This window comes from Argiope bruennichi, chromosome 7 (genome assembly GCF_947563725.1).
Source record: "Argiope bruennichi chromosome 7, qqArgBrue1.1, whole genome shotgun sequence".
Classification (NCBI taxonomy): domain Eukaryota; kingdom Metazoa; phylum Arthropoda; class Arachnida; order Araneae; family Araneidae; genus Argiope; species Argiope bruennichi.
In genome coordinates, this window is record NC_079157.1 from 23,132,321 (window position 1) to 23,276,499 (window position 144,179).

Consider the following 144,179-nt stretch of genomic DNA (forward strand, 5'->3'; position numbering starts at 1 on the left):
TAGTTCATTAATTCTGGCCGTTTCTTTGCTATGGCAGCTTTCAGTTGATCTATTTGATGACAAAATTTCGTAGAATTTATTGTTTCATCTTGAAGAAACAGCTCGTATAAAATTACGCCTTTCCAATCCCACCAAATGGACAAAATAACTTTTTCGGGGTGTAGTCCTGGCTCGGGGTGTAGTAGAGCTCTGGTATGACTGAAACCGATGAAATAGACGGCTAATAGATAATGACGTGCATGTTTGCACAAGCAGAGCCCGAAAAAGCCATTCATAGCACGACGAGAAAGAAACTTTTGGAACACCCTAATATATCGGCCAACCAGGTTCCGATTATCTCATTGAAGACCGTTGCCATCAGTGATGTGAAAAAGATTTAATATTCTTTTGAATCTCTTCATTAGTCTGGAAGGTTTGATCTCCTTTTCTATTCTTCAATTCAGAAAAGAGATTTTTATAAAAAGACTCGGCTCTAAGCCGTGTTCTCCCTCCAACGAGTCGTCCAACGTCCAGATTACGTCCTTGTTCAACGAGTTTATTATACAGCTCAAGGAAAAAGGTGAGGTTGCCGGAATTTCAAAAAGCGAGTTTACGGTGATCACTAAAAAATTTCTATTGGACATTTTTGGTAAGCATTTTAATATTAATAATTTCATCAGTAAAATATTTTTAAACTTGTCATCTAATTTGTATTACTTTAGAGGCCTTATAAAGTCATGTTCATTGTGCTACACGGCTTCCCAATTTGTTATTCATTTCACTTCAAATTTGAAGTTAAGTTTTGAAAGGGAGGCTTCAAATAATTTAGCAAAATTCTCGATGAATCAAAAGATGTTAGTAAAAAATATAAAACATAGAGAGGAATATTCATTTTTGAATGTATTACAAAATATATTTTGTGGTGGAATGAAGATCGTTATGATCCGTGAAGTGGAAGTTCTTTAACGATCATATTTCACACAAAACAAACACAAACACCAAAGACAAGACAAAACATTAACGCGCTCACACCTCAACCGAACAGCATCTCGTGTCATTATTTAAAATCGCAGTACACCATGGGAGGCGCACCTAATTAGACATCGACACTTATTATCCAAAAGAAAAGATAGAGTGATGCAACAGCTACAATTTCATGATTCACGTAGTGTATCGGAGGATTATTTAATCAAAATTTCTGCGATTCAACAACAAAAAAAATCATCGAGAACTTCAGTAAGAAAGCAAAAATCAAGCTAGAAGGAAGGTAATATTAAAAAAAAAAAAAGTTTAAATGCTCGATTTTTTTTTTTTTTTTTTTTGAAATATTCATAATTGTTTACTTCTGAAGTTAAGTTAATTATAATTGCCACAATATATAAAAATTTATTAAAAACATGTTTTAAGCAGAAAAATATTCAATACAAAAAAATAAGCCAAACTTTCGTAGTTTTATTATCATTAATAGAAGAAAAAAAATCAGTTTGAAATATGAACAGCAAAAATGAAAACGATTTGGATTTCACTCATAATGAAAATACTGTAGTAAAATACACTTAAAAATATCCTTAAAAAGTTAATTAAATCTAGATTAAAGGTATTCATAGCAACTAAATTGGCATCATTTAAAAAAAAAGATTTTTTTTTCTAAGATTTAAAACAGAGTAAAAATAATTTTTACCACTTAATGTTTTCGAAACATATCGCAAAAAAACAGCAAAATCTTACTTAATTTTTAGTTAATTAAGATTTTAATTAAATATTTAAAAAATATTTTGAGGTGCTCATTCCCTCCCTCCAAAATAGAATTGTGCCATATTTATCAGCTTTAGGTCAAACGGTCTGGTCTGTAAACCGCTAATACACACAAACACATTCTTCTTTTTTTATTAGAAAAAACAATTATAATTATTATAAAATTGATAATTAATAGTTTAATCGCAGTGTCTTTTACTGTAATACTTTTCAGCAATGAATATATAAACTCACTTTTACAAAATAAATGAATAAATTCAATTTTTTTTTTCAAAATTGGGCATTTTAAAATTCAAATTGTCCGTTTGCGGTTCCACAAGTATTATTTAGATTAATAAATTTTTAAAAATACTTTTTTATGCAAAAAAACAAACATCTGCAACACTTTTGTGAAGCTATTATTTTGAATAACTAGTCATTAAATCAACAACTCATTTGAATATATATATATATATCGACAATACTTTATGCTTTAACAATTCCATAATCTCCGGCAAACACGGCTTTAAATGTTACACATCAAATTTCAACTAGAATGGCAAGCAAACATTCCACAAAATTGCCCGACAGCCATTAATGAATTTAACATGAGATCGAATGCATATGGCCCTTCCATTTAAATCCTTGTGTCAATATTTTCAGAATTTCATTACAACCGTTGAACTGACATTTTATAGCAGGATTCGAAAAAGAAAATGGCTACTTAGAACATATGTTCGTGATCAACGTCGTGCAGGCAGATGGGGGGAAAAAAGTAAAGCTCTTAGAAAACGATTTGTGTCACATAGCGAATTAAATAGCATGTGTGAAAATAGAAGATCGTGAAATCGCGCATGTTCCATTCAGTTTAAGAAAACAAGATGTTTCTAAATTTCTGGGAACAGAATAATGAAACTTTTTCTCTTTTTTTTTCCTCTGTTTATTTTTTACTAGCCGCCTTTGGCGACCAGCCGGTTCGCCAATCTTAATGTTCGTTAAAATTTTAATAATTAAATATTTTATGCAATTCCAACTTTAATAGATTGTTCAGCAAAATATTTTAAAACTTCAAATTTTGATAGTCATATAATTCACTCATAATATTATAAAGGCCTTCAGTCATAACGTGATATGTATCTCTCTAATTTTCTGTTACCCCTCGTAGAATTTATGCTTTAAATTAAAGTGTAAAGGATTAATCTGCAATTAATATAATAATATTTTTTTACTGAAACAAAGCATTTTTTTTAATAATATGATTACTGACAATAGAGTCACTGAGCGTTTAAACTTTATGGGCACTAAAGAATATCTTTCTTAATTTATGTAATATCTCCAGAATTTGTCAACAAAATTTTCTCAGATTCATCATGAATGGATCGATTCATTAACAATGTTTCATTTTAAATGCATCAAACACTAAGAAAATAAAATGAATCGTTTAAAATAATCGTCGAAAACAGGTCTAAAAAAACTACTTAAAAAACAATGTACTTAAAACTATAAGCATATATAAAAAATATATATAACTAACATAAATACAATTTAATTACAAAAGCATGCAACTAACCTAAAAATAATTTAAATCATTGTAAACAGGTTAAAAAAAACTACTTAAAAAATGACGTACTTAAAACTATAAGCATATATAAAAAATATATATAACTAACATAAATACAATTTAATTACAAAAGCATGCAACTAACCTAAAAATAATTTAAATCATTGTAAACAGGTTAAAAAAAACTACTTAAAAAACGATGTACTTAAAACTATAAGCATATACAAAAAAATATATAACTAACATAAATACAATTTACTTACAAAAGCATACAACTAACCTAAAAGTAATTTAAATCGTCCGTCGATAATGGTTGCCATGCCAACAATCAGAACACAGTGCGCATGCGTGAATTTTCTTCGCCTTTTACGGTAACGCAAATGCGTGAATTTTTCTACGCCAGTTGGGGTAACGCTATGCAGATTAGACATTTTTAATTTCCTTTATTCTGTGTTATTTTAATTCAAAAGTATTTCAGAATGAATCTGAAACATCGATTAATTAACAATGTTTAATTTTAAATGCATAAAATATTAAGAAAATAAACAGAATCGTTTGAAATAATCCGCCGAAAAATCTTAACCCTAGCCTCATTACTGTTGGGAGAAAAAAAGAACTAGAGCCTAAATCATTTGGCGTTGGGGAAAATGGAAGATTATTTTGGCGGGAAAGTTGGCGGTGGGGAAAATGGAAGATTTTTTTGGCGGGAAAGTTAGTTTTTAATTAATAATTAAAATTCTAATTAAAATTTCAAAAAAAGGGACCCCAGGTGCACATTCCCGACCTCTAAGGTATACATGTACCAAATTTGGTAGCTTTATGTCAAATGACCTGGCCTGTAGAGCGCCAACACACACACACACACACACATTGAGCTTTATTATAAGTATAGATATAGATTATTTTTATTGACAGCTGCAAACGATATATGGAAGCTTAATTATAAAGTTGTTTCTTTAATATTAAAAGATTTTGTGTTCGAAAACATTACTCTTAGATTTAAAAAATGATACTTTTAAGACTCTATCATTCATGATGTTGCATGATTATATTATTAAGCTGTCATCAAGTCAATTGCATTGCATCGTGAATAAAATCTGATGTTATTATTTAAATAAACCTATCATAAAATCAAAATAGAAAAATATGTTGGATTATTTAGCTTTCACTGGAAGCGATTTTAAAAATTATATAGTGAATTAAAAATTTCAGCATTTAAAGAACATGAGAAATTATAATAACAGTAATTTTATTTCCGTTTCAGAAAAAAAAATGAAATAAAAACAGATTGCAGACGATAATCGTTCAATTTAAATGTAATTTTATTTTGAAATATGTAACTAATCATGATTGGTAGAAATGAAACGTTATTCGGTGGAAAAGAATTAAGTTAAACGATTCTTGGTAAGACAAATGCTTCAGTTGTGTTTTTAGTAGCGTTATCGTTATTCTTTTTTCTTTTCTTTCTTTTTTTTTTTTTCATCTTTGTGAAGTTTATTGCTGCTTAATGTCCTTACAGTATTGTTATCAGAACTTCATGTTTTCTCAATTTTGCTTTGACAATCCTTATTTTAAACGAAATTATTTTCTTCTTTTTAGTATACCCATGTATTTAAAAAAAATTTTTTTGTCTTGTTATATTATACATTGTTTTCAAAATATTTTACGATGCATTATTATTAGTAGTTTTATCATTATTTGTGGTGTATACGGCGGCTTAATGTCCTTTCGGTATTGTTGCCAGAGCTTCATGCTTTCCTAATTTTGTTTTGACAAATACAATTTTAAAACAAACTGTTTTCTACTTTTTATTCTAAGTCTTCTTTTTTACCTTACAAGGGGAGGGCACGAGGTTGAAATCTGAGTTCGGAATGAGATTTAGTATAATGATAGTATACATTTAGAATGTTCATTCATGAAAATATGAAAACGCAATGGAAAGTCAATTTCGAGAAAATGATTCTCAAACTTTTGGTAAAGTTATATACTGATAACTTGACGCCCCTTACGATGTTCCTGATGGTATGGTTGTCTAGATATCCGCCTTGTATGCGGGTGGTCAGAGTTCGAACCTGGCTAGGGTTTTTTTTTCTTTTTTAATAACTTTTATTCAATTAAAAATTTACAAACACTAACGTTTGTAAATTTACTAATGTTTAATTAATGTTTGTAACTAATATGTTTTTGATTTTTTTTCATCCAAAATAAATGTTTATTATTGAAATACATAATAATAAAATTAAAATTTTTAAAGTAAAAAATTATAAATACAGATGCATTTTTTTAAACAAAATAAAATTATTTAAATTTAATTTAATATTTACAGATAGTTTTAATTAATATGCTACTTATTTTTATGCAAGGATAAATGTTTATTCTTTTAATGCTTAAATTATAATTTAATTTTTAAAGGAAACATAACTAAAAACGCAACATTAATGGCTATAGATCATTTAACTTGCTTGCATCATTTTCAAACAATTAGTTTTCAAATTCTTGGAATTTTAATAATAATAAATTATCCAATAAATTATCAATTCTAACTCAACGAAGCTGTATTTATACCAAAAATTGAAGGGAGCAGCTGACATTTGTTAAATATGTAAGCAAACATCCCCAACTGCAGTAATCAAAAGAAATAAAAGAGAGCAGGTGTTAATTTATGCAATGCGTAGGCAGATGGTTCAAAGCGTATATTAAGCTTATACAAAACTCTTATTTAATCTAACATGTTCAAGAAATAAATTCTTGCGAAGATTGTGTAAAAATTCAATCATTTCTGCGCCATCAATTGTCATCATCAATTTTTAATAAGATGATAAGGTATGCATGTTACACTGCCCAATTTTCTGATGAAAGAGAGATATTTTTAAATGCAAATGAAGTTTTTTTTTTTTCCATAGATCTCTTAAAGAAACCTTGCTCTTGTGGATAATCATCATTTATCAGTTGTGCAAGATGTCGAAATATATTTTGTTTCCAATGTTTTTACTATAGTTACCATTCTGGTTCTTCTTGTATATAATCGAAATTAAATGCATATAAGATAATTTTTTAGAAATATTAAATAATTTTTTTTACGATGTGAGTATTTATAATTAATAATCATCACCATTTATGTTATATTTATTACTATTTTTTTAAATATTAAACTACAGTTTAAGTATTAAAATAATAAACATTCATCTTTGCATAAAAATAAGTAGCATATTAATTCAAACTATCTGTAAATAGTTATTTAAATTTAAATAATTTAATTTTGTTTAAAAAATGCATCTGTATTTATAATTTTTTTTCTTTTAAAAATTTAATTTTATTGTTATGTATTTTGATAATAAATATTTATTTTGGATGAACAAAATTAAAAACATATTAATTAAGAGTATTTGTAAAGTTTTAATTGAATAAAAGTTATTAAAAAAAGAAAAATATTCTCCGCCGGGTTCTAACCCTAACCTTCTTCATACGAGACGGTTACCTAGACAACCAACCGGAATCATCGGGAAGGGAGTCAAGTTATCAGTATATAAGCTTTACCGAAAGTTTGAGGATCATTTTCTGGAAATTGACTGGTCATTGCGTTTTAATATTTTCATGAATGAACATTCTAAATGTATACTATCATTATACTAAATCTCATCCCGATCTCAGATTTCAACCCCGTGCTCTCTCCTTGTTAGTTATACTCTTTAGTTTTCAAAACATTTTACAATACATTATTCTATATATTATGGATTATACTGATCAACTTTTCTCATATTCATTTATAGGTGGCGCCTTACACTTGGAATCAAAATTTGGATAAAGTTAAATTGAAAACTTGATAATGAAGCTCCATAAGTATTTAAATAGTATAAAAGAGCCATAAAATCGCATCAATTCGAGGAGTTTTCTGCTTAATCTAATTAATGAAATGAAATTAATTTCATCTGCTAAATATAAAATGCATAATCCAGATAAATTGTATAAAACAGTTACCGATGCAATATCTTATACACAAAGGTAAGATCAGCATATTGAAAATATAACCTTGATACCTATTAATAAAATAATGTTCCTGTATGATTATGAAATGAAATGATATTATCTATATCTATACTTATAATAAAGCTCAATGTGTGTGTGTGTGTGTTGGCGCTCTACAGGCCAGGTCATTTGACATACAGCTATCAAATTTGGTACATGTATACCTTAGAGGTCGGAAATGTGCACCTGGGGTCCCTTTTTTTGAAATTTTAATTAGAATTTTAATTATTAATTAAAAACTAACTTTCCCGCCAAAAAAATCTTCCATTTTCCCCACCGCCAACTTTTCCGCCAAAAAAATCTTCCATTTTATCCACCGCCAAATGAGTAAGGCTTCCGTTTGTTTTTTTTTCTCCTAACAGTAATGAAGCTAGGGTTAGTATTTTTCAGCGGATTATTTCAAACGATTCTGTTTATTTTCTTAATGTTTGATGCATTTAAAATTAAACATTGTTAATGAATCGATCCTTCAGATTCATTTTGAAGTACTTTTGAATTAAAATAAAACAGAATAAAGGAAATTAAAAATGTCTAATCCGCATAGCGTTACCCCAACTGGCGTAGAAAAAAAATCACGTATTTGCGTTACGTAACTGGCGTTGAAAATTCACGCATGCGCATTGTGTTCTGAATTCCGCATTGTGTTGACGAATTATTATCAACAGATGCGGACTGGATTTAAATTTTTTTTAGGTTCGTTGCATGCTTTTGTAATTAAAATGTATTTATGTTAGTTATATATTTTTTGTATATGCTTATAGTTTTAAGTGCATCGTTTTTTAAGTAGTTTTTTTAAAACCTGTTACTGGTCGCCAAAGGCGGCTAGTAATCAATAAATAATAATTTATATATGATTAATAAATAATAGTTTCATACTGCAAGCCATTCGTTTCTGTGTTTCCATCACTTGAATATCAATAAAATTTTGCATAATCCAGTTTTTGTGAATTCATTATACTTACTAATTTCAGTCTCTTCCTTCTGACTGTGTTGGAATCTCTTCGGTCAGTGAGTTTTGTTGATGCTTATTGTTACCAATATCTTTTCCAGCTGGATGTTTTGTGATGACTTTTTTTTTTTTTTTTGAAATAATTTTTCTTTCCTCCAACAATTTAATCTGAAGTTTGATTTCACGAAGAAGTTGTTTTTGGTTAAGTTTAGTAGCAGATGTCTTTCAAATAAGGAAAATTGTTTTATGACGGCACTTTAGATATATCATTGTCTAGAACATATTACTGCTCAAATTTCAGAATTCTATAATATCGATCAGAACGTGAAGATGAAATCGATTGCCAAAATTCCACCATTGCAAATATGAAATTGTTCAAAACAAATAAACATCCTAATCGTTATAATTGATTCAAATTATGCTTAATTTAGATAATTAGTACTTATGTTCAGATGATACAATATTTGAACAAATCCAATACTTTACATAAATATTTTCAATACAGGGGCTGCCACGATGAAAGCAAATTCAAATTTGTCTGGATAACTGGCGTTCTCAGGGAATGTATTTGATTATTTGAAACAAAAAGTATACTATAAATAATTATTAAAATATTTTATACATATAAAAGATGATTGATTTTAATACTGTTTGCTCAGAGTGATGTAAGTTATAGTGCAAAATTCATTAATATCTAATAAACCTAAACTATTCCTAGACTTTTAGTTTCTCTTGTAAAAATCATTAGGAACTGAAATATTTCGCTTCTGAATCAAATAAAACTAAATTTCTCCAGATAACTGATTTTCTGGTCGGATTTCTTTGATTACTTGGAATTTTCTTTCTAAAGCAAACATAACCAATTTCACCACTTCCATCCATTCGATCATTTTCAACTCTGCAAATCAAAATCATCAGAAACTGGAACACTCCAATTTTAAATCAAATAAAACCAATTTTTTTGGATAATGGCATTCTGAATGAATATATTCGGTTATTTAGCCCGAATTATATTTGATAATCAACTTCGAGACTTATCAATATCTGGTAAACTTAAGCTAATCAAAAGCATTCATTTTCAACTCGTCACACCGAAATCATCAGAAACTGGAATGGTTTCTTTCTGAAGCAAATAAACCAAACATTTTGGGATAATTGACATTCTTATCTGATATATTGATTATTTTTTCCCGAATTATATCTGATAATCAACTTCAATAGTCATTTGTAACTGGTAAACCTCAGCTACTCCAAAGCATTCATTTTCAATTCATCACACCGAAATCATCAGAAACTCGAATTTTCTTTTCTGAGGCAAACAAACCAAAAATTTTGCGATAATTGACATTCTTATCTGATATATTGATTATTTTTTCCCGAATTATATCTGATAATCAACTTTAATAGTCATTTGTAACTGGTAAATCTCAGCTACTCCAAAGCATTCATTTTCAATTCATCACACAGAAATCATCAGAAACTCGAATTTTTCTTTCTGAGGCAAACAAACCAAAAATTTTGGGATAATTGACATTCTTATCTGATATATTGATTATTTTTTCCGGAATTATATCTGATAATCAACTTTAATAGTCATTTGTAACTGGTAAATCTCAGCTTCTCCAAAGCATTCATTTTCAACTCGTCACACAGAAATCATCAGAAACTCGAATTTTCCTTTCTGAGGCAAACAAACCAAAAATTTTGGGATAATTGACATTCTTATCTGATATATTGGTTATTTTGTTCCGAATTATATCTGATAATCAGCTTCAATATTCATTTACAACTAGTAAACCCAAGCTACTCCAAAGCATTCATTTTCAATTCATCACACAGAAATCATCAGAAACTCGAATTTTCCTTTCTGAGGCAAACCAACCAAACATTTTGGGATAATTGACATTCTTATCTGATATATTGGTTATTTTGTTCCGAATTATATCTGATAATCAGCTTCAATATTCATTTACAACTAGTAAACCCAAGCTACTCCAAAGCATTCATTTCCAACTCATCATACCGAAATCATCAGAAACTAGAATATTTCCTTCCTGTTGCACTCAATTCCAGAGAAATGAAATTGACGCTGAATTTTATTTACTTTTTCTTGCGGTTTTTAAAATTTGTCAACACATTTGGAAAAATTAACAACATTCATCGTAATATGTTCCTAAATATGTCTGAAAACACACACGCACATCTTCTTTAATCTCACGTATGTTCTCAAAGCTACCTCGCCAGACTGGCACACATATACCACATCAAACAGCAACAAAAATACATAAAATAGCAATTTTAGAATCATTATTATCTTCTAAGGGAAAAAAATACTCTCTTGCGCAGGGGGGGGGGATAGACAGTGGGGTTATCGAATTGCCCCGACTTCACCTAAAGACGCTGCCGGGTCAGTTTGCCAACAATTTTACGGTCCGTTGACGGAAAGATGCCGTTAACGTTACCGTAAATTTACGATCCAGACTGCCTTTGCTACAGAACGCTTATCTACAGTGTTGACACCATTTATTAGGGTCCAACTGTTGGATGGTGCTTTTTTTTCTACTTTTGTTTGATTGACTAAAACCTAGACGTACTTCCTGTATTTTACAGTTTGAACTTCCAAATGAACTTTTAAGTACAGTTTTCGGTACCGGATTGAACACTTAAGGTGGGGATAAGTTTTTCTTTCTTTGGAAGTTTATACCCCCCCCCCCATCTTTTATTTTATCGTTGTTATTACTTCTTTCTTCCATCGAAGTGAGCTATTATGTTTAAGCTCCATTATTCCCACAATAAAAACGCGCGAAGAAAAAAAGTGCTTATGTGGAGTTGAGGTTCGATTGCTGAAAAAAATCTGGAAAATTGAAGGTTGGGCGATTTTGCTTCTGATTTTATCAACGAAATTACTGAAGTTTGAAATCAAATGCGTAATAAACGACGTAACCTGTTCTTTTTTTATAGATAACCACAAAAGGGTCAAAGATAGAATAGTGCAAAAAAAAAATCTTGTTTCTGACAATTGGATATGTGTTAGGAGTTCCGATTGTTTAGGTTAGGGTTAACTCTTCAATGATCTGTTGAAAATGCAATCATGCATCATTAAAATTTATGGTATGTTTCTTTTTAAAAAATCGCGCCATTGTGTCAATACATAATTTAACCGGTTGTTATTTGAACTGAATGCAAATTATTTTCGGTGTTAAGTACATTCAGATAATAATATTTTGCTTTTCCTCGAATGGAATTACTTATTGTTCAGCTCCATTATATTCTTGTTTTAAGCTGTTAGAATAGAAATTTTGAATGATCAATGCGAAAATTTTCTGTTCCTGTTTATCAGTTTGAAAATTTTATAATCATATTTGCATGGACATATTTTTTTTTAATAAAAAGGAATTTATCTAATGCAAATAAAATTGCGTCCAGAGGTCACTATCCGTAAGTTATATCGATATGAAGAAAATTATAACTATAATAGTATTTCTTCATGTAAATTATCTATTGCCATATGGGAAATGCACTATTATCTGGATTCCACGTGTTATTTTTAGATAATTTTCTTTTAAAGGTGTAATATCAAATTTGTCCTATTTCACCAATAATTTATGCAATCAGATTATGTCTACGATTAGCACAACATTTATTCATTTTTTCTTGTAAAAATTTGATTACATTTATTTGGCTACATTATCCTGACTGTAATAAAAAATTGCCTTTCGAAAATTTAGTACGAAAAATAGTTAGGCTTAAATTAACTTCACTGTATTAATATTTTTTTACTTTTCTGTTAAAGAAAAAAAAATTTAAATAATGCAGCCAAATAATGTAATCAAATTTTCACATTATCTTGCTTATAGTTAAAAATTATTATTTCAAAATTTTGTGCGAAAAATAGTTAGGGCTGTAAAATTAACTTCACTGTATAAATATATTTCAACTGTTCTGAAAAATTAAAAATAACTGTGTTTTTTTTATTATAATAATGCAGCCAGATAATGTAATTAAATTTTCAAATTATCTTGCCTATAATTATAAATTATTCTTTACAAATTTTGTGCTAAAAATAGTTAGGCTACAAAATTAACTTCACTGTATAAATATTTTTCGACTGTTCTGTTAAGCTAAAAAATAAAATGTTTTAGAAAAAGGATTCTGCAGTTTTCGTTGGAAAATATCAAAATAACTATATGAAAAGATGTCAAAGAAGAGAGGGCAAGTATTTATAATTTTATACAGTATTTTTTTTATTATCAGATAGAAACATTTGTCTGCGTATCACTTAATTTTATATAACAACAGATTATTGAAAATTCTAAATAATGTTCTTTCCAAAAATGTATTCACGAAAGTCAAGAGTAGAACAATTATTGCAAGCTCTTATTTAACTTCTTAGAATTTTGTAATAGATTTTCCACTTCTTGAATTGTTTTAGTTTCGAAATTTTATATCGATATGAATTCTTGATGATATTAACGCCATAAGCAATGTGTAAGTGTTTAAAATTTAATCGCCACTAAAATTTTTATTAACTTCAATTTCAATTTAATAAAACATAAATGAATTGTTTAAACGATATTCTTCTGGAAACAGCAAGCAGCTGTTCTGACAGAACAAAAATCATTCGTGAAAAAGATTTCACATGCTATTGAACATATCTTTATTTTTGAGTGAGAAAATAAAAATAAAGAACAAAAATATTGCCTATTCTAACTAGAATAAAACAACTATAAACAGAATTTTAATCGATCATTGTAAAAAAATGAAAAACATATATGGATATAATTCGATTTTTCTTTAAAGGTTTTTACTTGCATCTCTAACTTTTGAGAATCATATATTTACTCCAGTTTCTTAATTTTCAAATTTTTTATTCACAAAAGTGTATTCTTTAAAGATTTTTTTATCATTTGTTTATGCTTGCTTCTACGTTCTGCTATAATATTTGGTATGAACAACAGTAAAATTATTTAAATTTTCCTACACAGTGTTTAGAATATTTGTCTTCTTTATTTAAATAAATAAAAATCATTTTACTCCAAAAAACCTTCCGGAACATTTCCATTTTTCAATATACGTTTTTTTTTTTTCTTATTTATTTAGGAAATGACTTAAGAACAAAATTCACCAGAATTAATAAAAGGTAAATTTAAACTTATTTATACAAGCAGGCAATTTTCAAATAAATAAAGAGTGTTGTTGCATCAATAAGTTTAATTTATATGTGCGGTTGCAAATATTTTTTTAGGTATCCGTTTTCCTTTTCAAACATTATTTCAAAAGCTAACAAAACATTTATTGCTTTTTCGCTTTAGTAAAATCGATTTGAATATTCTTTATTCAGAGTATTTAAACTGTTGCTTTTACTGATTTTTTTTTTTTTTTCATTTACGATTTAAAAGAATATAGTAATACAAATGTAAAATGAATAACTACTAAAATATTCGAAAAAAAGAGTTTCTACCCCTAATTTCCTTCCTTCTGTTAAGTAATTCAAAAGGTATTCATATTAGAAATGAAGTATCTCTTATAACTCAGTGTTTGAACTCATTTCATTTTTCTTCTCAAAATCTAAATTTTAAAAAATTTGCAGAAAAAGGCGCATTTTATATTTTACGAAAATGAGTTTCATGTTTCACGGAAAAGTAAATGAATAGTGAAAAAAAACCAAACAAAAGAATAGTTCTAATTTTGTTTCAGTTTACTAAGGCAATGAAAAGGAATATTAAAAACAAAGAACTAGTTATCGTTGCCATATAATGAAAGGTAAAAAAATGCAAAAAAGGAAGGAAAATGAAAATTAAGTAGGAAAGAAAAATATTTTGTTGTTTTGAGTGGAGGAGTAGGTAAGGGAGAGTTTCCATTTCTGATCATTACTTCGAAGATTAATTTTCTTTTTTATAAATGGAAGTTTTAGAGATGAAGTTTAAAGATGATTATTATCCGTTTTTTAGCTTTTAATTATCGTCTGCAATACTCGAATTGTTTTTATGTGAACAAGAAAAGTTACCAAGAAGCATTCTTCAAATTATTTTTCCTCATATTGTAATTATTTTTCGGCATTTTTCTGAAACATTAAGACTCTGTTGTTAAGAATGTATCCAAAAGTTAATGGAACGAATTCATTTTGCTTTTCTTGTCAAATTCTTGTTCGTTCTTTTTCTATTCTTTTATTTCTACTGCTTGTGTCCATTTTGTTTCTAACGCTGGCTTTTTAATTTAAATATTTGTAAGGTAGATATTTTCTTTAATGAATTCCATTTGTTTCATTTATTTGGATTCTTAAGTGAAGTTTTTCAATTTTTTTATATATATCCTGAGCTAAAAAAAGGAATAAAAGGGAAAAATTATATTTTTTCTAGGTATTTCTGCATTATTTCAGCAGGTTATTTCATTTAATTATAAATAATTTAAAAACATAATTAATTATTTGCCAACAAAGTCAGATGTTGAAGAAATTGTTGATATTTTCAGTAATTAAATGTTTTGAGGAAAAAATGAATACCTAATTGTCTATTTTTTTACAGTGAATCTATATACTTCTGGATATATATTTCTTTTTATACTTCTGGAGAAAATTGATGAATTAAAAAAACATAGGAAAGAAAGCTCTACATCTACGAAAAGCTCATCACATTTCGTAGATTCTGTAGTTTTAGCGATTAATAATAATACATAACACGAAAATTTATTCAAAAATAAAATCAATTAAAGAGCACATATCATGTTTCTCACATGATATACAATCAAATCTAAACAAATTAATTTGATTGTAATTCTTAATTTTCATTTTTATCAAATGTAAATAATTAATATTTTCAAATGTGAACATTTTCTAAAATTTTGAAAGTATTTACACGTTTTTGCTTCAAATAACGTCTTTTAAAATAACTGTTTTAGAATTTTATTTATCTTCTTTATTTTATAAATATTAAAATGGATATTTAAATATTTTTCAAAAAATATCAGGGCGTTTTTCCAAACGTTTCTGCAAAACCAGCAAACGATTAGTTGCTTGAAACATTTCATTAATGAATCGGTATTGTAATTCAAAATATGAAGAACATGAAATCAAAATTTCTTTAATTATATGTTTTGCGTTTGATAAATATATTCTCTGATTGGAAGTTCTGAATTCATTTATTTGAATTATTGTAATTTTAAAGCAAATTCGAAAAATTGAGATCTTGGTATTATCATTTCATTTTATTTTGTAATGTAATTAGTAAGATTCTGCCGCCGAAATATTTATCAGAATAAATAACCGCATAAGAAATGAATAAATCTCATCAAAATGCAATCCTACATTTGAAAAATGGTATATTCATATGAAAATACCACTTGAATTAGAAAATTAAATTTATAAATAAATAAAAACTCATTAATTTTTTTAATTAATTGCAGCAATACATTATTTTTTTAAATATATTATTAAAAATAATATATTTTAAAGATTGATCAACTGGTTTTAATATTTCATCTAAGAATGAAATTCATTCTCAACATATTATTGATTCTTTAGACGTAATGTTGCTTCTTTAACAACAAAGTACGAAAAACGAAAGAAAAGATTGAAAACAAATAGATAAATGAAAAATTTTGAATTAATTCAGAAATTTTGTGATTGCTTAATTACATGTGAACGGATTGCTCCATTAAATGGGTTTATGTTTTTAAATCAGCAAAACATAAAACTAAAGATATCAAACTTTTGTATGATGAAATTAAAACATTTAACATAATTTTTAGATATTTATGTTTCTCCCAGGAAGATTTTACTTTGAACTTGCTAAAATGCTTTAAAAAAGTCTAAAATTAATAAATTTTTAAGAAAGAGAAAACTTCAACATTATTTCCCGAGTTGAAAAGATATTATTAATTTTAATTAGCTAAATGAAATCTTATTTAAATATCGTTCTTTAACGTGCTTTGGTTATTTTAACTTCTGTTAACAAAAGAAGTTTTGAGGGCAAATATGTTGTTTTTTTTACAGAATTCTGCATACGTCCATTGGAAACATAGTTTTTAGTTTAAAAAAACAACTATTTAGTTAATTTTCACGAAATTTTCACAAAGATCTTTTATATACTTCATAATAATTGCGAGTAAATTGTGAAATACGTCTTAGCAGTGGTGTAGATTTATACTCGTAAAAAATTTAGGCGTTTTAGTTTTAAATTAAATTAAAACCGTAAAAGAATGTAAACACAAACAAAAGACTACTAGTGCTTAGAATGCTCTATCACACACATGCACACAAAAAAATCTAGATATTGGCTTTTTTAACTGGAAAAACGTTCGCCATAAAATATAATTTTCTACCAATTCTTCAATTCATAAATAATGAATTCATAATCAGCAAAAGTATGAAAAAAAAAGCAATTCCCTAACTTTTCTCATTAAAACTGACAAAGCGTTAACTATTTTAGAATGAATGGAATGGTGTTTAAAAATTAACTACCTAATTAAGAAACATTTTTCCCAGAAACTGAAAACGTTTTAATAGAAATGAATATCACATGAAGTAGCAGTTACAATTTTGTTTAATAATTCCTGAAATTCAAACTCATTATGAACAGAAAAAAATTCGCTGAAATTTCTTTTCTTTTTTCTCCAAAAATAATAAGAAACGGACTCAAGTGTGCATTTAATTGCCTTGGAATCGAACAATTCAATTTTTTTCCCCAGTATTATCGAGTGTCAAATCAAGCACTCCTGCTCTGATTGGTTACCATGGTAACATGACGTCAGCGTAACGAATTAAGCAAGATAAAGAAACTATATCTAGGTTTGCGGAACAAAATTAACATCAACGTCTATCTTAATCAGACATGTAAATAATTCTAATTTCTAATTATCTCCCGATTCCGAGGGAAAAATAACAAAAAAGTATGAATAAATCTATATAAATTGAAGTCCGAGAAACGTTAGAATTGATAAAAAAAAGAATAAGAACAAGAATAAAAAGATTTATTCGAAAGAAGTTTCCCTTTTGAGAAACTCGTTACGCCGTGATTAACTGAAGCGAAATAATAAAAATTCAACAAAATAAAACTTAACGTGAAGCTCTTTATTGAAGCGAAAATTTCGCGTCTATAATCAACTTCAGGATTGAGTAATGGTGAAATTATGCAAACATTCTGCATTAAATATGACGAGGTGCTTTTTTTTCCCGCCATTTTTTCCCCCTCTCTCTCTCATTCGCATTGCTCAACTTATCGTTTGGTGAAAGAATTTTCAAAAACAAATTGAGATATCTCTTTTCCCCAACTCGTTTCTCTAGGAGGACGGATGCGATAATGAAATAGCACATTTTGTGGTGTCATTATCCACTATTATTCGTGATTTGAGGAGGAATTGAGGGTAGTAAGTAACTTTTAATAACTGGTCGGAACCAACAACTTAAAAAAAAATTCGAAGATGCTTGCTAGCCGTCACGCAATATTCGAATCAAAAGTAAAATGGCAACTTTAAATCGCTTCCGAAAAACGAAGTGGTGAGCATGCTTATGGCGTCTTAATGTACTTATTAAAATTAATTCAATCATACCGTTGCCACTTATTTATGCACTAATGTTTAATGTTGCCGTGACAGTGTTGTATAGTCGGTAATTGGTAGAGAAAGAATAGTTATTTACATGAAGTCTAGTAATTTTGCAGTATTTCCAAGACAATTTTGTTTAATTCTTCTACTTTGTTGTATATTTTATGTTAAAGAAAACTCAGAGAAAAACGATTTTTTTTTTAATCTGACGTGATTTTAATACGCATTAGTATTTTCCTTTTTGCATGATTAAATATACTCAGAATATAGAAAAGAAATAGTTGAGCTTATTTTAGCTATCATAATCTGTTGACTAAAATTTTTATATGGATTTCTTCCATAAATTTCCATACGATATTTGTTCTTTTCATAAGTTAAAATTCAATTTGTTCTATTTCAATTGAAACTCTAAAATTGTAGTTTAATATAACATGTTCATGCAACTTCAGATCATTGCGCAGAAAAATTTAAAATAAACAATTTTGTGAAGATTTTGCAGCTATTCCTACAAAATCAAGTTTCAAATGATTTATTTTTCTCTGATTAATTGATTTCTATAAATCGTTATTTTCCTGTACTGCGAAATTCTGGCTAAATGCTCAATATGTTTTTTAATAAAGTTATCTTTTATAATGATTTTTCACTATTTTGATGTTTCAAATTCATTTTTGATAAAATACAGTATATTTGGCAGAATTTTAAATCGACATATATACATACACACTTAAATTTAAAGAAACCCAAATGCCATCAAACAATGATGAATATCACAGAGACATCATTTTTTTTCAGTTTTAATCGAATGAACTTATTTTGTGTTTCAGAAATGGAATTTTGTAATCCATTTTTTTTCTCTCATTTCGTGATGGATGAAAAATTTTGTACTCTTTTGTATTCTGAATGATTTGTTTTATTTTAATAATATCAGAATTTATTTATCAATTATTTATTAATTAAATTAAATTTTGATTCCATACTTAAAGCACACCTAGTAGTGAATTTTAGGAACAATAAATCCTAAAATTATAAAATAGGAAATAATTAATATAAAATATTACTGCTGTTTATCTATGTGTGTGTGTGTGTGTGTGTGTTGGCGCTCTTCAGGCCAGATCGTTCGATCTACAGCTACCAAATTTGGAACATGTATACTTTGGAGGTCGGGAATGTGCACCTGGAGTCCCTTTTTTTGATGCTTGATGCATTTAAAACTAAACATTGTTAATTAATCGATCTGTTCATGATGAATTTGAGAAAATGTTGTTGACAAATTTTTGAGATATTACATAAATATATATTCTTTATTGCCCATAAGTTTTAAATACTTAGCGACTCTGTTTTCAGTACTCATATTAAAAAAAAAATGCTTCGTTTCAGTAAAAAAAATATTATTATATTTATTGCAGTTTAATCATTTCTACTGTAATTTAAAGCATAAATTCTACGGGAGCTAACAGAAAATCAGAGAGATACAGATTATGTTATGGCTGAAGGCCTTTATAATATTATGAGCGAATTATATGATTATTAAAATTTGAAGTTTTAAAATATTTAATGAAGAGGCAATTAAAATGGGAGTTCCATAAAATATTTAATTATTAAAATTTTAACGAACATTAAGATTGGCGAACCGGCTGGTTGCCAAAGGCGGCTATCTCAAAATAAACAAGATATATTTAACAAAAATATGTTTTTGAATTAAAAAACAAAAACTTTTTTCGAAATAGACATTTCTAATATTTATTTTGTTCATTCGCATCAAAAATTGAGTCTATTATTGAATAAATCTTGGATTTGCAATTATCAAGTTAATTTTCGCTTACTAGACACCTTTGTCAACCAATTTGCTCGCCCAGATTAGTGACTTTTTAGGCTTTTAAATGATTAATATGGAATGTTTTTATTATTATTATTATTATTCACTTTGCTCTTCTCTAAAACTGAAAAACATGAAAGAAACTGAATGAGTTTTCTGGAAATAAAAGCGAAAGTTAAAATCCTATCATCGAATTAATAATTGGCAAAAACATGTAATTAAATATTTTGATGGATGTTTGAATTCCTTGATAACTTTCAAAATATTATATATCAAATTAAATTTAAAATAATGTTAAAATTAAGGAAGAAATTGTACAGAAAATAATGAAATTGTTATTATTACCATCATTAAAAAGTTAATTTTTTGAGCCTTAAGATAATACAAAGATTATTTTTATGACATGATAGTTTTAGAATATATGGTTCTTATTGTTAACCCATACTGATTGTTCATCTGGTGACGGTTAAGCCTATTTTTCGCGTCTGATTAAATTTTGTTTAAGCATAGTTCTTGATTTGTTTTGTATTTTCTTTTCTTTCACTGAATCGACTTTTGGATTACACAGCGGACTTTATCCAGAACATTTTTAATAATACTTAGCATCTGCATTAATCAGCTAAGCGAAGCTTTGAATTTAATGCAGCTGTAAAAATATTCGGCGAATGAAGCACGATGATTGGTTTAAATTTTGCAGTTGCCATTTGAACCTAAATAATAAGAGCGATTTCTGTGTCTAGCATATTAGCATTTTATAAATATTGTTACGAAATTTTCGGGGTTCGTTTGGATAGTGGGAATTATATGGTGTGGAGAACACTCAATCAGCAGGCGGCAGTAGAAAATAAACAATGACGTTTATTTACACAAAGACACACAGGACAGCACAAAGACGACAACTTTATACAGCACAAAAGACGATTATCTTCAGCCGAGACGTGCAGCATACAACAGACTCTACTGCAGACAGTAGTACACAGCTTAGTACAGCACTAGCGTCACTCCGTCGCTGCTCCGCTTATCTCTGGAAGGACAGTTCTTTTTATCGTCAGTTCCGACTACTCTCCCACTCCACTGATCAATTCACGACCACTCTCTCCGATCTGGTTCACGACCACTCAATTCACCGTCGGTCCACGACTCGACTCACCACTGGTCCACACTACTCTGCTCTGCCGCTTCCGACTTCTTCTCAATTCACCGTCCCGGTTCACGACTGCCGGCAGCTGCAGCTGCTTCCTTTTATAGATCTCAGGAGGCGGGGCTAAACGCCTCTCAACCAATCAGGAACGTTCGAGGCGTATCTCCGTTCCTACTCGTCGGGTCGAGAAAATTCTCGATGTTTCGCGTATAATCTATTTTGGCACCAAAGTCGCCAAATTCGTCGCCAAGTCGCCAAATGGTCACCAAGTTTGTCGCCAAGCTCTGGGACCTCCTATGGAACCAGCTATGCTGGGAAGCCGCATCACAGGTTCGTAACAATATAAATATCACAATCGAAAAAGATTTAGAAGTTTGATAGCATGTATAGTTAATATTATCGTTTGGTTATGAAGACGAAGAATTCAGCACATTTTTTTCTCCCATTATTATCATATTTTTACACTTGCTAATTTCCATCAAGAAAGTTTGAAGCAATTAAAATATGTTTAGATTAATTTTAAAATCGGCACATTGAAAATGCAACAAATTTTCACTCAGCAGAGTATTATTTTTTCTTTCTCTGCTTTTGAAAATATGTTTCATATTGTGAGAGATTTATAATTACAAATTTCTTCATGACAACGCCTCAACGCCTGCATAGACAAAATCACATTTTCGCTCAAAAAATAATTAAATATATACTCAAATAAAAAAAAAATCGCAATGATAAAAACAAAAACATGGGGGAAAAACTGAAATTTTTATCACTGTTTTTCTTCTTTGGACTTCTGTATAAAAATGCTCTTTTTAAAATGAAAATATTTGATCTGAATTCATTGCAGCTAACAAAACAGATTTACTATAATAAAAATACTCTAAAACATCTAAGATTAATTTTTTCCGTCGATGATTTCATGCGTTAGTTATATCTACTTATAACTTTAGAAATTACTTTCCATGAAAGCTAATTTTTTACTGTAATGGAAATTTAAAAAATTATCATTTCAGTGATATCAGTTAATACACATGAATATATTATTTTTTATAATCGAATATATATATATATATATATATATATATATATATTAAAAAATCTAATTTACACTTAATTAATTCCCCAATTTTTAGCTTATTTTAGCCCATATTTTCATTCTAAAATATTCTTTCATTTCCTGATCCGATTCCACCTTTTTTATTTTATTAATGCAACGGAAGCTCTGTAAAAGTGCTGACATCGATAAGTTCCCACACTCAGAGTGGAGGGATAAAAAATTATATATAACATCCCGGGAAGCATAATTTATGTGCAAGTAAGAAGCGATGAGGTACATCAACCTACAGCACGACTCAGGAGAGGAAAGAGAAAAGACCGAAAGGAATATTTTTCCGGATAATTATATATCATGAGATTCTGATAGAGATTTCTTTAAAACATGTCGATTAGGGAAGAAGAAAATAGGTATCTTTTAAAGGAATGTGCTTAGCTTGAGAAATTTTTGTCCCTTCCCTCGGAGCGTGAGAACCGCTGCTTTAAGCATTTTTACAGAGCTTCTGTAGCATTAATTAAATAAAAAAGGTGGAATTGATTCTGATAGAAACTTCTTTATAATGTGCCAAGAATCTTAGGTAACTTTTAAAAATCTTTTTAAAAGATGTGCGGGTGTTAAGGATTTTTATTCCTTCGTCCCTGGTGTGGGAACCACGCAGTCAGCAATTTTGTTAAACATTAATAATATTAAATTAAAAATTAAGCATTAAAACTGTTAAATTAAAAAGTAGAGATTGGATCAGGAAATAAGAGAGCATTTTAGAATGAAATTAAAATGGGCTAATATATATATATATATAATTAAAAAGACATTTTTTGTTACGTATACAAATTTGGACAACCCCATAGAATTTTTTCAATTTTACCCTCAAAAGTTATGCAAAATAGAGAATTTTTTCAGTGAAGTTTCTTGACATCAAAAATTTTTATAATTCTTTCCATAATTAAATAAAAGCCAGGTTCCTTCGCGTATGTGCATTTTTAAGAAAGCAAACTATATAACGGTGCTAACGCGGATTAACCGAAACATAACATGAAGAAATGCGATATTTAAGTAAAATATTGATTTTCAAAAATGTCTTTTTAATTTAAAGATTGCTTTGAAAAGAAAATTTGAAAATTAAAAAACAAATATTTAAGGCTTGATTACTTGCTTTTAAAGATTGGTGGTGGCTGAAAATGACCTTCTATATCTTCCCTGTCAAAAAAAAAAATTAACTTACCATCAACAATTAATTAACCACCATTTTTTTTTTTTTATCATTCTTGAAAACTTATTATTGGCACATTTGTAATTTCATTTTGTAATTTCTTAAAAAGCAACTAGATATAACTTTTTTTTTGTTGCAACTGATATATTTATTTTAATTAAAAAGCAATATTGCAGACGATCGATTTTGAGTGTTATTATATTTCATACAAAAGTATTATTTGTGTTAAAAATAAAACTATTATTTACACAAGCGTTAAAAAGATACGTTTATTTACCTAAGCGTGAACCTTTTGTTAAATGTTAATCTTGAATAATGTATTTTTATTTTCTGACCTACAGTGGCTCAAAAAATTGAGAGTACACCTTACTTTTACTTGATACGATTGAGAATACGACTTTCAATATAAATAACACATAATCGGGAAGTGCAAACATGTTTTTAATTTTACACATAACAGATGGTTTAATTTGGAGTAAAAATAAAGAAAAATCAACGAAAATTTCTAAATTGAAAAGTTTCAGAAGCATTTTAAATAAACATACGCAGAATTTTGCCTAAAAAAATTGGGAATACACCAATGAAATTTTTGCAATATCACGTATAGAAACAAAGTGTCACTATTACGTTACATGTCTTTTGGCTCTTATAACGGCCTCTAAACGTCCTGGTACCGATTCAACCAATTTTTAATGGTATCTGATGATAATTTACCCCATTCTTCTTGCACCACTTGTTATAAATGGGTTTTGTTTCTTATTTTGTGTTTTTGAACCACTTTTTCGAGTATGGTATATTTAAGAATAAGTATGCCAAGAATATTCAATGGCATTGATGTTGGGTTCTGTAGTGGTGAGTGTAACTGCTGTTTACAATGAAAAAGGCACCATATTTTGACGTTACGTGCATTCTGTTTGGGGTCGTTGTCCTGCTGAAAAATGGAATTTCGATCTAAACCCGAATTTTTACACTTTCCTTTAGATTGCTGCGACCCTATGGTTCATCCAACTTGCTGCAGAAACATTTCAAATCATAGGCAGGAGTGTAAATGCTGAAACTGTGCTAAATGCCATTAGGCAAGCTGAATATAAAAGTAGCATTGTTAGAGAGAAACCGTTCATTAGCTTGCAAATTTAGAAAAAGCCTCTGAAGTTTGCAAAAACTCATCTATTGAAGACCAATAACCTTTAGAAGAAAGCTATATCTAGTAATGAAAGCAAGCTCAACATTTTTGGCAGTGACAGCCATCGTACTGTATGGAGAAAGCCTAATACTGCTTTGGATCTAAAAAATTTACCTCCTACAGTTAAACATGATGGTGACTCCGTCATGATTTGAGGTTCCATGGCTTCATCCGGGGTAGGAAATTAAATTTTTATAGATGGCATTATAAACGATGTGGTTTACTTGAATATACTTCGCAGCAATCTAAAGGAGAGTGCTAAAAATCTGAGTTTAGATGGAATTTTATTTTCCAGTTGGACAACTACCCCAAACAGAATGCATGTAACGTCAAAATATGGTGTCTTTTTCATTGTAAACAGCAGTTACACACACCACCACATTACCCCAACATCATTACATATCTGTGGGCCACACTCGAAGCAGTGGTTCAAAAACACAAAATTAGAAACAAAACCCATTTAAAACAAGTGGTGCAAGAAGAATGGGGTAAAATATCTTCAGATACCACCAAAAATGGGTCGAATCGATACCACGACGTTTAAAGGCCATTATAAAAGCCAAAGGATATGCAATTAAATACTGACACATTCTTTCTATGCGAGATGTTACAAGTATTTCATTGGTGTATTCTCAGTTTTTTGAGGCAAAATTCTGAGTATGTTTATTTAAAATACTTCTGAAACTTTTCAATTTAGAAATTTTTTGTTGATTTTTCTTTATTTTTACTCTAAATAAAACCATTTGTTATGGGTAAAAATAAAAACATGTTTGCACTTCCCAGTAATGTGTTATTTATATTGAAAGTCTGATTTATCAAGTAAAAGTAAGGAGTACTCTCAATTTTTTGAGCCACTGTACATCGTTTATACCATATAGCTAGTCAATCACTGATTTAATGCGGGATAATTTTATTCTGTTATAAATATTTTCTATGCTATAAGTGCTTCAAATCCTGCTCATATAATATTTAGTATAAACAAGTTTAATGAAATTTTCGGGAGAATGAATTAAATATTTAATTTTTCTTAAATGAACAACACGAAAACAATTTCATTTCATTTCGAGCAACGCTGGATAATTAGCCAAGTATACAATAAACAAAAACGTAATTAATATTTCAACGGACGTCAGTGGAAATGCTCGGTAGGAATGCTTTAATTAAAATCTTCTGTCTCTACTAATAAGAAATGCGATGAGTGTATGTCTATTTGTTGTTGCTTTACAGATCAGAATGTTTTACTTAAAGCTACAAATTTGCAATATACAAATTGAAAGAAAGAGGAACATAAAAGTAATTGGAAGCGCCCTTTTAAAATTTAAAAAAATTATTTTCAAAAATTTGTTTCTTTTTTAATTAATTAAAAAATAAAGAAGTGTGTGTGTGTGTGTGTGTGTGTGTGTGTGTGTGTGTGTGTGTGTGTGTGTGTGTGTGTGTGTGTGTGTGTGTGTGTAAAGGTTAAGTTGTGTAAGCTGGACTGTTTGGCCAGTTCAATCAAATTTTAGTACATATATTTTGGAGAGTGATATGTGCACTTAGAAACGATTTTTTTTGGAAATTTTTATTAAAATTTAATTAATTAAAAATCAAACGAAATTTCGGCATTTAGTGGTTTTATCTTCGGAAAAATATTATAACACAATGATGATTTTTATATCGTTTTAAAATTCAAAAAGTTATCTTTTCATTTTCTCTGCGAATTTTTTTCTGCCTTTAAGAAATTTTTAAAAATATTTTAATCATATTTTACATTATATTTCATTGTTGAAATACTGAAATAATTTTTACTTATTTTCTTATTTTATTTTAACACACAGGATTAATAAAAAAGTGAAGAAATATAAACTGTCATTGTAACCGTAATTTCGCACTGTAAGCACGATCTTAGCATAAATCCTAGGTTTGCTGCTACTGTTCTAGGCATTAAAAGGATGAAGCTGAGAAAATGACATTCTTATCAGAGATAACTTCTCGCTTTGCTTGTGAAGTCGTTCTATGAAAACGAAGGAAATGCTGCAGCTGCACTTCGAGAGTTACGTCGATTTGAGAATTTACGCAAAGCACCAGAAGGTACCAAAACAAGCTCGAAAATTTTGCTATGCCCCAAATGCAACAGCGCCAATGCCTTGATTCACTTTATGCAAGATCAAGCGCCATCGCACTTGGTCTCTGTGTACAGCAGTTTCTTCGGCAACATTTTATTAATGATAGAATAATTAGTCGTGCGTTGGCTACATCCTAATCCTCTTTTTCTAAACATCTTAATCCTACGATTTTTCGTTTGGGGATACTTAAAAAATCTTGTTTTATCCAGGACATCTGGTAACTCTGGCAAATTTGAAAGGCAGTATCACTCTGCAAGTATCTCAATCGACCAATTAGACTCCGCAGTTGAACAAGCTGATAAACATCGGTAAAGTCCTTGCGATTGAATATTTGATATGGTTTAATAAAATGTGTATTTTGAGTCTTTTCAATCTATTTATTGTACAGCGCCATCTATCGGTGTTTCTGGAACTAGGTTATATTATATATATATATATATATATATATATATATATGTAATATTATTTGTTGTGAAGCATGATGCAGTTTGAAGACAATGAAGATACTTTTAATTTCGTGACGTCGTTTTATTAATTTTGAAGAAGCAAGAATATGTACAAGCGACAAGCACACAGAACGACACAGAAAGGAATGAGGAAAAAGCTCTTGACATTTTATCCCTGGTCTTATATAACCTATGATTTTGATAGGGAAAATATTTCTTTACAGTGCTAATGTATTATGAGATTTCGATAAGGATTTTCATTACAAGGGTGGACAAGGTAGGGGAAACACAGGGAGATTTTAAAAAAGAATTTGCTTGATCAGCGATATGTTATCTCTTCACGCGTAGTGTGGGAAAGTTAGATTTTAGCTGATTCAACAATTTAACAAAGCTTCTCTTGAATTAATTAAGTAGAGACAGTGGAATTGTATCACGAAATAAGGGAATATTTTAGAATGAAGTTACTATGGGCTAAATTAAGATGAAGTTATTATGAAAATTAATTAAATTGAAATTAGAGTTAAAATATCATTACATATATATATATATATATATATATATATATATATATATTTGCTTAATCTGTCTTTCCATGTCTTGAATAATATGTTCACCAATTTTGTAGCTTTTTCACTGAGTAGTTCGGTTTATAAAGAGTCAGAGTAGGGGTGTTTTATTTTTGATCACCATGTATATTAATTTCAAGTTAAAATTCTTTTTAAAGAAACCAAAACTATCAAATTCTACACCTAATTGAAATTAAACACGACAAGTACTTCAAATGAACAAACTTGTTACCAAAGTTTGCTTAAAAATACCTAAAATTATTATTTCCCTAGTTTTCAAAAAGACTTTTTTACACTCAGGTTGAGGAAAAATACATTAGTTTTGTTTTATTTTTATTTCAAAATGTGCATTAGCTATTATTTTCAAATGCATATCTAAGTGAAATGTATGTAAATTCTTAATACATATTTATACATTATATTATTTTTATTAATATATATTTATGCATATCTAAGAGAAAAGTATGTAAATTTTTTAATATATATTTATGAATACCTAAGTGAAAAAATGCATAAATTTTTTAATATATAGATATGGAGTGACATGCGCTGAAGTAAACTTTGTAAACATAGATAATTTTAGTTTAATTTCTTAAAATATAGGTGAAAATTGAATTTATAATGAGGAAGTACTTCTTTCTGTTAATGAATTTGCTCCAAAATTGATACAGGTCTGCAAATCTAGCTTGTTACAGAGTTGAAGCTTTTTTTAGAACTATCTTCTCTAACTATATTTTTGCTTAAGAGAAGGTAAAAACTCAGATCTAATCAACAAAATGTTCACATTTATATTATTTTTTAACACCCCACCCCTATATTTCTTCCAAGTTTTTTTTTAATTATTACTTTATTTCGGAATCACATTGAAGTCTCCACAGTCAGTAAACAAAACTCAGATAATAAATTAAAGGTTTTTATCTGCTCTAGAATTGGTGCAAATCGCCAAACGATATTTGAGATCGTGTCGTTTTAGTTCTCTTAAACGAAAATATAGTTCGTTTAAAATTATATTTTCGCTTTAAAGAAACTAAAAATTCAGTTCTAATCAACAAAAATGTATTATTTTTAACGCTTTCTCTTTATATTTTCTCCTAGTTTTTAAAAATTTTTATTTCGTAATCACATTGAAGTCTCCACAATCAATAAACAAAACTCCAATAATAAATTAAAGAGTTTTATCTGCTCTACAGTTGGTACAAATCGCCAAACGACATTTGACATCGTGTTGTATTAGTTCTCTTAAGCGAAAATATAGTTCGTTTAAAATTATATTTTCGCTAAAAATTCAGTTCTAATCAACAAAAATGTATTATTTTTATATTATTTTTAACGCTTTCTGTTTATATTTTCTTCTAGTTTTTTTTTTTTTTAATTTTATTTTGGAACCACTTTGAAGTCTCCACAATCAATAAACAAAAACTCAGGTAATAAATTAAAGATTTTTATCTTTTCTAATGTAGGCAAAAATCACCAAAAGACATTTTGCATCGAGTCATTTTAGTTTTTTTAAGCGAGCTATATATTTCGCTTATAAGAAACTTAAAATTCAGATCTAATCAACAAAATGTATTATTTTTTTTATTATTTTTTACCCTTTTTCTTTATATTTTCTCCTAGTTTTTTTTTATATAATTTTATTTCGAATCACATTGAAGTCTCCACAATCAATAAACAAAACTCGGATAATAGATTAAAGATTTTTATCTGTTCTGGTGTTCTTACAAATCGCCGAACGACATTTGACATCGAGTCAGACACTTTTTTTTTTTTCTTACCTTTCGAGAAGACGAAAAAAAATGACTTGCATATCAAAAGAATAATAACACGAATATCGGTATATTTGGAATTAAAAAAAAATAGACAGCGATGGCTTGGAATTGGATAAAGATATTTGCTTTATTGATTCCTTCTGTATTATTCATGGAAAACCGAATACATTTGTTCACCCTTTATGACGATTGCAGTGCCGTTTGTTATTCTTCTTTTGAAGAGTCTTATATCGATTGCACTTATGCTGAATCAATATTGTTTCCCTTCCGAATGATGATATTGCTAATAATATTTTGTGGGATCGTACAGCTTTACTCCCTTTTCTTTTGTCTCTTATGTCGTTTAACATGCAATCTTGGCGGGTAGTGCTTTGCATGATTAATTAAGTGTTATTGGGTCAGTTATTTATTATTGGTTTATTCTTTGTAAAAGGAAATGGAATATGTCTTAGTTAAATAGTAAACAACACACCTTTGAGATATGGTTTTGTATTCATGTTTTACTAATATTGATTCCATCAAATGAATAAGAGCTTTCTTTTAAAGTGTTTCTTTTTTATCTCGGACATAAAGTATTATAAAAATTGTTTCTAATATTTTCTGTATTATTCTTTAACAGAAATATGTATATTCTTTAACAGAAATTCTATATTATTACTTACAGTATTATTCTTTAATGTACTTATAGTATATATTTATTATATTTATAATATTATAAGTACTTATTTATGTTAAATTTACTATTTAGTATTATACATTGCATTTTTTATGCATTTTTGATTATTTTCAGGTGTTTTATAATTGTAAAATAGTATTTCGCAATAATTTTTTCCGGCATTTATTGAATGTACTAGTATTAAATCTTCGATTTTTTATCATCACTAAAACATTCTTTATAGCAAATTAAATATCTTCATATCTTAATTATTAATTAATCACCTTATTCAACTGAATTTTGCTTTCATTCCAATGGCGCCAAGTGGGGGTGAATTTATTAAAAATAAAAAATTACACAAATTCCTAATAATAAATCTTAAATTTAAATTAAAGATCATTTAAGCAAGGAATGAAAAAAAAAATCTAAAATCTACGTTTACATATGCTTTAAATAGTGTATAAAAACTTTTTTATGCAGGTTATTTATTCATTTCCAACCAATATCGATTATTAAAAATATTATTCTCTAATTATTTGAAGAATTTATCATTTCTAATCGGAGAGTTTATCAGAGCAAAATTGCAGGTTTTCCTTTAATCTATGCCATTCCAGCAGAAGTCATTACTTTAGAGAGTCCAAACTTTTGTGAAGTTTAGTGCAAGCTCGAGGCTCTATAATGGACCATACACTGTAATCATGGGATTGAGATTCGGCGAATATTGTGCCCATTCTCCAGATGATATCACGTCCAGAAAACGTTCCTTTCGCCAGTCTTCTGTCTTTTCAGCCTTGTGAGCTGATGCAGTCTTGTTGAAACTTCTACTTTACACTGCCGAAATGCGTTTTGACCCACGGAAATTGAACAGCTTCTAGAATGTCCCACTGGTACAATTTTTGAATTATTTTAGCTCCCTCACCCACGAAAACCAGACAAGTTTTACAGATTTCGCAAATTCCGCTTCAGACCATGACCGACTTTGGATTTTTTCGATGTTCACCAATTGCTGAAGTGCTTGGTGCGTCTACAGACCAGATCCAATAGTTCTAGAAGTTGCGAACTTTTGGACCGTAAAGAGCTTCTCATTAGTGAAAAGAAACCTCTCTCAGTTCTGACATGCATCCCGTTTCAAAAGTTTCCGACGTCTTTGGAGCAGAACGAGTTTCTTTTCTTCAGTGAGAATCTGAACTTTTTGCATATTGTAAAACTTTAGTCCAAGCTCTGATTTTGCCACTCGTTCCTCTGATCGGTCCCTTATTTCTAGTTCACGAGCGATCTTTCTCATGGGGACTTTCGAATTTCATTGAACTCGGTCTTTGATAACCTTACGGCTATTGCAAGTGTTTACCATACGTTTTAGTTCACTTCCTGGACTTTGACCATCATTGCCAAGCTCTTCGAAACGATAGATTGCATCAGACACTATTTGCCGAGGCACATTAAGCAAACGTATGAACGACTTCATACTGTTCGTTTTCCAACTTCAAAATGGTCTATCTTTTGCTTGAAATTGTAAAAAGGCCAAAAATCAATACATAAACTAAGATACATTATAAAATATGTTATAATTGAAGTGGTAGACAAAATTAAAAAGAAATTAATTAACTTCTATTTTATAATGTAAAACTTTGTAAGAGTTTTTATGCCGCACCCTGTATATATATATATATTGCTAGAAAAACACAAAATACAGATAGGAAACAACCGATGAATAAATTGCGACAGCACTTGCAGAAATCAGCAACACTGTATCAGACAGCAAATCGTTAGTAGATGTACAGCACAAAGTACTCATACAATTGGCTGTTAGCTTCGCTGTTAAAATTCACTTGACTGACTCCTTCTTGCGCGTGTGCCTCATTTTATATATTTTTCGTGACAGGATATAGAATTTTTTTTTGAAGGAACTCAGCTCTCAAATTCTAATAGATATACTCCAAAATTTCTGCATTTTCAATTACCTTTATTTTTTGAGTCAAACAGTCATCAAGACTAGGGGGTCATTGATATGGCATCCCTTCAATCGTCCTTACTAAGACACTAACCGCAGATGAAAACTAATTTTTAACAATATTACACTAACTTCTCTCTTAACAGTATTTATAATACAGTTGAGAGAGAATCTTGGATCGGAGGGCATAGCTCATTATTTTTAAAGCTTTCCTGTGATTTTGTTTTATCTCTTTGACAATTTAAAAGATGAAATTTTGCTAACTATTTTTCACTTACTTGATGCATCAGAATTTAAAAGCTTTACACATTTGTGTTTCTCCGATGAGAATTCAATAGTTAACTTTTTAAAGAATTTGTTTACCAGTTGATCGATTAGTTTTAAATTTTCTTTCAGGAAGACGTCATATAGTAGCAAATATGAATAAAAATGGATTACTCCGTAATATTTATATTGATGAGTTTTGAAATATATCAAAGTCTAAAAATAGAAAAAAATAAGAATAAAAATAAAAAAATATTTTTAATGATGTACTAATTATGCTGTACCAAAAATCTGAAATGATTCTTTAATTAAAAATATGAGAGCCAAAACAAAAATTGTAAAATGTTAGTTACTGAAACAATAACATAAAGTAATTAAATGTTCTATTTTACTAAAGAATATTTTTATTACCACCTCAACTTAGAAAGTTGAGGTATTAATGAAATTTTTGATAAACTTCAGAAAAAGTAACTTTCATAAAACTTCAATAAAAAGGCGTAGAACGCCTTTTTATTAAAGTTCACACTTTTGATAAAAAATATATATATTTATTCTACTTTTTTCGAATAGTATTAAAAGTGTGTTTTACAAAGAATATTATTTTTATTTTTTAAACACTATTTTTATATTCTTCTCCGCACAGATTGTCACCAACACGGACTGCGCCCGTTGGGATAAGATTGGGTCATATCTTCTTATCCAATAGGATGCAATGGCTGGTGCAATCAAACCACACAAATCAATTATGTTGTTCCGGTGTAGAACTTTGGAATTTACAGTGCTTCTTTTTTATAGCTATCCTTGATGATACACGTTAAGATTTCTTTTCTTTTGCAATTTACAAAAACAGCTATGTCTCAAAACATGTGATGATGATGTCGTGTCTGCATCGCAACAGAAATAGGGGAGCAGTAGCTTCTGTGGGAGAAGATCTCTGAGCACATGAGAGCAGAAGTCTGACTTCTAGCTCATATGAAAATGACACTAACACGCCCTTTTTTACAGAGGGGCCCTTTCATAAGCCTCAGGAGGAATAACAACCATTCCCGAAACAGGACTCGATCCCTGGACACCCCGACTACGAGGAAAACGCGCTACCCCTAGGCCAGGACGCTGGCCTCAAAACATCCAAAACGATAATATTTTAACAGTATCCAAACTGAATTAAATACAGTACACTCCCGATTATCCGCGGAATTGGGTGGCGCGGCCGCCGCGGATAACAAAAATCGCGGATAATCCGAAAATAGCTAAAAATGGGTATAGCAAAAGAGAAAACAGTCATTCCAACTTTGAAAAATCGTTTTATGTGCAATAAAACGTAACATAAACAGCAGGAAATGTTTAACTAACGCTTACTATTTTAGTATATTACTCAAAACTAACCTAAAATGCATTTTGTTAATGAAAACAGAAAAGTGCTTTGTACTTACGAGAGGCGTCAAGGATACACAGAAAAATTAATACATATGTACTGTTTTAATACTGTAATGTATTATGTAATTACAAAAGCATAACTGTAAAACTGCACCTTTTTGAAGAAATCAGTCAAAAAAGGAAAAAAAAAAAAAAAAAAAAACTTTGTGGCCAGGCGCGGATAAACCGCCCGCGGATAATCGGGAGTCTACTGTATTTTAGTTTCCATTAGTCATTTATTACATCGTTATAATTTTCATTTTATATGACATTTTTATACCGAACCGAAAAAAACTGTCACAACCGAATATACTTAAAAATAATATTAATATAAAATTAATGTTTTATATCGTGCTTCTATGCAAAAGTGTTTATAAATGCACAGACAACAGTTTGAAGAATACCACAAATCTTTTGTTCTATATCTAAGAACGAATGGTTATTAAGAACACGATGACTAACTGCCATTCTATTTACCCCCACCAGGTGTAAATAATGGCACGTTTATCATCATGTGACGAGAGGGGTGGGGGTGGGGGGAAACTGGTCACTCATTGTTCTTCAGAACACAATTTCGCTCAAATTCCTGTTGCCAGATAGTGGGAGAGAAGTAGTTTCGGAAGTCGTCTGCGTGTCGCCAAGTGCCTTTGACAGACGAGTACGACTTCCCGCAATGTTTTCTATTCATTGAGAGACTGTTTTCCTCGCATTTCTCCCATCGTGAATTCTTTTTTTTCGCGGTATCCTGCCCTTCTTTTCTAGCACATCCTTCTCCGTTTTCTCCGATTTCCTATTGATGAAAAGGAATTCCGCTATGGTTAGGAGAATTCAATTTTTCCCCCCTCTTCTCTTTTCTGTTCTTTTTTGTTGTTATTATTTTCCGTTTTCTCCTCGTTTTTTGAGAGGCAACAGTCAATACATAACGAAACGGCACAAACAAGTAGTGGAATTTTTTTTTTTTTTGAACTTTTATCTTTCTCTGCTTTTTTTATTTTATTTACTTGCCCCCCCCCCTTTTTTTTTTCAAGTGTCCTGATTTTCCATAGGGCTTGAAGTGCCTTTACTCCACAGATAGGTCTGTGTCAAAAGTAAAGAATGGTAGGATGAAAATTTTTCGTAGAAAAGAAGAAAAAAAAAAAAAATGGAATATGAAATAATTATTTTGAAAGCGGAGTAAATTCTTTGTATGAAAGTTCGATTAAAAATCTTTTTTTTTTCTTTTATCCTCCGCTCTTTTATATTGAAAAATGTTTTCAGAATGGTATATATTTTCGAATTTTTTTATCATACTCTAGACACGAAAATTCAATGGATAGGCTGACGAATGCTTTTGTATTTAATTGATATTTAAGCACCAGATTCCCTTTAAAGCAGAGACTTCAGCGTTAAACAATTTTCGTCTCTATTATAAATATATTTAAGGGCCTTGGCATCGAAAAAAAAAAAAAATGTTTTTGAAGTCAAGATTCGAAATAAAAGACTTGATTTTTTGATTCGCGAATACATTTTTTTAAAAATAAGACGGATGTTTTTGAACAGTTTTCACAGCAGGAATTTTTGAAGAGAAAGCTTTATTATTATTTTTTTTAAATAAAAATGTTTATATTCATCTTACGTGAAAGAGCGCTCAATTTATTTTGCATATCTCTTGGAATATCGGTTTTGTGATGCCAAAATTATTTTTGAAATTATATGTTTATTGAAGTGAAGCCATGCATGTAATATCTGCCGCCACGCCCTTTCTACACTTTTGTCAAAGGAAACTTTCGAGATTGCTTTTGGATTTTGATGGTTATCGCTCTAGAATTTCCAGTGTAAGGTTTAATTATAGTTGACAACAGACAAATTTCGATTATTTTTTTCCCGCAAGTCAAGAATTTGAGAGATATATCTAAACTTTTTTCTTCCTGAGAATGCGATTATCTTTCGATCCACAATGCTTGAATAATGAACTTTTGAATATCGTTTTATTGAATTTTAAATTCAATTTATGATTCATATCACTGCAGTATAATGAACATTTTCTATCACAATAAAATATCTTTAGGTAATGAGTATTGATTGTAAAATTTCTCAGTTCAATATATTTAAAAGGAAAAACATGAAAAAAATTGTATTCGTATTGCATTGATTGCTATATATCAAACTAGTAAAAATCAACATCTCGATGACTGAAAAGTATGACGATAAACTCCTACTAGCACAAAATGCATTTTTACTTTCTAATATACGAATATACCCCCGGGGGGGGCTTCTCGAAATGAGGATGAGATGCTTCCGGCATGGTGGTTGGATTTCGCCACCCTGGAGTCTGCAGTAATAGGTGAGGGATATGGCTCCTCCCATCGATGACATGACGTACTTCCTTCGGGGAGGGTTGTACCGTGGCCGGTGATGGCCCTTAGGACTCAACCAAAGTTCCCGCCAATGCTGCTGTTGCAGGGGTCCGGTCATTCGGTTTCATGGTTTAAATCCGTGTGCCTTTGTGGTGTGTTGGGGAGTCAGATGGTTGACTTGACTTCTCGTATACGTAGTATAGAGAACGTAGAGTAAAGGTCAAAAACTCGAACAAATTTTGACGAATCTCCACGTTTTTGACCTCCCTGAGATCCAAAAACACATTTTTGGAAAATGATCGTCTGTCTTTGACAGAGATAACTCAAAAACGCTTTGAGCTAGATGATTGAAATTTAGTATACGGTTCTTACGCAAAATTTGCAGATTTCTATCAAATTTTGAGTAAAATCTGTTCAGAGGAAGTCCGTCTGTCGGTTGTTCGAATATAAGTTAACGCAATAATTACAAAACGAAGAGAGCTAGATAGCTAAAAATCTGTACACAGATTTAACGTCTATTGAGTAGACACCTGTCAAATTTTGAGTCAAATCCAATCGCGGGTTGATTGTCTGTCGGTCTGTACTTTCAAAGACATGTAAACATGATAATGCAAAAACGCAATGGTTTAAATAGACCGAATTAGGTTTGTGATTTTATGACTACAAGTGCAACTTTGTGTCAAATTTTTGTTTTGATCAATTGAGAAAAACGAAAATTCTATTTTTGGATATTATTAGCTCATCCTAGGAATTAATCGTCAAAAATGACACGATAAATTCAGTAAAAATGTCAAATTCACGCTAAATGTTAATATTTCGAAACTGTTATATGCCGTTATCATTTAAGGTGTTCTCCGGCTTAACAAATTTGTTAGAGAATATGCGAGAAAGTTTAGGGGAAACCATTGCCGCTAACTTAATTTCATTAACATTATTCATAAACATTTAATTTAAACTGATATTTAGATAATATCAGGACAAAAAAATAAAATCACCTGCACATTTTAAAATTAGAATAACCTCATATTATCAATGACTTGTTTAATTAAATTTATGTTATATTAATTGCATTATTATTAAACAAAAATGAAACAAGAATAATGATAAAAATATCGAAAATTTAAAAATTAAATTTAAAAAAAGTGAATCGGAATGATTTGTTTTTGGTGGATTAGCATTGAGACTACTTACTTCGAGAGGCGATTTCACTTACAATTTACTAGTAAGTGATCCAAGTTTATCTGTGTCAACGTCCTTCAATAGCTTGGAGAAATATTTCAAAAAAGAAAAAAAATGTTACCACCTCAGCTGTCATTCTCTTTATTTAACTATAGTTCAAAATTATGAGGCCCATGACAAATAACCTTTGTGTGTGTACAAAACGCAACGTTACCTCATTAAAACGAAACTCAATCTATGTAATATTCAACATTCATTTGTAATCAAATCGGAAACAATCTTTTTTAAATGATAATCATTATTATTCCATAAACGAAGAAAGAATAATAAAAATAAAAAAATTCCCCGCCAAATTCATTCCATTCATAATGTGAAACAAAACAAAATTAGCAATGGAAATGGTTAGTCATAACTCATAATTGATTGCTTTTATTAAAGAGGCAGCGAAGAGCAATAATCAGTGCGCATGCTCATTTTTCTATTTACAACTACACGAAATCCTTTAACACTTCAATTATTGCATTCATCTATAAAGTCAAACCAACTCTAAAGTATTCCCTAAGCCTTCAGACATTAAATTAATTTTAACACGCAGCTCACGTAGAAATGCACCAAAACCTACCAACTAGAATCTATCATAAAATAATCGTCTGCACCGGAATTATAAATTCGGATAGTCACGTCGAGCGCCATGTGTCGATGGCTGAAAAAGTCGTTTGCGAGTTCAGTAATGTGGCTTTAATCGCAAAATATATCGCGTTTTAAGAAAAAGGATTAAGCTCACTTCTAAACATAAAAGGGGGGGGGGGAAGGAAGTAAAGCAGAAAAAAAAAAGAGGAGATTTCTTTTATGCGAAACGATGTTTCAATCTTGACAGTTTGAATAGAAAAATGGCAGCTGTATCGACCATCAGTTTCAGAATACGAACCGTGATAAATTCGTAAAACATTCTCATTTTTTTTTCGTAATATTTTTTAAGCCTTTTCTTTGTCATACCTTATTTATTGTTGTTATGTTTTAATAATGTTTTTTTCTTTTAAAATTCTGATTGATTTATTTCAAATCGCGCAAGAAAACGATTTCTATATCCTTTCTTTTACTGTTCAGTATCATTCTGAAAGAAGAAGGAGAGAAAAAAATACGAAATATGTGATCTGTATTCTAATATCGTTTCGAACTGACTTTTTGACAACTAGTGTGACCTGTGCTGGTAGAAGCTGATTTATTACAATCTGTCAATGCCAGCTAATCAAAACATACTTGAAATGCCGGAAAAGCTGTTTTTTTCTACAAATCACAAAGAAATAAAGAGACAATAATAATTTCAAAGAACAACTTATCATAAAACTAAAAATCTTTATACCTTATAGAGACCGAAATAACTGAATATATATATATTTTTTAAATTTTGATCAAGAAGGCTTAAGTGAATATTCCTTAAAAGGTAATTTAACAGACATTTTTATTAATTAAAAACAATGTTTCTATTGAGAAAGCAAGAAACATAGCAACATCCAAGATTTGTTCAGAAATTTGAATTTAAAATTTTTAGTAATATAGGAAACAAACATATTTAAATAAGATTTTTTTACTTTATTGATACACAAAATTATCTTTAACTTGGAAAATTATTTTGAGATTTTCCATTGCATAAACAATGATTAAAAATTTAAATATTTTCATTTAAAGGTGGGTGGAGATTTAAATCCATAAATTCACCTTTCTTAACGTTTACTACATTTATATTTTGTGCTGTAAATACATTATAAAGACGCCATGGATAATTTTAAATAAAAATTTGTATCATTCTTTTACAAAATAGCAACTTAAGCAAAAAGTATGGTTTGTAAAAATCGTTTGGTATAATTTGTAATTTTAAAATTATATGATGGAAAAGATAACATAAATAAAAAGAAAGTTGCAAGCGATAAAAAATATTTTATATATTATAATAATTTATTTAAAAAATCTTTTGCATTTATTTATTTTTGCATTTGATGATTTTGGCCGATCAATTATTACAACTTTTATTAAATATTAAAGTTTTTTCAATTTTCAAAAGAAAAAGAATGGAAATAACTTTAACCTTTAACCGTGTAATGCTAAGCATATAAACTAATTGAAATAAAAGACAAGTAACTACATCTTTCTATTTTTCTATTCTGCGATTCAGTTATCGTTTAGAGCGTTTTAGAGTTAATATTATTTCTTTTAAGACCAAAATACGTACGTCATTTTACAGAAAAAAAAAAGAAAAAGAAAGAAAAAAAAGAAAAAAAAACCTTTTTTTTTTTTAGTTTTGTTTATGAGCCTGATGCGGTTTTTTTTTTTTTGTAATAATAATAAAAAAATAAAAAGAATAATAAATATAAAGAACGAAAGAGAGAAAGATTGATAATTTCATGAAAAAAGAAATGATTCTGATTTGTTTTTAAATCATCATTTTTAGCTCGATTGGCATTGGCTCAAATAAACATCTAAAAACGCAAAAAATTTATTAGTATGCTTCAATATTGACATTTGATTTAGTCTAGTTTAGTTTAGTTATATTAACGTCCCGTTGTCAAGCAATACTAGGGCTATTTAGGGACCTCGTAATTTTGAACCGTGGTCAGATGACGAGGACGACAACTGAGCTGGCACTCCCCTCTCCACACCACACCAGCGGGAGAACGTTTGGCCTGACGGATTTAGTGTGCAACAGACCCCCTTACACGACGGTTCTTCGGTGGAATCGGGTATCGAACCTGAAACCTAACGGCTCACGAGCCAAGACCGTACCACCAGGCCACCGCGGCCCTATGTTGACATTTGAATTCATGTCTCATTCAAATTTTTGAAAAGATATATTTTATTTACTTTATAAGTCGATTTGAAGATAATCTCAGAATTTTTTTTAAAATTTAATTTTTATTGGCAAGTCACGAAAATATATCACAAAGTTTAAAAATTTTCCAAAAATCGAATAAAAATTGCATCTATTTATAATATTTCTTTCCAAAATCTTGCAATTTTTTTTATTTTAATATATTAATTTTTATTCTGCAATTAATAAAGATCTTTAATTAATAAAATGATTTAAGAAATTTTACTTCAGTCACTTTATTATTAGATACACTTCATGACGTAGTAAACATCAATATCAAGTGGGACATTTTTTATTTCGCGAAGTAATCATTAATTGTATTGGTCATTGAATTATTAAATTAAAGCTTCATAACTCGATCAATATTTATCACATAAGATTGGAATTTTTTGAAATTTTTAAGTGGTAAGAATATTTTGCCGTGATTAATGAGATTAGAAGACTGCATAAAAATATAGTTCGAATGAATTTTTCAGAATTATATTCATATATTACAAAAAATACACTTCTTGAAGCTTTCTTCCAATATGAAGTATATACCTATCTAACGTTTTAAACATAAGCTATTGGACCACATTCAACTATGTCTATTCAACAAAATGGCAATAAAATCTTCATAAAACTAGACCTATACCTTTTGTAAGGCTCAAAAGGGTTATCATATTTTTAATTAATGTGGAACAACAGTTACATTGTTTTTAAGTTGTCCCTTGGATAGCATATTAAAAATGTTTGATCATTTTAATATAAGGAAAGCTATATATGTATATAGATTCCATATTTTTTTTAATAACTGAATTCCACCAAATTTTGCACATTCCTGTTTAAGCTAATAAAAAGAAGAGTAACAATTTTCAAAGTGAAGAATTTTATTAAATATTTAATTAATTAAAAATTAATTTAAATTTTGCCATTTTTCTACAATGAGAGTAGAGCAAATAATTTCACAAGAGATTTTTTACTATCATTTCAAAAATGAAATTTTGCCTTTTCAATAATATTTGATTTCAGATCTGTGCAAACTTCCTTGCAAATTTTATTAACTTTTCAAAAAAATTATTAAATAATTGAATAGATGTAAGAGATTTTGAAATAAAGAATACTGTTTTATTTTAAAAACTATTTTCCCCGATAACATTTTTTTATTGAATTTAAAAAGAATTCATACAAAGTATTCTTGCCAGAACACATAAGCAGAATTCTTATAGAGAAAAGAAACGTTAAAAAGCAGATGATTAACAATTCAAATCAAGAACAACTGCTGATTTGGCTTATTTTCCTGGTTTTATTGATAAAAAAATAAGACTTTTAATTATATGTTCATTATAATCTTTAAGTTACGGAAAAAGATTTAAAACGCTTTATAACAAATATAAATAAGTGAAAAACAAAAACATGCTATTGGTTTATAAAAATCGTCTAATTAAATCAAAACTCTTATTTTATTTTTTTAAAAAAACGTTTTAATAAACGTAAAAAGATTTTTTTCTTTTTTATTTTTTATAGATTTTAGAAGAAAAAAGATTTAGTAGACGTAAAGTAAAAAAAAAAAAAAAAAAAAAAAAAAACGTAAAAAGATTTGAGTTATAATATTTTTAACTATTATAATATTTTATGCAGATGCAATTTTTACATTAGAAATAGCAGACGTGAAAATATTTTAAACTCGAGAGAAGTCCGAGTGATTTTGTTTTAACTTTGCTGAACATGAATTTTTAACACGATACAACTGCTCGAACCAAATTTTGTATTAGGCATGATATTCAAAATAAGTACAAAAAATTTCAATAACTAAAATATATTTAAAAGACGTATTACATTTTAAACAGGCAGCATGCTATAATTATCCAAATTTAGCCTTTAAAATACTTCAAATAGAGGAAAAAAGAAGTGACAAGTGTCATTTTTAGAGTTGAAACGAATAGAAGGTGCTGCTTAAGTGCAATTATGAAACAAAAATTGCGTAAAAAAGCAAAAGAATCGCGACTAACTTATTCAAGCCTTCGAGATTTAACGAGCAAACGCCATTGCCAAAACGAAACAAGAAATAAAAATAAAATTTCGGCGGTCAAACGAGTTCACACGATTCTTTAAACCATGTTTCTTCGCAAACGATTTCTAATTCCCTGACGATGGAACGATTGAAAATCTGTTCTCCTTAATTAACTGCGTTCCGAACCTACAGAGGGTCATCCGTTAAAAGTGGTTCACTTTTTCACGAGCACCTGCTAAGGCAGTTCGATACATTTCTGTCGCTCTAACTAATAATTCGTGACATTCGATCAATGCATCGTTTAAAAAGAAGCGCTTTTTAATTTGACAGCTGCGCGGAAAATTTATATGCGGCGTTTAAAAAAGCGAGCATTTATCGTCTGGTTATCTGCGCCTGGGTTTTCGAATGGAATTTATTTTGTATTCTTCCTTTGTTTCATGTTATAATAGAGGGGATGAATCGATTGGGGAGATCGATTAAAAATCTACGTGTTGATAAAGATAGAAAAATCGATGCATTTAATGTCGAATGCAAAATATTATATCTTAAAGCAGTTGAAAAAGTGATTTTCGCTTTTTTTATAATTTGTTTCATTTTTGGATTTTTTTATGTTTGTTTGTTTGTTTCATACATAGCAAGAGCAAAAAATGAAACTCGAAACTTTTGTCCAAAACATTGTGGAATTATAATGCTTTAGGATGATTTTTTTAATTTTATTTTTAAAATAAAAACTGAAAATTTATAATTGTCTTAACTATATAGCAGGAATAACATGTACACAAAAAATATAGTTAATTGCATTACAAGGAACGAAAATGTAATTTTAGAAACTGGAATATGAGAAGAATTGATTTCAAATATATTTAAAAATATTTTAGAAAGATCATCAAAATTAAAGAGAAGATATTCGGAAACAATATAATTATCATTAAAAAAACTTTTTTTTTATATCTAAACCTATTGAGGGGGATCTTTTAATGTTTTTAATTTTTAATTAGAATTCAAATTAAAACTAAGAATAACATTTCTTTAGGTTTTTTTTTTTTTTCAAAACATCTAATAGCCTGAAAATAACTACTCGAAATGTTGGTAGATTTGTGCTGAACGGAATGTCTAGAGAATTTTCAAAGATTGTTTTCATCACGTGTGTCGCATTACATTATTTACAAATAATATACCAGAGTAACTTATTTCAAGAAATAAAATAATAATAGTGTGTTTAAAGAAATAAAAATCTAAATAAATTTAATATTTATTTTAATGAATATCACGAGATCTTCTAAAATGCACGTGCTGTTTATTGAAATTCCTGAAATATTGTTTGCACATGTTTGCAATATTGTTTATATGAATTCAAGAATAAAAAAATAAAAATATTTCGCAAAGTACATTTGTAGAATCCATTCAGATTATTGCTTTCTAAATACTGAAGCTACGACATAAAAAATAAGCAATGAATGGTTTCATAGCGTCAGACGATATTTTCGAACGCAAACGTTATAATTATTTCATCAAATGCTGTCGGCTAAATATATTATGCAATGAAGTGTTCATGAAGTTGCTTTAATATGCAATTCATTAGCATAACAAAATTAAAGAATAAAAAAAATAATAAAATTTAATATTTGTGATGCTTGCAGGTGAACACTTAGCTCATCAAAATTGGAAAGTATGCTTCGCAACAGGTAGTTTAAAAGAAATAGGAAATTGAAGCAAATGGCTTCATTGGCACTGATGGGATGTCATGGATGTTTTAAAAACTTTTGCATGTGTCAAAAGATTATTGATAAGTTGACTTTTGAGTCAAGTACGAAATTGTAAATATCTCATCATAATTTGACGGATATGTTTGTGCTGACCTTCATTCATTTGATAGTCATTTCTATAAGCAAGAATTTAAGAATAATTTGATTCTTACAAAAAAATAATAAGTAAAAATGTTTAAAGTTTTAAAAAAATTTGAATTAAACAGAATGTGAGGATTTGAATACAATTTACATAACTTGAGACGTTGAATGCATAAACCATAAAAATGGAATGAAATTTAGAGAGATTTTTAAATAAAGCCGCTTGTGGAAAAAGAAAATTCGCAGAATTTTTATAAAATAAATGGCAGCCACTCTGAATAGTGATTCCTATGGCAAAGTGCTTTCTCAAATCCGTTTAGACGGAATTCGATGTGGTAACTTCCAACTTTTCTCTTTATTTCACTCGTTTTATTGTAAATGCTGAGTGACAAAAAGACATAAACATATTTGATAGTAAGCTATGTCTAGACCTGTTTTTTACCCTTCTGGAAACGTTTTATTTTATATCAGACAGATAGATCAGAAATCTTCTTAATTGCTTATTTCGAAAGTAATTTAATAATAAGTAGTAATAAAATTATACCTTAAAAAAAGTAAACATAATGCTAATGAAAGTTGAATTACATTAAAAATTTACAAGGAATCTAGGTGCGAATATAAAACCTTCTGAAAGATTTGTTAAAAGAATGTTATCGAAAAAGCGTTACTCGGAGAAGAAAAACAAAATATCGGAACACAGGAAATGAAAAACTTGATGAATTACGGCTGGAATGTCGCTTTGCAACTATCGATCGAAAACTTTCGACCAAGGATTTCGATAGAGGGCGTTTTAAAATTACAAATAAAATTACCTTTTTCATTGCTTCTATTAGCGAAATAAGAAACTTAAAATGAAGTATAATATCATTTTGCAGATATATATAAGGTTAAGATCTGGTTAAATAGAGAGACTCAACTGTACTATTCGGGTATAAATTCCACAGATTTTTGGAAAAATCTCTCTATATATATAATATGCTAACAAACTGATTACGAGCGATTCGGACTGCTTCAATGAATATTTGTAAACATCTACTTAATTTAATACTTCTTTTGTAATATTATTAGAAATGCTCTGGAGAGAGCTAGCCGTATCACCAAAAACTCCGTTCAATCAGAAAAAAGATGAAATAAAAGTAATTAAGGAATAGGCGTCCAACAAAAAGTTTAATCCAATCGACTTAATCGTAGCTAGACTTAATCATAGAATAATTAAATAGACTTAATCGTAGCTAGATGGGTAATTGGGATGATTTATCGATGACAATACTGTATGAAACTTTTCATCTCTCAAAAATGGCTTTAAATTGTCATAAAACACGCATAAAAATTTTTTTTTTATTAATATCAGTTTTATTTCTGTGTAATTTTTCTGTATTTTTGATAAATTATTCTTAAGATTTAATTTAACACATAATCTTATAAGCATATCATCTCATAAGCATTGTGGTTACCTTTTTTAAAGTATAATTAGGATAAATGTTACTAATAAATTAACTTCGAAACACGTAATAATGAAGATTTCTGATCTATCTGCCTGATACAAAATGAAACGTTCTCTGAAGGATAAGAATGAAAAAGGTTAAGTTAAAGTGAGTTAAGATTTAATTTGATTAAAAAGTTAAGATCTAATTTAACGCATAATCTTATGCGTTAAATAGATATGTTATGTTATAATTTAACACACAATATCTTATAAGCATATAATCTCATAAGCGTTGTGGTTACCTTTTGTAAGGTATAATTTTGCTAAATGTTACTAAAAAATTACTTTCAAAACATGTAATAATGAAGATTTCTGATCTATTTATCTGATGCAAAATGAAGCATGCTTCGAAGGGTAATTACTAAAAAAGTTAAGTTAAAGAGATTTAAAATTTAATTTGATTAAAAAGTTAAGATTTAATTTAATGTATAATCTTATGAGCATTTTTAACACATAATCTTATAAGTATATAATCTCATAAACATTGTGGTTACCTTTTTTAAGGCATAATTTTGCTACCTATTACTAATAAATTACCTTCAAAACACGTAATAATAAATGATTTCTAATCTGTTGTTTGATACAAAATGAAACGTGCTTAAAAGGATAAGAATTCAAAAGGTTAAGTTAAAGTGAGTTAATATTTAAATTAAAGATGAAATTAAGTTTTAAAAAATGTTTTAATCTGTTACATAGTTTTTAATGTTATGATGAAATTCAAACTCGCGTATCAAAATATTCAATTCCGCGCTTCTGCAATTTTAACATTAGATAAAAAAAAATATTTTTTCTTTGGAAAATAAATCTAAAATATGATTTTCTTTTCCGTTTTAATATCATAACACTCAATTTCTTTAAATTTGAAACCCATAGTCATTTGTAGCATATCAACCTAATTCATATTTTTTATTTTTATCAAATATGAAACCGAATTTTTAAAATTGAAGACCATTTTAATCCTTTAACAGACTAAAAACTCAAATTGTTCGTCAAAGGCATCTATTTTATTTATTAAAAGGAATCAATCATGAAATGTCGGTAATTAAAGTAATTAAGCATTAGAAAAAATATTTACAATAAAGCTTTTATTATTATTATTAATAAAATTCCATTTGATTTTTAATATTAAAGGCAATAATACAATACAATATTGCAACAACAAGCGTTTATCAAAAACTTTATAACATTTTAGTGAATTTACATTTAATATCTGAAATATTTTAAAAGCCAAATTAACTATTTCGAAATTTATTATATTTTTCTTAATATATAAACGCCTTTTCGATTGCTTAAGCTCTTTGCACAATTTCATTACCACATCAAACACACGCTGAATTCATTGCACCAAATTATAAAATGTAATTATTCATTATAACAAGCAGATTTTAAATTCCATGCATCACCTGTATCACCGTACTCATCAAATATTTAATATAATTAGTAAATATTTGGTGCTCCTCAAAAGGCCTGCACATTTAATTCACATTCCTGTGAGAATAGCTGGAGTTTTCCGTGTTAAAGGTGATAAATTATCTTTTGCGCACACACTGTTAGCATGTATTCGATTAAACATAACTTTAATAAATGTTCCTGGCAACGCTAATGGAAACAACGATTAGTTGTGCCAAAAATCCGTTGGAATAACAGCCTGGTTTTGGATGAGCTGTTTTCAAAGAAATGCGAGTGTTATTTGTTTAAAGTTCTGCCAAACTATTGCGTGTGGTTAGATAATGTTTATTACTTTCTACCTAATTAATATTATTGGGATGGTTAAAGTTAAGGGATGTTGTTTAATATTTAAATCTCATTCATTATTTGAATACGCCTTTTCCCATTCTCAAATACAAAGTATATAAAGATAAAATATGAAGGGTGTTCCAAAACTGACTCAATTTGCCACCATTCGTGCAATAAAGTGTTGGCAATCCTATTAACCACTTAACTGTATTGTCCGAGTGCTATAGGTGCATCGATTTGTCGAATTTTGATAGTTGCAAGCAAAAAATAAACCATTCATAACGATTATAATTCATTATTTAAATTATTTCGAATACATAGATAAGTCAAGTATTCAATGGATTTCCATTTGAATCAAAATAAGAAAATATTCCCAAAATAGAAGGTGTCATCTTACGAGATAGTAAAGAAAATGAAAAGGTTTAGTGGTTAAAAAAAAACCATTTCACAGCTGATAGTTTAGGGTTAGTAAAAATGGAGTGTTAAATTTTTTGTTTGTTATGAAGTCTAAAAAACAGCATGAAAGTGTAATCCTAGGCTTAATATGCAAATCATGTAAAATTATAAATATACAGTGTGTCCAAAAATGTCACAAGTTATACCCGTTTTCTTTTTTATTACATAAATAATGCGAAAAGCAATCAAATAAAATAACAGAAGAAATTCCCACCAAATTTCAATTTATACCTGGAAAATAAAGGATGTGCCATAATTAATTGAAGATTTGAATTTGCCACTATTCGTACTGTAAAGTGTTTGTAACCCTATTAAAAAATCATTTAACTGTGTTACACGATAGAAAAAGTGTTTTCATTGTTTAATAATATTTAAAAAATAATGAAAGTCTGGCGGCCATAGTTCAAAAATTTGAGAATTGTCCTCCAAAATCGTATGATTTAACACCATTGGACTTTTATTTATGAGGTTATTTGAAGTTGAAAGTGTCCCAACAAGCCCACAAACACATGCGCATTGAAGGAGGAAATTCAACGCTGCATCAACGAAATTCAACCACATTTATGTAGGACTCAGAAATCACTACTATTTTAGAACGCACATTTAATTACATTTAGGACGATTAGGACATTTAGGATATATATACATTAACATAAAAGAATTGAACATTCAGTAGATTTCGTCGAATACGTCGTCTCGTCTCGTCTTTCGTCCAGATCCGTCTGATCTGACACGTCTTTACTCTCGTCCAGATCCGTCTGATCTGCCACGTCTTTACTTTCCTCCAGATCCGTCTGATCTGCCACGTCTTTTCTCTCGTCCAGATCCGTCTGATCTGCCACGTCTTTACTTTCCTCCAGATCCGTCTGATCTGCCACGTCTTTTCTCTCGTCCAGATCCGTCTGATCTGCCACGTCTTTACTTTCCTCCAGATCCGTCTGATCTGCTCTCCGTCTAACCAGCGTCAACTCCGTCTAACAACCAGCAGATGGCGCTCGTCACTACATTCGGCGATCCTGACGTCTCTTTCGTCCTCGAAAGTTAAAGTAGAAAAATCTGAAAGAATAAAAAAAAGAAAACAGTATCTGGATAAAACAATAAACATTTTTTTTTTTTCTTTTAGTCTGAAGACCATGCTTTCATAAAATCGGCTGCTGTGGAAGTTGTATTTGGTCCGTCCTTTATTGTGAATTTCTCGAATAATTTCTCTTTGTAACGCTTCTGGGACTATGGGCAATTCTCTACCATTATCGTATTTGTATAAAACTCCATTTCTCACAATGTGTTCACCGTCTTCTTGCTTATCTATCAAAGCTTTTAATTTCTTAAGGAATTCGTCCTGATTTTGAGCATTGGCTATTTTAGTGGTCACTTCACTATATGAACGAGTAACAACAAGTACTGCGTTTCGACTAAGAGAATCTACGTGTGCCATTTGTTTTCCTGATCTGTGAACAATTTGGTAATCAAATTCCTCTAATTGTAAAGCCCATCTTGCAACTTTTGGTGTAAGATCTCTTTTACTCATAGTTTGTTGAAAAGCGGAACAATCAGTCACAATTTTAAATTTAGAACCCAGTAAATAATGTCTAAATTTTTTTAACGCTTCGATCACAGCCAAAACTTCTAATTCATAGCTACTATATTTTTCTTGTTGTGGAGATGTTTTTCGACTAAAATAATGAATAGGATAAAACTTATTGTCGGTTCCCTGTTGCAGCAGCACTGCTCCGAATCCCTGACTGCTAGCATCTGTATGGATTTCTAAAACTGATCCCTGTTGATAGAGATGCAAAATTGGCTCTTGAGTTAAAATATCTTTAAGTTTTTGAAAAGCTTCCTTTTGTTCAGATTCAAACTTAAATGCAATGTCTTTTCTTAGTAGATCACTAAGCGGTTTTGCGATTTTTGAATAGTGGGGTATGAATTTCCGAAAATAACTAGTAAGGCCTAAAAAGCTTTGTACTTGTTTAACAGTTTGTGGTTGTGGAAATTTTTGTACAGCTACCGTTTTAGATACAGAGGGCTGTATAGTTCCGTTTTGGATTCTATAGCCTAAAAATTCTATTTGTGGTTTTAAAAACTGACACTTCTTAAAATTAAACTCCAAACCGTACTCTGATGCAACCTGTAGAACACGTTGTAATTTTTCTAGCCCTTCTTCCTCGGTTTTGGATGGAATAATAATGTCATCCATATAAATCAGTACAGTTCCATCTAGCATCAAATTCCTGAATATCACATTAATGTAACGCTGAAATACACTCGGACTATTAGAAAGTCCAAATGGTACTTTAAGAAATTCCCACTGCCCATGATGTGTTACAAAAGACGTAAATTTTGTGCTATCTTTCTCTACGTCTACATGAAAAAATCCGTTTTTCAAGTCCAAAGTAGTAAATATTTTTGATTGCTCAAGTTTGTCGAGCAAATCTTCTATGAGGGGTAAAGGGTACCGATCTTTAATCATCTTTTTATTTAGCTTACGATAATCAATGCATAACCTATAACTGTCATCCTTCTTCTTACACAAAACCACGGGTGAAGAAAAATTTGAACTACTGGGTTTTATTATCCCTTCCTGTAACCATTTATCAATCTGAGTTTCAACGAATTTTTGTTCTTTAAAAGGCAGCCTTCGAGGGTTATGACTAATCGGAATATCATCGCTCAATATTATTTTCATTTGCAAATCCGTACTTTTTGTTTTGTTTGGCGAATACTTATTTAAAAGACGATTTATTTCCTGTCTCAACGGTTTTTTTACATGACTCATGTCGATTTCATCATAGTTTATCGAATCCGTTAAATGAATGAAGTATGGGAGAGGATATGTATTTATTTTATTGCCAGTCTCAGCAAAAATAGGTGCCTGACTGTCTCTTTTCAGCTCCGAGGAACGTAGTGATACGACCTTGACCTCGTTTCTCACCAGCCGGGTGTAATTTATTTGGGCTCTTTTTTCATGAATGATAATTTGATTTTCTTGAAATGAAAAGCTTAGATTATTTAATACGTCCATGCCAATGATTATTTCGTTCGGCATTATTTCTAACACATACACATTAGTTGATATTACATATTCATCAATTAATATATCACAATAAAAAAAACCTAGAGAAGTAATGCTATCTCCACTTATACCAGCTAATTTCACATTATCAGTCATTAAATTAGGTTTACCAATTTTCAAATAAAAATCATAATTAATCATAGTAATATCACTTCCAGTATCAATTAATGCATCACAATTTACACCATTTATTTCGACATTTTTACTAAGCTTATTTACAGTTTTTGGAGAGTTACGAGTATATACTTTATTAGAGAGAGACACTTTAAAATCTCTTTGCGGGCAGTTACTGGCTTTGTGGCCAAAGTTACCACATTGGAAACATTTCAATCCTTTGTTTTTAAACTTGCAATTAGTTGATTTATGGCCAGTCTCATTACAATTAAAACATTTATTATTACTCTTGTTATAGTAATTATCATCAGCATAATTCTTTTGAGCACGAACGAACGGCAATGGTGAATTTTTAGCTTCTTTCGCGATATCAAATTTACTTCTGTTTTCGGAAACACGCCAATTTCTGTTTGTTTCCTTTTTAAGGTGACTTCGTGCAGCTTCATATTCGTCCAGTTTATTAACCAAATCTTCTACTTTCTTTATTTTGGGCAAATCGTCGAGAAAATGATCGCGTACGTCATTTGGTATTTTACTCTTTAACTGGTCAACGACCATTAGCTGCTTTAAATCTTCAAAATCGGTTATTTCTAAACAATTTATCCATTCCTCAAAAAAGTTATTTAGTTCAAAACCGAAATCCCGCCATGATGAAGAAGAATCTCGTTTGTGAGTAAAGAACTTCTGCCTGAGTTGCTCGGAAGTTAATTTAAATCTTTTAAGCAACAGTTTTTTTATGTAATCATAGTCATTAGCTGATGGATCAGGTTCGCGAGCAATTAAATTGACTATATCCAATGGTAATAACCCGAGTAAATAAGAAATCCAGTTTTCTTTTGCAATGTTAGCCCTACTTATTTGTTTCTCAAATAACGAAAGGTAAACACTTATGTCTCCGCTATTATCATAATTCTTTAGCAATTTTAATATATCATACTTAGGCATATCTGATACAGTTAAAGTATTTTCTCTACTTTTTAACTCAAGTTCTAACTTTTTCAAAGTATATTCACGCTCTATCTTTTCGGCTTCGGCTTTTTGAGCATCTAACCTTTCGCGCTCCTGAGTGATAGTTAAAAGTAAGTTTTTTACGAACTCTTCGTCATAGTCTTTCGACTCTATTATCATTGTAACTAACTGTCGCACTTTGGCATCCTGTGGTGCCGTTAGTTCTAATTCGTCTACTAAAGTTAGTAAGTCGCTCTTTCGTGCTCGTGTAAGAAATGCCATACTTGAGAATAAATCAAAATTGTACTCACAATTTCTTCAACGTCGATCCACACTGCGTCAGTCCACAAGTAGTTGATATCCAAAAGGTTTATTGTAGCACGTCAAATTTCACTCCTGTTTGGCTCTTCTTTCGTCTATGTGCCGGTCTTCATTAATATCTCGGCCGAACCCCCATATTTGTAGGACTCAGAAATCACTACTATTTTAGAACGCACATTTAATTACATTTAGGACGATTAGGACATTTAGGATATATATACATTAACATAAAAGAATTGAACATTCAGTAGATTTCGTCGAATACGTCGTCTCGTCTCGTCTTTCGTCCAGATCCGTCTGATCTGACACGTCTTTACTCTCGTCCAGATCCGTCTGATCTGCCACGTCTTTACTTTCCTCCAGATCCGTCTGATCTGCCACGTCTTTTCTCTCGTCCAGATCCGTCTGATCTGCCACGTCTTTACTTTCCTCCAGATCCGTCTGATCTGCCACGTCTTTTCTCTCGTCCAGATCCGTCTGATCTGCCACGTCTTTACTTTCCTCCAGATCCGTCTGATCTGCTCTCCGTCTAACCAGCGTCAACTCCGTCTAACAACCAGCAGATGGCGCTCGTCACTACATTTATGCAAAATGGTCATGAGAAATTTCATCAAAAGAGTGTGTATGTGCCTGAAAAGCCGTGAAGGCCATTTGTTCTATGTGTTATTCCATACATAACCCTATCTTGTGTACTTTACGATTAAAAAAATAGCAATTTAAAGAAAAAAAAATGTATTTTTATTTAATTCAAATCTTGCGTTATCACATTGTTCCACCGTGCAACGCTTTATTATTACTAACCTTAAAATATCAGCTGTCGAATGTTTTTTTAATACGGTGGCCAACACTTTAATGCATACTCAGTTTTCTTCACTATATTGAGCATTAATCTAAAGCATTTATGTATGCTTGGCTTTCTTTACTGTACTGCAAAAAGAATTGATCTAGAACATTGATATATCCTCGGTTTTCTGCACCATGTTATAAACAGCATTGATGCATGATGCTTGGTTTTCTTCACTACACTTCAAACAGCATTGATCTAAAACATTTATGCCTGCTCGGCTTTCTTTATTATGCTAAAAAGGGCATTGATCAAAACGTCTGCTATGTATAATGAAGAAAACGATTTACGCTCGATTTTTTTCGCTATATTGCAAAGAGCATTGATGCATGATGCTTTGTTTTCTTCACTTTACTACAAACAGCATTGATCTAAAACATTTATGCCTGCTCGGCTTTCTTTATTATGCTAAAAAGGGCATTGATCAAAACTTCTGCTATGTATAATGAAGAAAACGATTTACGCTCGATTTTTTTCGCTATATTGCAAAGAGCATTGATGCATGATGCTTTGTTTTCTTCACTTTACTACAAACAGCATTGATCTAAAACATTTATGCCTGCTCGGCTTTCTTTATTATGCTAAAAAGGGCATTGATCAAAACTTCTGCTATGTATAATGAAGAAAACGATTTACGCTCGATTTTTTTCGCTATATTGCAAAGAGCATTGATGCATGATGCTTTGTTTTCTTCACTTTACTACAAACAGCATTGATCTAAAACATTTATGCCTGCTCGGCTTTCTTTATTATGCTAAAAAGGGCATTGATCAAAACTTCGGCTATGTATAATGAAGAAAACGATTTACGCTCGATTTTTTTCGCTATATTGCAAAGAGCATTGATGCATGATGCTTTGTTTTCTTCACTTTACTAGAAACAGCATTGATCTAAAACATTTATGCCTGCTCGGCTTTCTTTATTATGCTAAAAAGGGCATTGATCAAAACGTCTGCTATGTATAATGAAGAAAACGATTTACGCTCGATTTTTTTCGCTATATTGCAAAGAGCATTGATGCATGATGCTTTGTTTTCTTCACTTTACTACAAACAGCATTGATCTAAAACATTTATGCCTGCTCGGCTTTCTTTATTATGCTAAAAAGGGCATTGATCAAAACTTCGGCTATGTATAATGAAGAAAACGATTTACGCTCGATTTTTTTCGCTATATTGCAAAGAGCATTGATGCATGATGCTTTGTTTTCTTCACTTTACTACAAACAGCATTGATCTAAAACATTTATGCCTGCTCGGCTTTCTTTATTATGCTAAAAAGGGCATTGATCAAAACGTCTGCTATGTATAATGAAGAAAACGATTTACGCTCGATTTTTTTCGCTATATTGCAAAGAGCATTGATGCATGATGCTTTGTTTTCTTCACTTTACTACAAACAGCATTGATCTAAAACATTTATGCCTGCTCGGCTTTCTTTATTATGCTAAAAAGGGCATTGATCAAAACTTCTGCTATGTATAATGAAGAAAACGATTTACGCTCGATTTTTTTCGCTATATTGCAAAGAGCATTGATGCATGATGCTTTGTTTTCTTCACTTTACTACAAACAGCATTGATCTAAAACATTTATGCCTGCTCGGCTTTCTTTATTATGCTAAAAAGGGCATTGATCAAAACTTCGGCTATGTATAATGAAGAAAACGATTTACGCTCGATTTTTTTCGCTATATTGCAAAGAGCATTGATGCATGATGCTTTGTTTTCTTCACTTTACTACAAACAGCATTGATCTAAAACATTTATGCCTGCTCGGCTTTCTTTATTATGCTAAAAAGGGCATTGATCAAAACTTCTGCTATGTATAATGAAGAAAACGATTTACGCTCGATTTTTTTCGCTATATTGCAAAGAGCATTGATGCATGATGCTTTGTTTTCTTCACTTTACTACAAACAGCATTGATCTAAAACATTTATGCCTGCTCGGCTTTCTTTATTATGCTAAAAAGGGCATTGATCAAAACGTCTGCTATGTATAATGAAGAAAACGATTTACGCTCGATTTTTTTCGCTATATTGCAAAGAGCATTGATGCATGATGCTTTGTTTTCTTCACTTTACTACAAACAGCATTGATCTAAAACATTTATGCCTGCTCGGCTTTCTTTATTATGCTAAAAAGGGCATTGATCAAAACTTCTGCTATGTATAATGAAGAAAACGATTTACGCTCGATTTTTTTCGCTATATTGCAAAGAGCATTGATGCATGATGCTTTGTTTTCTTCACTTTACTACAAACAGCATTGATCTAAAACATTTATGCCTGCTCGGCTTTCTTTATTATGCTAAAAAGGGCATTGATCAAAACGTCTGCTATGTATAATGAAGAAAACGATTTACGCTCGATTTTTTTCGCTATATTGCAAAGAGCATTGATGCATGATGCTTTGTTTTCTTCACTTTACTACAAACAGCATTGATCTAAAACATTTATGCCTGCTCGGCTTTCTTTATTATGCTAAAAAGGGCATTGATCAAAACTTCTGCTATGTATAATGAAGAAAACGATTTACGCTCGATTTTTTTCGCTATATTGCAAAGAGCATTGATGCATGATGCTTTGTTTTCTTCACTTTACTACAAACAGCATTGATCTAAAACATTTATGCCTGCTTGGCTTTCTTTATTATGCTAAAAAGGGCATTGATCAAAACGTCTGCTATGTATAATGAAGAAAACGATTTACGCTCGATTTTTTTCGCTATATTGCAAAGAGCATTGATGCATGATGCTTTGTTTTCTTCACTTTACTACAAACAGCATTGATCTAAAACATTTATGCCTGCTCGGCTTTCTTTATTATGCTAAAAAGGGCATTGATCAAAACTTCTGCTATGTATAATGAAGAAAACGATTTACGCTCGATTTTTTTCGCTATATTGCAAAGAGCATTGATGCATGATGCTTTGTTTTCTTCACTTTACTACAAACAGCATTGATCTAAAACATTTATGCCTGCTCGGCTTTCTTTATTATGCTAAAAAGGGCATTGATCAAAACTTCTGCTATGTATAATGAAGAAAACGATTTACGCTCGATTTTTTTCGCTATATTGCAAAGAGCATTGATGCATGATGCTTTGTTTTCTTCACTTTACTACAAACAGCATTGATCTAAAACATTTATGCCTGCTCGGCTTTCTTTATTATGCTAAAAAGGGCATTGATCAAAACGTCTGCTATGTATAATGAAGAAAACGATTTACGCTCGATTTTTTTCGCTATATTGCAAAGAGCATTGATGCATGATGCTTTGTTTTCTTCACTTTACTACAAACAGCATTGATCTAAAACATTTATGCCTGCTCGGCTTTCTTTATTATGCTAAAAAGGGCATTGATCAAAACTTCTGCTATGTATAATGAAGAAAACGATTTACGCTCGATTTTTTTCGCTATATTGCAAAGAGCATTGATGCATGATGCTTTGTTTTCTTCACTTTACTACAAACAGCATTGATCTAAAACATTTATGCCTGCTCGGCTTTCTTTATTATGCTAAAAAGGGCATTGATCAAAACGTCTGCTATGTATAATGAAGAAAACGATTTACGCTCGATTTTTTTCGCTATATTGCAAAGAGCATTGATGCATGATGCTTTGTTTTCTTCACTTTACTACAAACAGCATTGATCTAAAACATTTATGCCTGCTCGGCTTTCTTTATTATGCTAAAAAGGGCATTGATCAAAACTTCTGCTATGTATAATGAAGAAAACGATTTACGCTCGATTTTTTTCGCTATATTGCAAAGAGCATTGATGCATGATGCTTTGTTTTCTTCACTTTACTACAAACAGCATTGATCTAAAACATTTATGCCTGCTCGGCTTTCTTTATTATGCTAAAAAGGGCATTGATCAAAACTTCTGCTATGTATAATGAAGAAAACGATTTACGCTCGATTTTTTTCGCTATATTGCAAAGAGCATTGATGCATGATGCTTTGTTTTCTTCACTTTACTACAAACAGCATTGATCTAAAACATTTATGCCTGCTCGGCTTTCTTTATTATGCTAAAAAGGGCATTGATCAAAACTTCTGCTATGTATAATGAAGAAAACGATTTACGCTCGATTTTTTTCGCTATATTGCAAAGAGCATTGATGCATGATGCTTTGTTTTCTTCACTTTACTACAAACAGCATTGATCTAAAACATTTATGCCTGCTCGGCTTTCTTTATTATGCTAAAAAGGGCATTGATCAAAACTTCTGCTATGTATAATGAAGAAAACGATTTACGCTCGATTTTTTTCGCTATATTGCAAAGAGCATTGATGCATGATGCTTTGTTTTCTTCACTTTACTACAAACAGCATTGATCTAGAACAGTGATCTATCTGATATGTAGTTTTAACATCAAAATTTGGACGAAATCCGTCGAAGGAAAGTCTGTCAGTCTAACAGTTCGTATGTTTTTCATGCAATAATTCAAAAACTCAAATATGACGAAATTTGGTGAAATATGAAGACATATATGTGTCTTTCATGAAATTTGAACTATAGATTTATCATAAGAATTGAAGATGGGAATTGCATTTTGGGCCAAATTTGTTGAAAAGGGTAAGCATATGTCTGACTTTATATTCACGTGTATGTGAAAAAAAACTCAAAATGCAAAGACTTAAATAAACAACAACAACAACAAAATCCGGTCTTTTAACCCAAACTGGATTTGTATCGAATTTTGGATCCAGTCAGTGGAAAAAAGAAAGACGTCCAAAATAATACCCAGTTTTTCTTCATTATATTAAGCAGTATCCACTCCTTGAGGTGTTGCCTCAGGTATGGGAATGAAAAATTTTCGGAATGGTGGATCGTTCTCGCAGCCCTCGTGGATATACAAAGGTATGGGACTGACTTCCCCCAACGGGGACGTGCCTCCTACGGAAGGGGTTGTACCGCGACCGGTGATGTCTTTTAGGATTCAGCCTAGTTCCCCCAACACGGTTGCAGTGTCCGATTATTCAGACTTTTTCCGTGAGCCTCAGGATGATTCAAAGTAATTGATAATGATGTCCACGGAAAAGGGGTGCAGTAGCTTCTGAGGGTAGAGCTGAATGACTTCTAGCTCATATGAGGATGACACGCTCACACTCACTCGCACAACCTCTTTTTACAGGGGGGCTTTTTCACACACCTCCCAGCTAGAAACAGGGGAAGAACAACTACGCGCCAACCAGGACTCAAAACCTAGACGCCCAGATCACGGTGAAGACGCGCCATCCCAAAACCAGGACGCCGGCATTCAAAATATTGTTTAGCGAACATATTACGCACCACAAACGCACCAGACTTGTCAATACTTGCAGTGCCTGTGTTGAAAAGGCGCGGCAAACTGCCTTGATCTTCGAAATTCATCGTTTTCTTTTCAAAAGTACTCCAACCTCGCTATACGTTCAGAGGATGCAGATGAAGATAAAAGAACAGAGAGGAAGATTCTAGATTATCTAGACACCGTCATCTTTGTAGATCGTATGGACTTTCTATTAAAAAAACTCCAGATTGGCAGACGTTAAAGTAGCTATCCGAATATAGATTTGATTAACGTATTAATTTTTAATTTAAGTGAGGCAGATGATAAAGAGGTTTTAGAATGTTCACAAATGTAATTAAAAATGAATATAATACATAAAATATTATAACTTAATAAATGTGCATTCGTTAGATTCAAAGTTCATAATTTTAATCATCCGTTAAATTTGAGTTATTGCGAATTGTTATCCGTTAACTGATGATTAAATTTTTATCCGCAGACGATATTATTTCTTGTGTTTTTACTCGTCTAATGAAAATTGAATCCACTCATTGTAAGATAATTCAGATATATGAAAAGAGGAAAAGCAATTTAAAATGAATGTGACATTTGATATTTCCACAATTCAGAAAAGAAATTTAGCAAATTGAAATCAATTAATATATACCGAGAATATACGTATCTTTATATGCGGATTTCATTTCTTGTGATAATGATTGATATGGAGTTATTTTTATTGCATTTTTCTTGCACTTATACTTAATTTTTTTTATATTTCATAATTATAACTTTTTATTTTACTTGTATTTAACTTATATTTATACTTTTAAAGATGATCTATTGTAATCTATTTTATACTACCACCCCTGATATGCTAGAGACCCGAAATTATGTGTAGTTGTGTATTCTCGATAACCATAAAATAGCTTATCATTTTCAGAACTGAATTATTAGTCAATCAATTAATTTTATTTAATTTTGGGTCATTTGAGTGTAGGTTCCCATTGTAGCAAATTTGATCATATGAATATTATTTATGGATATACATATAATCATAAAATCATTCCTCATAACAAAAGATTATTACAAAAGAATCATGGAAAATAATACTGTAACATTTTTACTATATAATAAGCCGAATACTTAATGTTTTTTTAATCTTATAGATAGCGCAACTATATCAAAAATACCGATTTTACATGCGTTTGTTATCAAAACGATGTGAACGAAGGACAAAAGAAAAAGTTGAATGTACTCTTTGATTTCAAGAATTAAAATCAGCTATTTTTGTTAAATATCAAACGCAAAAGATAAGATGCACAAAGGATAGATGCCTGTTGCAATACCAATAGAAGATACTGTTATGGACAAATAAAATTCCTGTAAACCCAACTGCGAGTTCACTTTGTAGTGGGTGTATGGTGTAACACAATCAGCAGGCTTCAATAACTAATAACGACGTTTATTAACACGAAGAAACAGATGACAAATACACAGCCGAGACGTGCACAAGCACACTGAGAAAAAACCAGTAGCCTACAAGTAGTAGTCAATAGTAAACCACAAACACAGGACACAAAACGAACAGATATAACTCAGCAGGTGGAGGGAATCTAAGTAACTATTCACTTAGGTCTCTCCAAACGTCTGCTATTCTCCACTGTCTCCTAACTGCCGACACACTACTATACGAATAGCTACTCCAAACACGACTCGATGCTGCTTAGTCTCCAAAACTCAGAGCACAGTACTAATTCTCAATCCACTATTAGCTTGGGCTCCACTTAATGCTTGCACTTCGCTGGACTGGTCCAACTAATTTGCGTTGACTCGCTATGCGACTCTATAGCACTACATGGATGTTTTTGGCTTTGACCGTCGGCCTTATATACTTTCCGAAGCATGGCAGAGAAGATTCTTGAACAATCAAGTATATCTCACCTCCTATTGGTCGCCAGAATTCTTGAAGATTCTAGTAGCATCCATTTTGTTGCCAAATGGTCCCCAAGTCAGGCAGTCACTGATTCGACATCCGATCAGCATCCAATAAAGCTGAACGTAAAACGGTCTTTCCCTACGATAGAACTAACGTGCTGGAGAGAAACATTGCAGATTTGTAACAATATTAATATACTCAAAGTTAGAATCACCGATGTTAGATCTAATTTGAAAGCCGGAATATTGGACAATGCTTGCTGATGATTGAAATACCACTTTGACATTCTTCGAGCCACCAAGGATGTTCGCATTAAAATTTATTAATGTAAATGATTCTATTAAAAACTTCATAATTGTCTTAACAATGCATTGAAAGAACTATATGCCAAATTATAATAGTTATTTAAAATTATAATTATTATTATTTGTAATCAGGAAAGGACTTTGTGGCCACCCAGCATATTATAAAATAAAATGTTCATTAATAAAAACTGAAAAAGGAAATTAAATAAAAATCTACTTATTAGTACAGTAATAAAAATGTGCTTTAAAATCGGTTTTTATTATTACTTTTAACTTGGTTTGTTTCAAGTCGAAAATTCTGTAATAGATTTTAAATCTATTTCGTTACATGCTAGACTTCTGAAATTGTATGCATTTATGTACTCTCAATAATAATAAACTAACTTAATGTTTTCAGAACTGAATAATCAGTTAATAGATTAAATGAATTAAATTTCGATTCCTTGCATGTGGTGCCATCTGGTAGTAAATTCGAAAAAAAAACTGATTTCAGGATTTCATGGTATTTTCATAATAATAGATAATTAATTTGTACATAAAGAATTTAAAAATTCAAGAATGAAAGTTGGAAATAATTAAAATTTGCCCTTTTTTACGAAGTAATTAATAAACGCGCGTTTTAAAATCTGATTTTGTTAAATTTATTAATCTATAATTAGAGAATCAAAAGAATGAATTGCATATTAGAGTCCATCCAGGAATCAACCCATTTTTTTTTTATTTCCAAATAAAAACAAAAGCGCTTCTTAGGCAAGCCATCAGTCATCAAATATATGATAATCAAAAGGAGCACTATCTGGAGCATATAAGAGAAGTTCTTCGATAATTTTTGCAACATGAAACTGAATGCAGTTGTGCTGGAAAATAACGTCACCATATCATTTTTTTATGTATTCTTGCTACTTTTGACATCATAATTGTATGGACTGTAAAGGTAAAATCTATCCCTGTCAGTAGTATGGAATGCTAGGTTCTTCTATTGGGATGACGTGAAGTATTGGAGAATGTACTGCCTAATTGGAGTGATGAAAATAAAATTGCTATTCAAGTAAATGGAATGAAATACCACGCTCCATTGGCGTGGCGTGGATAATAGATTGGCGAAAAAGGAATTGCTGCCCATGCTAATAGAATGGAATCCCTTTTTCTATTATTGTGGCGTAAAGTGATCGAGAATCACTGGGATAATTAGATTGTAGAAATATAGTTGCTACCCATGCTTGTAGAATGCAGTGTCATGTTTCATTAGCGTAACATCTAGTGAATGTAAATGACAGGCTTTTTTTTTTCTTTTTGTAAAAGAAAATAAGCATATCAATATACATGCAGTGAATATTATAAGCTAACAATATTTTGATACACATGATTTTAAGTTTAACAGAGATGGCATTTAATCTGTTAGCTGGATAAACTGCTAAATTCAGCTGGAATATTTCGTCACACCCAGCTAACAGGTTAAAGCATCAAGAACATATAAACCTTCTTTTCAGTTTTCCTTTGAATGTGTCTCTTCTACTTGTATACCGACAATATGCAAATTAAACAAAGCCTCAGAATAGGGTCATTCATTTATTTACTCACACCAAACTAAATAATAGAAAATGACACCAATCGATACATTAAATCGAAAGAAACACGTTACAGGTATTAAACGGCCTTCCAAACACACTGCATAGACAAATAATTAACTTTTTGCACCGACACATAATACACATCTCACCTCACAAAAGCCCCGAGAAAACGAATCCATGTATCCAAACAAAACCTTACGTATTCTGAAAAGCGGACAAAACACTTATTAATCAGGCGGAAAAAGAAGTAGCTACTTTGGGTCGCCGGTCGATAAATATGGAGTTGAGACAATGGCAGGACCTCTCTTTATTTAACATTACACGTCTGTTGTTCGGGGGGATCGATGGAAATATGAATATCGATGTTTTTCTCTGGCGTCCCCCCCCCCTCCCTTTCCTCACACCTTATCTCCCTGTGTTTTTGATTATGGGGGTTGTATATTTATGGCTGTTGAAATGCTGAATTGGAACAACGCGATTGTTAGACTTGATTAAGCATCGAATCTATTTATCACTTCAATGCAGTAGTATTTATAGCCGCCTGTGGTGACCAGCAGGGTCTTTGGAAATTTCGGTTGTGCTCAATTTCTGTTGAATTTTTTTTTTTTCTTAATTAAATGCTCACTATTCCCTCAATAAAATAATTTTTGACATTAAACCGTGTGACATTAAAATCATGTTAATTTAATAGCCTTACACCTGTTCTCTTTACTCTATACATGAACCTTCCTAATGGAGTCGAGGCCCACGACATCATGGGGCCATTCAAAATATGAACTTTCTTGGAATCTATTTTGAACTGCATTTTGTTTTTGCCGGGAATGAAATTGCCTTTTCTGATTTCTGTTATATAGATTATGAAGATAATTAATTATCCGCGTAATTTAAAGAACTAAGAAAATTTATAATGTATAAAAAAAAGAAATATTCCTCTAATTATAAATAGTGGAATTTTTCATTCGAAGCTATTATAGCCAAAGAAAATCTCGCTTTTAGATGTTTTTAAGAGTGAAAGTCGTTTGAATTTCATTTCAGCAATGAAGTCTGTAATTAAGTACTATACAATAAAATGTTTTTAATCAATCTCCCCAAAACATTTTCGCATAATCTTTAATAAATGCAATCCAGAAAACACTTTGCTTTAGTTTAGTTATATTAACGTCCCGTTTTAAAGCAATACTAGGACTATTTTGGGACGGACTTCGTCATTTTGAACCGAGGTCAGATGACGAGGACGACATCTGAGCTGGCACCCCCTCACCACACCACACCACATCAACGGGAGGACGTTTGGCCCTGACGGATTTATCATGCAACAGACCCCCTTACACGACGGTTCTTTAGTGGAATGGGGTCACGAACCTGAAACCCTACGGCTCACAAGCCGAGACCTCACCACCAGGCCACCACAGTACGAAAACACTTTGCATGGCACTGGCAAATAATAGTTACGAAATATTAACCTTTGGCGTCAAAATAGCATTTTAACTGAATCTATCGTGTAGTTCTTGGCGAGTTATTTGGCGATTAATAATTGGTCCTGGCATGTAATTAATACTATCCAAAAATCGAATTTGTGTTTTAGACGTGTTTTTCACACCCATTGAAACAAACATTTGACACAAACATACACTTGTAGTCACAAAATCAGATACCAAACTTTAATATAATTAAGTCTGTGCGTCTTTGAGTTATAGCGCTTACATGTTTCTAAATTTACGGACCGACAGAAGGTCAATTCCTTGTTGGATTTCGCACAGAATGTGACAGGTGTCTAGATTGTGGATGTTTATTCTGTGCATCGAATTTTGTTTTTCTACTTCTTTTCGTTTTGTCGTTACTGTGTTCAACTATATTCGAACAGCTGGACAGCCTGACTTCCTCTGAGCGGATCTTGCTAAAAATGTGATGGAAACATGAAATTCTACAAATTTGGTATAAAGACCGTAATCCAAATTTCAACCGTCAAGATCAAGGTGTTTTTGAGTTATCTTTGTCACAGACAGACGGACGGTCATTTTCTAAAAATATGTTTTTCAAACTAAGGGAGGTCTAAAATGTGGAGTCTCGAGTTCGGATTTTTTGGTTATTACTGTACTTTCTTTATCTACATATACGAAGAACTAAAAATAAAAGTATCAAAATTCAAAAAATTTGCACGATAATTAAATTAATCTTATTAGTAAAATATTTCATTTAAATTTTGAAATAGTGCTAAAATCTAATTTTTCTAATAATATTTTAGGGAAAAATTGTGGAATAAACCGTCCAGTGTCCCTTAATTTCGAATTAAATAATGCTCCTACATACGCATTTCCATATTCCAAATATATGTAATAAATATCTGCGTCTAATTGAATAGCTATAGGTCAAACGGGTCAACAGTCATTTTAAATTATTTTAGGAAAATATATATTTTAAGGAAATATTGTGAAATAAACCGTCCAGTGTCATTTAATTTCGAATTAAATAATGTACCTACATAGGCATTTCCATATTCCAAATATCTGTAATAAATATCTGCGTCTAATTGAATAGCTATAGGTCAAACGGATCAACAGTCATTTTAAATTATTTTAGCGAAATATATATTTTAGGGAAATAATATTTTAAGGAAATATTGTGGAATAAACCGTCCAGTATCACTTAATTTCGAATTAAATAATGCTCCTACATATGCATTTCCATATTCCAAATATCTGTAATAAATATCTGCGTCTAATTGAATAGCTATAGGTCAAACTGGTCAACAGTCATTTTAAATTATTTTAGGAAAATATATATTTTAGGGAAATATTGTGAAATAAACCGTCCAGTGTCATTTAATTTCGAATTAAATAATGTACCTACATACGCATTTCCATATTCCAAATATCTGTAATAAATATCTGAGTCTAATTGAATAACTATAGGTCAAACGGATCAACAATCATTTAAAATTATTTTAGCGAAATATATATTTTAGGGAAATAATATTTTAAGGAAATATTGTGGAATAAACCGTCCAGCATCACTTAATTTCGAATTAAATAATGCTCCTACATATGCATTTCCATATTCCAAATATCTGTAATAAATATCTGTGCCTAATTGTATAGCTATAGGTCAACAGTCATTTTAAATTGATTTGAAAAAAGCAAATTATCTTTATTTAGGTTATTTTAACTGGAATACATTCCACAGGTTCATTGATAACTAAGCTCTGAAAATATTAACATTTTTTTTAATGTCATAAAATACGAGTTTTCAAATTGCTAGCACATAAGAAAGAGATTAAAAAAATCAATTACAAAATTCAATCTTCTAATATGAAACAAACGAAGTTAAATAAAAGTGCATACTTCAATTTTAATTGTAGCAATAGTGTTTATAATTTTGTGCAAAATTCAATTCATTTAAAAAAAATAAAAAGAGAAAACGAAGATGCATTTGAAATGAATCAATCAATGATGTTTTAAATGAATGATATTTAAAATTTATAATATTAATGACATTTTAAATCGATTTGAATTAAAATAAATAATCAAATACCTAGTTTATCATAAGCTATTAACCTTGTAATCGAAATACATTTCGTAATTTCGTCAAATATTTTTTTATAAAATTATCATTTCTTTTTAATTTTAGGACATATTTTACAAGAGTTACTGCGTTTCCTTTTTATCTCATAGGAGAAAATAATCTATATCTATATCTATATCTATACTTATAATAAAGCTCAATGTGTGTGTGTGTGTGTGTGTGTGTGTGTGTTGGCGCTCTACAGGCCAGGTCATTTGACATAAAGCTACCAAATTTGGTACATGTATACTTTAGAGGTTGGGAATGTGCACCTGGGGTCCCTTTTTTTGAAACTTTAATTAGAATTTTAATTATTAATTAAAAACTAACTTTCCCGCCAAAAAAATCTTCCATTTTCCCCACCGCCAACTTTTTCGCCAAAAAAATCTTCCATTTTCCCCACCGCCAAATCAGTAAGGCAATTTGTTTGTTTATTTCTCCCAACAGTAATAAGGCTAGGGTTAACATTTTACGGCGGATTATTTCAAACGATTCTGTTTATTTTCTTAATGTTTTATGCATTTAAAATTAAACATTGTTAATTAATCCATGTTTCAGATTCATTCTGAAGTACTTTTGAATTAAAATAACAGAGAATAAAGGAAATTAAAAATGTATAATCTGCATAGCGTTACCCCAACTGGCGTAGAAAAATTCACGCATTTGCGTTACCGGAGCTGGCGAAGAAAATTCACGCATGCGCATTCTGATTGTTAGCATGGCAACCATTATCAACGGACGATTTAAATTACTTTTTGGTTAGTTGTATGCTTTTGTAAGTAAATTGTATTTATGTTAGTTATATATTTTTTGTATATGCTTATAGTTTTAAGTACATCGTTTTTTAAGTAGTTTTTTTAAACCTGTTTTCGACCGATTATTTTAAACGATTCATTTTATTTTCTTAGTGTTTGATGCATTTAAAATTAAACATTGTTAATGAATCGATCCGTTCATGATGAATCTGAGAAAATTTTGTTGACAAATTCTTGAGATATTACATAAATTAAGAAAGATATTCTTTAGTGCCCATAAAGTTTAAACGCTCAGTGACTCTATTATCATATCATTAAAAAAATGCTTTGTTTCAGTAAAAAATATTATTATATTAATTGCAGATTAATCATTTACACTTTAATTTAAAGCATAAATTCTACGAGGGGTTACAGAAAATGAGAGAGATACATATCACGTTATGACTGAAGGCCTTTATAATATTATGAGTGAATTATATGACTCTCAAAATTTGAAGTTTTAAAATATTTTGCTGAAGAATCTATTAAAGTTGGAATTGCATAAAATATTTAATTATTAAAATTTTAACGAAAATTAAGATTGGCGAACCGGCTGGTCGCCAAAGGCGGCTAGTTAGTAATAAAATTAATAACCACATGAAAAGACATTGATATTAATGAACAAATTTATAATATATTTCGCATATGTACATGTATTAGACGCCAAAAATATGTTTGAATGGTTAAGAAATATTTAATCAACATGTAAAAAAAATCATGAATTACAAAACGTGTATAATATTAAAATAACTTTTAATATAAAAAAAATATCTTTTTGTGTAATGTCTCGGAAAATTCACTGTGATCATATAAAAATGAGTCACTACGATGACAAAAAGTAATCTCACCAATATAAGGGGGAAAAAAGACCATCGTTACTTTATTAGTTTCACGTATGAATTTATGAATGAACAACAAAATATAAAATCGCTGTGACTTCTTTCTAACTATTGCTCTACAAAAAAATGGAGAAAAAACCTGAACGATATTAAAGAAAAGTCCATTTTGAGTTTCTCCTCTATATTTCTGTTTTTGAATAAAAACTTAAAGATTCAAAACCTAAACTCAAAACTTTGTATCTATAACTTTGATAAAAACAGAAACTTATGAAAAATTCATATCTACTCCATAACCATTCCACGATATTTTATTTCAAGGTGAACTTTTTCAGCCTTCATTTATATCGAATATGGCGAAAAAGATTCAACCAGTTTCATAGATACCTTCTATATATTTTCCGATACCTTAATATTAAAGGCTATACAGCTATGAATTTATAAGTGTTGAGATAAGCTTTTATTTCCTAAGAATCTATGAATATATTTATCATTATGTTAATGTCGCGGTCTTTAATTAATAACAATGCTGCTGAAGTACAAACGAAGTTTAGCACCTGCTCGAAAGACGGCTTAATAACCATTTGGCTTTCAATTCGCCATTTTGATGCATATTTTATCGTTTTCATCCTATCAAAGTAATAATCTGTTTTCCATTAAAAAGAGCAGGTGATGAAATAAAGAAAAAGTGAATAAAAACTAATGCCGTGAGTTTATTTATTGTATGGAACATTCTGTTTTCATCAGGATTGTTGAAATATTTATGATTCTTGCTATTATTATTAATTTTTTTAATAACAAATGTAATAAAAACATGCTAAAGGAAATGATATGATCAAATTACAACTGTACAATCTCTCCCTTTTCTTTATATATATATATATATATATATATATATATATATAAACATAATTTTTTAAGCAGAGTCGTGGCCGAATAGACAAGACACTATTAACTTTTAAACTTCTCATTTATTCCATCCCGGAAGGCATAATTTATGTACAATAAGCCGGGACAAAACACGTCCATTCACAGAGCAGCATAAAAGAGAAAATTAAAAGCTTAAAGGGCAGAAAATAATTTCCCCAGTGTTTATATACTGTGAGATTCCGATAGGGATTTCTTTTCGCGTGTCAATTTAAATAAGGGAATTATAGGGATCTTTTAAAAGAATGTCTTAGATCGACACATTTTTATCCCTTCACTCGGAGTGTGAGACTTAGCAATCTTAGAACTCCTATTGAATTCATTAAATAAAAAAGATGGAATTGGATCAGGAAATAAGAGAACATTTTAGAATGAAGTTAACATGGGCTGAATTAAGCTAAAAATTAGGAAATAAATGACACATACTGGTATGGCATGAATTCAGGTATGAATGATACTGGAATGAATATTTTTCAATCTTACCTACATATGAAGTGGTCATTTAAGTAAAAAAAAGTATGAATGCACTTAGTTTTGCATGTTATTCGAAATAATTTTCTGTATTACAGTATTCATTTTACAGTTTATCTATCGTTACTTATATTTTTGAACTTATAATACTCAGTTTTACCATGGTGAAATCGAGTAAAAGATGGCGCTTTATGGCATTGTCAGCATGAGAGCAGATAGAAAAAAGCTCCAATAATTACTTATAAAACAGTGGTTTTGCCAAGTGAGTGAAGATTTCTGTTTTTTGGCATTTTATCGCGGTGCAGGTAAAAATAAACAAATATCCTTTGATGCTTAAAAACATGATAATAATGATCATTAAATTAAGGTACAGGATATTTAATTGAAATTAAACACAACCGCAAGATGAATCAGCTCGTCGCCAAAGGCATAAGACAAACATGGGATAATGTTTTGTATCAAAAACTATTTAAACTAAGTTTCCTCCTAAGAAAATGTTAATACATAAAAGAGATATAAAATGACTTTTGGTATAAATATTTTGCATCGTTCTTTTATATCATACATTTTATATGTCATTTTTAAACATAAAATATTTTATATGTCATATTTTCACCGCATTTTGAAATTTGATATGCCATAAAAGACATTTGACATCTCTAAAAATTCAAAATTTTACTGGAGACTCGGTGCAAAAATTTATATAGGCATGTGAGGTTAGAATTTATTTGAAAAGTTGGAACCCGAATACCAAAGGGGTTGTTGAGGAACACTGCAATAACAGATTTTAGTCTGTAGTAATAAAATAATATTTTATAGAATTAATATAACATAATATAATATTTTAAAGGAAGTCTATTAGTTTATCTATGAGATTTGGCATTTTTTTGTTAATTTAGTTTGAGAATATTGTTATAAAAAATTACTTTTACAGAATTTTAAAATTAAAAACATTATCATTTTATGATGCAAATTTAAATAATCTTTAATTTTCTTTTGGATTTTACAAAACTTTTAAAAATATATCTTAGAATAATTTTCAACAACACGTTCCACTGATGATGTGGAATTCAAATCACTTTCATTGTTTCCTCAAATTTTTAATCTCTTTATTTTCTTCCAATTTTGAAGACTGGGTGGAAAATTTTCTGTTTAATATCTACAAAAAATTATATATATAAAAAATTTTAGTTGAAATATCATGAAAGGACAACGTGAAATCATAACACAGATTAAAATAGGTATAAGACTATTAAAAATAAGATATCTTGAATGATTTCGATGCATAAATATTCGTTGTAATTGGAAAATATGAACATGAAGTGAAAGAACGGGATTTTAACTCAAATCAAATATCGTTGTTGTTTCTGTTGTTTCTTATGGCACTTGCCACGGACAAGCGGGCTGTTCAAAGACAGCCGATCTACGCCTCTTGTTTTTATCGTAGAGCCAACTTGGGCCAAGAGTACGACACGCATCCCTCATTCGCTTGCACAACCCTTTTTTACAGGAGGGCACATTCACACATCTCACAGATAGAACAGGAAGAACAACCATGGCAAAACCGGGACTGGAGCCCAGGACGCCAAGAACACGGGGAAGATGCGCTACTGCTATGTCAGGACGCCGGCAGAAGTTAAATATAGTAGACTCTTTAATCCCACATATAAGGGACCGGACACCTGCCGAATTATAGAATGTACGGACAGTAGAAAATGATATAGACTTTACTGAATTATATAACAATATATTTTTCTTAGTGCGGGAAACATGTCAACGTTATGTTAATGAGAAAAATAATGTGTTTATTGAATAAGAGCATGTTAAACAGGTATATCATGCATTGAAAGGGTGGAAGCTTCAAATTTTAACAGAAAAAAAATGATTTGTCACCAAAATAATATATTCAAACAGGTACGTCTGTGTAATAAGTATTGGATTAAAAAGAATCTACAGTCCAGCCAATATTCCGGAGATCCAGCTAGTCGTTGAAGAAGGCTAGCAGATCTTATGCAAGACAATAATAATGAATGTCATCTCTGACTATATTATTAGTTTCTGAATATCAAACTATATTATGAATAATGAAATATTATAATAAAATGCTAATAGCTTCCTTCATACAACTGCATTCGTATGGACCTCCCTCCAAAATAAACTGCTCCATAGAAATTTACGATACACGATATTACCTCCACTTCCCCTCAACGTTCCCCATCCAAGTTTATTTGTATATCCATTAAACCCTCCACAATTACTATCTTTATTACTCCAGTACACGGAACTTTATTACAGAAAGTCCCTCAATAAGTACCCGAAGACAATAAGGCCTAGCTGCATTCGGTTCCTACTGCCCTGTAGGAGTAATTATGATTATTCTAATGCAAGAAGCTATTCTTGGAGGGTCTTCAGATATTTTATTCCACGTCTACACGGAGGGACTGCACGCAACAGCGAGCGACTTCGGTCCGAAAGCAATTTTTCAAACAAACTCGTGTGACCACTTCCCTTGATTATGAATGGGAAACAACACACATTGGAAGATTTATGGAAAGAGTCGGATCGATATGGATTGGGAAGCGTCTTTGTTCGCAGGGAACTGTGATTTCTTATGGGAAATGCTATCTTTTCTTTCTTTCTTTTTTCTTTTCTTCCTATCCCCAAGAACAAGAGGTTCCATGACATATAAGAGCAAAAATTATCAAGTTTTTAAATCTTGTTGACGCATAAATAAAAAATTCACTTATGATTATAAAAAACATTTTCCGATTAATATTCAATGCTCTCTAAATGAAATAAAAAAATTCACTCATCTTTATAAAAACATTTTCATATTAAGATTCAATGCTCTCTAAATGAAATAAAAAAAATTCACTCATCATTATAAAAACATTTTCCTATTAAGATTCAATGCTCTCTAAATAAAATAAAAAAATTCACTCATCATTATAAAAACATTTTCCTATTAAGATTCAATGCTCTCTAAATAAAATAAAATAAAAATTCACTCATCATTATAAAAACATTTTCCTATTAAGATTCAATGCTCTCTAAATGAAATAAAAAAAATCCACTTATCATTATAAAAATATTTTTCCAATTATGACACAATGCTCTCTAAATGAAATAAAAAAAATTCACTTATCATTTCAAAAACATTTTTCCAATTAGGATAAGTTGTTCCTTCAATGAAATAAAAAATTCACTTATCATTATAAAAACATTTTCCTATTAAGATTCAATGCTCTCTAAATGAAATAAAAAAATTCACTCATCATTATAAAAACATTTTCCTATTAAGATTCAATGCTCTCTAAATGAAATAAAAAAATTCACTCATCATTATAAAAACATTTTCCTATTAAGATTCAATGCTCTCTAAATGAAATAAAAAAATTCACTCATCATTATAAAAACATTTTCCTATTAAGATTCAATGCTCTCTAAATGAAATAAAAAAATTCACTCATCATTATAAAAACATTTTCCTATTAAGATTCAATGCTCTCTAAATGAAATAAAAAAAATCCACTTATCATTATAAAAATATTTTTCCAATTATGACACAATGCTCTCTAAATGAAATAAAAAAAATTCACTTATCATTTCAAAAACATTTTTCCAATTAGGATAAGTTGTTCCTTCAATGAAATAAAAAATTCACTTATCATTATAAAAACATTTTCCTATTAAGATTCAATGCTCTCTAAATGAAATAAAAAAATTCACTCATCATTATAAAAACATTTTCCTATTAAGATTCAATGCTCTCTAAATGAAATAAAAAAAATCCACTTATCATTATAAAAATATTTTTCCAATTATGACACAATGCTCTCTAAATGAAATAAAAAAAATTCACTTATCATTTCAAAAACATTTTTCCAATTAGGATAAGTTGTTCCTTCAATGAAATAAAAAATTCACTTATCATTATAAAAACATTTTCCTATTAAGATTCAATGCTCTCTAAATGAAATAAAAAAATTCACTCATCATTATAAAAACATTTTCCTATTAAGATTCAATGCTCTCTAAATGAAATAAAAAAATTCACTCATCATTATAAAAACATTTTCCTATTAAGATTCAATGCTCTCTAAATGAAATAAAAAAATTCACTCATCATTATAAAAACATTTTCCTATTAAGATTCAATGCTCTCTAAATGAAATAAAAAAATTCACTCATCATTATAAAAACATTTTCCTATTAAGATTCAATGCTCTCTAAATGAAATAAAAAAAATCCACTTATCATTATAAAAATATTTTTCCAATTATGACACAATGCTCTCTAAATGAAATAAAAAAAATTCACTTATCATTTCAAAAACATTTTTCCAATTAGGATAAGTTGTTCCTTCAATGAAATAAAAAATTCACTTATCATTATAAAAACATTTTCCTATTAAGATTCAATGCTCTCTAAATGAAATAAAAAAATTCACTCATCATTATAAAAACATTTTCCTATTAAGATTCAATGCTCTCTAAATGAAATAAAAAAATTCACTCATCATTATAAAAACATTTTCCTATTAAGATTCAATGCTCTCTAAATGAAATAAAAAAATTCACTCATCATTATAAAAACATTTTCCTATTAAGATTCAATGCTCTCTAAATGAAATAAAAAAATTCACTCATCATTATAAAAACATTTTCCTATTAAGATTCAATGCTCTCTAAATGAAATAAAAAAAATCCACTTATCATTATAAAAATATTTTTCCAATTATGACACAATGCTCTCTAAATGAAATAAAAAAAATTCACTTATCATTTCAAAAACATTTTTCCAATTAGGATAAGTTGTTCCTTCAATGAAATAAAAAATTCACTTATCATTATAAAAACATTTTCCAGTTATGATACAGTGTTCTCTAAATGAAATAAAAAATTCATTTATGATTATAAAAAACATTTTCCGATTAATATTCAATGCTCATAAATGAAATAAAAAAATTCACTCATCATTATAAAGACATTTTCCTATTAAGATTCAATGCTCTCTAAATGAAATAAGAAAAATCCACTCATCATTATAAAAATATTTTTTCCAATTATGATACAATGCTCTCTAAATGAAATAAAAAATTTCACTTATCATTTCAAAAACATTTTTCCAATTATGATAAGTTGTTCCTTCAATGAAATAAAAAATTCACTTATCATTATAAAAACATTTTCCAGTTATGATACAATGTTCTCTAAATGAAATAAAAAATTCACTTATGATTATAAAAAACATTTTCCGATTAATATTCAATGCTCTCTAAATGAAATAAAAAAATTCACTCATCATTATAAAGACATTTTCCTATTAAGATTCAATGCTCTCTAAATGAAATAAGAAAAATCCACTCATCATTATAAAAATATTTTTTCCAATTATGATACAATGCTCTCTAAATGAAATAAAAAATTTCACTTATCATTTCAAAAACATTTTTCCAATTATGATAAGTTGTTCCTTCAATGAAATAAAAAATTCACTTATCATTATAAAAACATTTTCCAGTTATGATACAATGTTCTCTAAATGAAATAAAAAATTCACTTATGATTATAAAAAACATTTTCCTATTAAGATTCAATGCTCTCTAAATGAAATAAAAAAATCCACTTATCATTATAAAAATATTTTTCCACTTATGATACAATGCTGTCTAAATGAAATAAAAAATTCACTCATGATTATAAAAAAACATTTTCCGATTAATATTCAATGCACTCTAAATGAAATAAAAAAAAATCCACTCATCATTATAAAAATATTTTCCTATTAAGATTCAATGCTCTCTAAATGAAATAAAAAAAATCCACTTATCATTATAAAAAAACATTTTCTTATTTAAATTCAATGCCATCTAAACGGAAAGTGTACAGTGAAAGAATAAACATTCTTAATTTATTACTTTCTCGTGTACGTAGTATAGAGAAAATATAGTAATCGTCAAAAAAAGCTCGAACTAGCGATTTTGACGAATCTCCAAGTTTTAGACTTCCCTGGGTTCGAAACTCACATTTTTGGAAAATAGTCGTCTGCGTCCGACAATGATAACTCAAAAAACGCTTTGAGATATACGGTTGAAATTTGGTACAGGATCTTTATATTATATTCGCAGTTTCCTATCAAATTTTGAGTAAATTTGTACAGAGGAAGCCCAACTTTCCGGCTGTACGAATATAAGTTAACTCAATAACTAAAAAAATTAAAGGAGATAGAAGTTAAGATTTGGTACGCAGAATTAACATCTATAGCATAGACACCTATCAAAGTTTAAGATAAAACCAACAACAGGGGGTTGTCTGTTTATCTGTACTTTTAGATATATGTTAACTAGAACATTCAAAAATGGAATGACTTAAATATATAAAATTTGGTATGGGATTTTTTTTGTCAAATCTTTGTTTCTATCGATTGAGAAAAAAGTGCCTAAAGCATAAATTCGATTTTCGGATATTATTAATTGATCGCCAAATAACTCTCCAAATCTGACACGATAGATTGAATAAAAATACTAAATTCACGCCAAAAAGTATTTCGTAACTATTGTACGCCAATGCCATGTAAGGCGTTTTCTGGCATGACAAGTTTATTAGAGGGAATTCGAAAAAGTTTGAGGAGACCACTCTAGCTGGTATTATTCAGTTATTTTTGTTAAATATGAATTTACTGTATACTGATAAGAAAAAAAATCAGAAAATATTTACATCTTAATAAAAGCGAAAAAAAATCGCTAAAATTCAACTTATTTTTAATTAATTACAATTTTACTTAATACTTCCAAAAAATCTCTCCGAGGTGGACATTCCCACCCTCTACGATATACATTGTGAAATTTAGTACACGGACAAGCCCGCTGTACGAAGACAGCGATTTTAAGCCAGAGGGGGAGCGTCTCTTGTTTTTATAGTAGCGCCAACAGGGACAAGAGTATGACTTAGCTACTCCCGCATCACTCATTCGCTTGGACAACCCCTTTTTACAGGAGGGCACATTCACACATCTCACAGACAGAACAGGAAGAACAGCCAATCCCAAACCGGGACTCGAATCCGGGACGCCCAGATCACGGGGAAGATGCGCTACCCCTATGCCAGGACGCCGGCCAAATGCATTCATTCTAATTATTAGTAGAGATGTAAACTGTACGGATATTAAACAGATTCCTTCTACCGTAGTTTTCAGAAATGGAAGAAAAACATGTAATTAAACATATGATAAAATAATTTTTTACTTTAATTGTAAGGCAGAAACTTAACTGAAACTGAAACTGAGTTAAAAACTAAACAAAAAAAATAATAAAAAGTACTTAAAATATAAAAAAAACTGCATGACAATTAAATCGATATACAGTAGACTCCCGATTATCCGCGGGCGGATTATCCGCGCCTGCCGCACTAAGTGTTTGTTTTTGCTTCCAAGCAAAGAGAAAATGCTTTCAAAGCAAGAAGCAAACACAAATGACTGCTTTCTTCAAAAAGGTGTAGTTTTACAGTTATGCTTTTGTAATTACATAATACATTACAGTATTAAAAGAGTAATATGTATTCATTTTTCTGTGCATCCTTGAAGCATCTCGTAAGTACAAAGCACTTTTCTGTTTTCATTAACAAAATGCATTTTAGGTTAGTTTTGGGTGATATACTAAACTATTAAGCGTTAGTTAAACATTTCCTGCTGTTTATTTTACGTTTTATTGTACACTAGCCGCCTTTGGCGACCAGCCGGTTCGCCAATCTTAATGTTCGTTTAAATTTTAATAATTAAATAGGTTGAACCGGAGTTTAACCCCCTTCTTCGCCAAGTTGCGATAACGCGCTAAAGCTGGCAATCTTTATTATGCACTATAATTGAACATCTGCTCCTTTGCTTATGAACATTTCGCAAGGCCGTTGTTGGCGATTTTTAAAAATTTTGCCAAGCAGGGGGTTACACTCCGGTCGTACCATTAAATATTTTACGCAATTCCAACTTTAATAGATTCTTCAGCAAAATATTTTAAAACTTCAAATTTTGATAGTCATATAATTCACTCATAATATTATAAAGGCCTTCAGTCATAGCGTGATATGTATCTCTCTAATTTTTTGTTACCCCTCGTAGAAATTATGCTTTAAATTAAAGTGTAAATGATTAATCTGCAATTAATATAATAATATTTTTTACTGAAACAAAGCATTTTTTTTAATAATATGATTACTGATAATAGAGTCACTGAGCGTTTACACTTTATGGGCACTAAAGAATATCTTTCTTAATTTATGTAATATCTCAAGAATTTGTCCACAAAAATTTCTCAGATTCATCAGGAACAGATCGATTCATTAACAATGTTTCATTTTAAATGCATCAAACACTAAGAAAATAAAATGAATAGTTTAAAATAATCGGTCGAAAACAGGTTTAAAAAAACTACTTAAAAAACGATGTACTCAAAACTATAAGCATATACAAAAAAATATATAATTAACATAAATACAATTTAATTACAAAAGCATGCAATTAGCCTAAAAATAATTTAAATCATTGAAAACAGGTTAAAAAGAACTACTTAAAAAACGATGTATTTAAAACTATAAGCATATACAAAAAAATATATAACTAACATAAAAACAATTTACTTACAAAAGCATGCAACTAACCTAAAAATAATTTAAATCGTCCGTTGGTTGTCATGCCAACAATCAGAACACAGTGCGCATGCGTGAATTTTCTTCGCCAGTTACGTTAACGCAAATGCGTGAATTTTTCTACGCCAGTTGGGGTAACGCTATGCAGATTATACATTTTTAATTTCCTTTATTCTGTGTTATTTTAATTCAAAAGTACTTCAGAATGAATCTGAAACATGGATTAATTAACAATCTTTAATTTTAAATGCATAAAACATTAAGAAAATAAACAGAATCATTTGAAATAATCAGCCGAAAAATGTTAACCCTAGCCTTATTACTGTTGGGAGAAAAAAAACAACTAAAGCCTTACTCATTTGGCGGTGTTGAAAATGGAAGATATTTTTGGCGGAAAAGTTGGCGGTGGGGAAAATGGAAGATTTTTTTGGCGGGAAAGTTAGTTTTTAATTAATAATTAAAATTCTAATTAAAATTTCAAAAAAAGGGACCCCAAGTGCACATTCCCGACTTCTAAGGTATACATGTACCAAATTTGATAGCTGTATGTCAAATGACCTGGCCTGTAGAGCGCCAACACACACACACACACTCACACATTGAGCTTTATTATAAGTATAGATAAAACGATGTTTCAAAGTTGGAATGACTGTTTTCTCTTTTGCTATACCCGTTTATAGCTTTTTTCGGATTATCCGCGATTTTTGTTATCCGCGGCGGGCCGCGCCACCCAATTCCGCGCATAATCGGGAGTGTACTGTAATTAAGACAATTTTTTTTAATTTTAAAAGGGTATAAAATTTAGTTCTGTATAAGAGTCTTTTCGTAATTCACATTGAGAAAATATCAAAACTGAGCTTAGAACTTTATTAAATAAAATTTCATTTCAAATTTTAAGGTGGGGGGAACCATGCACATTTCCACATTTCAAAATAATTTATTCCAAATTTAGTACTCTAGATCAAGCTGTCTGACCTGTAGTGAGCCAAACACCCACACAACCTTCTTTATTATTAGCAAAGATCACTATTGATTTCAAAGAATTCCAATATTTCCCCAAAAATTAATTCGCTCTCCTTCCTTCTATCTTCACACTAACTATACTATTGAAGAAAGAGAAATCTTATTCTATGCATAGAAATCTATATATCTATTGATATTCTGAAAAATAGCGCAGCCCCTGTCGAAATCTTTTCATCCTCCCCAACGGAAAAAGAATGGAAATCCATAGACACGAGAGCCGCGATTTTATCAAAATGCGTTTCCCATATAGAATGTGTCGCTCCGTATCGAGGCAGCGGGTCGAAAATATAAAACGCGCATATATTTTTGTTGTCTGCAATTCTTTACTCTCAAAATGTTCTCGAATCTTCGATTGATATTATACCATGTGTTTATTGTTAAAACTGTATTTCAATCCCCCCTTTTTTTTAAAGTTTCTGGTACAAGAAAATGCACTATAATCATTGAAAGATTTGACCTTGATATGTTGATGAAGCGCAATCTCGTAGAGTTTTGACCTTCTTTCAAACCAGCTTTTGATTTCTCGTATAGGTAGTATATATATATATATATATATATATATATATATATATATATATATATATATATATATATATATATATATCGCTCTAAAATTCGAAAGATTTTGACAAATTTCCACGTTTAAAAACTCCCTAAGTTAGAAAAATACTTTTTTGGAGAATGTCCGGGGTGGATCCTAGCACAGCCCACCTCTTGGCGTCTTTTTACATTCTCGCCAAACGAATGGCGATAACGTCACCAATGTGGCAACCTAGACGGATTTTTTTTTAATTATTTATTTTTATTTTATTTATTTTTTATTATATTTATTATATATATTTTTTTATTATTTTATTTTATTATTAAATAATCAACCTAGACGAATTTTTTATTATTTATTTTTAATTTATTTATTTTTTATTATTTATTTTTAATTTATTTATTTTTTATTATATCTATTTTATTTATTTTTAATTTATTTATTTTTTATTATATCTATTTTATTTATTTTTAATTTATTTATTTTTTATTATATCTATTTTATTTATTTTTTATTTTATTTTATTATTAAATAATCAACCTAGGCGTATTTTTTTAAATTTATTTTTATTTTATTTTTTATTATTTTTATTTTATTTATTTATTGTTTTATTTATTATTATTTATTTATTATTTTATTACTATTTATTTATTATTTTATTATTGTTTATTTATTATATTTATTTTTTATTTTATTTTTATTATTTTTGGCCTTCAAGTATCGTTTTTTAATTGAAAAATAATAATAATAACAAATATTCAATTAGTAGTCATCTTGGCGAAATTTCAAATAAGTCGCCAAGAGGTGGGCCCATCAAGGATTTTACCAATGTCCGTCTCTCTATCAGCCGGTGACAAAGATAACTCAAAAAACGACTGTTCTAATTTTGTACACTGTATTTGCACCAAATTTGCATATATCTATCAAATTTTGAGTTAAAATCTATTCAGGGCAATTTCGTCTGTCCGGCTGTTCGAACATAAGTTAAAACGATAACTACAAAATTCGTAATTGAAAAATACCCAGACAATTACAGTTTTAATCCGTGTGACAGATGCCCTGACATAGCTGAAAAATACTATCTTCAGAAAATATAATATATTGGAATTCATCAAATACCCGAGGAAAAGTTATTTGATGAATACAATATTTTATGTCTATGTATACACAAAAATATAAAATACATTTTCTGCTTATTAACTTGTACGTCGTACGTCTATGTACAATTTTTTTAAAAATATTTGGGTTTAAAAAAGTATTTAAAAAATGTTCTATTAGATTTCAATCTTTCTTGTGACAGAAAGTTACCATTTAAAGTATCCAATACCAGTCCAGATTATTTATTTAAACACTGCGCTTTTGTACCTCATTACTCAATTTCTTTATAGCCCCCTCACTTTACGCTCGCTGTACTTTAAATAAATAAATAAATAAAAGTCATTGAATCGCCAACGCTCTGTGCTTGGTCCAGTTTAATACATAATAAACTTTATGTTCCCATAAAACTCAATATAAGAACACATCTTTACAGTAAAGAGCCACATTATCGCACGCTGTCACGCAATATTAAAAACAATATTATCCCTATCCCCCACGCGAAACCCAGGTGGTGTGAAATCCAACACCCCCATAAAATTTCCTTCTTGCAGGCTAGCCTAGATTATTTATAAAAAAAAAAAAGAAGCGTAAGCGAAATTGAATAGGAGAAATAATTCGCATCCCTTGGGTCTTATAATGTAAAAGAACGAGAAGAGTTATTACTTGCCCCCTTCATTCCCCCCCCAGCTAATTATGAGCAGACGTTCTCCATTTGCCGGGGCCCCCATCACCCTTGGGACCCGAAGGGTGCGGCCCAAGCCCTCCCCGGTCCTCAAAGGCGCTATAAAATTGACAGTCGGTTATTTGGTACAGTAGAGTGTATTAGTATTAAGGCTGTGATATATGCATCTCTAAATGGTGAGGGATATTATATAGATTCCTTGTCATATTTATTTATGTATATCGTGGAAGATATATCACAATGTCTAAATCTAATGGGTAATAGATTGTTCTGAGAGGGGCTAATAGATCGAATGCCATTCTTCCAGCCTCCCCTCCCCCTCTCCGGGAAGGAGATATGTTTTGTCTTCTTTTAGTTTATTTATTTATCTATTTTTTTCTATCTAAAAGGGTTTGGCTTGAATGTATCTTTGATGTTTTGGAAGTAAGAACTTAAACCGGGTTTTCACAGATTTTGAAGAATCAGATATGATTTTTTTGGAAATTTAACGTGGATTTTTAATTCTTCGTACTGATGGATTCGTAGAAGAGGTTGTTTTGACGAGTCTTTTAAGAGTTCATTGTCGCATGCAAAAAAGAAATCGAAAGTTGACTTTTGAATTCCATCTGTTTCATAATAAAGGGTGTCCCAGAATGAACGCAAGATTTGAATTTGACCCTATTCGTGCAGTAAAGTGTTGGCAACCCTATTAAAAAAACCCATTTTGGAACTGAAAATTTAGGATTAGTAAAAATGGAGCGTTGCATGAAAAAAACAACGTGTTTTCATTGTTGAGCAATATTTAAAAAAATAATGAAAGTCTGAAATTTGAGTTCGAAAATTTGAGAATTGTCTTCCTAGCCCATGTGATTTAACACCATTGGATTTCTTTTTATGGGGTTATTTGAAGTCAAAGGTCTATGCAAACAAGCCCACAAGCACGCGTGCATTGAAAAGGGAAATTCAACGCTGCATCGACAAAAATTCAGCAACATTTATGCAAAATGGTCATGGAAAACTTCGACAAAAGAATGCTTATCTGTCAGTGAAGCCATGGAGGCCATTTGCACTATGTGTTATTCCATACATAACCCTATCCTGTGTATTTTACGTTTCAATAAAAATATAACAATTTCAAGAAAAAAAGCTGTGTTTTTTATTTAATTCAAATTTTGCTTTAACACGTTGTTCTATCGCTCTATTTTTATTGACTCTAAACTGTCAGATGTCAAATGGTTTTTCAATAGGATTGCCAACACTTTACTGCACAAATGGTGGCTAATTCAAATCTTGCGTTAATTCTGGAACACCCTTTACTAGTAGCAAGTGAATATTTAAACAAGAATTATTGGCGAATGTAGCTGAAAGGTATGTTGTAGAACAAAATTGAGAAGCCTTCAATCAAAATCGATGCTCCATATCACCTGTCATTTGCTTTGACACATCTTTCAACTTTTAGTTAGCTCATTTATTTCGAATTATAAATATTCTTTCTAATTTCATCCGCTGATCGAAATCAATCGTTTTATTTGAATTGAATATCGACCCATTACAAAAGTAAGTTGAAGTCATACTTCTGACTCTCCAACCCGCCCGAAGGCACACGGATAAATAATACTGAGTGACCGGGTCGCCTCTACAGCAACACTGGCGGGAACTGTGGTTGAGTCCAAAGGGCCATCACCGGCCACGGTACAACCCTTCCCAAAGGAAGTACGTCCTGTCATCGATGGGAGAAGACAGATCCCTCACATTTTTGTGTACCCTCCAGTGTGGCGAGATCCAACCACCATACCGGAAGTATCTCATCCTCATTTCGAGGTGCTCCCTTGGGGGTTAAAAGTCAGGTGAAAAAAGACAAATTCCAAGCAAGGATCAAGAGTGACTGTCCAGTGCTTGATGAATTTAAAAAAAAAAAGAAGAGCTTCTGGAAAGCTCAATTACGTACGCAGCAAAACAATTTAAATGCAAAGAATGGTCATATCAAGAATTCGGAAATGAGCTTCCGACAATAACTGTCCAGATGAATCGTATGGCAACCTTGATACTTTCAAAAAAAAAAAAGTTGGAGACAAAAATACAAAGATTATGGAAAAGAAACAATATTCCTCTTACTAGAAATGGCACTATAAAATGAGCAGCTCACGCCATTCGATCTTCCAAATATATATTATCCCAAATTGTAAAGAAAGTAAAATCCATAAAGCCATCAAATTTTATGGATCAAAATATTTAGATTCATTTTAAATTCCATGAAACCATTCGTTTACAGAAAAGGAACAGGAAGCGAAGCTTTTCATCCAAAGCATTTCGCCTCCAAATTTTAAATGCATGAACGAAAAGATTCAAAAATACAGGAAATGCCTGAGTTCTCAAAATATTAGGAACAATATTTCATATTTATTGTTTAATGTAATCTAGTTTTTTCATAATAAATCATGCGTTCAATATTTATTTTCTTTTGTCTTAAATTAGCATAAAACTAATTAAATTCATCGATTGCTGCTTTTATCACTGGACTAAAACTAACTCTAAAACTGCGCGTAAAATTTTTTCATCAAATATTTTATGTTATAGTTAATCATGTTCACTTATATTCTAACAACCAGAGAGACATTTTTCCTGTGAATGAATTTAGTCTTGATTTGGCGGTATTTATTTGGTGGAAATTTCATCCGTTTAGTTTTAAACCTTTTCGAGCTATCGTATTCATCATTTTAAAAATGTTGTTTACCGATTCAAGGAGGTCTAAAACATGGACATTCATAAAAATTCTGATTTCGAATTTTTTCAAGATCACAATATTTTTCTTTCTTTTAACATATTTCTTATATGAAAAAAAAAATTCAAAAGCCACAATTAAGAACTAAAAGAGCCTGGTGTTGAGTTGCCGAGAGTCTATTCCTGCTTTAAGTGATAACCACGACTAACTATAGAAATCTTCCTATATATGCTTATCCACGAAGTATTACGAGAAGTAGGGCTTTAAATATATTCTACAGCAAAAACAATCAATTCTTAAATGGATAGAGATATAAATATGCGGTTTTATTTTTAATCTCTCTAATGGAGGACACATTTTTTTCTCGCAAATTAAGCGTTGCTAAAGAGGCGGTAGGTAACTGAAGAAGTCTTTCGGTAGCAAAAATTCTAAAAAGAGTTTGGTTTCTGCGGTACAGGAAGTGAATGTGCTTTAAGAAAGGAACCTTGTTCCAGATAATGGATGATTAGACAACGGTAAACGCTTCTGTAAAAGGATATGGTTTAATTCATTTATATTACTAGAGGAATGTATTTTAAACACAATGTCTATTCTCTGTATTCCTTTAATCCAGGAATGAAATCGTCTTCATTGCAATCCTTCAAAAGAAACATGGAGCAAATTTGTCACCTGCTCTCAAATAAAATTTTGAAAATGTGGGCACATTTTATGAGTGCAAGATTAAAAAATTTCTGTTTATTGCAAGCAAATAAAGGCTTCAATTTTATTAGAAAGTATGCGAGAAAGTTTTGGAAAGACCACTCTTGTTTGTTAATTTTGGTATCAAATCTAGAATCATCATCAAGTTTGCTACTTCTTTAAGCTAATACTTTTATATAAGCATAAATAGACACATATATATATATATATATATATATATATATATATATATATATATATATATATATATATATATATATATATATATATATATATATATATATATATATATATATATATATATATATATATATATATATATATATATATATATATACAGGGTGTTCATTAATTATTGTCGGGATTTCCATAGATCATAACTTTCGAATAAAAAATATTACGCAAAAACCGATTACGTATTCGCAAATTACAACTCAAAGAATTATGTATTCGTAAAGTACAACTCAAAGAATCGCCTTCAGCTGAATGCCTACAAAGTGCAAATTGTGCAAGCTTTACACTTTAATATCATTAATAAAATTCTTTGAGTTGTAATTTACGAATACATAATTCTATGAGTTGTAATTTACGAATACGTAATCGGTTTTTGCGTAATATTTTTTATTCGAAAGTTATGAGGTACGGAAACCCCGACAATAATTAATGAACACCCTGTATATATATATATGCTGAATCTCAATTATTCAATAACTTGCATTTTTTCTTTCTGGTATATGAAGCATACAAAAGTTATGTAATCATAAAAAAAAATCAAATTCAAGATTTTGACAATATCCAAGTTTCAGATCTTGAGATCTGAACAGTTCTGGAATTACTTCTGTTTGTTTTAACTCGATAACTCAAAAATGCTTTGCACTAAACAGATGAAATTTGGTATATACACTAAATTTGTAGATTTCCAGCAAATTTTGAACAGAATCCATTCGAAGGAAGTTTGTTTTGCTAACTGTTCGAATAAGTTAACTCCGAAACTATGAATGCTTGATGGATAAAATTTGGTATACAAATTTGGCATCTAAGGTGAACATTATTATAAATTTGAATCAAATTTTTTAAAAGTCGATCCGTAAAGGTCTTGTCCGTCCTTCGATCTGTACTTTCTCATGTCGATCTGTACTTTACAATGACAAATTTAGGAAATTTGATATGTGATTTTATGACTGCAATTATATCTATTTTCAGTTGATTTTAATCAGTTGAAAAAAAAGACATCTACAATTTACATTCGTTTTTTTTTTTTTGTTTTTTTTTTTACTTGCGAATGAACAACATAGCAACAATCAATGCCGAATATTCCACTGTAACAGGCCCTTTCATAATATTGATCTCCAATAGCATATAGTTAATTGAATACATTTATTAGAACACTTGCGAGAAAGTTTCAGGAGGACCACTCACATTGATTTCTGAAATTTTATGCAGTTCTAGAATTTCAATGTTAAAACCATATGCTGAATCCTATCTAGACTGGTCGTTATATTTTTGAGTTTTTGTGCCCTCATGCAAAAGACTGCAAAACGCATTAGAGGGCGGATTTCGTCTGAAATTAGACAGAAATCTACAGTTTTGTTCATTGTTTATGCTTGCCATATTTCACTTGTTTAGTAAATTGTGATATTTAATTAAAGGCAGATAAATGTAATTCTAAAAAAAAAATCAGAATGAAAAATGTAAAAAATCATCTTAATCTTGATATCAAAATCTTAGACGGCCGTATTTTTTTTCTTTATATTTGCGTAATACACACACACAAAAAGAAAAATCTGCGTAGATAAATAAATTTATAATTCAGAATAATTAAAGAAAAGATTTACCAATTATAATTAAAGAAATTAAAATGAAGAGTTGCTAAAACTAATACTAAACAAATGCAATGGATGCAAATACAAATTTTTTTGTAAAAAATTAAATATCCTCCTTTGAATATCCCCTTGCAATGATTTGTTCTTCGCAATATATATATATATATATATATATATACAAAATTGATATCGGCAGTGTTCATCTAAGCGCATTAACAAAATGCAATTCATCTAGCAAAAGCCAAACGATAAAAAATAAAGCAAAATCAAAGTCACTCGTCCGAAATCAGCCTCACTTTCTACCTCTCTCTTACCCCCCCCCCTTAAGCACCATGAGCTAATTACGGAGCCTGGAAAGGCCCCAAAATTACCACAGATACGCATTACTCTCCTCTCCCCCACCCCTCCCTAAAGAAATGGAATGGCCAATATTTCTTCCGTATCCCCCCCTCCTTCTCTGATCAAGCAGTAAGCAATGAAAAAGGGGGGGGGGATTCTTTCCGATTAAAAGGCTGAAGAAAAACTATCGAAAGTATGTGTGTAGGGGGAGGGGGGAGGGTATAAGGTGATAAATAAAAACTTATTAATGTGAGGGGGTGTCAAGACCACCCTAGAGACAATATTAAAATCGATTTCGTGTTACTACGAGACGGTAAACTTTTTTTTAATGTGCCTTCATGGTGAGCTTGAGCGTTTTCTCATATTTAATTTGGTCTTCTTGTTGAAATTTATGTTCGCATTAGATGAAATATGGAAAGGAAATACGAAAAAGGAGGGGGGGGGAGGGACATTGCAATTTGAATCCATTTAAAATAATTTAAATCTTGTAGGAATCGTCAGTGAGTGATGTTTTTTTCGTGTGTGTGGGTTTGGATGAGTAAAAAAAAAAAAAAGATGAGATTTAATCTGGTATGTGCTTTGTTTCTTCAGTTTTTTTTTTTCCCTTTGAAGTCAAACCTATTTTCTTTGAGCCTCTAATATTAGGGAAAGAAATAATTATAAAGTAATCATTTAGGTATAATTAAATATTACCATCTTATCTATTTCCCAGTTTACCTTCAATAGTAATGGATGTTAAATATGTACTCTTTTTATTTTTATGTATTTGCTTTGACTTGCTATAAATACTTTTATTGTCTTTCGATTCGTATACATTTTCTTTTATTTATAGGCATTTCTTTTGATTTGTATGTACTTCCTTTGATCCGCTGTGCCTTGTTTGATTTATATGCCTTTTCTGTGATTTTCTGTGTTTACTTTGATTTGTATGTACTTCCTTTGATTCATTGTGCTTTTTTTTTTATTTATATGCATTTTCTGTACTTCCTTTGATTCGCTTTGATTTTTTGTGATTTTTTGTGCTTTCTTTTATTCGTATGTACTTTATATGATACGTTGTGCTTTCTTTGATTTATATGCATTTTCTGTGATTTGCTGTGCTTACTTTGATTTGTATGTACTTCCTATGATTCTCTGTGTCTTCATTGACTTATATGTATTTTTTGTATTTTACTCTGCTTTCTTTGATTTGTATGTTCTTTCTTTTATTCGTTGTCCTTTTTTTTATTTATATGCATTTTTTGTGATTTGTTGTGCTTTCTTTGATTCGAATGTACTTCCTTTGATCCGCTGTGCCTTGTTTGATTTATATGCCTTTTCTGTGATTTTCTGTGTTTACTTGTACGTATGTACTTCCTGTACGTATGTACGTATGTATTTGTATGTACTTCCTTTGATTCATTGTGCTTTTTTTTATTTATATGCCTTTTCTGTACTTCCTTTGATTCGCTTTGATTTTTTGTGATTTGTTGTGCTTTCTTTGATTCGAATGTACTTTATATGATACGTTGTGCTTTCTTTGATTTATATGCATTTTCTGTGATTTGCTATGCTTACTTTGATTTGTATGTACTTCCTATGATTCTCTGTGTCTTCATTGACTTATATGCATTTTTTGTATTTTACTCTGCTTTCTTTGATTTGTATGTTCTTTCTTTTATTCGTTGTCCTTTTTTTTTATTTATATGCATTTTTTGTGATTTGTTGTGCTTTCTTTGATTCGAATGTACTTTATATGATACGTTGTGCTTTCTTTGATTTATATGCATTTTCTGTGATTTGCTATGCTTACTTTGATTTGTATGTACTTCCTATGATTCTCTGTGTCTTCATTGACTTATATGTATTTTTTGTATTTTACTCTGCTTTCTTTGATTTGTATGTTCTTTCTTTTATTCGTTGTCCTTTTTTTTTTATTTATATGCATTTTTTGTGATTTGTTGTGCTTTCTTTGATTCGAATGTACTTTATATGATACGTTGTGCTTTCTTTGATTTATATGCATTTTCTGTGATTTGCTATGCTTACTTTGATTTGTATGTACTTCCTATGATTCTCTGTGTCTTCATTGACTTATATGCATTTTTTGTATTTTACTCTGCTTTCTTTGATTTGTATGTTCTTTCTTTTATTCGTTGTCCTTTTTTTTTATTTATATGCATTTTTTGTGATTTGTTGTGCTTTCTTTGATTCGAATGTACTTTATATGATACGTTGTGCTTTCTTTGATTTATATGCATTTTCTGTGATTTGCTATGCTTACTTTGATTTGTATGTACTTCCTATGATTCTCTGTGTCTTCATTGACTTATATGTATTTTTTGTATTTTACTCTGCTTTCTTTGATTTGTATGTTCTTTCTTTTATTCGTTGTCCTTTTTTTTTATTTATATGCATTTTTTGTGATTTGCTGTGCTTTCTTTGATTTGCATATATTTGTACTTGGAAAAAGTGCTTAAGGAACCAAATATTAATGATTCATTTATCGGAAATACTACTCTAAAAAAAATGTTCAAACTCAAATCAATTCACACAAAAGGGGTTTTTTTAAACACAATAGAGCATTAACACATAATTTTGAAATTAAAGTGTTAATAAAATAAGAAGATTTCTTTTAAAAGGGTAAGTAAACATCCAAAATTTTTAAAAAGGAAAAAAAAAATTCAGATTTTTATATTTGCAATTTCTCTATATTTTTATACTTCTAAAAATGATCTTATTTCAGCTACGCCTCTGCGATAATTGAAAATTTTGAAAATGTAGTTTTCAATAATTATGAAGCAAGTCAAAAAAAAAATGATGCCGATCTGTTGCAGATAAAAAAGGAATTTTTTTGGGGGGGGGGGGATATTTAAAAAAAAAAGAAATTAGTTGGGCAAAGGTAGTGCTTTTTTTTTTTTTTTTAAGATTACAGCACTTTTTTTTTTTTTGTATATTTCGTGTATTGGAAAGTAAAAATTTCTGCTGTATATCTATAGTAGATTTAGAGAAAATGTATCATAAATGACTATTTTAACTTTGTAAGTAAAGGAAGCTGTCTTTAAAAAACCATTTGACAGAAATGAAGGGTTGAATTCCATTTACGACAGAAATAGATTTAGTTGATGTATGCCGCCATTCTATGGCTCACAGAATCGGCCTTTGACATACACGACAAATATTTCCCTTTGAAATCATTAAATCTTGCACATGCTTCATAATTTTTCACGTTTCAAATAAACTGGCAAGATGTGACGTCACATATTCGTGGGTCGATTTTCTCGGAAACACTAGAAGATACGAATATGGTTCTTTGGATACTTTGTTTCCTCTGAAAGGGAAAATTCCCACACATTTATGCTGTCAATGCATGACAATCCCTGTTTAAATCATCAAAGAAAATTAATTAATTTTATCAAAATAATTCTTCAAAAAAAAGCCCTAGCATGCCTCAATTGCTTTTAATATACTAATTATTTTCCCGACAAGGTAATAAATCTTTCTAAAAGGTGTCCCAAAACTAACGCAAAATTTGAACTTGCCACCATTCGTGCATTAAAGTGTTGGCAATCCTATTAAAACAACCATTTGACAGCTGATAGTTTAAGTTAGTAAAAATGGAGTGTTACATGATAGAATAACATGTTAACGCAAGATTTGAATTAAATAAAAAGCACGGTTTTTTCCCTTAAATTGTTATATTTTTATTGAATCGTAAAGTACACAGAATAGGGTTATGTCTTAGTGTTATTCTATATAATGCAAATGGCCTCCACGGCTTTGTTGGCCCATACGCGCTCTTTTGTCGAGATTTTCCATGACCAATGGTGCCAAATCACACGATCTTGGGAGCCAATTCTAAAATTTTCAAACAGCGACCGCCAAACTTATTATTTTTGAAATATTGTTCAACAATGAAAACACGTTATTCTATCGTGTAACGTTCCAATGTTACTAACCCTAAACTTTCAGCTGTCAATTTTTTTTTTTAATTAAGATGCCAAAACTTTACAGTACGAATGATAAAAAATTCAATTCTTATGTTAATTTTGGGACATCCTTTAGAAATACTATCGTGACTCAGTTAAACGTCCCGTTTGTTTTCAATTTGTAGCTCTCGCATCATATGTTTTTTAATTACAAAAAGTAATTTAAAATTTCAGCCGTAATATAATAATTATAATAAACTCTAACTTTATTCAGTTTCTAAGTATAATATCTTCTCATACAATTTTAAATCATGTGTTTACGAATTCGGGAATAGTTTCATGTTATTATTATAATTCGTTTTTTAAACGTTACTTAAAGTATAGATAATCGGATTTGGGGGAAATAAAAATCATGAATAAAGTAATTGCATCTTAGTATATTTCTTTGACATTTAACATACGTCTGAAGATCAATTTATGTGAAAAAATAGCTGGTAAAAATGGTGAACAACCTTCTAATAAAAAAAAGTTAAACAACATATAAGAAAAGTATAGTTATGTTCATGGAAAAATTGGATGTTTAGGCTTAGAGTCTGAAGAACGAATTAGAATACGATTAATTCCATATTCCAAACAAAATTGGGCAAAAATCACCTGCCTCGCTCGTCTCTTGATACTTAGATTTCCCGCGCTTTGGTCACGGGAATACATTTTGATCCTTCTTTACCTGTAACTGTAGCGGTTTTATCGAATTTAGAATAAATTTTTTCATCTTCTACTTGAAATGGAAAGAAAAAAAAAAAATTTAAGTAGGTAGATTTGCAGGCTTTCTGAGGAGGCAAATTTAACGAAGTGTCGCTAAAGTAAAAAAATAAGAAGAAAAAAATATAAAAAGTAGCGAAGCATCAGTTCTGAAATTGAACTGGGACCAGGGTAGCAGATTTCCCAGTCCGACTTTCTGATTGGTTGCAAAAGGGGAAAAGAACGTTCGATCCTCTCTTTCTATTTTTTCATTCTTTTTCTTTTCTTTTTTGTCTCTACCCATCTACCTTTAGAGAACTATCCGTTGTCTTTTTACTTGATGCACTTCTTCTGTCATAGTTTATTTTGTTTATTTGTGTCTTTCTTTTCCAGTTTTTTTTTTCTTCGAGTTTCTTAAAGAGAAAAAGTAGAACCAAATGGGCAGAAGAAAATTGAAAGTTGAGTGTTCTAAATTTGGGTCGGATTCCAAGGTATATATAAGGATATATTTCTTTAGATCTCTTTTATTTCAAAATGCAAATGGCCTCATTCGATGTCTTCCAGGAGAAATTTACCGTTTTCCGTTTGCCCACTTCACTTTCATCGCGTCTGTGTGCGTGTGTGTTGCCACTCTCTTTCTCTAAAATAGTTCAGAAAAAAGAAGAAGAAAAAGGGACGGGGAAACAAAAGAAGGTTGCGGCGTTTCACATGCCTCAAATATTTACAGTTCTCTAAAAGAACAAATGATTCCTGCTGACGATAACGAGTCCGATCACGTTGAGTTTTTCCATTTTCGAGAATGTATTGTTCGAAATAGTATCGTCTGCGAAAAGAAATTGCTTTTCATGAAGTACAGTAGTGGACTATTTTGTCTCTGAGTATTACTTAAGGGCATAGATTTTTTTCCATTTAATTATCGGAAAGAAAATGAACTTAAAATTTAAAAACAAAGTTAGGAAGAGAATTTCTCCTATGTTTCGAAATAAAATATTTTCCATCATTCTTTAATTTTTTTATTATTAATTATAACAAATTCGTTGCAGTTCAGTTCCATAAATAATTATTGAATTATAACAAATTCGTTGCAGTTCAGTTCCATAAATAATTATTGAATTATTTTAAAATTATTTTATTAAACAGTGAAAAGACTTTTCATAAAAACAAAATATTTATTTCCTCATTATATTATGTATTTTTTGTGCATCTGTGTATATTCATATGTTTCTCGTGCATATAATAATTCTGATCTAAGAGTAATCCGTTTTTCGGTAGCTCGATTTTATGTTTTTTTTATTAAATATTATTTGAAATATGAAATAAATTCAGCTTGTAATTTCGAATATTCGTATTTTCTCCTCAGATCGCAAAACAACAAATCATAATCCATCTTATCGGTACTCTTATTTATTGGCTATAATTTTCTATAGTATTTGTTAATTTCTTCTCCTTTTTTTTAATCATTTTTCTTCCTTTTTTCCACTGCGACTTTTCGTATTTTAAACAGTAAAATTTAGCTATTTTCCAGTTTAAAATTTTATTTTTTAAAATATTCATTATTTCCATAATTTCAGACTGTATTTTTATTTATTTTATGAGCAATGCAATATGTGTTATGAAATTCTCACATTATGTGTAAAAATTATGCATTCAATGGCCAAATATTTGTTTTTATATATATAGCTTCTTTAAACACTTTGAATAAATATAGGAGTGAAAAATTCAATTCCAATTTACAACCACATCGATTCATAACTGGATAGAATCGGCAACAGGTTGAGGCTATACTGCAATTCTATAGTTGCCATTGGCTTCAAAATATTGGTATAAATGCACAGTAAACACCAAAATATGCAGTACTGAAATGAAAAGATGAGCAAAAATACATTATTGTCATATGTGAGTTTATTTTTCATCAAAAGAAATGAACATACATACATACATACACACTATTTGTTGTTTTTCCACAATGTAAGTGTTCAAAGTGTGCACTACTTCTCTGTAGGCAGTGTTCATATCGTTCACGCAGATTCTCAAACATATCCTGAAACAAAGGTTGCTGCAAACTCCTGCAAGGAGAGATGATTTTCTCGTGTAATGCAGGCAAACGTTCTTGATGGATCCCATTAAACTTTTCTTGGAATTGTTCTGCCACTTTTTTCAAATTCGATCCATCTTCATGACCACTTCCGTATGAGCGGAAAAAATGTTCAACTACAAATAAGTTTTCCTCCGTCGAGAGATCCATTTCCAACAATTGCACAGCGCAACTCCCTTTTCACTTCTGAGAACACGAGTAGCTGGAGCTTTGCCTCGTGTACAAACGCAACCATGTATTTGAGATGTGCGAGTTTCAGTACTGTACATTTTGGCCCATTCTGTACTTATCGAAAATCTAAATATTCTTTTCCTTATTATATAATCCATAGCATTATTCCAACTATTATTGTTATAATATTATTGCAACATAATATTCAAATTTTTCAATTTAGACTAACAAAAACATTAATTGGAATTTGAGTTAAATTAATAATTTAATGTTATTAATTTAACTCAAATTGAGTTAATTAATAATTCGTGCAAATAACTGGGTTTTAAATCGTTAGAGATAAACGTGTTGAAATGTTAGTTTGGTTTGGTTATATTAACGTTCCGTTTTGAAGCAACACTAGGGCTATTTTGGGACGGACCTCGTAATTTGGAACCGCGGTCAGATGACGAGGACGACACCTGAGCTGGCACCCCTCTCTCCACACCACACCACACCACTCCAGCGGGAGGACATTTGGTCATAACGGATTTAACGTGCAACAGACCCCCTTACACGACGGTTCTTCGGTGGAATCGGGTCACGAACCTGGAACCCACCAGTTCCGAAGCCGAGACCTTACCACCAGGCCATCGCGGCCCCGTTGAAATGTTAGAGATAGACACCAAATACAAAAATGCTTTGTAAGGTAATAAGAATTGTATTTTATATTATTTGCATCAATAAATGCATTACGGGAAAAAATTGAATAATTTTTTTTAAATTTTTCTATTTGAATAATTATTAATGGAAATAATAAAAGTTGTGGCTTCCTAATATTTTCAGAATTATATTTATTAATGCAAACAATATAAAAAATAATTCTTATCAGTTAGTGCAATTTCGTAGTTGGAATTATTAGCCCATCTCTATAGAAAATTGTAACAGGGCAAAGCATAATTTCTAAAGCCATTTTTGACTTTATAGATCATGCGAAAGTAATAACAGCCTGTCTATTGATATTTCCCGTCAATAATAACTATGTCATTTGCAGTAAGCAGCACTTAACCTGTTTCACGCTCAGAATGTTATAGTTATTAGTTTAACTTAATTCTATGATATAATCTAACTCGACGCTAATGTATAACTATATATAACACAATCATATTAACATTATCTCTACTATTAGGACAGGTCGTGGCATAAGATTATCTTGGAGTTAAGTTAGAAAATTAATACGATGGTTTTGAATTAAAAAAAATGACATGCTGAATTTTTCTAATTCGTTTTATAAGACAGATTGTTTCCAGTCTTACTAACATCCCTATTATTACTAAAGATGTGTGTTTGTGAGAGAGAGTTTTGATTAAATAATAATTAAAAACCAGTCAAAATCAATCAACTCAAACTTTCGAATTCTTTACTGACCCGGTTTTATATTTCCGGGTAATTTATCAATATTGCGACAAAACCGAAAAATTAAATAAAAAATCTTTCCACGCGTTACCTTCCTATTTTCGGAAACGTAAATAATGTTTCGATAAAATTATAGTTTTGACTAAATAGGAATTAAACATCAGTCAAGATCAATTAAATCAAACTTCCTAAATCTTCACTGACCCAGTTTTATGATCTTTTCAATTTATAGATTTAATATTATAGTTTCACTAAATAAGAATTATTAACCGATCAAGATCAATTTTCGAATTCTTCATTGACCGGATTTTATGACCCACTGCAGTTTATCAATATACCGACTTTCACTAAAAATCGAAAAAATAAATACGCGAAAAATTTCTCTCGATTGAAAAATTGGTGTATTTGCATTTTTTTTAGCGAAATTATGTCACAGGTAAAAGCGTTTCCACAAGTTACCTTCATATTTTATTCAACGTTAAGCAATATCATCATAAATTTTTACTAAATAAGAAAAAAATATATAAACGGGTTAAAATCAATTAATTCAAATTTTGGAATTCTTCATTGAGCATTTTTTATAATCCCTTATAATTTATCGATATACCGACTTTCACTGAAAACCGAAAAATTAAATAAAAAATATTCCCACGAGTTATCTTCTACTTTTCTGCAACGTTGTTTTGATAAAATTATAGTTTTGACTAAATAAGAATTTAAAACCGGTGAAGATCAATTAACTCAAACTTTCAAATGTATTATTGATCTGGATTTTTTTTATCCCAGGCAATTTATCGATATACCAACTTTTATTGAAAATCGAAAAATTAAATCAAGAACATTACCACGAGTTAACTTCATATTTTATTTAACCTTAAGTAATGTCTTCATGAATTTATTGTTTGACTAAATAAGAATTAATAACCAGTCAAGACCAATTAATTCAAACTTTCGAATTCTTCACTGACCGGTTTTATCATCCGGGCAATTTATTGATATAGCCACTTTCACTAAAAATTGAACAATTAAATCAAGAATGTTTCCACGAGTTACCTTCCTATAATCTTTACCATTAAATAATGTTTCGATAAAATTATAGTTTTAACTAAATAAAAAATTAAAAGTCGGTCACAATCAATTACCTCAAACTTTGGAATTCTACATTGACCAGATTTTATGATCCCAGGCAATTTATCGATATACCAACTTTCATTGAAAATCGAAAAATTAAATCAAGAACATTACCACGAATTACCTTCATATTTTATTCAACCTTAAGTAATGACTTCAAGAATTTATTGTTTAACTAAATAATAATTAATAACCAGTCAAGACCAATTAATTCAAACTTCGGAATTCTTCACTGATCTGCTTTTATGATCCGGACAATTTATAGATGCACCAAGTTTCACTAAAAATCGAAAAATTAAATTAAGAATGTATCCACAAGTTACCTTCCCATTTTATTGAACATCAAATAATGTCTTTATAAATTTATTCGTTTGACTAAATAAGAATTAAAAACCGATCAAAACCAATTAATTCAAATTTTGAAATTCTTAACTGACCCGGTTTTATAATCCGACCAATTTATCGATATACCAACTTTTACTTAAAATCGAAAAATTAAATAAGGAACGTTTCCACACGATATCTTAAAATTTTATTCACCATTAAATAATGTTTTCATAAATTTATTGTATGTCTAAATAAGAATTAAAAACCGATCAAGATCAATTAACTCAAACTTTCAAATTCTTTATTGACCAGGTTTTTTTTTTATCCGAGGCAATTTATCGATATACCTTTACTGAGTAATCAAAAAATTAAATAAAGAACATTTCCACGAGTTACTTTCATATTTTATTGAACCATAGATAATGTCTTCATGAATTTATTGTTTGACTAAATAAGAATTAAAAACCAGTCAATGTGAATAAACTCAAACTTTCGAATTCTTCACTGATCCGGTTTTACGATCCGGGCAATTTATCGATATACCAACTTTCATTGAAAATCGAAAAATTAAATAAAGACCATTTTTACCAGTTATCTAAATATTTTATTCACCATTAAATAATGTCTTCATAAATTTATTGATATGTCTAAATAAGACTTAAAAACTAGTCAAGATCAATTAACTCAAACTTCAGTCCACTTTCCAATTCCTCACCGAACCCGGAAAGGGAATTCCCAATCCTAAAGTTGACATGAATTAATAATCCACAACATTTAGTTAAGGCTAAGTGCTCGGTTTTTAATGGAGAATTGGAACATTAGCGTTCTGCGAGACTGATCAGAGAAAAAAAACCTATTAAGTTAGGAAAAACCCGTTTCGATTTTTCCCAAAACTCTCTATGGATCTATATCCATTATAGCTATTATACCAGAAGAAGCACCCAAAAAGTTTTGAGCGTTCAATATCTACAATCCATTAGAATACAGAAGAAGAACTTTCTGATGGATAAGCTGGATCTGGAAAGGAGCAATCCTTTCCTAGAACAATGGGATAATCATCTTGACACTGATGAAAAAAGATGGATTGAACAATTCTAAGATGGAACGTTTTGGAATCGCCAACCCAATGAGGTCTGTCTGCTCGGATTGGAGTTCCCGATGAAGAGTTTGACAGTAGATGGTAAATTGGAAATTGGACTATGACTTTTTTTCTTCAACGGTTGATTATTTTTTCATTAACTGTTGAAGAAAGATCTTCAGAAATAAAAAATAGGAACGTTCAATCTTGGAATAGAGGAATGGTGTTTCGCAAAATTGGATTTCGAAAGAAATATTTCTTTTTAAAAAAAAAATCAGAGAAATATCCATTTGCTATCTTAGTTAAAATGAATTTACTGGAAATTCAGTTTCATCTAACGATTCTGATATTGGCGATGCATAAAATGCAAGGATTTAAAGAGTGTCTGATGTCTGGGTGCAATGCAGATATTTTAATCTTCGCTTATAATAAAGATGTATGTTTATGTGCGCGTGCGTGCGTATGTGTGTGTGCACATGTGCGTGCGTGTGCGTGTATTGGAGCTCTATAGATCTACACCGTTTGATAAAGATACCAAATTTGTCATAGGTATGCTTTAAAGAATGAAACTGCATACCTTGTAATGTTTTAAACATTCGACTAAAAGTTTAATTAATTAAAAATTGTAATTTTCGAAAATATTTCTTTACAAAAGTGATTTTTGCATCAATTTAAAGTAGAAAAAATATATTTTTTTTCAATTTAGTTGTTATAAAATTCCTTAGTCTAGATTTAATTAATTTTTAAATATATCTCACACCATCATTATTTTCAATAAAACTTAAATTGTTTTCACTGTTACATCAAATATTTGATTGCGGGATTTTTTTCTGCTGTTGAAAGCTAAAAAAAGGACTCTGTTTTATATCTATATAGATTTCAAGACGAATAAAAATGTAAAGTTATAATACGGTTAAATTTAGAAGAAAAATGAATAAGGCATTTTTTTTCTTTTAATAATGCTATGATGTCAAGGAACTAGTCTACAAATTTAGTGTAAAGATCACGTGCCAAATTTCATTCATCTAGCTTAAAGTGTCACCGTGTTCACAGATAGGCATAATTTTTTTAAAAAAAAATTGTGCTTTCCGAACTCAGTGAGATATAAAATCTGGAGATCCGTCAAAAGCTTGATTTTTTTTTTTTTTTTTTTTGGCGATCACAATAGTTACTTTTTTTTCAATTTCTACTGTTAGCTACATTCTCTTTATATATATGTATATCTTTTTCAAATTTTCAATCGTTAATAAAATACTTTTTATTCATCCTCTCAAGTTCAAATGCATTTTTTTAAACTTGTAGTGGATGACACTTGATGTTAATACAGTTTTTTTCAAATATTAATTCATTAATTAAATTTGTCCAGTAATTTCTATTTGGTTGCCAAATCCATCGCCAAGTCGCCGAATGGTCTCCAAGTAGCCAAATTTGTCACCAATTTTGTAATTATTTTAAAAAGTAACTAAAATAAAAAATAATTGTTTACCAAAGTAGGAATTGACTTAAAAAATTTTGATTTGTATATTATAAATATTTTATATATTATTGTTTTTTCCTTTCTTATAAGACAAAGCAAAACAAAATAAGAATTTCCGATGTACAAGGTAGCCATTGTTTTAAGTGCAAATTAATTCTAAATCAACTGAAGTGGTCTCACCTAATCTTTCTGGCATATTCTCTAATAAATGTACTTGTGTATTATTAACCGCATGCCATTACGAAATAGCCTACTAGCATGTTGTTTTTGGCGATTAATCGCTAGGATGTAGTTAGGACTGCTAGAATATGGAATGTGTATTTTAGATGCCCTTTTCCCAGACGATTGAAACCAAAATTTGTTACAGAACAAAACTGTAGCCACAAAATAACATTCTAAATTTTGCATATTTAAGTCGTTTCGTTTTTGAGTGATTGCGTTTACATTCTTGTTAAAATGCAGATCGCTAAATGATCTTACACCTCTTAACGGATATGATTTGGGTTTTTTTTAGATACCTACTCTTTAGATTTTAATTTAGGGCGCCAGATTTCATCCATCCAGCTTTCTTCAATTTGTAGTTATCGCATCAATTGATATTCGAACAGAGAGACAGACAGTCAGATTTCCTCTGAATGGATTTCGTTCAAAATAGAAAAGAAATCTAACAATTCTGGTAAAATCCATATAGTAAATTTCAAACATCTAGCGCCGACCGTTTTTTAATTATCGTATTCAGAGACAAACAGATATAATTCTAATTCGCTCTCAGGGTGGTCTGAAAATAGATTTGTCAACATCGACAGCATCAACAGTTCGAATTTTTGGCAATTACAACATCATATGCGAAAAAGTAAAAATGAAGGTTATACATAACTGAGTGTATGATAAAGTAGTTTATAAATTAGATACATCATGTTACTAAGTTTGTTACTAAAAATCTATATTTATAAAATGCTAAATTAAGTGGAGCAGAAAGCGAGCTTATTATTAATTGTCGAATGGCAACAATCAAATTTAAACAAAACATCCGAATTTCAGACTGCTTCATTCATTGAACATTTTTACAGCTGTATTGAATCAAACGCTCCTCTTAGTTAATTAATGGAACTGCAAAACAATATTAGAAGTGTTCTGGAGATTGTTCGCCAAGTCACCAAATTGGAAGTTTAGACAAAGAAAAGAAGATATAAAAGAAATCAAGGAGCAGTCTTTCAAAAAAAAATTCAGTTTAACGCAAAAATAAGCTTAACTGTTGCCAGATAAGTAATGGTGGTAAAATTTAGGATTAATGTAAGGTTTCTCGCCAATCGTCGTATAAAAACTCTCTAAAAAATCTGCAATCTTAGTTGTATACTAGAAATGCTAACAAACGGCTTTTAATGTTGCAATAAAAGAAATTGCCACAAATATATTTGGTGCGAAATCGCTCCAAAATTTTTCAATTTTTGGCGTCCGTATGTTAAGACTTGCGTTCGGAAATTGATACTCATATTGTCCAAAGCAATTATCTTACAAAAAAATGCTTTTTGTATTATTTTAAGACTAAACAAAATTACCTTTTTAATGATATAAATTTCTGTTCAGTACAATTTTTCTTTAAACTTTAATATAATCTTTAATTCAACTCGATTCTCTATCTGAATCAATATTTTTAAATGCAAGGCTGGAATTCAAATTTTCCATCAAAATATTTTTTTGCCAATAATTAAATCCCTAGTCAGATTTTCATTTTCGCTTTTACTTCGTAATATATAATTTTTCTAAATTGCAGGAAAGAGTTTTAATTGAATTCATGTGTTTTAATCGTATTAAATTATTACGTGAAATGTTTTTTAAAGAAATGTATCCCATATAAATAATTTAACAGCCTAAAAATTTAATAATCTGGGTGAACAAATGGATCGTCAAAGGCGGCTAGTAAGCTATATTCGATTTAATTCAGCGAGCCTTGAATTGTATTCATGTGTTTTAATCGTATTAAATTATTATATGAAATGTTTTTTATAAAAAATGCATCCCATATATTTATATGGGATGCATTTTAAAAAAAACATTCAAATAACAACTTAATTAACAATTTAACAAAAACAATTTAACTAACAAAAAAATTAATAATCTGGGCAAAAAAATGGGTTTCCAAAGGCGGCTAGTAAGCTATATTCAATTTAATTTAGCGAGTTTTCATTTATTAAGATCCCAAACATATCTCTAAAACTCTAAGAAAATATCCGTACATTATCTGACCATCGTAGCGTCCATTACCCATGATACGAATTGAAGATCTTTATCCAAAAGCTTTTTCCCCTATCCGAGCACGGAAGAGGCTTAGATCAAAAGTCACCGCCTCAGCAATTTTTCCCTGATCTACCTTGATGCATCAAAAAATGCCGACCTTTCCCCTTTTTTTTTTCCCTTTGAAAAGTAGAGGGCCTTTCTAGGCAATGACCACTTTTGACCATGTGTTTCGAAAATGGAACTCTTCAGCTTAAAAAATGGATCCATCCTTTTTGGTAAAAAGGTCGGATCATCGGTTGTCCATCAGATGGCTTCTTCGAATAGGAAGACGAATTCCTTTAAACAATTTGAAAATATCTTTTTTCCTTTCCCGTATTTTCTAGAAAGTATTTTAATGATTGAAAAATTCGAAATCGGGATGTTGACAGATCTCGACATTTCAAGCCCCCATGTTTGAAAAACACACTTTTGGAGTTATGTCTATCTGACTGTTAGCAATAACTAAAAAAAAACGTTATTAGCTAGTGAAATTCCTTACGTAAATTTAACACAAAATTCGTAAATTTGTATGAAATTTTGAGCAAATTCTGTTCTGAGAAAGTCTGTCTGTCCGTCTGTAAGAATACAAATGAAAGCTAGACTAATATAAAGAGTTTGTAGTGAATAGCTTATAAGCCAGTTAACAGCTACGCTACTCGAGCAATTGCTTTTGTATCGTGGTCATGTTACTGGGCTGCAAACCACAAGCTCCTAGGATCTATCCTCGCTCAATTCAATCCGCAAGCTATTCACTACAAGTTAAATAGTAAAATTTGTACATAAATTCAGAATTAAAAATGTAATTTGAATCAAATTTATCAAAGAATTAACTGATTGTGAGTCTGTACTTTAATAAGCATGTAAACGTGATGACTTAAAAATGCAATAACCTAAATAAATGAAATTTGGTATGTGACATTGTGTGTATAATTATAGTTCTATTTCAAATTTTGGGGTTGATCAACCCGAAGAAAGACATCTAAGATGATTTTTTGGTATTTAAGTAATAATTGCCTGCCAGCAATTAATCATACATATATACACGAAAAAAGAAAAGAGTGTGAATGATTCGCATGCCAGATTTACGCCAAAAATCGATATTTTGTGACAATTGTTCGTAAATACTATGCATTTGCGACATAAATGACAATTTACTGCTTTTCTAAAAATGTAACTTTCATATCTGGGATTCCGAAAATAATAAAAAAAAAAACTGAACACGCATGCCATTCACGACTTTAGTTTTAAAATGTAGATTTTTTTAAATTTTTAATTACTATTTACCCTTTTTTTAGTTCTTTAATTTATAATTTATCGTAAATATTTTTTTTTAATTTCAGAGAGAATTCTCATTTATCCTAATTGGTTAATTGATAATCAAATTTTTTGAAAAAAATGCTAAAACAGCTTATTGCCCCATAAAACACATAAATGTATAGAATTTTTAAAAAATCAAGAAGCGAATGAAAAATTTCATTTTTACAAACATGAAATAAGTCAAGTTAAATGAAAATACTTAATATATTTGTTTTATGGTATGAAGATGAATCAATAAGTTAATTACTATTCTTACGAAAAACTTAATAATTCCTGAACAAGCCTCCTTTGGTGACCAACTGATTTCCTTAGAATATTGATTTTGTTTAATTTCAATTAAATCTCTTGCGCAAGCCTTGATGTTCATGATTGCCTCATCAAAGTCTTTTTAAGCATCAAATTGAGACAAATATTAAAGCCACTATTATTTTAATAGCCTTACACCTGTTCTTTTTATTGGGAACATGAACCTACCTAATATTGACAAGTCCCATCTGTAAAATTATGTGTTAAGACAATTTGTTTGAAATTGCAAATTGTAAATCTATAGAAGTACTGTTATTTTACTTTCTGATTTCTAAAGTAAATTGATTAGATAAATTAACAGAATCTGTCTTCGAGATGTTTTTGTTGTTGTTGTTGTTGCTTTCAATAATGTAAGGAAAGAACGCTTAAATTTTCGACGAAACAAAGCAAATGATTGGAATTTCATTACAACAATAAAATCTAAATTATTAAGAAAGTTAATTTTAAAAAATTTCAAAATTCACTATTTTAGACTGACATTATTAAAATAACAATTATTTTTATAATTTTTAAAATTATATTATAACAATTATAATATAATTTTTATAATATAGTAAAAAAACAGTATGCCTTGCCCCTTTCATAACCCCAGATAGCAGCGCATTCACATTGTCTTGAGAGTTATGCAGAAAAGATTTCTTGTTTGTTTGGCAGTCAAGGAAAGTACACGTTCATGTGCGTGTGAGCGAGGAAAAACAGAACAATTTTATTTTAACGATTACGTGGAAACCCAGCGAGTTTCTTGTGAAATTAGAAGTTTATGAGGAAAATAATTTTTATTGTCTTGAAGAAATATAAATAACCGATATATGGAATTGCTTATCGAAAATTTGATAAAACATAATGGAGTTTGTCTCGAAGTGAATAAATGGATGACTAGTCAAGAGAACTGTTTTCAGATTTTTCTTGCGCAGAATCTTTTATTTTTTGCAAACAGAAGCACAGGGTATGTGCTCACGAACAGTACAGAAAACTTAGTTAGGGAAATGCCCTTTATATTTCACATGCCTAAAAATAATTCAAAAAAAAAATCACCAAAATTTCAACTAATTCGTTACCAATCTAAATAAAATTTTAATATAAATCGCTTTCAGGTGCATATTTTTATCTTTCAAAGTATAATATATCTACGAATATATGTACTTCTGCATCTCTCATAGACACATACAAGCTCACTTATCTCTAATATTGCTAAATATAGGCATTTTTTCATCATACAAAAGCGAACCAATAACTTGCAAGTCTTACCAAAAGCTTAATAGTTTCTGAATTAATCCATACACTGTTTAGAACAATTGATTATTTACAACAAAGCCTTCAGATCAATTTGTACACTTCACTTAGAGCTCCTTTTTCCCAAAAGCCGCCCATGCAATATCCGAAGGAACAACAGGCGATTTATAACCACATCTCGCGCATTAATACAAATTGGATTATCTTCCATTATAGCCCGGGTATTATATTAAACACCCTATTATATGAAGGTAAATGCCTGCATAGGGTGGTAAAACAGGTCAGATTATTCGCACTAATGGATTGCAAACCCCATTAAAAGAGGGCATATTAAGGGTAAAATAAATGGCTGATAATCTAGAAAGTAGCGGATTCACTGAAAGCGAGCGATGGACTTGAGACACGAGTTTTCGCTTTCAATTAATTATGTGCGATAGAGGATTGAAATTTAGTTTTTGGAAGTTTTCAGAAGGTTAACTATAACCGAGTTCAGTTTGTGGATTGTTCCTAGAATTCTGACGTTTATTTTAAGCATACGCTTTCTCTAATTATTATAAAGAAGTGTGTGTGTGTGTATGTGTGTGTGTGTGTATGTGTGTGTGTTGTGTGTGTGTGTGTGGTGTGTGTGTGTGTGTGTTGTGTGTGTGTGTGGTGTGTGTGTGTGTGTTGTGTGTGTGTGTGATTGTGTGTGTGTATGTGTGTGTGATTGTGTGTGTGTGTTGTGTGTGTATGTGTGTGTGTATGTGTGTGTGATTGTGTGTATGTGTGTGTGATTGTGTGTGTATGTGTGTGTGATTGTGTGTATGTGTGTGTGATTGTGTGTGTATGTGTGTGTGATTGTGTGTGTGTGTATGTGTGTGTGTGTGTTGTGTGTGTATGTGTGTGTGATTATGTGTGTGTGTGTGTGCGTGATTGTGTGTGTGTGTTTGACCTTTTTTCTTCGAGATTAATTTTATCATGTATATTTGAGTATTTTTTTTTTTTTTTTTGTCTTCAGTATTTTTCTTATCAGTATATTTCAGTCAAATTTTGTATAATAATAGTAAAGCCTTATGTATACTGATTATACTGATCAATTTTTTTATACTGATACTTATTATACTGATCAATTGTTTTTGTACTGATACTTAGTATACTGATCAATATTTTTTTTGAATATTTTATTTTATACAATTAAATTTTGACCCTGGTAAAGATCATTACCTTCAGGGCATTGTGATTTTTTTCCCACTTCATGTGCGCAATACAGCTTAAATAACTTTATACTTACAGAGTGGGACGCGGTGGTAAGGTCTCGGCTTGTGAGCCGTAGGGTTTTGAGGTTCGAGACTCGATTCCACTGAAGAACCGTCGTATAAGGGGGTCTGTTGCACGTTAAATTAGTCATGCCAAACGTCCTCCCGCTGGTGTGGTGTGGCGTGGAGAGGGGGATGAAAGCTCAGATGTCGTCCTCGTCATCTGACCGCGGTTCAAAATGACGAGGTCCGTCCCAAAATAGCCCTAGTGTTGCTTTACAACGGGACGTTAATATAACTAAACTAAGTTACAGGTTTTTGGTATGATGATGTTGTGTATGTGCTTGTGTGTGTGTGCGCGCATATGCGTGCGTGTGTGTCTTGGTATTCGATAAGCGAGACCATTTGACCTGCAGCTACAAATTTTGTCACATGTATTTAAATCCTGGACAGTGTGAATGTGCACTTAAAAAGCAATTTTTTAAAATTTTAGTTTATTAATTTTTTTGCCGGAGGGGGGGGGGGGGGTCCGCGATAACTTCCGAAAGTATATAATATGATACGATATTATACAAAAGTAAATTTTACACCTTTCCAAAATTTAAAAATTTGTCTTTTTAATGATGTTAGTTTAATAGTGCTGATTTAAAAATTGGCTTTTTTAATGATGCCAATTTAATAGTGCTAATTTTCCAAGAATTATGGTAATTTTTTTAAATATATTTTTTTAATCTAATTTCCAGCAATAAATAACATTGCTGCTTTGAAATTCAAATTGCTTTCAATGTTTCATCAAATCTTCTTTAGCGTGATTTTTTTTTTTTTTTCCGATTGTTGAAAACTAAGTAAGAAAGATTCTAATTAATATTTGCATAGTTTAGAAGATGAATTAAAAAGTGAAGTTCGAATACTGCGAAATTCAGAATATACATGAATCACTAATTTTTTATATATATATAAACAGGTGCGTATAGCAATTTTTATAGCTTTTCATATCAGGTACTTTATTGAATTTTTAATAGCACTATGAATGATAGAACATGCATATATAAATGTAAGAATCACAGTACATGTGTTTGTGTAGTCTCCAGTAGATGTACACACAAATCGGAAAATATGTAAGACAATTAAAATAATGTAACTTTAATATCTGACAATTTAATGGAATCATAAACATGACAATTTATCACATGGTCATGAGGGCACAATCTTAGTGCTTTTATGCGATATTTTAAAATGAAATTCTTGAAGGGGGCGAAAAAATGGACCATATGTTGTAATTTCTTGGCAGTTACTGTAATAGATTCGTTTGAACATCGTACACAAATATTTATAAGTAAAGATAGGGGGAACACACACAACAACTTTTTTTTTTCAATTTGTATTAAAAATGATGAAAAAGAAAAAATAAATCGAGAAATACATCTTGGGAAAGGATTTAATTGGCATTTTAAGAATCATAACGCGTTATTTTCAATTTTTAGATTCGGCAACATTTACTGAAGATATACGTCTTCAAAACATTCAAAAATCTTGTTTAAAATCCTTTTAATTTTCTAGAATAGAAAAGATTAAAACATCTATTTAAGACTGAATAATGGATATGAATTCTATTATTTGATTTAAAAAATAATTAATCAAATTATTTATAATTTGATTAAAAAAATATATGATATATGAGTTTTATATCATTCTTAATTAAAGGAAACATTTTCTGCCACAATTGCTCGGTCGTAATTAAAGGTGGCGCGAAAAAACACACTATAAATTCCAAAAAAAAAAGTTCCACTAATTAATTCATACATTCGGCGCTTTCTTTTTATAGCAGGTGGTATTACCGTGCCTTGAAAAAGCGCCATCACCAAATTAACTTCATAAAATGCAAACTCATTTAATCATCTACCAATCACTAAAGTAGGCAATTTTTCTTCCTAACCTTGTACGCTGCAAATTTTTGATAAAGCAGAAACCCAATTCCCGCAAGAAGCAAGTGTCACGACATAAAAGACGATCGTATGCAACAACCAATGGACGGTCTCCATTAGGCTCGACACGCCCACTTGGCAGGAAAACGTTGGCGATGAACGGTCATGCTTCGCCAAGCGTGAAACAACTCTTCGAAGAGTGTAACGAATTCCATTTCGGCGGGAATCATGTAAATGAATTACTTGGCAGCCGTGAAGCCCTCGATATAAATTCTTAAGGCGGAATTTAGTACGTGTGGGAATGGGAAGGGATGGCAGACGATTTAAGGGGTGCGCAGAACTTCGCAGTTAAATTAAGGAACCGTGTCCAGAAATGGAGCATAATTCGAAGCTTCATCGAGGGTTGTGAAGGAGCGTGATATCTCCAGTTCCATGTGTGTCCTCCTCTTTTCGAAAGTTTAAATTCGGAAATTATGCTTATGAAGAGAAGAAACAGATGTTTCGTTATATAAATATGAGTTTTTATTGATAGAGGAAGATCTAAAAATTTTTTAAAGAAAATAAATAAATAAAAATGGTTTCTAAAGTTTTTTCCTGTGTGAGCATAAGAGGAATAATTTTTGTCGCACCTATACTTTTTTTTTACTGAAAACTTGGGGAAAAGAAACAGCTACAGATATAAATTAATCTTTCTTTATTAGGTTGATGCCTTATAGGAAGACTACCTATTACAGTGGTTGTCATGATTTGACTCTGGGAAAATTTCTGTAGATCTTCAACCGGGCATGATTTTTATCCTAATTTAGTCCATATTAACTTCTTTCTAAAATTTTCTCTTATTTCCTGATCCAATTCCGCTTTTTTTATTTAATTAATTCAACACAAGCTTTGTAAAACTGCTGAAATCGGCAATTCCCACACTCCGAGTGAAAGGATAAAAAAATCTGTCTATCTAAAAAAATTCTTTTAAAAAAGACCTATTTTCCCCTTGCCTAAATCGACACTTGTAAAGAAATCCCTATCAGAATCCCACAGTATATAATCTGGGATAAATATTTCGTTCACTTTTTTCTTTTTTCGCTCTTGTGTTGTGATATAGATTGACGTACTTCGTCGCTTCTTGCTTGTACACAAATTATGCCTCCCGTGATGAAATAAAAGCAATGAGTTTAAAAATTCAAATTGTCCTCGCTCTCTTCGGCCACAACTCTGCTTCAATAAGATGCGTTTTACATTATAAATATAAATATATGCATATCACTCTTTCCCCATGCTATCTAGTAAATGAGATAACTGCAGTAATTTTGATTGGATCTTAACTTACTTAGAATATGTTGTTAGAAATGTAAAAAACTCGGATGAGTTCGTAAATTGGCCTTCTAGACCTAATTGGGAATGGTAGGGGGTTGAAATTTTCATTTCGCTTTAAAAATTTCGCCTTAATATATATGATAGAAAAACAAATCCAATTAGCCAAATTAGCGCCTCATTGAGGGCAAACAACTTTTGTATTCACAGTTTTTCGATAACTGCAATATCTTAAAAGTTAGGGGCTGAAAAGTGATTTTCAAGCACTAATATTGACTTTTTCTGACATCAGTAATTTTGCCATATAGTAACTTAGATGTAAAGGAATTTATCTACCTTTGCCTTCCAGCTTGCCGAGAGGAATTGTGTCAGTCTGTCTGTCTGTGAACACGATAACGGATGACTTAGACGGATGAAATTGAATTTATGGTCTTTACACCAAATTTGTCGAACATTAAATTCGACAAATTTACACCAAATTTGTCGAATTCTCCCAAATTTTAAACGAAATCCATTGAGATACTCCAAATACACATTAACACGATAATTACAAAACGAAGCGAGCAAGAAGTATAAAATTCGGGACACAGACATCAAAAAATTTGGAGCCAAAACCATCTAGAAATGCGAAACCAAAACGTAATTGCATAAATATATGAAATTTAGTTCGTGATCTTGTGACTACAATGATATTTCTTTATCAAATTTTAATTTAATTCGTCGTTAAAAAGATACTCAAAATACATATTTGGTTTTCTGGTGCATGTGTATTTACTGGAATATATGGTATATATGTATTAACTTAATCTCCAATGGACGAACGCTAAAAGAATGGCTTGTAGTCATTGTTACGTGTTTAAAAACACACAGACTTACTTTGATTAGAACGTATGCAAGAAAGTTTGGGGGAAACTACTCCTGATGGTTTCTTTACATAGTTGTTGGCATATGCATGTATACAATAGTTTTTTATACAGAAATTAATATATATCCACATAAATTAATTATGAATAATCTGATTAAAAAAACAGAACTTTCACTGTCAGGATAATTGCAATAATAATATCAGTTATGAAAAAGATTGAATTATTTATTAGAGAAACACTTTCAAAATAGGAGGTAACTTTTCAATTTAAGATCCGAAGTGTGGTAATTTTGAACAGTCCTTGGATAATGCCGCGAATACTTTGTATGGCATTGGCGTACAATGCTCAGGAAATATTGATCCATGGCAAGAATTTGGCATTTTTAGTGGATCTATCTTGTGACTCTTGGCGATTAATCTCTGGTATTTAACAAGAGATACCTGAAAATGGAATTTTTATTTTATACGCGTTATTTCCATTCGATTGGAAACAAAATTTGACATAGGACTACATTTGTTGTTCCAAGATAGTATATTAAATATCATGCATTTAAGCCATACCGTTTTTGAGTTATCGCTTGTGTATGCTTGTGAAAATACAGACCAATAGAAAGTCAATTCTTTGACGTATATGGGTTCAATTTGATAGATTTTCTAAACTTTAGATGTTGTTGTTACTTATGGCACTTGTCATAGACAAGCATCCTGACGAAGTCGGCAATTTTAACGCGAGTTTATGGGATGCAGTATCTTTCTTTCTTTCACCACAGAATATCCCCGAACTTGGAATCTCTAGGATTCCCTGTCGGTTGAAAGGATATAAGTGAAAGTATTTATTAAGAAAAAAAAAAATTTTTTTTTTAGTTTACATATACCATACACATAAAAAGTAACTATATACAATATTATAATGATGAAGGAGGTGTTCGGTGGGGGGGGGGGTATGAGTAGATGAAATCTATTGAAGTTAATATATTCTGGAGAAGAGCTTGGTTGAGAAGTGAAACGAAAATTTATACTGGGCTTGGGTCTGGAGAAATCAATTCCTCGTTCTCTTGTAGGAAGATTTCTAATCTTGACCTTGGACATCTTGTTTCTCATAACGTTGGTCCACCAGATATTTTCTAGGTCGGGGGGGGGGGGGGGGTTGAGATGAAAAGACGTGGTGAGAGGGCAGCTAGTGGCATAATGAAGGGGATCGCCTACTTCGCCGCAGCCATATTGATCCGATCCTTTAATATGGAATCTCTTGAAATATGAAGGGAAAGGGCCATGGCCAGTTGCAAAGATAATGTCAACCTATTCCAAGATGATGGGTTAAAGGATTCTTTCGAGATGATTTGATGGATGTTTCTGCCCGTTAAGCCATTGTCCCATTCTTCTTGCCATCGCTGTAGGCTCAATTCACTTAGAATACTTTTCAGACGGCTTTTAGGAGCTGGGTATTGAACGGGCGTACCTGCAGAAATGGCTTGTTTGGCTAGGGAATCTGCAACCTCGTTTCCGTTGTGGCCCACATGTGCTTTAACCCATCCTAACTTAAAAGAAGGTTGTGGGAGCAGAATGGCTTGAATTTCCTGAACAATTGGGCTTGAAGTGGAGAATGAGCTGATCGCTTTTAAGCTGGACTCGCCATCACTCCATATTTTAGCATTATGATCGAATTTGCTTTCCCATTTACATGCTTCATTAATGGCCAGCAGCTCTGCCTGAAAGACTGAATTCTTTTCGTTCAGTTTGCCGAGTCACTGATGAGTGATTTGTTCGTTTTGGAAGACGCTGCAGTAGCTTCTGACGGCAAAAGCTCCTAAACATCCGAGGGCAGAAATATAACTTACAGCTCATGTGAAGATGACACTCACACACTCGCTTACATAACCTCTTTATATAGGGGGTGGGGCTCTTTCACACATCTCACAGGTAGAGAATAACCGTGCCCGAACCAGGAATGTCCATATCAAGGGGAAGACGTGCTACCCTTAGGCCAGGACGCCGGCACGCTTTAGATGTTAAATCTCTATGAGACATTTTATTCATATAGATCACTTCGTTTTGTAGTTATAGTGTTAACTTCTATTCTTATAAACCATACAGACAAACTTCCTGTGAAAGAACTTCATTCAAAATTTAATAGAAATCTACTAATTTTGTCCATATACCAAATTCCATCCATATAGCGCAAAACGTTTTCGAGTTATTGTGATCATAGACAAGCATAATACCAAAAATAAGTTTCTCCAACTGAGAAAAGTTTAAAACATGGAGATTCGTCGAAACGTCGAGTTCCAGCATTACGAGTATAATACTTTTCTATACTTCGCATAAGAGAAAGTAAAAATGACTAATAGCATTGCATTATAACTAAATATTAAAAAAAGGGGTTCTCATCCTGGGAACCATATGTTGTTGTTTCTTATTGCACTTGCCACGGACACGCCCGCTGTTACGAAAACAGCGATTTAAACCTGAAGAGGAGCGTCTCTTGTTTTTATAGTAGCACCAACTAGGGCCAAGAGAACGGCTTTGCTACTCACGCATCACTCATTCGCTTGCAGAACCCCTTTTTACAAGACGGTACATTCACACATCTCACCGATAGAACAACCATGACCGAACCGGGACTCGAACTCGGGACGCCCAGATCAAAGGGAAGACGGGCTACCCCTATGCCAGGACGCGGGCAGGGGAACCATATGTATCACTTGTAGCACACTAAATTAGTTTTGGGGTTAAAAATTTTAAGCAAAATTTAAATAAATATTTCAAATAAAGGTACTTTTGTAACATTCTGTTTTAATGCTTATTAAATAGATATATATATACACATTTACAATTTCTAGCGTCATCCTCCTTCCTTTAATTTGTGCTTATTTTAGTGGCCGCGTTAGTCATATGCTGAGATATTAATGTTGGATAACTATCCAATTCGAGTAAATACGGGTTTTTAGATACTTCATCTTATAGAAATCTCTTATAGGAGTTTTTAAAAAAATAATTTGTGCAATTTTTAGTTGAAAAAAAGACATGAATATATTTTCGACAAAACATTATAATTTTTAATCCCTTTCAATGCTTAATATTTTTTTGAACAAGGATTTTCATTCATATTATTAATCAAACATAATACGATATGACGCAGTTGCAACTTAAACCTGACTTGCAATTGAAAATAATAAGTTTATAGCTCCGAATGTAGAATTTAATTTCAATAAAGAGTTCTGGTGTTTAAACCATTTTAAAATTCAAAATGTTGTCCATTTAATGATAAAAAATTTAATTGTGTAGCAATGCTCTTCTCAATTTTTGCAATTTTTTTTTCAGATATTTTTTGACATAGCTTTCAATAAAAAATTTTCAATGTTGCATTAATTATTTAATGACATCACTTTCTTCCTTTATTAAAAATTAAAGAATAAATTTATTAAATAAAGCTTTTAATTGTTGTTGTTGTTTTTAATGGCACTTGCCATCTCTTGTTTTTTTAGTAGCCCCAACTAGGGCCAAGATTGCGTCATAGCTACCATATTCATCACATTCGCGTATACAGCCCCTTTTTACGGGGGGGGGGCACATTCACACACCTCACAGATAGAACAGATGAAGAACAATCATGCCTGGACCGGGATTCGAACGCAGATCAGATCACGGGGAAGACGTGCTACCTCTATGCCTGTACGCCGGAAAGCTTTTAATAATCTGTGCATTTTACATATAATGAATCTTAAAGTGAAATTGTATTACCGCAAAATGTAACACGTACTGCAGAATAACATGTATATGTAGATTATCTTGAGACACTTTTAAGCTTTAATTCCCTTATGATGTCACGGGACTCGACTCCATTAGGAAGGTTGATCTGTGTAATAAATAGAACAAGTGTAAGATGATTAAAATAATATGGCTTAAATATCCGTTATAATGTGATGTTTAAAAGACAATTTGTTAAAGAAAGCATGAGCATTAACTTAATCATAAAAGATTTAATTTTTATCAAATAGGGTTTGTAAAAACCGACTTTTGAAAAACCGATTTTTGAATTCAATAGCTCCAAAAAACTGGTTTTAGCTGGTTTTCCAATTTTTGTCACAAAAAAAAAGTAGAATAGGTAAAAAGATTTTATTTAATTTATATAAAATAACAAAAAACGAAATCAATATCAAAGCCAAAGTCAAAATACATAAAAAAATAAGGATTACATACACATATCACTTACACTAAATAATGTAAACTAAAACAAAAATTTCAAATAATATTTATATTATTTTCACTAAATTTATTTCTCCGAAGAAAATAGGATTTTATAAAATATAAAATATCCACTGAAAGGTGGTTAAGTCTCGTTCTTATTTTGGGCACAATATTGCCTGAAATTGAAAATATTTGTTCACTAGCTACTGAGCTTGGTTTTACAGTTTTCACGGCATCAAATAACAAATCTAAGTTTTTTGTTCTTACATTCTTTGACTCAAATAATGAAAATTGAGCTTTCAGTGTCTTTGGATTTTTAAGTTTTTCTTCAGGGTCTTCAAGAAATTTATGGATTCTTCTTTTTAAAAAACATTACTCTGAAGAGTAGTTTCTTCGATTTGCTCTTCATCAGAATCAGTTTCCACGTAAGAATTTGGCAATATTCTAGACAATATCTTTCCAAATAACTTATTAATTTTTAACAAAAAATTAACAAAAATTAATTTTTACATAATAATATGAATTCTTTAAACCGGTTTTCTTATGTGACAAATTTACTTTAAAAAAACCCCGTTTTTTTTAATAATCCTATTATCGAATATTACCAACAATTTCTGGTGAACTAACTAGTTGCCAAAGGCGGCTATATGAAAATCAGTAATCAATTATGAACAATTGTTAACTAATTAATTAATTAACAAAATCATTGAAATCTCATTTAAAAATGCTAACAAACGTCGCCAAAAAATAAACATAACATTGGAATAATTCTAAAAAAATTAGAAATGTAGATAATATTGTACCTGCAGTTAATTCACAAGAGCATATAACCGTAAATTAGAGATTTATAAAAATGCGAGTTTATTGGATTAAGAATACAGTTTGATTAAAATTCTAATAAGGTCAGAGCATTCATAAATTAAGACCCGCCAAGCCTTGAAAAATGGAATAAGCCCCTAGCGAAATATCGAAAATTTTCTAAGAGCTGCCCATTTTGTCTCGAGTAAACTTTCGCGGAAAATCGATGCCTCTAGAAAACAATAAATCGATTCAGACTCTAATGCGTCCGAAACTTCGTTTCGGGCGATTTCGATTCATTTTTATTCCGTTAATCGATACATATTGTCATAATCGAAATTATGGAGTGTGCCACAAATTCTAGTAAATATTTAAATTCAAAATTGGTTTTAATAAGTATGAGGTTTTCGACACAAATGAAAAGGCCTCGAGCGTTAACGATTCTCATTTTATTTCTTTAAAATTCAATATGTTTTATAAAGGGTTTAAATAAAATTTAAAAGTGAAAAAAGAAGAGAAGAATGTTGCATATTTGGTACTAAAAACATATGCTAATTTAACATATGCTAATAATATTTATTGTGCTTATTTGTTATATTCAGTTGGTATAATGTTATAAATTGTACAGGATTAGCAAGGAATAAGTTACCCACTTCAGAGGGCTCTAAAATGCGTTCTGTTGCTCCAAATGATATAAAATTTGAACTACAGATTATTCAGATGATGCGCTTAACATTTATTAAATAAAAACAATTACAAAAAGTACAAAAATTCACCAATAGGTGGCGTTGTAGTGCACATAAAACCATTTAATATGGGTTATAATTGTTAAATAAAGTAAAATTAAAATTGCTAAATATGTCCTCCTTCATTTTCAACCATATGCTCTAATCGGAGTACCATATTTTTATAGATGACCGGAGCAAGAATATTAAGAATATAGCGCCGAATGTTGTCCTTCAAAGCTGGTAGAGATGATGGTCTTTGGCGGTAGATATTGTCCTTCGAATAACTCCACAACCAAAAGTCGCAAGAGGAACTGGCGAACGAGGAGGCCATGCTATTGGGAAATGACAGCTGATAACTCGTGCCTCTGTGAAATGCTGTATTAACAATCGCTTTACACGACTTTCAATATGAGGTTGTGCACTATCCTGCATGATAATATGTCTTGAAGGCATCCACGCTGTAGAAGAGTTGGGATTACAAAATCCCTCAGCATGTTATGGTAACCGTTTTCCTGTGACGGAACAGGTTTGGATTCCATTTGAAATTATCTCTTCAAAGAAATACGGTCCAGTGATAGAGTTATCTGTAAAACCACACCATACTGTCACTTTCTCAGGATGCAAGGGTTATTCTTAGATAACGTGAGGGTTTTCCTCTGCCCAAATTCGGCATTTGTGGGTGTTAACTTGTCCATCGAGGCTAAAGTGGACCTCATCACTCCACAGAATGTTCCATGGGCAAGTCGTGTGAACCACCATTCAAGCAGGAACTGAAGTGCAAAAGTTTTACGGACCTCTAAATCCTCGTCCTGCAACAGGTGTACAGATTTGATTTTGTATGAATAAAAATGCAAAATCTGCCGCACGATTTTTCGTACAGTTGAATACGGCATATCCAGAAAACGGGAAATAACTGGCAAACTCACACTATTATGCGGCGACTGACTGCTGGCTTCTACGAGCGCGGTCGAAACATTTTCGACGCTAGAAGACGGGATTTTTTTTTCGTCCTCTGTCTGGAAGAATGCAAAGTTGCCCAGTTTTTTCAAATTTCTGCACTTTCTTGCGTAGGGCACTTGGAGACATTGAACCATTTCGTATCTGCTTCATACGACGAAATTCCTTTAGAGCTGCAACGGAGTTTTGTTGGTTCTGGTAGAACAATTTCACCAATAGAGCTTTTTCTTGAAACATAGATATGTCGAACAGAGAGGAAACTAATGTTCGTGCAGAATCCGCCTTCTTTTTACCCAATGAAAAATGGTAATAAACATGCTTTGTAACGCAAATTATGTTTCACATTTTCAATATATGCAAATAAATGCTATTTGTGTTACAACGCCATCTATTGGTGAATTTTTGTACTAATTTTGTAAATTAATAAATGTAAAGCGCATAATCTGAATAATCTGTAGTTCAAATTTTATCTTATTTGGACCAATAGAACGCATTTTAGAGCCCTCTGAAGTGGGAAACTTATTTCTTGCTAACTTTCTATATATAATGTGAATTATGGAATTATCTTTGTATATTTAAGATGTAAAATGTTTGATTTCTTATGTATTGTATTTAATGTGCATGATGTTATAATTATGAAATATATAATGAGTAGGCTTGTTGTATTTAATTAGAATGGTGCTATAATTCTTGCATATTCAATGGGTAAGCGTATTTTTTTAATGTGCATCGATTTATCATTCCGGTTTACTTAAAACATATAAAGCTGTAATTCTAGACAATTTACTGTACATACCAGCTATATTAATGCGCATGAAGCTATAATTCTTGTATATTTAATGTGCATAATGTTACAATTCTAGTATATTTAATATGCATGCTGTTAAAGTTCTGACATATTTCATGTACATGATGTTACAGTTCTGAAACATTTAATATGTGTGTTTGTTATATTTAATTAACATGGTGCTATAATTCTTGTATATTTAATGTGCAAGTGTATTTTTAAAGTGCATGATTTTATAATTCCAGTATATTTAAAAAGCGCAAGATTGTAATTCTGGCATATTTACTGCACATGCCTATTATATTAACGCACATGATGATACAATTTTTGTATGCTTAATGTGCATGATGTTAAATTTCTAATATATTTAATTGGTATTCTCTTAAAATTATGTTCTATTTAATGTGCATGTCGTTAAAATTCTGCTCTATTCTGTTCATCAATTTAATGCATATGCTGTTGAAATGTTGGCATATTTAATGTGCAGAATGTTATAATTCTTTTTTATTTAATGTGCATGTGTTGAGATTTTGGAATATTTAATGTGCGGGATGTTATAATTCTTATTTTATTTAATGTGCATGTTGCTGAAATGTTGGCATATTTAATGTGCATGCTTTTGAAATTTTCGCATATTTAATGTGCAGAATATTATAATTCTTTTTTATTAAATGTGCATGTGTAGAGATTTTGGCATATTTAATGTGCAAGATGTTATAATTCTGTTTTATTTAATGTGCATGTTTGTTGTATTTAATGCGCATGTTTCTATAATTCTGATGTATTTTAACAGTGATAGGGTGTTATTTTAATGTGGACTATTTTATAAATCAGGTATACTTAAAACACATAAAGCTGTAATTTTGATACATTTACTGCATATTCCTGTTATATTAATGTGTATAAAGCTGTAAATCTGTCTATTTAATATGTATAACGACTAGTTTAATGTCTATTTTTTTCTTATATTTCATAATTCAATATTTCATATTAATTCATTCTTCCATTTTAATATTATAGAGACTTCTGTACTGTATAAAGACTATATAACTTCTGTCTTTAAATATTTCTAATGAAGGCATATGCTAATTTTTTTTTAAATGTACCAAAAAATAAAATGAAATATTTTAAGGAACTAATATAATTTGCGAAAAAAAATTCAATAAAAAATCATAAAAATAATGCTTTAAAAATTTTCTAATATTCATGCAAAGAATGGTACATGAGGATACTTCTAAAAAATTCCTCGCTGCGGGGACCGACCCTGAATGCACTAATTTTGCTATTATTTTAAAATCTGCAGAAAGCCGGATACAGTTTAGGAGCAGACAGCTTCTACGTTATAGTTAGCCCATTTGTGATATAATACACCGGCTTCATTTTATATTCAAACCTTTATTTTTTCGTATGACAAACTTCTTGGTAGAAATATGCTCTGGACCATAAAGCACGAATATGGTCAAAATCTATTTTACCTTTCTTGTTCCATACCATCGACAAACCTCTGCTACGCCACTGCGAGTGTCTCAAGTTAAGTTAATATTACAATTGTTGCATCTACAATAATTGAATGAATTCTACCTTGATTAAGTGCTGCGTCTCAAATGTATTCTCAAAGGACTATTCCACTTAATAAACCTGTTCATTTTTGTGTGTTCCAACCAGAACAACATTACACGTACGAAAACCTCTTGGTAGAAATATGCTCTGGAATATAAAGCACGAATATGGTAAAAATCCATTTTACCTTTCTTGTCCCATACCATCGACAAACCCCTGCTACGCCACTGCGAGCTGTGTCTCAAATTAAGTTAATATTACAGTTGTTACATCTACAATAATTGAATGAATTTTACCTTGATTAAGTGCTGCGTCTCAAATGTATTCTCAAAGGACTATTCCACTTAATAAACCTGTCTATTTTTGTGTTCCAACCAGAACAACATTACACGTACGAAAACTTCTTGGTAGAAATATGATCTAGAACATAAAGCACAAATATTTTCCAAACTATCTTCCTTGTTCCATACCATCGACAACCCTTCGCAACGCCATTGCGAGTTGTGTCTCAAGTTAAGTTAATATTACAACTGTTGCTTCTACAATAGTAGATTGAATTCTATCTTGATTAAGTGCTCCGTCTCAAAAATATTCCCAAAAGACAATTCCACTTAATAGATCCGTTCATTATTGTGTGTTCCGACCAGAACAACATTGTTCGTACGAAAAATTTCTTGGTAGAAACATGTTCTAGAACATAAATTTATCAGCGGAAATGTACCCTTCCTCTTCCTTGAAATTATAGCAAATAAAACACGAAGGCACCATTTCTCATTTCTGACATTACCACCTCGTTTATGCAACGATGATACTTTTCTTCTTTTCCCGCGCGCAATGGGAAAATGCCGAGAATTCAAGAATAGCCAGTAAAGAATCCGCAGCTTTATAGCAGAAGCTCATCGGTACTTAAACCATATTTCATTCTTTCTTTCATGTCAAAGCTGTACGTCGACGAAAATGCAGACGATGTTTTACTACACGTTGGACACAGCGGAGTTTAGTTGTCACTTGGCTATTTGCCATGTAATCTGTGGCGCGAAACGTTCGCCGCTTCCAGAATAGCGTCGAACATTAATCTTTGGTCTGTGACACTGGAGAGGATTCGAAACTTTAGGGGAAATAGTAGCCACACAGATTAAGTTTAAATTGTTCCAGAATTTTTGGCGGGTTTTTCCAAGCGTTCCACTTTAGCGATCGTATTTGTTTTCATTTCAACAACTTCCTAGAATAATGCATCGCTAACATCAGACGAAAAATCGAGTTACATCAACTTATTTAATGGAAAGCAGGGAGATGGAACATTAATTTTAAAACATTTTCTTCAACTTTAGGACTTACTTATCTTGTTCTTTTGTAATTATCTTACAGAACAAATGGAGAAACTAGTATTTTTGAATGTCTCTTAAAAGCTAAAGATAAATCTTTATTCTTGTACTACAAAGATTAAGCGATTTTATAATTTATAAAAGTTTTAACAAAATGTTAATGCAAATAGAATGTATCTGAAATATATTTACTGATATTTTAAAGAAATTTAATCTTACTTAATAAAATGAAACAATAAACAGATAGTATTATGAGAATAAACTGTACTTCAAAAATATTAACACGATAAAAATAATTTTTACTATACTCTTAAATTTATTATTAAATGTTTACTTATTTAATTAGAGAATTAAGTATTGTTTGGTTTACAAGAAAATATGAAAAATTATGATTTATTAAGAAATGTATTTTTTTAAGAATATAATCTTCTTTTAATTTGATAAAAAAAAACCCAAACGATTAATTTTACATTATTTATTCTTTTTCACTCATTAATCTAAACTGTTTCAAGCTGATAAAAACTGTTTGTCATTTTCGAATGAAGCGTTCTTTACTTTCTTGGAAATAATTGTACTTATTATATTTCTGTCTATTGACAAAAAATAATTCTACTTTCCTTTAATTTGATTCTATTTGGGTTTTTTTTAACAGTTTTTCATTTTGTAGTGATTTTTTTTATTTATGCAGTATTTTATAAATATCAATAAAAATTTATTTGAGATAGGTTAAATTTCTGTGCCTTGTTTATTTTACTAAAAGTATTATTTTAATTATTATCACACTCACAAGGGAAATACGAAGTAATTTTTTTAACTCTTCGAATACTATACATATTTCATTACATTTTTTTTATTTAGGGAAAATAGTTAAATCTTAAAATGCTATTTTGGAAGGGGCTCTTAATTGTATGATTGCATTCAATTATTATTTTTAATTTTTATTTTTTATGATAAAAAAGATATAAAACCTAGAGAAACCTGAAGGCGGGTATTTTTAGAACCTTGTTAGTCTATCAGTTCATGTTTATGAGTATATAATAATGTTAAAAGCCTGATTAATTAAGTACTTGAGGTCTACTATAATTATGAATATCAGTCATATTTTGATCTCAATCTTTTAACTGATTGACTGTCTAAATATGCGAAACCGCTAATTCAGAAAGTAACATCCTAAATAAATGAAATTTGGTATTAGTTTTAGTCTGAAAACTGCAGATCTGTATGAAATTTTAGACACAGTAAATAAAAGGAAATAAATAAATAAATATAAGTTGCTTTTTCTTTCGAAATAAATATTTTTTGCGCTGCATCTTATGAAACCACACGAAAAAAGCAATATTTAAGAAAAAAATCAAGTTCCCAGTTTCTTTCAATAAAACTACAATTTTAATGTTTATCATTTATTCACCAGCCGTTGTCTATATATATGTTACGGCCAAAGCCCGAAATCGGCCAGATCGCGAATTGGCCGGCCAATTCGCGATCTGGCCAACGTTGCTGTAAACTTATCGGCCAATGTCCGATCTTTTCTTGATTTCGGGCTTTGGCCGGCCAATTCGCGAAATGGCTGGGGACGATCGGCCAAAGCAGAAAGAAAGGAATCAAGAGCACATTGTTTTACACCCTGTTAAAAATGAAGTATTTAAAAATGAGTACTTCTGTGTACTGTTTTTTTTTTTAAGTACAATTGTTTCAGAAACGAGTTCAAATATAAGTGACACCTCTGAGTTAAAAATAAGCTTGTAATATATAAAAATATGATCTCGTGTTATTCTGTTCTCATATTAAAGCCATAATAGAAATTATTCAGTGAACGTATATACTTTAACAACGTGATAGCGTGAAGATTAGATTTGTGCCCTTCAAAATGAAAACATTATATCTTGAGCAAAGGCGTTGCGTATCGTGTATGAATACAAAGGCAAATTGAGTATTCAGTTTTCAATTACCTTCAGTTTTCAATTTCAATGTCGAGAAACCCTGCAGAGGATTAGCGTATCTTCATTGAGACACTCGGTGAAGTGGTCTAAAATCGCCAGTTTTTATAGAAGAGTGATATTGAAATTTCATAAATCAGTCAGTTTTAGTGATTGATTTAGTTGGTTGGAGTTCAACAATTTTTATTAAAAATATTGGTGTCTCAAGAATATTTTGTTAAATATGATTCAAAGGGTAGAGGACCTATGTAAAAATTTAAAATTCCTGATTCATTGGAGCATTTATTGACTAAAGTTATATTAAATATAATTATTTAGTCAATTTAGACCATTTTGTTAACAAATGTATGACCCAAATTAGCTGATGGTAGCTGATTGGAATGATTATCCTAAGTATATTAAACTATGTTTGCCTTAAATTAAACTGTTTTATTGAATTAATAATATAGGTATTGTCAAAGCTCATAGAAAACTTTTCCTCCTTTCACTTTTCAGAAAATATCTTATTTCATTTTTTTTTTTTTTCATTTTATACAGACACCTGCAAAAAATTACAATTTTGTTTATTAAATGTGCAATAATAGTTGATTTATTTTTTAATTTAAACTTCTATCAATGTGATGGCAACACGTTGATAAAAGCTATTTTTTTAATTTGACGTGCTCGTGCAGATTAAATTTTAGCATAATTTAATCTAAGCATAATTTATAAATTAAGTTTTAAGCTTTAATTAAAAGCTTTAATTTGATGCAAAAATCGATTTTGTGCTGTAATATTTTCTGGTTATAGCGACAAAACGCCGAAATTACGCTTAATTTTTAATTAAAATTCTAATTAAAAATTTTAAAAAATCGCTCCACGGTGCATATTTTCGACCTCCAAAGTATATATATGCCAAATTTGATAACTGTTTGTCAAACGGTTTGGACTGTAGAGCGCCAACACACACACGCGCGCGCGCGCGCGCACACACATACATTGAGATTTATTTATAAGTATAGATTATCACATCGGGCTTTGGCTAAGGATTCCCGGCCACTTCGCGAAATGGCCAGCCAAAGTAGAAAATACAACATTAATTGCAAGTATTTCGGACTTTGGCCAAACCTCTTGGCCAGTTCGCGAATTGGCCGGCCAATTCGCGAACAGGCCGTATTTCGGGCTTTGGCCGTAACATATATATATTTCCAATCAACACTTTAGAAAACGTATCCTATTACTCGAATATAAGAATTTTTTCATTTAAAATCACAAAAATTAAATGACAGAAGAGAAACAATTCTAATGAAATAATCCTACTTAGCATAAGTAAACAGACTCCTTGGATTCTTTTTTTTTTTTTTTTATCACGTTTGTTTTTCCGGCTGAATACATTAAAACTCAATACAATCTCTTTTCTGTCAAAAGATTCTACTTATCAACCCCCATTAAACCAACAATAAAAAAAAACCACTTCTGAGACATCTAAAACATATAATAGGGAAAAGAAAACAAGCGATCAACTCAAAAGAATTAATGAACAAGGAAAAACCGTAACACCTTCTGGAATTATTTTTTTCATCGCACTCCAAGTGATTTTGTCCACACTGTTTTTGTAATGATGAAACAACCTTCGAGCAGGATTTTGTTATTCAAATAAATGGAAATTACTTCCTCGCACCTTTGATCGCACCCGAAAACTATGAAATCTTTCTTTTCAAGACGCCGGCGCTTTTTTATTTTATTCAGAATCTTCCGAAACTAGTAACGAGTATGCTAATCAAGGCGACAAAATAATGTCGGTTCGTAGAATGCGTGCTGCCATCTATGATGTATTCTCTTAACTACAAACCTTTTAATTTACTCCCGTAATAAAACACTTTAAATTGTTATTAATAATTATCTTAATTGCTCACCAATCAATTATATATAAGAGCAACGATTTAAACGTATGAAAAATAAAATTTAAATTTTGGTTTTGATTTCTTTAATGTATTTTACATGCATTTGACGACAGAAATTTTTTAACGCATCCTAAGTTTCACTCTAATAAATATTATAAATTAGCCATCTTTGGTTTACCCGGAGTAATGTTCTCTAAAATGTTCAATTAAATATAGATGTTCCTTGGCATTTTAATAGATTCTTCAGCAAAATATTTTTAAGCTACAAATTTCGATAGTCATATAACTCATATTATTATAGAGGCATCACGATTATTAATTGCACTATATATTTATATGCTATATATATTGATTGTATTTTGAATTTGAAATGGAAGAGATACAACCTCGATAAATAAGAAAGCTTTTTTTTCTGAAAAAAAAATTTATTTTTAAAAAAATGTAACTATAGAAAATCGAACACTTCAGCATTGTAATCTTATGTGTACCTAAGAATATATATTTTTTAATAATTTATAATATTGCATTTTTTTGCTTTTGCATATTGCATTGCATTTTTTAAAAATTGCATTGGGTTTAAACTGAATTTTTTATACATTAAAAAAAAAAGGGACGAAACACTGGAATATCAGTATTCAAACTTGATACTCAAACTTTTATCATTTCAGTGCAATTTCGAAGATAAATAATTTTCTAAAATTACTATCTATATACATTGAATGAAATTATTCAGATATATAGATAGAAGTGGGAAAAATATGAACATGAAAAATAATTTTTAAAAATTTTTTATTTCGAAGCATTTTTAATAAGTAAAACTAATCCTATGTTTTTAGCGCAGGCCACCTCATCAAAATTATTTCCGCTGTTCTAAAACCTAATTGCAAAGTATTCGTCATTGGTATATCAAAAAGCCAAAACATTTTTATTGATGTAAAAAGCTTTTACAAATTAGTTACACATGCTTTTGAAATGTTCCTTGTGATATTGTATGATTATTATATGTTGCTAGCTATTTCAACTTCTCATCGAAATTTCGTATGTTTTGCTGAGTGGTTTTTCAAACGGCATCTTAATATAACAGCGATAATATGCAGAAATATTTTTGGGATTGGAAGAACATATTGCTAATAGAATAAAATGAAGGCTATGAAGTCCCTAAATAGTTAAAATTTGTGTTTGCATTCGAACCATCGATTGACGGACACACTGTTTACACACTTTTAAATAAAATGTAAAAGCGAAAATACAGTAGACTCCCGATTATCCGCGCCTGCCGCACTAAGTGTTTTTTTTTTTTTTTTTTTTTGCTTCCAAGCAAAGAGAAAATGCTTCCAAAGCAAGAAGCAAACACAAATAACTGATTTCTTCAAAAAGGTGCAGTTTTACAGTTATGCTTTTGTAATTATATAATACATAATAGTATTAAAATAGTACATATGTATTCATTTTTCTGTGTATCCTTGACGCCTCTCGTAAGTACAAAGCACTTTTCTGTTTTCATTGACAAAATGCATTTTAGGTTAATTTTGAGTAATATACTAAAATATTAAGCGTTAGTTAAACATTTCCTGCTGTTTATTTTACGTTTTATTGTACATAAAATGATTTTTCAAAGTTGGAATGACTGCTTTCTCTTTTGCTATACCCGTTTTTAGCTTTTTTCGGATTATCCGCGATTTTTGTTATCCGCGGCGACCGCGCCACCCTATTCCGCGGATAATCGGGAGTGTACTGTAACTGATTTTTTCAAAAAGGTGCAGTTTTACAGTTATGCTTTTGTAATTATGTAATACATAATAGTATTAAAACAGTACATATGTATTCATTTTTCTGTGTATCCTTGACGCCTCTCGTAAGTACAAAGCACTTTTCTGTTTTCATTAATAAAATGCATTTTAGGTTAGTTTTGAGTAATATACTAAAATATTAAGCGTTAGTTAAGCATTTCCTGCTGTTTATTTTACGTTTTATTGTACATAAAATGATTTTTCAAAGTTGGAATGACTGCTTTCTCTTTTGCTATACCCGTTTTTAGCTTTTTTCGGATTATTCGCGAATTTTGTTATCCGCGGCGGCCGCGCTACCCAATTCCGCGGATAATCGGGAGTGTACTGTAACTGATTTTTTCAAAAAGGTGCAGTTTTACAGTTATGCTTTTGTAATTATGTAATACATAATAGTATTAAAACAGTACATATGTATTCATTTTTCTGTGTATCCTTGACGCCTCTCGTAAGTACAAAGCACTTTTCTGTTTTCATTAATAAAATGCATTTTAGGTTAGTTTTGAGTAATATACTAAAATATTAAGCGTTAGTTAAACATTTCCTGCTGTTTATTTTACGTTTTATTGTACATAAAATGATTTTTCAAAGTTGGAATGACTGCTTTCTCTTTTGCTATACCCGTTTTTAGCTTTTTTCGGATTATTCGCGAATTTTGTTATCCGCGGCGGCCGCGCTACCCAATTCCGCGGATAATCGGGAGTGTACTGTACTGCAACTATCTAAAAATTCGATATGTTGATGAATAACCACGTTTTTTTGACCATCATAAGAGTAAAAAAAGTTGAAAACTTTTAACTATCTGTTAACAAGCTAATTCAAAAACATAACAAGTGGGAAATTAAACATCTAATACATTTCTTTCACCAATTTCATTTATGAAATTTTTATGATTTCCACCTTTTTCACCATTCAAAACAGTCCGAATTTGGGTGAGATGATAAATGGCGTCTTAAATTCAGAAATGTTTGGATCAGTCTTGACATCGTCTGTAGAGAAATTGAAGATAATTTAGAGGAAATTAAAGATATTTTCGGGTGTCAGAACTATAGATGTTAAATCTGTGTACATAAATTTTTTCTATCTAGCTCTCTGCGTTTTGTAATTATCATACCAACTTGTATTCATAACAGCCACACTTCTTATGAATAGATTTTACACAAAACTTGATAGAAATCTTCAGATTTGATGTAAAGATCGTATAACAAATTTCAACCGTCTAGCTCTTGACGTTTTTCAGTTATATTTGACGCAGACAGACGTACTGACATTTCCTAAAAATGCGTTTTTTCGATCACAGGAAGGTTTAAAACGCGTTAATTCTCCAAAATTTCCAGTCAGAATTATTTGAGGATTACTATACTTTCTCTATACTACATATTCTAGAAAGAAGAAAAAAAATCAAAATAGCTGGAAAAAATTGCGAAATATAGGAGAAGTGTTACTTACAAATGCATTGTTAAAGAAATGACCCTTTTGGTATACTCATATTTGTGAAATGTGTACTAAAAACGAGCCACTTCTGTTATTTCGTTTCCATAGGAAAAAATACAAAAACTTTTAAAAAATGGCTTATTCTTAAATGTTGCCACACACAAATGAAAGAAAACTTTAAAAAAACGATATCTCGAAGCTGTAGATAATCCTATAAACTGTCATCTTATTTTATAGCTGTTATTCGTGGATTTCGCGCCCAGAAATCACTATATTTTATGACAAGTAAAAAAACTGTCAGATTCTCATGTCGGGTATATATATATATATATATATATATATATATATATATATATCGACTGAGGACAAAAATTGTTGGGATACATTCAAAAGTTCGACGAACCTTGTTGTTAAGAAGAAAAAAATTGGGATGAAAAATGTTTTTTAAAAGACGGAAACGCAGAAATCATCCAAAAAAATAAAATGTGGCAACTCCCCCCCCCCCATACCACCATCGTCATTTCACCACAACTGAAATCTTTTGGATTTCCGCTTCTTTTTCAAAACACCAAATCATACGTTCCAGCCATCATAAATCCGAGACAAGGTCAAAGTTCGAAGGATCAAGGTCATTCAGAAAGCTTTATTTTTAATTCTTTTTTTCATTGTAACTTAGCTCGTTACTTTTCTGGTTACAAACACCTAGTTTTGCTCTTCCAGTCGGTGGAAAACCACTCAACTCTCCTCTATTACAAAGCAGCTGCTCTGCGGTTAGCTTTTTATTCGAAATGCTTTACTTTTCGAACTCTGTTATCATCTAAGTTTTTTCCGAGTTAAATTCGCGCTTAACTCACTTGTTTTGAAACCGATGGAATTAAGTAGAGACTAAATCGCGTGAGATATGTTTTTTCCTCTACTAAAATGAATAGAGCTTGTTAAGTGTTCAACAGCGATTTGCTGTTGTTAAAAGTCGGAAAGCAAGTCTGTTTTGTGAAATGCGGGACTTATTTGTCTTTCAAAATGTCTACGCGAGAGTTTGGTTTGGCTAAGAATTCTTTGCTAAAATTGTCATAAATACAGGTTTGGTTTAACATTCCTTCTTTTACAAAGAAGGGCTGAATTCCTGCGTTAATAGCGCACTTTGTAAAATGACTCTTTCTTTTTTTTCAAAGGAGTCTCGCTTTTTAGAAAACATATTCAGATTCTGGACTTTTCTCTAAAACCGAAGACTTTAACCTTTCCTTCTTCTCTTTTTATTAAATAAGGTGTTTATAAAGTTCTCACTCAATTAAAATTTTTTGTAAATATATAGTTTTAAAAAGTATGTGAAAACGATTTGCATTGATGAATCTTTTGGTTCGAAGAGTGTTATTATCTTGAATGAAAAAAAAATGAATTTTTAAATAATTTTCTGATAGAAATTTGTATTTTCAGTTACAATGCTGAAATATTTAAATATACCCTGAAATATAATCTCTAAAAAAAAGATTTTCAATTCTCTTCTCTTTCTACTCCCTATAAAAAGTCCCATTATGTAACAGATTAAGAATTCTTATTGGATCCTACTTTGTAATTTGAATTCTTAACTTTCACATTTCGAAGAATACAGATACAAAATATTAAATCGGCAAAACATTCGCACACAAAATTATCAAGAATCTCAATTTAATAGACCTCTTTCAGCTCGAAATAAGAAATCATTTTTTGAATTATCTCTGTCTGTCGGTCTGTTTGTAATACGGGATGAACTAAACGAATGGGACTTATGTAGTCTTTAAATGGGACTTAGTAGACTTATGTAATCTTTAAATGGGACTTAGTAGACTTGCGGTGAAAGAGTCTGTGGTGTGGTCTGTGGCATATAAGCCAGTTAACAGCTCTGCTACCCGAGCAGTTGTTTTGGTATCATGGTTATGTTAATGGACTGCTAACCACAAGGTTCCAGGTTCTATCCTTGCATATCGCTACATTGGTGACTTTGGACGTTGAACCTACAACCTTCGTACAGCTGTTGTGGCGCCATCTGCCCGCAACCAAAGTCGTCAGACTCACTTGACGCAGCAACAGCATCAGCAACCACTTACCCACACACACATTCGCCATAACGCTTGGCGCTACTCATCTGGGCACAGGCCCATTAGGCAACAACTCAATACATCACTACTCAACAGCCATATCGTTCGTCTCACCTCCGACTCACTGGAGGGAGAGTCTGTGGTGTGGTCTGTGGCATATACGCCAGTTAACAACTACGCTACACGAGCATATGCTTTTGTATCCTGGTTATGTTACTGGACTGCGAACCACAAGTTCCCAGGTTCTAACCTTCGCGCATCACAATCTTCTAAAGACTTATGTAGTCTTTAAATGGGACTTAGTAGACTTATGTAGTCTTTAAATAGAATTATTGAACTAGTATTACTAAAAATTATAAAACTCATAAATTTATTGTTTGTTATAGAAAGCTCGTCTATCTGTCTATCCATGCGCATGTGAACATAAATATGCGAAAATGAATGTGAATATAAAAATGCATATAAATATTTGAGTGCATGGTAATTGTATTAAGTAGTAAAAACTGCAAATTTATCAGAGTTCCCTCAACGGTCTGTTGGTCTGTTTGTTTGGCAAAAAAGGATTCAGCCATCCGAAATGGTCCCCGAAACTTTCTAGCATACTTTCCAATAAAGGATTTATCCCCCCCCCTCCACACACACTTCCTCCATGTTCGGTAAATATCATAATCTAAGTCTGTTAATAGACATTTAGCAGACGATTCCTTTTCAGGCATTTTATAGCTTCTACTATTTTATTTTGTTAGAATATTATTAAAAAGTAGAAGCAAACGATTTTTTCTTTGATAAACATATTTTGTTAATATTATTTCGTTTATTTTTTGTATAATAGCTGATGATCAATTGTAAACCTTCTGGAATCTGGCAATGCTTGTAAGATACGCTGTTACGTTGAAAGAATAAACAAGCCGATGGAATTCTAAATTGCTTGGAGTATTATTTTAGTTTTAAGAATTTAAGATGCTCTGCAAGCTATAGTTTGAAGCTTAAGAAAACGGGTAGTTTTCTGGAAAGCATGCAAAACTCCATGTAAAGTTTTGGACTTTTCACGGCATTTGTAAATGATAATTATAAAATATAGAACTTTGACGCGATTCTAGCATTTTTACTGGTCTATAGCGATAATATGCATTTTGGACACTTTTCTTGCAGGCCAACTTGTACCGAAATTTCACTCAAAACTACAGCTGTAGTCATAAAACAACAAACCAAATTTCATTGATTTAAATTATTGGTTTATGATTATTGCGCTTGCATGCATGCGGACGTACAGACGACCAACAATGGTCAACCGTTTGGCGGATTTGGTTCAAAATTTGTTAACTATATTTTAAATGTTAAACTTGTGTGCCAGAATTTATCTACTTAACTCTCTACGTTTTCGTACCGATAGACAGACAGATTTCCTCTGAATAGATTACGTAGAAATGTTATAGGTATCTACAAATTTGTTTGTAATTCCATATACCAAATTTCAGCCACCTAACTCAAAGTTTTTTTGAGTTATCGCTCACAGACAGACAATCAGCCATAATGCCAAAAATGTATTCTTCGAACTCGGGTAGGTGAAATGTAGATTTATGAAATTGTGGTGAAAGCTTATAAACCAATTAACAGCTACGCTACCCAAGCAATTGCTTTTGTATCGTGGTCATGTTACTGGGCTGCGAACCACGAGGTCCCAGGTTCTATCCTCGGTCATAACAACCGCCACAAAATCTCGAGTTCTGATTTTTTTGTTGATTACAACAAGTTTGCACCTTTTTACTTCGTATACGAGAAAATAAAAACATAACAAGCTTTATGGGTACATTTTAGTACGTGATCTTGATCAGAGAATTTTGAGCATATATCGCATTGTTACGAAAATCCTCCTGTGAGTGTACGGTGGAAGCTTTAACAAGTTTTATTAGGGACAACAACACTTTATTCCAGAAGAAAATGCGAAACACTGGAGTGAAAGCATAGAAAGAATTCGAAACATAGAAAGAACTAGAGAATTCGCTCAGTGATCAGCGTTCCAAAAAGAGAATCCCTGCCTGAGGGTGACCCTTCAGAAAGTGTTCAGGACGGCTTCACCATTTTTTTCTTTTAGATTCTTTTTGCATTAAATTTAATATTTATTTCTAATTTGGCTCCAAAAAGAGAAATTCTCTTCAATCATTTTGCATAGAATTTCAAATAGGACATTAAAAATCTCATAGTTGTAATCGGGATATATGGACCATAAAAGAAAAGATTAAAAAAAAAATGTAAAAATCAACAAGTGGATAGAGTTAAATTGGGGTAAGACCATCTTGAGATATATGATAAGGAAAAGACGGACCAACGCGCAAAGTTGGCGGCACAGAAAGAGAGTGTTAATATGGCTGTCCCCAAATCAAATGGTGTCTTAAAATGGGAACTAAGAGAAGAAACAAAGCTGCAATGGTTTGACAGATGGTATATGTCCAAAAAAAAAAAAAAAAAAAAAGAGTAACTTTCCATTTTATTCCTAATCCAGAAATAAAAATAAGGAGATACTACCCACTGATAATCCAAATTATATCAGGACATGGGCAAGTTCCCGCGTACTTCCAACCATTTGGAAGAATGCTGGAAAATAAGGAATTGTCTATCATTATTTAAAGGATTACTCAGAGGTATCAGAATAAAGAAAGAATCTTAAAGCTGAAATTAATGACATAAGTACAATAATGATGGTGCCATGAAATCGTAAAACACTGAAAGACATGATGTTTAAAATTGACAGTCTTTTACAACTATTTGAAAGTTTTAAAATATTTGCCTCTCTTTTGATGTGGAACGAGAATTTTGAGGAGACTTTTTTAAAGTGGTGGCGTACTCCTCGTTTAATAAATTGATAGGTATACGGGAAGTTGTGAAGGGAGGTTAGAGATTGACCATTTTGTGGCCTCGAAGAAGAGAACAGTTCGTAAATAAACCGGTGTTATGACAAAGAGTGTCAACAAAAAAATCCTCTCTCTACTGCTTCTTTCGGTGACGGTACGCTGATCAGCTGTATAGAAGAAGAAGAAAGGCAGGGAAAATATAGAAAGATCTCTGAAACTCTGCTATTAATATATATATCACCATAATTCTTGTATTTTCTAGAACTTTAACTATTGTCGCTAAATGGTTCTCAAGTTTGTCGTTGGTCAGTGACAAGGCATACATTAGAATATCTGTAATTTCTCCTCCTTAATATGATATTAACTGTACAGGGAAACAAGATTGTAGATTCGTAATAATATCTTGGACCGAATCATTAAACTGGAAAAGAAATCGCTTCGAAATGTATATTATATGTCTCTCATTATACGACGAAACTAAAGTCTTCATGTACAAATGTGCAAGAGCATCAATGGCATATTAGAAGTAAGTGGTGTTCGAGACATAATATGATTGTTCCGCTCTCAATCGTCACGAGTAGTTTAGAAAAACTACCCCCCCCCCCCCCAAGCACATTCATTTTTCGCTTCCTCATCATCTTTGACCGTAATAAGTGACAACAACTCTGTAATACTTTGTCTGCATGGCACTCCGAGCAGCTATATTTCTCTTGCGCCCTATCGCTACGATACTGGAAGGAGCGGCTCTTTTATTTGCTTTTAATAAATTATAGGATTGAAATTCTCAACACGTTATGTCATGAATATAACTAGTTGCAAAGATAAAATAGAAATATTTCGTTTTTACCATGCGATGAGATGGGTTCACGTCATATGACTTCCCACTCATATGATTAATCGCATTTTGTGCAATCAGTTTCAGTAAAAGAAAAAAAATCTAGCTCGGTTATATATTTTTACAATGTTAAAGAGATAAACGTTTGTTGTTCGAAAATATTTATCAAATTTTCATTATCAATTCTGAGTTATTAATATGAGAATCATGGTTTAAATATTGGTGTGAAGATCATTTATTAAAATTCATCTATCTAGCTTTCTGCATTTTTTAAAATTATCGCGTATGTATAAACTCATTGATGAACAGAAAATTAACTCATTTTCGGATTAAGTATCTAAAACTTAATTCATATCAGCGATTCTGAAATAAAACTGTTTGTCAAATTTTTATTTGCTTGGCAAATATTCTGGTGGCCTCTTTTTTAACATTTTAATTGGCAAATGGTGAAAAACTTTCGATGAAAACTGTTTTTGGTGCACATTCTAAATAAATAAGATTCTAAATAATTCTAAATAAATTTTAAATAAGATTCTAAATAATTCTAATAATTCTAAATAAATAAGATATGCAAAATGTATTCTTAGAAATTTATTTTAATGAATTAATTAGCAAATTTCAGTTTAATTAATTCTTAGAAATTTAATTTAAATAGTTTATTTCATTTTTTACTCAGACATTTACATATGAAGCAACATATGTTTTCATTGGATCTTGTGGAAATCTACAACAAAGCATTAGGTGTTGCGAGGTGGGATATGTGGTGCATTTTCAGAATCTGAGACAAAGAGTTAAAAATTGGAATTACATCTGTTAACTGACACATATCAGGAGCATCTTCTTAATCTGAGATCAACAGACAAAAGTTGGGACTATTTAAGCTAACCAGCACATATTAGAAGCATTTCAGTGGTCTGAGAAAATGAGTCAAAAATTGGAATTAAATCTGTTAACTGACACATATCAGGAGCATCTTCGTAATCTGATATTAACAATCTAGAGTAGGGATTATTTCAGTAAATCAGTATTTATCAGGAGTATTTCATTGATCGGAAAAAAAGAGTCAAGAATTGGAATTATATCTGCTAACTGACAAATATCAGGAGCAGCTTCTTACTCTGAAATCAACAAATAAAAATTGGGACTATTTCAGCTAACCAGCACATATTAGGAGCATTTCATTGATTGAGCCTTTATTGCGAGAAAGAATCAAAAATCGGGAAAGTAGTTCACTGACTGCCACAAGAGCCAATGAAAATGCACATTGCTGCTGAATAACAGTGCAAAATAATGAGTTTATCGACTTGCTTACAGCCTAATCTGCCCCTGATTTTCAGATTCAAGACTGTAAAATCATGATTTTTTTTATAGATTACAATATTTTTTTATATATACTAAAAAAATAGAATTTCCATCCTCAAGTCAAATACACAAAATCCAAATCACTCTTATTTAGAATTCAAAAATCTACGAAGCGACCAGCACGGCCTTCCTGTCCCTCTGTTTCTCATGGGAACAATCCTTTTCCGAAAGCAACACGCAAACCCCCCTTTTGCGTGTTGCGAATTCTGCGAAGAGATCTGCTTTGTTCGAAAGCAGTTTCGCTCAATTCGCAGGGTTTCTTTTCGTCATCAGGAACAGCGAGTTACGGAGATCAGGGATCACGAAAGGGTCCGCAACCACCTTGCAAGGCTTCGCAAATGGCTTTGTTTTTGCTTTTGTTGTTCTTGAGTTTGACCGTTGTAAAATCTAGAATTACGGCTTAGTGTCGTTTGAATTATCCTCCCGCATGTCTGACTATTAAGAAACGTGGAAGTGAAAAGACTTTCAAGATTAGAAGGGGCAATCACGATTTTTGACTTTTGATAACTGCCGGTTTGCTGGGATAATTTTTTAACTCTTTTTCCGATTTTTGATTATTTATTTCAGATGAATCAAATGTTCTTGATATGTGCTGGTTAGCTGAAATAGTCCCGATTTTTGATTGTTGATTTCAAATTAAGAAGATGCTCCTGATATGTGTCAGTTAGCAAACGTAATTCCAGTTTTTGACTTTTTGTCTCAGAATCAGAAAATACTCCGCGTATGTAATGTTGATCCAAAATTTTGTTTCTTTTTTCATATTGAGAAATTGTCCTGATATTTACTGGTTTTCTGGGATAATCCTGATTTTCGACTCTTTGACTTAGATTGAGAAAATGCCTTTGACATACCCCAAAGTTTCTAGAACAATCTCGGATTTTGACTCTTTATCTCAGATTGAGAAAATATTCCTGGTATCTGCCAGATTAATAGAAAAAGTACCGATTTTCAGTTTTATCTCATATTGCAAAAAATAACTCTGATATTGCTAGTTTTTTCTGGGACAATCCTTTCTTTTCCTCAAATAGAGGAAATGTCCCTAGTGCCTGATAGGTTTAGAGAAATAGACCTGATTCTCAATTCTTTGCCTCAGATTGAGAACAATGTCCTGATATCTGCCAGTTTTCTAGGACAATCCTGATTTTCGATTCTTTGCTTGAAAGAGAGGAAATGTCCCTAGTGCCTGATAGGTTTAGCGAAACAGTTCCGATTTTCGATTCGTTGCCTCATATTGAGAAAAATGTCTCTGATATCTGCTGGTTTTTAGGGACAATTCTGACTTTCGATATTTTGCCTCAGATTTTGAAAATGCCCTCGCACTCTGCCAGGTTAAGCGAAACGGTTCCAATTTTTGATTCTTTGCCTCAGGTTGAGAACAATATCCGGATATCTGCCAGTTTTCTAGGACAATCCTGATTTTCGATTCTTTGCTTGAAAGAGAGGAAATGTCCCTAGTGCCTGATAGGTTTAGCGAAACAGTTCCGATTTTCGATTCGTTGCCTCATATTGAGAAAAATGTCTCTGATATCTGCTGGTTTTTAGGGACAATTCTGACTTTCGATTTTTTGCCTCAGATTTTGAAAATGCCCTCGCACTCTGCCAGGTTAAGCGAAACGGTTCCAATTTTTGATTCTTTGCCTCAGGTTGAGAACAATATCCGGATATCTGCCAGCTTTCTAGGACAATCCTGATTTTCGATGCTTTATCTCAATTAGAGGAAACGTCCCTAGTGCCTGATAGGTTTAGCGAAACAGTTCCGATTTCCGATTCTTTGCCTCTATTGAGAAAAATGTCTCTGATATCTGCTGATTTTTAGGGACAATGCTGACTTTCGATTTTTTGCCTCAGATTTAGAAAATGCCCTCGCAGTCTGCCAGGTTAAGTGAAACAGTTCCAATTTTTGATTCTTTGCCTCAGATTGAGAACAATATCCGGATATCTGCTGGTTTTCTAGGACAATCCTGATTTTGCCTGATAGGTTTAGCGAAACAGTTCCAATTTTCAATTCTTTGCCTCTATTGAGAAAAAATGTCTCTCATATCTGCTGGTTTTCTGAGATAATCCTGATTTTCGTCTGAGGTAAGAACAATGTCCTGATATTTCCTGTATTTCGTGAACAATCCTGATTTTAAATTCTTTGCCTCAGATTATGAAAACAGTCCTAATACACGCAGGGATTCCTATTTTGGATAAAAGGGTAAAATGTCTTTGATATGTACCAAGTTAGCCGGAACTTTCAACACATATCTCAGATCCACGAAGTACCCCTGATAATTTCTTTTCTAATCAGAACAGTTCTTATTTTTGTCTCATTGCCTCAGATTGAGATAATGGCCTGATTTGCGCCGAATACCTGGGACAATCCGAATTTTGATTAATTTCAACAAATTAAGAAAATCCCAAATCTAACATCTCCTAAATAAAGAAATCCACGAAGCTGATTTTTTAAGTTTCAATTGTATTTTCTTGCTGTGCGATTGGCTTGCCTTGTCAGGTATTGGTTGTCACCGCAGCAGGCAACCAATCAGGCAACGCATCCGATATCTGTCACTAGGGAAGGATAAGGAAGTCCAATAATATTTATGATAATTTGTAACTTAAAAATTCTTTGTTGAGGGAATTAAGGACATGAAATTATGTCTAAGTGATTTAATAAAATTTTAAAAAAAACCAATGTTATCATCATCAAAACAGCTTGTCATCAAAGGCGGCTAGTCCATAATAAAAGTTTTAATACTCCTCCTCCCTCCCAATCATGTAAATTGTTGACCTGGGCAAAACCCTCATCTGATAGGGGGGAAAGGTGGTTGTGTGATAACATGTGCAAATTGCCCTTTATTTTCCGCTTTTAATCCATACTGTCTCAATACGGCACGTTTTGCTCTTTGCATTGTAAATAATGATAATGCAGAGTATGCATTCTGATTATCTTCCTTTCAATGTACTGGATCCAAAATTTGATACAAATCTATAGTTTTTAGTTAAACATCCTCTTTTTAAAACCACACTAGGGCTATTTTGGGACCGACATAGTCATTTTGAACCGAAGTCATATGATGAGGATGGCACCTGAGCTGGCAACCCCTTCTCCAAACTTCCACATCACACCAGTGGGAGGATGTTTGGCCCCGATGGATTTAACGTGCACCAGACCCCTTACACGACGTTTTTTTGGTGGAATCGGGTCTCAAACTTGCAATTCCGGTTCCGAAGTCGAGACCTTCCCACCTCGGCACAATGCAAATCTATAGTTTGCATTGTAGGACTGCATACCAAATTTCATTTATCAAGGATGTTGAGTCTTATTATCATTTTCTCAAGCGCGCGAATAGACATATCTATAGACTTTCAATCCATTAAAGGAATATAGTCCAAAACTTGATATACATTTATACTCTTTTTCCGTTCTCGTATACTCATATAGTACCTCATATAGAGCCGAAACCGAGAATGCATACTGAACACATTTTTGAGATTAAAATCAAAATTGGACACAGAACATTTGTCTACATTTTTAGTTACATGATCGTATACCAAATTTCATTTATCTAAGTCATTGTGCATTTGAATTATCGCTTTTAAATTCATATGAATGAGCAGGTAGACAGACAGTCAACTTATTGCTAGACTTAGTTCGTGGTTCAATGCAAATCTGTACTTTAGCTGTTAAAACTACATTCCAAATTTTACCTATCTAGCTCTTTACGTTTTGTATTATAATGGTCATTTGTCTAATGACACATACGATTTTTTTCAAATGGAGTTTGTTCAAAATGAGATAGAATCTGGAAATTTGAAACAGAGGCCACATATTAACTGTCATTCGTCTAATTAATTCAAAGCGAATTTCAGTTATCTTATTCAGAATCAGATAGACAGAATTCAAAAGTTGTATTTTTAGCACACAGGGATGTCGGAAAAATGACGATCCATCAAAATCTGGAGATCGAATTTTTCGAAGATTACAATACTTTGTATATTTAAAAATAAAATAACTCATTTTGTATAGTTGTACCATTTTTTAAAAATGTCTTATACTTGGATGAATAGCTATTAATGGATTATTCGTCCAATACATTCCGATTCAAAAGAAACCCCTTATCAATCAAACGATTTTTCATAAGAAATGGCAATACCACGCGTATCGAAAGCAAACTTCAATAGACACAACGACATGATTTTTTTTTTGTATGTGTGTCATAAAAGTATGATCACGTCCTCTAAAGAGAAAATAAAAATCAGAAAAACTGACTGAAGTAATCTCACAAAATGACTGAACAGCGTATAAAGGGTTGAAAGATTTTTTTAAATAAATATTTCCATTTTCATTTCGATGAATGCAACTCCAGTTACAAACTACATTTCCATTATTTGTGTTCGCTTCTGAAAAGTCAATATCGATGGTTTATTTATGATGTTGTACGATATATGATGGAAAACATCTCAAGATAAATGGGTCTTCAAGTTCGCATCCGCTGTTCAATATCGTTAAATCTATTCCGATTTATTTTTTAAATGTTTTTTCTTTCTTGTTTCTTTCTCTCTTTTATTTATCGAATGAATACGATATCAAGAGTCTTCATTTTGTTAGTTAAAGTGTTCTTTTAAGATCTTGATATGATGCTTCGCTTTATGAACATTTCCTCTTGTGTTGCTCATGCGCAGTAGAAGCTGAGCTTTTTTGTGGTGTAATGGAGGGATTTCATTATTTTGTCGAGATTTTGGGCGGTTTCTTATTTTTAAATGTTCGTATTTGACTGATTTTTTTTTCTGGAAAGATGTCTCTCAGATGTTTATCAGTGTTCGAAATGGTCATTAATGGTTTTTTTTATTGTTTTATTCCATTGAAAAGAAAAAAGAAAATAAAATTAAATGGAAAATATAAAATATGTAAGAAGGTGAACCATTTTGATTTATTTAATGTTTGTAGTTACACATATTTTATTTATTGGTGACTTAAAAATAAAATGTAGATTTTTACTTTCTTAAAATTTGGAGCATTAACAAAAAATTATTTTTAATAATATGCTTACTGCCCTATTAATCTGCACTAATACTAAAGGTAAGATCCTCTACAGGAATAAGTCTTTAGACCTATAGCTATGAAATTTGATATAAATATAATTAAGAGATTGTAAGCCGGCATTCTGGCATAGGAATAGCGCATCTTCCCTGTGATCTGGTTTCGAGTCGTTGTTCCGGTTCTTTGTTCGAGCATGGTTGTTCTTCTTCTGTGTTCTATCTGTGTGGTGTGTGAATGTACCCCCCCCCCTACCCTGTAAAAAAGGGTCTTGCAAGCGAATGTGACGCATGAAATAGCTAGTCGTACACTTGGCCCTAGTTGCTGCTAATGAAAAAACAAGAGACGCTCACTCGGCTCAAATCGCTGACAGATAACTATCAGCGGGCTTGTAAAGTACCATAAATCACAACACCAATACAGGTATAAGAAACACTTTATCATAAAAATGATATAATTAACTTATTTACATTGTTAAGTTGTCTATTTTACGATCCAAATCTCTATCTCTACAAATAAAGGAAAGTGGGTGCATGCGTTTCCCAAGAGGAGAAATCAATCTCTCGGAATGAAATAGATCTTTCAAGATGAACTACTAACTCTCTGTAGAACAAATCAATTTGCAACCTCACTCCTTTCATCAGAACCGATCACTGTCCATGTCGAAGTTATAAAAAACTTTCAAGCCTAGAGTTCACCAAAATCCAATAGCCAAATAGTAAGAGACAACAACAGAACATAACAGCAACAGAGATTGTAAATGTATACTCTGAAATTGTTTTTAAAAAATTTTAAATACTTAAAAAGAGTTTAGCGTCCTTTTTTCCTAGATATATGCTGAAAATATTATTGTTCCATAATGATTTTTAACTCATTTTAAAATATTAAATGTAAACAGAGAGGACGTCTCCTCGAAACTTTTCCGCATAGGACTTATTCCCCCTCCCCCCTGAATGAAATTGGGATAAGGATAAGGAGCTAATACCTTGCGTAGATTAGTGAACAATAGTTAAAAATATATTCCCTGACCTAAATCTGGCATTAATACTGATTCCATCGCAGGAATATTCTTTTACACGCATTTTGCCGGCCAATTAACTTAAAAATATGGCGCAAAATTACAATTGTAGTCACAACATACAAAATTTCATTGATTTAAGTCATTGCATTTATGAGTTATTGTGTTTACATGTATGTGAAAATACAGACCGACACACAGCTAACTGCTTGACGACCTTGATTGAAATTTGATATGTATTTATATTTTAGGTACTAAACCTGCTTACCAAATTTTATGTACCCAGAACTCTTTGCATTTTATAACTATCCAGTTCATTTGTACTCGAAGAACGAAACAGACAGACTTACGTTAAGTAGATTTCGTTCAAAATTTGATAGAAAACTACAAATTTGGTTTTAGCCGTTTAGATCAAAAAGTTTTTTAATTATCGTGTTAACAAACAAACATAATGTTTTCCAAAAACTGTGTTTCCAGAGCTTGGAAAGGTCTGAAATTTGGAGATTCGTCAAAAACGAATTCGAATTTATTATTATCTTTTTTTAATGATTACAATACGTTCTATATACTTCGTATGCTCCAAAGTAAAAATATTTTCTTAATTATACCAACATAAGTATTGAACTTTTTTTTTTTTTTCTGAATGTTAGAAATTTTTTAAAAATGTCTTTCTGCGTAATTTTTAATAATAGATATTTTTTGCTGAACTGAAATTCAAACCGTTTTTCATTGCTTCTTCAAAGATTTTATCGTTTGATTTTCTTCCAATGTTAAAAGCGAAAGAAGAAGCATTCTCTTTAATATTTAAATAGTTTCAGGATTACAATATCAAGAAAATTAGAATTTTACGATGCGGTATAATTTAGTTTTATTAGCGTCCCGTTTTTAAAGCAATACTAGAGCTATTTTGGGACGGACCTCATAATTTTCAAGCGAGGTCAGACGACGAAGACGACACCTGCGCTGGCACCCCTTCTCCAAACTTCCACACCAATGGGAGGACGTTTGACACCGAAGGACTGCGTGCAGCAGACCCGCTTACACGACGATTTTTCGGTGGAATCGGGTCTCGCGCCTGAAGCACTCCGGTTCCAAAGCCGAGACCTTACCACCAGACCACCGCGTCCTCCCGCGATGTATGAGAGTTAATTTTATTAAGATGAATCATATATACGATGAACAGAACAAATGTATGGCTATTAAAATAAAGTGGCTTTTATGTATGTCACAAATGCTTAAAAATAATTTAAGCATATAATAACATTTGTTAAATATTTTATTTCTGTCACTGTCTAATGCTTAAACGTATTTTTCTGCTTATCAGGCATTAAGTTACACGAAAGATATTTAATTGAAACTAAACACAGACAATAATCAGGCAAAACAGTTGGTCGCGAAAGGCGGCTAATGAAGAAGAAAACGAAATCTTTATAAAGTTTATTATTTTAACATTCAGAATAAATATCTCATAACTTTAAACGAACAATTATTTTATATATAAAAATTTATTTCGTGTATCTCGGAAACGGCTCTAATGATTTGGATCAAATTTTATATTCAGATAAGGTTTTGCTTTTTAAATTTGTCTACATTTATCTGTCTGTCCCAAAAAAAATTGTTTAAAAAATTTTTATAATATTAGAGCCTTTCTCTATCTGCTCTCATGCTGACAATGTCATATAGCGCCATCTATTAAATTCTTTTGGTACTTGCAATGTTGCTACCGGATGATAATCTACTGGTACTTCAAAATTCCGTGAGATGGCGCTATATGGCATTATCCGAATATGAATATGTTTGGCTCACATCCAATAACATCAATGCAATTATTGTGCAAACCAATTCGAATAACATGTTAAACTAAGAGCATTCATGATTTTTTTTATATAAATGACCAGTTCATATGTAGGTAAGACTGAAAAATATTCATATGTAACCAGTGCGTGATTCGTATATAAATATTTTTTCAAAAAAAAAAAAAAAATTATACAAAAAAAAAAATGCTGCCGAGCGAAACTGTACATCAAATAGTTAAAAAGAGAATATAACAAAATTGGATATTTTTGATCGATATTAGTTAAAGCAATGGAAATGATGCTACCTTTATAAGATTATAAAAAAACTCATTTAGTGGAAAGAAAATATCCAGTATCCTATTTAATGGTAGAAATCCATATATTATGAAATTTTCGCCAGAACTTAACATATTTTCCTCTTGTCAGGGCTTGGTTTAGTTTTGATTAGTTATATTGACGTCCCGTTTTAAAGCAAAATTAGGTCAGTTTACGAGGGTGGCACTTCAGCTGGCTCTGCCCCTTTTTCAAGCTTCCACACCACCCCAGCGGTAGGATGATTGATTCCGATGGAAGTATCGTTCACCAGATCCGCTAGCACAGCCGTTCTTCGGTGGAATCCCGAAACACCCCAGTTCTTCAGCCGAGACCTTACCACCAAGCCACCGAGTCAGGTCTTGGTGAATATTACTTTCGAAATTTTATATTGTCTTTATAATCATGTAATATAGAAAAATCCAGATAATTTCATGATTTTGGGTAATATGAAGTTTAATCAGCGCATGTGGTTGTAGCGGTTTGTTATGAGCGAGGATAGAACCTGGGATCTTGTGGTTCGCAGCCAACTAACAAGACCACAAGACAAAAGAAACTCCTCATGTCCCGTAGCTGTTATCTGGCTTATAAGCTTCACCATAGCACTCACCTCCAGTGAGACGAACGATATGGCTGTTGAGTGGTGATGTGTTAGCTGTTGAGTCTAATGCGCCTGCACCCATTTGAGCAGCGCCAAACGTTATGGCGAGCGTGGTGGGTGAGTGGTTGCTGTTGCTTCAAGTGAATCTGACGACTTTGGGTTGCTGTGGGTAGATAGCGCCACAACAGCTGTATGACGGTTAAAGGTTTATCTTCCTAGGCCACCAATGTAGCGAATTGTTTTGAGCGAGGATAGAACCTGGGACCTTGTGGTTCGCAGCCGAGTAACAAGACCACAAGACAAAAGTAATTACTCGTGTCCCGTAGCTGTTATCTGTCTTTCCCGTAGCTTCACCACATGGTCTTTCCGAAATTTTTTCGTATACTCTCAATAAAGATCTTATGCCTCTTTCTACGCATAAAATTGTAGATCTTGGGTAGAGGACTGTTGAACGCTAATGAAGAAATATAGATCTTTTAATCTAGCTTTTTTATTGAATCTATCGCGAGAATACATATTTTCGTCATCTTTTTGACGGCCGATTTACATTAAAATTTGACACAACACTACAGTTATAGTCACAAAATAATATACCGAATTTTATTGATTTAAACCACTGCGTTTATGAGTTATTGCGTTTACATGCATGCTGAAGCACAGACAGACAGACAACCAACCGTTTGATGAATTTGATATAAAATTCCACAAATATCTAATTTTTAGATCCCTGTGTTAATCCTCTGAATCAAATTTTATCTACTTAGCCATTTGTGTTTTTTTCTTAACGAGTTCGCTTGTACTCAAATAGCCAAATATAATTCCAGTGAACGGATCTCGTTCAAAATTTTGGTTGAAGTTCACAAATTCGTTGTGAATATATATATCAACTTTCATCCGTTTAGCTCAAACCATGTTTGAGTTATCATGTTAACATATAGACATATATAATGCTAAATTAAATTTTTCGAACTAAAGTTGGTTTGAAGCATGATTTGTGAAACGCCGAGTTCAAATAAATAACTCGGGTTCAAATTTTTTGAATTTTTTACTTTCTCTATAGTTTCTATACGAGAAAAATAGACCAGAGAAGGTGGTCTCCCCAAAACTTTCTCGCATACTCTCTAATAAAGGTGTTATCCCAGATAACACATTGCATAGCATTACCGTACAATAGTAACGAAATATTAACTTTTGGCGTGAATTTAGCATTTCCATTGAATCTATCGTGTCAGATTTGGCGAGTTATTTGGCGATTAATCCCTGACATGCTGTTAATGATACCCGAAAATCGAATTTGTGTTTTACGCGTATTTCCCCAAATTGATTGAAATAAAAATTGGACACAAAACTAAATTTGTAGTCGCAAAAAATACTCGCCAAATCCGTTATATTTAAGTAATTGCGCTTTAAAGATGCGTCTCTAGATATTTCTGAGTACAGATTGACAGACAGTGAAACTCATCGTTGGATTTATCTCAAAATTGCGTAAATGTCTATAATATAAATGATAAATCTATATATTGAATTTTATTTATCTAGCTCTCTTTGTTTTGTAGTTATAATGTTAAATTATATTCGAATAACCGAATAGACAGATTCAAATTTGCTTAAAATTCCCAAATTCCGTATAAAGACCGTATACCAAATTTCATGCGTCTAGATCGAAGCCTTTTTTGTAATCTCTATCACAGATAGATAGACGGACATTTTCCAAAATGGGTTTTTTGATCTCAAAAAGGTCTAAAACTTGCAGATTCGTCAAAATCTCGATTTTGAATTTTCTGACAACGATAATTCTTTCTTTATACTATATATATAAATATATGAAAAAGTAAAAATGAATATAAAATTTTAGAAATATTGCCTTTACATGCTTTTGAAAGTACAAACCACCAGACGGTCAATTCTTTGTTGGTTTTGATTCAAAATTTGACAAGCGTCTATACTATAGACGTTACATCTGTGTACCGAATCTTATCTAACTAGCTCTCTTCGTTTTGTAATTATCGTGTTAATTTACATTCGAACAGCCAGACATTCGATTTCTTCTGAATAGATCGTATACCAAATTTCAACCATCTAGCTCCGAAGCATTTTTGACCTATTTTTGCCACAGACAGACAGAAGGACATTTTCCAAAAATGTGATTTTGAACTCTAAAGAACTTGAACTCTAAATGTCTAAAGATTCGACAAAATCTTGAGTTCGAATTTTTTGACAATTACAATTCTTTCTCTATATTATGTATACGAGAAAATATATATAAAAAAAGAGAGCTCTAAACTTTTTTTTTAATATAACAACTCTGAAAGATGTCTCACAATTCTGACCAAATAGTAA